The 144,179-nt window shown below is 44.0% G+C and overlaps 5 protein-coding genes and 2 long non-coding RNA genes across 10 annotated transcripts in view; 2 read left to right on the top strand and 5 right to left on the bottom strand.

The window, feature by feature from the left end:
* LOC103696127 (putative alpha,alpha-trehalose-phosphate synthase [UDP-forming] 7) overlaps positions 1-357 on the bottom strand; it is a 4,806-nt gene extending 4,449 nt beyond the window's left edge. The window contains exon 1 of the mRNA XM_008777661.6: positions 1-357. This exon is cut by the window's left edge and continues 98 nt beyond it. The gene's annotated coding sequence lies outside the window, so the exon portion shown is untranslated.
* A 42,329-nt stretch (positions 358-42,686) lies between these two features.
* On the top strand, positions 42,687-43,313 carry LOC148715443 (uncharacterized). Its single transcript, XM_088713386.1, has one exon. It carries the CDS (start codon positions 42,687-42,689, stop codon positions 43,311-43,313), a length of 627 nt encoding a protein of 208 aa, XP_088569512.1.
* An 8,891-nt stretch (positions 43,314-52,204) lies between these two features.
* LOC148715442 (uncharacterized) lies at positions 52,205-53,165 on the bottom strand. Its single transcript, XR_015971695.1, has 2 exons — positions 52,685-53,165; positions 52,205-52,579 (listed from the first exon to the last, which is right to left on the bottom strand). It is a non-coding gene; the product is annotated as an uncharacterized LOC148715442 (long non-coding RNA).
* Positions 53,166-55,309: 2,144 nt separating this feature from the next.
* Positions 55,310-105,064, bottom strand: LOC148715441 (uncharacterized). Of its 3 annotated transcripts, none has more exons than XR_016397804.1 (3): positions 102,989-105,064; positions 87,547-89,039; positions 55,310-55,690 (listed from the first exon to the last, which is right to left on the bottom strand). It is a non-coding gene; the product is annotated as an uncharacterized LOC148715441 (long non-coding RNA). The 3 variants fall into 3 exon arrangements; XR_015971694.1 differs by lacking the exon at positions 87,547-89,039 and adding an exon at positions 59,134-59,582 and having other exon boundaries at positions 102,989-105,058; XR_015971692.1 differs by lacking the exon at positions 55,310-55,690 and adding an exon at positions 96,755-96,834 and having other exon boundaries at positions 88,773-89,039; positions 102,989-105,058.
* Positions 105,065-108,485: 3,421 nt separating this feature from the next.
* On the bottom strand, positions 108,486-112,041 carry LOC148715440 (uncharacterized). Of its 2 annotated transcripts, XM_089926149.1 has the most exons (3): positions 109,721-110,968; positions 108,871-109,344; positions 108,486-108,768 (listed from the first exon to the last, which is right to left on the bottom strand). In XM_089926149.1, the coding sequence occupies exons 1-3, from the start codon at positions 109,955-109,957 to the stop codon at positions 108,601-108,603; spliced, it is 879 nt and encodes a 292-aa protein (XP_089782275.1). In that variant the 5' UTR covers positions 109,958-110,968; the 3' UTR covers positions 108,486-108,600. The 2 variants fall into 2 exon arrangements, 1 of the variants encoding a protein (XP_089782275.1); XR_016397803.1 differs by lacking the exons at positions 108,871-109,344; positions 109,721-110,968 and adding an exon at positions 111,777-112,041.
* Positions 112,042-122,927: 10,886 nt separating this feature from the next.
* LOC103696735 (heat stress transcription factor A-4b-like) lies at positions 122,928-125,680 on the bottom strand. The gene is made up of 3 exons (XM_008778447.6): positions 125,484-125,680; positions 124,967-125,334; positions 122,928-124,221 (listed from the first exon to the last, which is right to left on the bottom strand). Exons 2-3 carry the CDS (start codon positions 125,186-125,188, stop codon positions 123,088-123,090), a joined length of 1,356 nt encoding a protein of 451 aa, XP_008776669.4. The 5' UTR covers positions 125,189-125,334; positions 125,484-125,680; the 3' UTR covers positions 122,928-123,087.
* Positions 125,681-136,402: 10,722 nt separating this feature from the next.
* On the top strand, positions 136,403-141,231 carry BEH4 (BES1/BZR1 homolog 4). The gene is made up of 2 exons (XM_008797844.6): positions 136,403-138,063; positions 140,116-141,231. Exons 1-2 carry the CDS (start codon positions 137,848-137,850, stop codon positions 140,914-140,916), a joined length of 1,017 nt encoding a protein of 338 aa, XP_008796066.1. The 5' UTR covers positions 136,403-137,847; the 3' UTR covers positions 140,917-141,231.
* The last annotated feature ends 2,948 nt before the right edge of the window (positions 141,232-144,179 follow it).

Here is a 144,179-nt window from a genome sequence, read left to right as displayed (position 1 = left end):
CAATTCTTGCTCGAGAGAGCGAGAACGTGGGAGGTTAGGGCTGAGAGGAAAAAAATTAAAACGAGGGGAAGAAATAAATAAGAAAATCTTTAGTTCTGGCGGCCTCCTCCTTTAGCTAGCTGTATAAAAGAAGAAGAAAAAATAATAGAGATATAAAAATGGGGCCGATGAATTCGATCGGATTATTACTGATTTATATTTTCCTCAAAAATTTTGTTCTTTTATATTTTATTATTATTTTTTTTAAAGAAAAAAAAGGAGGAGAAAAGAGAAGCGGATATTGGATGCCGAGTGTAGCTGGAGCGAAGGTGGAGCGGAGAAACAGGATAAGGTCGACCAGCCGACTCCCCCTCTAATGCCAGCTGGAGTCACGCGGTTGCCTGATCACGTGCCCCTTTCTTGTCTCCACACATCGACGTGTTTCATCCAGCGATCTACCCCTTTCGTCCGCTGAATTGAAGCATGATGGACATTGTATCAACGGGGCTTGCTCGCTGTGCGCCAAGCGACGGCCCTTCCATCACACGGCTGGAACTACGTGGCGCGAATCTTTTCGTACTTCTTAGTCGTGATTCTCATGGCTCCGTGTCCATCTATTTTTAATTGAATCGGGTGCACTTGTTGTGGTTCACGTTCTCTACTCTCCTTTTTTTATAATATTTTGGCCGGTTTTAATTAATGCCATTCAACGAGACCAAAAAGAAAATTACTTATTTACCCATCCATCACAGCCTATTGCACCCAGCGATGGGTATGACTATTCTGGTCATTTCGCCGAAAAAAAACGGCAGGTTGACCAGGTTGACACGCCGGGCACGTAGGCGCACCTAACAACCTAGTAAAAGAGCGTCGTCACACTGTCGCGCCATTGAGATAGTGAGATCCACGCCGTCCATCAGTCTCCATCATTCAGCAGTTGCCACCTTCTGATCGGTGGACACTGGGCTCCCCAACGCCCAGAGCACAGAAATTGATAACACCTTTCCCGTTCTTTCTGATTTTTTTTCTTATACAACTTGGTGGTCGTGATGGGGATGGACGGCTTGGATTTTGTGATGTTGGGGCGGCAAAGTCTGGGGTGAAAGCGAAACTCGTTAGGGATAAATTAAACAAAAGCCAGGGGCCCTCGCTTTGCCTCAACCGGAAACAATTGACCTGATGGCATACAAAATGAAATCGTGGATGATTATGCGGCCGTTAGAATAAAAAAAGAATAAAATATTCGGTTAGAGTGTGTATGGATGTCCGCCCTTCGTCTCTTCCGGAACTTTCACGCACGTGCGGAATATGCCCTCATTGTTGGGGGGAGAGTATCGCCCCGGCCAAAAGCGCCCCAAAGTTCACCCAAACCCCATACCAACACAGTTGGTCCGTACCGCAAAATATGGACCGGGTCCGACTAAAAGGCGCGACACTGAGCCAGGACACCAACTCAAGGATTCGATCAATGAAAATCCTCCGCGTAAGCAGAATCACGTGAGGTTGCATACGTGGCAGATTACGGGTGGACAGACGGGAGTATCGGTGGAATGCCGGGACGGCGTCCCACGGAGCGAATAACTGGGGAGGTGGGGAAGGACAGTTAAGGACCAGCTGTAAACGTTCGGAACCACATCTCGAGGCGTTCAGAAGACGGTGGGGGACCGGAGACTTTTTCCTGCGCTACGCTCGGGTCAATTACCCCTGGCGGTGATCGCACGGGAGTGGTCGCATTACGAGATCCATCAAAGGGACGGCTGGGATTGGATTCTAGACGTGAAATGGGAAAGATGGGGATAGGACAGCTGGCGGCGACAGGATAACTTTGGTCGGATAGGATATTCGAGCCGTACAAGTCCTGCGCCGGTCCGACTGTGCCAAAGGTCACGAAACGGAACGGGGTAGAGGGGCAGGAGTCCACCAAACTACGTTACGGGGTGCATCGACCGGTCTATGGCAGGGATGTTGGGGGGCGGAACGGGACGGGCGGTGGGCGGGCCATGATGAGGAAATCCAGAGGCCATACGCTATTTGGTCCCCCGGCAACAACCACGGCGGCGTGAAACACGTGGTCAAAGTAACACGTGGAAGGTTGAAATCAAATAAAGAAGATTGAAATCGAATAACGAAGCTTGGGATGATCATGTAATCCAGTCAATAGATGCCTAAAGTGACAAAGATCAAATCAAATTTGTAGCTTATTAGTATTTCGGTTTCTCACAAGCGGGGGTAGTCACCTTATTCATGTCAGCTTTCTGATTTTTTAAAAAATATATATTAATATACCTCAAATAGAAGTAGCAGGGAGCCAAAGTGCATTGGAATCTGAGCAAATGGTTGTGATTATACAAGATTGCTTTTGTAATAGTGATTTAGATGATTCTCACAAATGTTCTTGGAGGGGAGTTTTGCAATAATTTATGATCATATGGTTGTTGTGCACCAGCTTTTGACTTCTCCCTCTATTTTTCATGACAGAGGTTGTTTAATTGGAGTATAATTAGTATACAGGATTGATCATGCCAACCTAATTGTGACTGGTCATAATTTTGTCTATTGTGAGATAGATAAATCACTGAAAGCTGGTAGTTTGTCCTTTGTGAGATGGATCAATTACATTAAAAATTGATCTTCTAGAATTCTATGTGGAAGTGGATTGCTGAAAACTTTTAGGCTGAGCAGCTTCCTTCTAGAAGGGACAACACACATTCTAAAATAGATAACAATTCAACTCAAACCAAATTTGGATCCAACCTATATCCAACACATGGTTGATTTTCTTGTGATATGATACGATTAATGATTCAGTACTGGTTCAAATTTAAATCCCTTCATCGACACGTGAAGGGCAAGAATCAAAAATGTCCTATAAAGAGTAACTTAGCTAGTATGAAGAGCTTGGTTTCTTCCATATAACATCTAGGCAACCTCCTTGGTACTTTATTAAAATTTGATTCACCTTTATATTATGATATAGGTGAAGGAAAATGAAAACCCACATGGCATCACCAAAATTTATTCAAAATATTTAAGTAAGAACGCATGAACTACTTTTATTAGATGCTTCTTCATTGATGATTATTTATATTAACCCAATTGTTGATTATATAAATCTTCAAGAAATCTCCAAGATCATACAACTAAATATTCAAAAGTTCACCAAAAAATATTCAAAGAATTACTAAGGTATATTCCTAATCTTCTCCCCGCTTGATGATCTGCTCTCTTCTCTCATTTGTGAGTTTGCTATAAAAGACGTCGGCCCGCTCCATTTGTTACTAGGTATTGAGTTCCATTTTGTACAAAATAGCCTAGTTCTTACACAATCCAAGTATATTTCTGATCTTTGCAAAAAGACTCACATGAACATCTCCAAATTTGTTATACTACGCTTTCATTATATGATAGGTAATCTGTATCCAAACCCAGCTCATTATTGTAGTATAGCTCAAGCCGTTCAATACCTTACCCTCACATGACCTTATATTGCTTATGCTGTAAATTATATACATCAATTCATGGGTAGACTGACTACTGAGCACTATAGAAGGTTGTTAAATAAATTTTATTATGCTTTAAGTACTCTATTCACTATGGGTTCAAACTTAGTAAATTATTTAAGATTGCCTTACATGCCTATTTGGATGCAGATTGGGTTGGAGACCCTAATGATCGACGATTTGTGGGCGGCTATACTATATTCCTATATTCCTTGTCTCTAAACTTATTTTATAGAGCTCAAAGAAGTAGCACACCGTGGCCCGCAAATATATATGTGTGTATGTGTGTGTGTGTATATATATGTATGTATGTCTATATATATTATGTATGTATATATGTGTGTGTGTATATGTATGTATGTCTATATATATTATGTATATATATACGTATGTGTGTATATTTAATATAATTGGGTTCGAGTAGCGGGTATCCAAAGGTCAAATCCTAAATCCATTATGAATCTTAATTAATCTTAGTTTTAAATCCTAAACCCTTAAGAAGTTTTGCTAAACAGATCCTATTAAGGCTTAGACAGGTCAGATACCTGAAAATATCCATCTGGCTGCCGACCCAAGCTGCGGTTCACTATAATCCCCCGCCCAGCCCCCAAAGGATCAGGCTTTTTTTTTTTTTTTTTTTTTTTTTTCTAATTCTGTTCTGGGCTAGGTAAATTTTAGCTCATGCTATTTACGGGCTGATCCAATTTCTGAGCCTATTATTGGGCTATTTTAGGGTAATCCAAATCGGCAAAACCTGGTCGGTATTACAGATAAGGCTACGTATTAGGCCTAATTACAAATAGGGCTATTTTAGACTACTAATCCCAGTTTCGTGTCAGGCCATACAAGGACAGAGAGCTACAGATGCAATTCACAAAATAATCCTTTTGAAGGCAAAGCGCTAAGAAGTCTTACATCGAGCAGCCATTATCCCAGATGAGGTCTCTCTCTCTCTCTCTCTCTCTGTGTGTGTGTGTGTGTGTGTGTGTGTGTGTGTGTGTGTGTGTGTGTGTTCCCATCGTTTAAAAGGTTGAAAGAAGAAAAGATGGCATCATGCGGAAATTAATTAAGTTAACAAAAAGGGGTATGTGGCCTTCCATGAGTTCCATGCACATGGAAATGTGGACTACGGAAAAGGAAAACTATAGACCACACGAAATAAGCCCCTTAGATTAAAACAAAGCACGATATTCATGTTCAACAGGTTGGTTGAGCAAACAGGAAATAGACGCAGGTGCGTGGAACGTGGAAGTCCGGTAGAAGATAATTGCATTTTTTTTTTTGGATTGGTTTTATTTTTTCTTTTTTTTTTTCAGGGGGCTATTTGCAAATTTGTTGAGTGCCAGGTTTTAGCATGTATATCTTGGGGGGTGTTTGGGTAAGAATCCTGGTGGGACATTAGGATCTTAACAAGTGGATAGCAAGGAATCAACTTTTTGTTGGGCTCTTGGCTTTGGACTGGTGCAGTATTCATTGCGGGGCAAGTGGGTTTGAGTGGATAATATGTCGGCCAAGTTGTATGGGGACTAAAACATAAAATATGGAGTTGTGGGTCCGGTCCGGATGCCAAATCTGAGCAATATCTGGGAAGAGCCTGGCAATGTGGACCCTACCAACCCTACTTGAATAGTCCCCAATTTGGGAAAATGCAAGCAGAATAATATGTTGAGTTTTGAAGCTTGCAGGAAACTTTGCCATCTCTCTCTTTCTCATGTAGGTCCAAATGTTTTTTTTGGGACAATACGACTATGGCATTTCAGTTTGGGTAAAAAAGGAAAAAGAATTTGATGATTTGATTGCACTTTTTGAGATCTAAACAAAAAATGTAGTTTTTTTATCTTTCTTAAAATTCATCTTTATCTTCTTCTTATAATGTGATAGACATAACATTCTCTGATATCAATCGAACATTGCTTGATTGGTGTTAACATAATTTTAAAAAAATGAAAATCATGCCCCTGTTTTTACGACATTTTATTTAGATGATACAAGTAAAGACGATTTTGGGTAGTTCTTAATATTTAGCAAGTATGTTGATTTGAGGTTTTAGAGACAAACCTGTCTTGTTTTGCACTGTTTTGCTATGAGAATGCTTTTCACTTAGGGATTTGTTGAAGGCAATAAACGGACATGTATTAAGAAAAATTCCTCAATAAATATTATTACAGGATGAGTTTTATAAAGAAATGATCTGTTGAACAAGGAGGAGATATTTAGCACAAAATGATAATCATTTTTAATATATTTAGCACGATCAAGAAAAAAAAGATATTGCAAGCAATTTGGTATCAGAGATTCTCTCTCTTACCAATCTTTGCATAGTATTAAAGCCAGCGATGCCCTCATCCTTTAGTACAATGATAAGATAGTAAATATGCTTGACACTAATATGAGAGATTAATTGATATGCGCGCTTCCAAATTAAAAAGAGAAAAAAAAAGGAATAAGCTTGGTTTCCATGGCCAGAGAAATATTTTCTAATTTGGGTCCAAACATCAAGATTGAATCTTAAGAATCGCCAAAAATTTCCTAGTCACTGCAATGCCAATATCGACCGATAACGAAATGGCAATAGTAACTATAATCCTTCTGAAATTTAAACTGGAACACCGAATCTTACAACATTCTCTTTTTCTGGTGCCCTTCAAGAACTTCAGCATCTCATGGACTAGCTCGGATCGATTACTCTCACCAACTGAAACAATAGTGCTGCGTGGAGATGGTAAGTGGATGGTAATTCCTCTGCCAAGAACAACTACCAGAATTCCCAATTTTGGTGGCGCACACTCCCGTTTTCGCAAGAGAATTTGGAAAATTTCTATTCCCGAGCTGTTCAAATACTCCAATTTACCACTCTTCATGAAGAGAATTATTTACTCCAGAATATCCGGGAATTGTACATTCTTCCAAGATGTTGTACGAGTCTCAAAGAGTTTTTTCCCCCTTTTTATCATAAGAAAAAGTAAGTAATAGAAGGGGAAAAAAAATGAACTGTATAACTTTGCTCAACTCCAATGCAAGGAGAAAATCCGCTAGTCCTAGGTGACCACTCTCAAATATTCTTGCTTCAGTTTTGGCCCCTGACATATCTTCCATGAGTTGAATGATGGAATATTGTGTTGAAGAAGAAGAATTAAAAAAAAAAATTGTATTTCTACCTATCTATTATAAAGTTTAAAGGAGGTTGACGAAATTTGGTAACGCCGACTAAAAAATTTGGCACAATCAATTCTAGCATGCTGGACTCTCTTTCAGAAATCAGATTTGAATATGAAATTGCAGTGCCAAACTTTCTTCATTTCAGAATTGCCGTCGCCATTCTCAATGCTTTGTCACATCAATGTCACCAACAATTCCTGCGTTCTTCCATAGCTGGAAAGAGGTTGAGAGTAGCAGGGGAAATCCGACACGCCTCTGTTTAATTAAAAGACAAACTCCACAGGAAAAAAAATCTAGAAACTTCGTAATCTAGACCATTAAGAGAGAATTTAGGTAACAGTTCGAATGTCCCATTATACCTCGATGGTCAGGTGTGGTCCTATTTTTCTCTCACTTTCTTGCCATGACCATGAATAGACCCAACATCTCAACTTGGAGTCTTTGTGTGATGGTTTGGGTGGCAAATGGTGCCGGTGGGGGCAGGTGGGAAGTCCTTCTGGGGCTGCGCCACCTTGGAAGGCAATGGATTGCTGTCGACTAGTGCCCGTGTCTCCCCCCCCTGTCCCCATCTTTTGTAAAGGCTGAAAGAAGAAATGAAAGGTTTAATGGTTTGGATGAAAGAAGAGAACTAATGGACTTTGGCTTTCTCTACGTACAAATCTAGCTAGTGTCGACAAGAAAGGATCACGAGGGATCAGGAGCGTAAGGACTGAGGACACAATGGGACAGAGGTTGGGGTAGGTAGTGGGGAGGAATGGTGGTCATTTGATCTTCCTAAAAGGCCGGCTCTTGATGGGAAATCTTTGGAAATGCACGTTAGGATGGAAAGACTAGTCTAACAGGCATGCAGCAAACATGAATGAGGTCCACAACTTTATTGTTGCAGAAAAGATGATCATTCTCGACCAATTAAACAAAGGATCAGATAGCTCAATGAAGGTCGATGATGATGCATCCAGAGTGCACACGAAAGTTTTCTATGGAAGTAGCATTTTTTGCATGGTCACGAATGAAAGTTTGCTTTCAGGCTCTTTTTAATTTTCTTCTCTTTTTCTTCCTCCATCGGAGCCTATTTTGATTCCTTGAGTAAAAAAGAAAAAAACACTATTTTGATTGTTGTAGCATTGGTGTCATTTTACATGGGATAATGCTGGCCGAACTTTATAAGGAGTTTGTCAATTTTTTCTCGAAGACTATTCCACCTAAACCCTAACGAATTCTATCAAAATTGAGTTTGACCTCTCCCACCTCTTCATAATTGGACATTGGCTCCACCTGAGTCCACATTTTACTGAAAGCAGTCCATGTTCATCTCAATATTAGACCTTGCTCCACCAACCACTTGATAAACTTAATTCTGAGAGCATCAAATATCAAATCATCCTTGTGAGCCACTTTAGCCTTAAAGTAGCGATTGGGGCATTTGTGGGCCTACAACAAACCGGGGCTTGCTAGAAACTCCTATTACTGGGCCTAAAGCCATGACCCTGGCCAGCTTTTTCTCAAAGCAAGACTTTAGAAGGTGGCTTGGTTTTGTACCATGTATCTGGTTTGTTCTTGGTTAGGTCGGCCGAGGGCCCGAGAGGTTGGCCAATACCAAGCCTTGCCATCAAGTTAAAGAACAAGCTTGTTGGACCCGGACGGTGTCCATTGACAAGCTCTGCTCGGTGTCCCTATCCATAAGTAGGGCTAAAAATAGAACATACACGGATCGGATACCAATATATCTATATTCATATTTATTTTATTTAGTAAATATAGATACAGATATGGATATCGATCGAAAGTAAAAATTTATATCCATATTTGTTTTAAACATATATGAATACAAATTTGATATGAGAAATACGGCTATAAATATAGATATAAATTAGATAACTAAACTTTATGACCATAGACTTAAAAAAATTACTAAGCAAAGATATATCAAGATAATAATATGTTAATGTGGTTATTTTTTTTAAAAAATTATAATTGCTGTATAATATTAAATAGGATGATAAATAGAATCGAATATTTAGATACAGATTGGATACTTATCTATCTATATATGGATAAATTTGGATACAAAAATAAATTTGAATGAATATTATCTGGTTCACTTTCCCCTTTATCCACCATGTAGGCCTAAAGATTACTAAGAGATGTTTCTCGGTGTACGAAATCAAATCTCTTATAAGAAAATTTTTAAAAGTTTAGGATTTCTTTTAAGAATTGGATGGTCTAAGATGAAACCCACCTTGGGGCAATCCTGCACTGTTTTGGTAAAGTGCGGAGCCCCTGAGATGAAGGCTGACCTCGAGCCAGCTTGTGGACAGGGCCCAGAAGTCATGTCAAACCCTATCCACTTCTTTTTTAATGTCAATCATTCTGACCTGTCAAAAGTCGATGCCAAGCCGATCCAAGCTTAATTCGGACGCCAACTATTAACAGCACTTGAATCGAGCTGCTCCCGATGTCTCTATTATGAGTCGACCCTCTAGAGTTGGGCTAAATTCAATGAATCAGCGATGGCTAAAACTTAATGAATAAGCTATCACACTGACGGCAAATTTTGGCTCAATGGCCAGGATTTTTTATAATCCGAGGGTTACAGGTTTAAAATACGAATATAATCTCTTTGTATGTGAGGAGAAGGCTGATTAATTAATTCGTTTGCAATCAGTTGTATGTAAATTTTTTTGTCACTTTCAAATCTAACAATTTGTTTGGAGTTATAGATTTGTTGTACGGATAGTTAATCTTAGATTTCATTTGCATTTGAAAATTATGGTGAGCTCTTTTAGTGCATATGATTAATATGTACTAATCTAGGTTTATGATTTATAATTACATATACATTAAAGCAGGTAAGAAAAATACTGGACAAGACTTGGTTGCACGAACACCAACTTTTGGCTATTTACTATAATGATGAGATTAATGCGCTTCATGATGTGTCATGGTGAGATTTACGCATTTGAATATTGTCATGATTCCGAGCCATGGCCATGAATCCGAGTCTTGATTTTGTTTTTTTTTTTTTTCAAACCCAAGTCTCGTTCGATTAAATAGAAACTGCGAGTTGCTCGGTGGCATGGCACAAGAACCATGTGGATGGATACATGCCGTGATAGTGCAAATATTGGCAAGCATAGACTAAATATTTAAAATTTGGAGCAAGAGAAATTATTCCAAAAAAAGGACAAACAATACATACACATAAGAGTAAACTATTCCAAATATTCTAACTATTTCGAAAAAAGGGACAACCATCCTTACTAAAATTAGAATAAGATACAAGGATAAACTAGAAATAGAATTCTGGCATATGATAAGCAAAAGACTTTCAATAAAGTTTTAATGGCTGACACCTGAGCTCGGGACATGTCACGCCCCGGATCCGGATCCGTGACACGGCCGTGCTATTGCTGACTACCGCCCACAATAGCACGAAGCCTCTTACATGGGTAACAGGGTAGTCAAACCAACCAAACCTTTATATATGAAAGCATTCTTAGTACAACATGCTGGTCAGTACCCAAATACAGGGCTTCTATGTAGTTTATGTACATAAAAGTATACTTGTTGTACCCCAAAAGAAAGAAGCCCTGTTGCAAAAGAAAAATGCATCTGATGGCGATCACTGGTGAGGATCTGAAAGAAGGTGAAAACAAACGGGCATGAGCTACGAGGCTCAGTAAGTAATCCTGCATAATTTTATCGGATCAACTAAAAGACTGAACATGCTTATCAGGGTTTGAGAAGTTGACATGCATATTATCTAACAATTTATCATGGCAAAATATGTATGCTGGGTAAACAAAGCAGTATTTCGAGTCAAGCAAAAATTTTCATAAAATATACATATGAAACCGTGCCCCCGGCATGCCGTGGTCCATTCTCTCGGATGCTACTGCGAAGTCATTCTCGACCACTAGCGGGGCCAGCTCAGTTATTAGTCAGCCACTGGCAGGGCCAGCTTAGTCATTCTCGGCCACTAGCAAGGCCAGCTTATTTGCATTTGATCAGTAGCATCTTTGAGCCCATTTATAGTGCCTCTTGGCTAAATAGGATTTTGCTATACTAACTTGCATGCATGATTTAAAATATCAGCATAATTATGGTGAATACGTGGCCATAATTTATGAAATAAGGCAAGTTATTTACTTATCATAACATATCATCCATGAAGTATGTACTTGAATAACACTTAGGAAATATTAATAAATATGACATGATCCATAATAGGTTTAGAACAGATTGCTTCCATTTTTTCACAAAACATATATGCAATTTAAATTGCATTAATAACACTCATTCTTATAATACATGATCTACAATAAAATTAAGACGGGTTACTTACATGCGTGATCCATAGAAGATTAAGACAGGTTACTTACAGTGATTCGCTTTCCAAATTTCTCGAGTTCAGGTGACAAATCCTTAATCACCTAAAACAACATCATAGGGATTACATTATTCCCCATTTATTTATTATAAAATTTCTTAGTTCATCATACTATGAACTTACTTGCTTGGATCCCATCCAAAGATCTAGCCCAAGTCCATTTTACCCAATTTAGAGCCTTTGGGGCTCAATTTAAAACAAGATTGGGTCCACATAGGTTAATTAGGTTTTTAATTAAAGGATTGGGCTTGGTTCATGATTGAGTCCAGCCTTTTCTAGCCAATTCGATCTTCTGATCTGGTCAATAGGCTTAGTCCCAAGTTTAATTGGGTTTAATTTTGGTTTAGGATCAATGTGGCTCATTTGGGCCTGAGTTAAGGTCAGCCCGGGGTCAATTTGGCCTCAAATTAGTTGAATTGGGTTTAAATTGGGCCTGATTCATATTCAATTGAGTCTGCTGGAACTAACTCAACTTAATTGGATTCGGATCCAAATTAATTTGGGCTTAATTCGGTTCGGATTTGACCTAATTTGCAGTTTGAGCTCGTCCAGACTTAGCCCAATCTGATTGGGCTCGGGTTTAGGTTCAATTGGCTAAACCAATTTCTTATTATTGGGCTTAACGGGTTTCAGACCCGAACCTCGATCCGTCCCGTTAGGTCGGACCCGTTAAGGGTCTGTTCTCTTCTTTTTTTTTCTTTTCTTTTTTTTTCCTTTTTTTTTTCTTTTTCTTTCTCTCTCTTTTCTTTTCTTTTTCTTCTCTTCTCCAGAACCTTTCCGACTCCCTCCTCTCTTCACCCTTTCTCCTCCTCTCTTCTCCGACGAAGGGAGGACGGCGAGCGGAAGGGGGCCGAGCCATGACCGGCGGCGTCCGCAGCCAGGCCCCGCGGCATCCCCGGCCGAGCCTGTGGCGCTCTCGGCCGTGCCTACGGTCGACACTCGTGTCGACGATGCTCGCAGCCGAAGCCGGCCGCCGCCGCACACGACGACGAGCCGGTGAGTCCCCTCTTCCTCTTTTCTTCTTTTCCTCTCCTCTCCTTCTTCTTCAACCTTTCTTCTCAAACCTCCCATATTCTCTCTCGCTCCCAAGCCCCCCTCTCTTCCTCTCTCTATTCTTCTCCCATGAAGGAAAAGGGCGAGCTTGGGAGGGCCGGGCCACGGCCGGCGGTGCTCGCGGCCGGGCTCACGGCGTCCTCAACCGTGCCTACGGCTGAGCCCGTGGCCGCGCCCTCGGCCTGCCAGCAGCCGACGCCCGCGCCGACGGTGATCGCGGCCGAAGCCGGTGGCCGTCGCCGGTGACCCTCGGCCTGCCAGCAGTCCCCTTTCTCCCTTCTTTCTTTGTTTCTTTCTTTATTGTCCTGAATGAATCAGGAGGAGAGAAGGCAGGGGCTTACCTAGCTTTTGGGGAATACCACGAGCACCTTCTCCGGCGACGGATGTGGGTTCGGCAAACCCTCTCTCAGAGAAAAGAGGAAGGAAGGAGGAAGGGGTACGGTGAGAGAGAGAGAGAGCTCTAGGAATATACAATATCAGGGTTTTTAGCTGGGGTGAGGTGTCACCCCTAGCTTCCTCCTCGTGAAGGGCTTAACAGCTGGGCCCTCCACAGCTTCCCAGCTGGCACTATCCTAGTCACATCCATCCTTAGGGTATGAGATAGCAGCCATCAAATAGCTGCCAACAATGGGCCCCAGTTGGGCCCATTAGGTATCCTGGCCCAATGCTCAAGTACGGGCCCAAAAAAGTATTGGGCTCAAATTGGGCCCGGATATTACAGGACAGGCCCAGCAAATGCTTGTTGATGTGCGTGGAGTGCGATGCCAAGAGCCTCTCACTGACAGTGCCGCCATGACCCTTACTCTTTGGAGAAGAAGGTGGAACACTGCCCTTTGGAGGAACACTTAGAAGCAAAGCATCATCCAATTTTCCAATCTTCCCTTCACTTGAAAGCTTCCTTGCTTCCATCGATGATGAAAGGAATAAGAAAAAGATGAAGAAAACCAGCGTATTTGTTCTCGTGTCGTGTGAAGCCATGAGGGAGAGAAACTTTCTAGAGGTGGTTTACGGGGAAAATGATTATTTGACAAAACTTTGATAATAACCAGAAGAGAATAGAGAGAGAGAGAGAGTAACAAAGAAGATTTTTGCAAATAATTAGATATGCATGCTTACAACTATAATATATGGGATATGTTATCACCTGTATATGATATATATAATCAATTATAAATGATATATATGGTAAATAATTATAATGCATGCTTACAGCTATATATATAAATATACATATATATATATATATATATATATATATATATATATATATATATATATATATATATATGTTTATATATATATATATATATGTTTATATATATATATATATATGTTTATATATATATATATGTTTATATATATGTATATATATATATGCATATATATATATATATATATATATATATATATATGTTTTTTTTTATATATATATATAAATAATATGCAAAAAGTTAGATATGGTAGAAATAGTCAGCTCTACATAGAATGCGTTTCTAACTATATATATTATGAAGTACTGGCTATGATTTTAAACCTGATCATCAAATCAAGAAATATCCTTCCATTCACATCCCCCGTCAAACTAATGTCGAGGATCAATAAGCATCAATTTGTCAACTAAATAAGCATGAAGAGCATGCGTCATAGATTTGGTGAAGAGATCTATAATTTGATCATGAGAGGACACATGACAAAGAACAAGAGTTTTATCTTACACAAGTTTCCGAATGTAACAACAATCTATATCTATATATTTTGTGCATCCTTGGTGCACAGGATTGGTAACAATTTGAATGATACTGGTATTATCAGCATAAAGAGCTGTTGTTGTTGACATGATGCACCAGGAAGTTGATGAAGCCAAAAAAACTTCTGAGCTGATAGATGGCATAGACCAATATTCATATTTAGTAGAAAACTTAGCAACTCGATCATGCTTCTTACATTTCCAATAAATTGGTGTAAATCTAAGAAAACACACCAACCATCAATGAAATTTAAATGCCAAAACAATAAAATCAATTAAATTTAATTGATTTAATTGGTGTGAACCTAACAAATACCAATTAAATCAACAACAATAGTAGAAGAAAAAATTTGAAAGAAAATACAAAAAATAAACGTCAAAATAATGAGTTTGGCTCCTGCCTATAAAAACACCCCTATCTCATCAAAAAGAATTCGTTCCAACTCTTTTCATGCCACTCTCTTTTTCTTTTTATAAAACCATGCACTCTCTTCTACTACAAGACAAAACGTCACCATTTCTCATTTCCACTAAAAAATAAACTCTTGTATATTGAATCCAAGCCTCAACTAAATTAACTTGGAATATCATTAAAAGACAAACTATTTAAATTATAATTGAAATAAGGCATGAGGATAAACTAGGAATAGAGTCTTAGAACAATCATGTAATGGACTTCTAACAAAGTTAATGTCCGACACCTAGGCTCGAGCCAAAACGCAACCAACACCTGTTGATGCCCATGGAGTGCGAAGCCGAGAGCCTCCCATCGATAGTGTTTTTGTCATGACCCTATTCTTTGGAGAAGGAGGTGGAACCCTATCCTTTGGAGAAACACACGGTAATATAGCGACATCCAAAGTTGCATCCTTCCCTTCTACACCCGGAAGATTCCTTGCTTCCATGGAGGATGAAAGGAATAAGAAAAAGATGAGGAAACCTAGCGTATTTTTCTCATGTCAAGTGAAATGATGAGGAAGAGAAACTTTCTAAGAGGTGGCGTATGGAGGAAGTGATAATTTGACAAAACTTTGACAACAACAAAAAGAGAATAGAGAAAAATGAGGGGGAATTTTGAAAAGAGAAACTTGTTGAGTGCATGGAATAAAGACCTCTATATATAAAGACCTTGTCAACTATCTAGTATATACAATTTGTTATATATAATATATATAATCAGCTATATATATATATATATATATATATATATATATATATATGATATATGATATATGATATATGATATATGTTAAAAATTAGATACATTAGATAATATAGACTGATATATACAATCAGCTGTACATACATGGAGCGTACATCGAAGATGGTTGGGGGCTACGCATTCATCGTTCCTTCACTCAGTGGTATTGAAACCTCGTTCAAATGTTTCGTTATTTGTCAGGGCTTCTGGATAAATTGGACGTCACTTCCACTTTGTACCAACTCTTTTTCTTTTATTAAATGAATGCTGGATATGTTTAATGTAGAAAAATTAATGCGTGGAGTCACGTATGCGTCCTTTGTAAGTACGCGGCTGCACGACAAAGCCAGAGACTTGACACCACACCGGAGTATCAAAACTTCTGGGAAGAAGAAGCAGTGAAAATTTAGACAGAGTTTTCCCAAAAAAAATAAAATAAACAACGAAAGAAAGAAAGAAAAACAATATTTATAATGTTTTTTTTTTTTTTTTTTTGACATGAACGGCCACCCGCCATGCTAGTATTCCTATATCTGCCTTGCTTTTTATAATATAAATAATGTCGATTTTAAATATTTAGTTTCAAAAATTTGTGAAAATTAAGTTGACCATGAAATTTAGAATAAATAGTTTTAGTAATGAAAAAAATTATAAAAATCTAATTTCTGAATATAAGTTGTATAAATTTTTCAAAGAGTTAGGACTGTTTATTCCGTCAGGTGTTTGGTTTGGTTATGGAGGTCAGGTTTTGGATGCCATCTCTGAGGTAAGGGATGGGATTCAATACCGGGTAGGTAAGGCTTCGCCGTTTGAGAACACCGGGAGGTTCGGGGGGTGGAACCCCCTGGCGTATCATCGGTAAAAATAAATATCCTAATCCTCCCGAGGGGGGCTTTGGGGGGTAACGTTCCATAATCTAAGGAAGGGGAGGGGGTTCGGGGGAGGGGAAACCATCCCCTCACCTGATCCAACGGAAATAAATTATCGAAGAGAAAAGATTCCCCATTCTATATTTCTATAAGTATGGAGCCGACCGTCGCAGTTGCGTACCTAACAAAGACCACCACCGTGTCTGCACGCAGGTGGCTTGGTTGGCGACCCCCGCAGTCTTGAGAACCACTCAACTTACGGGCGACAATGACAGCCTTCTTGTACTAAGTGCATCATTTTGTATTTCCAACTTTTGCTTTGTAACTGGGCCCCACTCGGAATGGTTACTGGACAAGGGCGCGTTTGGTTCAAGATTTCTTACTCAACTCCTAAGGGAGACGTCGCCCGTTTAGGGCCCTTTGTTCCGTTATCAAAGGAGATTTCATAACTTTTTAACACCTAAACACGACATCAGTTTATGCTGCTTGTTAACAACCCGCTTTTGGAAGTTTGAGGACACCTAAACTTTACAAATCCTGGCAACCAGGAAGTTCAAGGGTAGGTTTCAGTGTTTAACTACCTATAGTTTGGGATACATCAAATCAACCACTTGGAGATTGTAACAGTTCCTGATTCGGAGGTTTAGCGTTACAAAGCTACTCATTGGCACACTTAGTGTTCTGTTCATCATGATATGTTAAAGGTCATACACAAAAACGTGAGATAATCGACTTTTTTTTACCAAATAGAGAGGGATTCTATTCATCGATCAAAACAAAGCTTTATCAAAGATTTTCAATAGAGAAATCACCCTCAAAAAACAAGTGAAGTGAGGACCGGAAGTCCGAACGAAACGATAACTTGATTTTAACACTTGCAACTCCCCCCGAGGGGGACAAGGCCACAGGCCGAAGGGGGGAAACGCTCCATAAACTAAGTGTTTGGATAACGGAGTGCCTGCCCCAGCACGACCGGTGTAAGGCTTCGCCGTTTGAGAACCCCTCTGATTGCACGATAAGGGAAATAGGACTTTTTTTTCATATTCAAGAATAGCCCTAAGGGGAACGAGGGAGTGCTTGAAAAGAACACCAATCTTTGGAGCAGTAAAGGTAAGGGAAGTCGAGTAAGGAAATCCCTCTAAAAGGAAAAGTCTTACAAGGAAATCCCTCCTAAGGGAATAAGGGAAGTCGGTCATTTTCTTATTGTTCAATTGGTGAAGTATACAATCATAGAGCCCCTCCCAGGACCCGACTTACTGAAATAAAATTAGGGGCAGGTTTGGCAGCCTGATAGAAAAATGAGTGTTAAATATGCACCTTAGCTATGATCCTTACGTTTCAAGAAAAAGAGAGCTCCCATCTATCTTAAATCTCGAAGGCTTATTTCGTTTTGAGAAACTCAACGACAGTAAAAAATAGCGTTAGGCCTAGCAACAATGATTTTTTTTTGTCTTTGGATAGGTAATGTTAGGTAGCTAGTTCCAAGCAATTAAGTGTAAAGAGAATGAAGGATAGGATGGTTATTTTTTGCGAATATTAAACCTAACTAAGTATAGGACTCTTTTGGAAGAGGGCCGGCGATCACTCAACCAAATTTACAAGCACACCAAAAGATTTTTAACTGTAGCCGATAAAATGTAACATATTCCATTTCCACAAAAAAACAACATCCAAATTACAATTGATTAGTTATCTATCAAAAGCAAAACTTAGTGTCAACGCATATGTACGAGAATGTGATTCAGGAGATACATCTTATTGATAATGAAAACATTATTTCCACTAAGACTATGTAGACATTGAAATTAGTGATTATACTATGCTTATCTTTTTAATGCACGTTAGATTCTACCGTGAGGTACACTACGTTTTCTAGAGGGTCAATTCCTTGAGCCATGGTGATTTTCACAGTGATCTATTCACAAGCAAGGGGTTTTACTGTGAAATTGGTTAGTTTATATAATATTTACTTAGAACATCAAGGTTTTGTCTTCTATGTTGGGGTCCATTTATTTGATCGAGAGAATGTTTAATTTGTGCCCAAATTACTTGGCTATTAGTCCCATACATGGCCAACTGAGATAGATGGACCCATCTAAAGTAGCGAGATAATACTAGTAACCAAAGAGGCACTAAACCTGCTACTTAATTGGCTCTACTTTTCCATTAATTTGCATCTAAATTGGAACCTATACATGGGAAAGTCTAGTCGATGGGGCCCTTTTACATGCATAAATATATAAATGCTCGGTCAACATATACCTAGACATTGTCAAGTTGTCATAGGACGCAATCAAACTTTTTCTCAGCAATAAAGTCCTATACGAGAGGAATTATTCCGGCTGCAATCTCTCATCATATTCATTGAAATGCGGTATCCATATGCAAGTTGTCAAAGAATTAAAGTCCAATAATTAGGGAAAGTTACAACTATACTATAAAAAATCATATAGTGACAGCATGAAAAGTGATAGAAAAAATATTGAACATCTTGACCTCAGATCAGACCGACCTACTTAACCTTAGTATTAGCCTAGATGAACTTCGGTAAAAAACTGAGGAGCCACTCCGCATGCTAATAAAGACGGTCAGTTATGGCAATATTGTTGTTAATGCACGATCACGTAATTACTACCGCATGCTAAAACGGTTTTTTCATTGTAAATGTGCAAATGACCGTTATCTTGCAATTAATGCATATCGTGCCAAATCAGATAACAAATCGACATACTACTTTATATAAAGGAGTAGCCTGGGGCGCCAAGTAAGCTCATTCAAAGACCTCTACCTTTTAAAGATTTTTTTCTTTCATGTTGTTGCCTCACTATTTTGATTTAAGTATCGAAGAGTCTCTCGTCGGAAACTTTTCGATAAGTAAATTATTTGCATGTCGTCTTCAGAGAAGATCAGTTTTTCCAAACCTCAGTCGCCCCATTCAATTTAGTTCTTACCGACCTCAAAGCAAACCAACCCGTGCTCCGACCTCGGTACTGCAGCAACAGAAGGTTATCAGGGGCATGATAGGAAGGTAATCGCAACAATGATAGGAAGGTAATCAAATTTGTTTCAACCATAGTTATCTTCTAAGAATGGGATGTTAGGTCAGGAAGGAAGACGATCAAGCTTATTTCCAGAAATATTGTCCTTCTACGACTGAATAGCAATCTTGCCATAATTGCCGTCTATGATACTTCAACAATGGTTGGGTATATGTTGACCGAATATTTATTACAGCATCATCACAACTGAGCAAATAATATATATATATATATATATATATATATATATATATATATATATATATATATTCTTTTTAGAATTGGAAGGTCGAGATAAACCCCACCTTTCGGCAATGTTGCACTGTTTGGTGAGGTCTGGGGCCCTCGAGATGAAGGCTGAGCTGGAGCCATCTCGTGGACAGGGCACAAAAGTCCTGCACGATCGAACACCGTCCACCCTTTTGCAGTGCAAGCATCCAGACCTGCCGTAAGGATATCGAAGATGCCAAGCCGAAAGCAGGCTCCATTCGGACCCCAAGTATTGCCCGAACTTGAATTGAGCTGCTCCTAACGTCCTTATTATGAGTCGACCACCCTCGAATTTGACTAAAATTGAATGAACCATCTATCCTACGAACCATGAGCTACAAATTAGTTGATCTGTTTCCAATCAATCGATACTTAATACTCTACTTTCACACGAGATGATGATACAATCTATTCGTAACTTTTGGTGTCACCTGCAATTCTAGCATTCCGTATGGAGCAGCCAATTTAAAAGATGGAAACAAAAGAATTATGAAGGGTGAGGGGTGTATCTTTTCCGCGAAAGAAGGATTCATCTTCCTTCGAGCGAACACAATGTTGGATCATCCATTGGTTGCTTGGAGATCTCTGCAGATAGATGTATGACGGAGTTTGGAGTACTTTGAGATTTGTATGATGGGTGATCCAAACAGTGGATTCATTCATGGGAAGAAAAGTCGAACCTTCTTTCATGCGAAAGATGCAACCTGATTCAATTATAAATCTGTTAACTACTTAATCTTAGATTTCATTTGCATTGTAAATTATTGTGAGTTAGAGAGAGAGGGAGAGAGTAAAAGAACACTACTGGACAAGTCTTGGTTGCATGGCTGCCCAAAGAAAAAATCATGGTTGCATGGCCACCAACCTATTAACTATTTACTAGCGTGATGAGATTAATGTGTCGTGGTGAGATTTACGCGTCCGAAGTTTGCCATGAAGCTTTTTTTTGTTTTGTTTTTACTTCAGAAGCCAAGTTTTGTTCAATTAAATAGGAACTGTAAGTCGGTGGGGGACAAGGAAAAAGAACCATGTGGATGGATACACGCGGTGACGGTGCTAAGATCAGCAAGAAAAGAGTATTCAGTTGAAAGTTGGAGTGGGACGGCATGGAAACTTTCTGATGCCGCGTGGACGCCAGCCTTCAATCAGCTGATTATTTTAAGAACAGAACAACACAGCACACTTCATGAACATCAAACAGTGCGATCAAATAACAGCACTTTTTAGCACTTTGATGCAACAAACTAACAACGTTACAGCAGTAAACATCACCAGAAAACTCCTAAGTTGGGACACAATGTTTAAGAAGTACACAGAAATGATTGCCCTTCTCAATTTTCATCGAGCTATGTATACCTTTTTTTCATCCGTATTGAATACATCAAAGCTAATTAAACAACATAATTACAGCAGCAACAATCTATGAAAAATTGGTATGATACCTTTAGCCCGCAAAAATTTCTGAATTTCTAGTGGGGCAAATCCAAACTCTAAGATGAAAACAGGAAAAAAAGAAAGAACAGAAGCAGAGCTTGTTCCGACGTCAAGCTAATGGCCGACGCCGGGGCTCGGGACGGACCCCAGCCAACGCTTGTTGATGCCCGTGGAGTGCGAGGCCGAGAGCCTCTCGCCGGCAGTGTCCATGCCATGACCCCTGTTCTTTGGAGAAGAAGGTGGAACCGTGCCCTTTGGAAGAACACTTAGAAACAGAGCACCATCCAACGTTGCAACCTTCCCTTCTCCACCACCCGAAAGCCTCCTTGCTTCCATCGGCGATGAGAGGAACAAGAAAAGGAAGAGGAAAACCAGCGTATTTGTTCTCTTGTCATGAGAAGCCATGAGGAAGAGAAGCTTTTGAGAGTTGGCGTATGGAGAAGCGAGTGGAACGGTAATGTAGAAACAAGACTCCCCAGGAGCTGGTGTGGTTAATTAGTCGAGGAGGGTTGGGAGGGGGTAGTGGGATGCCATTTTTATGGTGATAGGAATTGGGAGTCGGTGGGTTGTCCTTGAGGGGAATAGAGATGGGATAGAAAGAGAACTTAGTTGGGTTAAGTCAAACGGGATAGCGTCAAGTGTTACGTCACATTTAGTCCAACATAGTTACGGTAGTCTAGCATTGGAAAAAAGGAAATTCGCCGGCCTTCTTGTTTCCCGGTAACTTCTCACCTGTTTCCTCCTGGAATTGGAATTAAAAAACTATCCCAGAATGGGGAATCTGGGAATAACAAGCGAGAGGCATTAAGGTGGAGCCAGCCTTTTCTCACCTTTGGAAAATGCTTAAAGCCAGTCCAAGTTGAGGACGGATGGCCCAGAGTCAAAGGTAGCAGCAGCATGCACAATAGACGGCAGCTACCAGAGGACAAAAAGTGTGGGGATTCTTCTCAAAGTTTGAATGGTGGAGGGGCAGAGAGCGGCCATGGGGACGAATTTGGAATGGAATATGTGGAATTACTACTAACAATGAGGAGAAGGTATTTTTTGACTGGAAAGCATGAGGAATTAGTCTAATGGCTGCGGTGGCCTCTCTGAGAATATCTTCTTGCACCGGTCCGTTTGTCTGCCGTTTTGTCGTTGGGAGTTCGACGTATGGAATGGGAGATAGAATGTGTTACAATCGCTAGATCTCATGTGGCATTAAAGTATTGGGAATTAGATGAGTAAAGAGAAGGGGCTTAAAGGCGTGATGTTCGGTGGCAAATCTCCCGCGTGGAAGGAAACATCTTTTCCGGCTCATTTGGTTCGTGAAAAAAAAAAAAGAGAGGAAAGTGTGATCAATGAAAAAGTAAAAAAATGACTCTTGATTGGTTAGAGTTTTCAAAGGAGAGAGATGTAAAAGTTTTATTTCCGTGGGAATATGATTCCCATATTTCATGAAAAAATCTTTTTCATGAGAAAAATGAAAAATTTATTTTTTAATGAGCCGGAAATCAAAACATTTTTATTTTTTTCCAAAAAAAACTTTATTTGATCTAAAATATTAAATACCTAATTTTTATTAAGGGTATAATAGAAATTATACATAATTTTTTTAGAAATCTTTCACTTTTTTATGGTCAACCAAACATTCCAAAAATATTTTTTCAAGCATCTTCTTCTTAGGAATCTTTTTTTCAAAAATCATAATTGTATGAAAAAAATATTTTTCGTGAACCAAATGAGCCCTTGGTCATGGTAGCCGCACGAACATGGGTTATTATTAGTCTTACCTTGCACAGCTTCGGCCAGCTTGACTGGATCGCGGAGTCTTTCTCTATGGGTTCGTTTGGTGCTCGCGAGAAGTCAAGTCTGCCGCGTTCAAACCTTGCTTGTCCCACACGACAATGAATGGATTTGTAGACATCAATATTTTGCCCTGTATCTTGGTCGTAAATCGTCTTATTGGTTGAATAGACTTTTCTAATCTTTTCTAAGTTTTTTGTTGACCACTTTTCACGAAATGCAGTTCAGCTTCAATGCTTTCATGTGGCTCTCCATCATGACTGAATTAGTAGAAACATCTCCACTGATGAAAGGTCTTCAACATAGAGACCGTACTCCAGAGAAATAATAGGCCTATATGACTGGAGGAAAAAAAAGTGGAATACTCCAGTCCTGTTGATAGGAAATATAGAACTAGTCTATAGGTGTATGGTATTTGAATCTTTTTGATGCTTTTTAACGGTAAATGTTATTTTTCACAAATGAAAATTTTGTATTTGTTTCTCTACAAAAAGGTGGCGGGGTGTTATACTATGGTTCTAAGATTTCAATATAGAGGGCGAGTGAAATAGGGAAAGTTAGGGTTTTCTTCTATTCCTTTTTTTTTCGGGAGGTGGGGGTCGGTTGGGGGAGGAAGTGGTGGGGTTGAGCAATAATTAAAAATAGATTCTTCATTCAACTCTATAATGGATGAAATATAAGTAGAACATAGGCGTTTGATTTAGGGCATTAATACAAAGGCCGACGGTGATTTAATTGAAATGTTAGGTTATAGAAATTTGGCTAGCTGGTTGGCACCTCTCCTCTAGAGGCTTTCCGTATAAGGAGATTTAGTATTAGAATCACGTTAAAAGATATAGTATGCTGATAAGTAAAATAGAAAGTAGATTTTGGAACTAGTCTATATTTAAATCTTTTGATAGCAAAAACTCATTGCTTTCAAACAAGAGCGAAAAAAATATCGACTCGAAACAAAAGCAATGAATAATGTAAGTCTTGTGTAAATGCTATCTTCAACATTATTCTCCATATAATAGTTTACTAATTCTCAAAAAATAAAAATAAAAACAAAAACAGGAATGATGTCAAACTGGTCTTTAATTTGCTAAATAAAAATGTAATAGCAAACTAGAATGACATATGCCAATTGGACATGGTAGGTTGTTGTCAACAATAAGCCAAATCCTATGCTACCTTCAAATAGCTATAGCTTTATAGGCAAGGACTCCGATTCGGGTAGTTGCAATACAATATACCAAAAAAAAAACAAAAAAGTCCACATGGAAGCCTGCCAACTATAGTTATGCTATCACTACTCTCTCGGTCATTTCAAGACACTGATGAGTCATCTCCACCTCATTGGCATCATTAGAATCTAGATCAATCAGAACTACCCACTTGTGGATAACAAATTTAATCCGCATGGATGTTTCTCTAGCATAGCCTACGAGCACTTTACCTCAGCCATTTGAGAAAGTTGTAGGAATCCTGGTCAACTCAATTCTCAGCATCCAAATTGGAATCCAGCTACAATGAAACAACCCACACATGGATCAAGAATTCAACTTAGATCCAATGTTTGATAATCATCTGTTTCATAAACTTGATGTTCAAGCTAGAGGAGAAAAGTTAGGTCTGATGCATTGGATCATTTGATAGTCCAATACAGCACAAATATGTCGATCAAGTTTTGGGATGCATGAAGCACCGTTTTTAGGTAGTATTTGATGGCAGAAAAAATTTTGGAGGCGATATTCCATATACTGTTCTAGAATTTGTCTATTCCGTGGAAGAGAGGGGTTTGGCGTTTTGCTAGTAAAATGAATACAGGAAATAAGTGGAAGGAGTAAGATGCATTAATGCTCATTAGATTTCTATATTTTTTAGATTTTATCACAAAGACTAAATCTCCCTTCCACATTCCATGTGTTTATAAAGTAGAAAAAGGACATTCTGTTCCATCAAAATGGTGGAATAGATTTACGCTGTACGGGATCACTAATATTGTCACGCCCCGGATCCGGATCCGCGACACAGCCGTGCTATTGCCGACTACCACTCACAATAGCACGAAGCCTCATACATGGGTAAATAGGGTAGTCAAACCATTCGAACTTACATATATTAAAGCAGTTCTATTACAACACACTGAGTAGTACAAAACACAGAGCTTCTATACAGTTTATATATACAAAAGTATGTTTGCTTTACCCCAAAAGAGAGAAGCCCTGATACAAAATAGGAACGTCTCTAACTGCTATCAGTGGTGAGGATTTGAAAGAAAATACCAATAAAATGGTATGAGCTACATGGCTCAGTAAGTAATCCAGCATAATCTTACCGGATCTAGTATAGTACTAAACATGTTCATGCAGGGTTTGAGAAGTTAACATGCACCTTACTTAACAATTCATCATGATGAAATATTCATACTGAATCAATAATCATGTTATGTATGCTATCAAAAATCTTCATGTAAATACACACTATAAGACCGTACACCGGCATGCCATGGTTTACACCCTCCGATGCTACGGCGGAGTCATTATCGGCCACTGGGGGGGCGAGCTCAGTTATTGTACGGCCACTGGCGGGGTGAGCTCAGTTATTCTACGGCCACTGGCGGGGTGAGCTCAGTTGCATTCAGCCCGTAGCATCTAAGAGTCCATACATAGTACTTTTTGCAAGTGGTACACTTAGCTAGAGGCAATTCATTATCTTATTTTATACTTATACCATAATTACTATATTAAGTGCAATTATGGTAACGAAATCTCAATCATCTTATATGCATAATATTTTAAAATCTGTATAAGCATGATGCATGCATAATCATAAATTATATGACTAAAACACGCCACTTGTATACATGATTCATAATTCATAACGTAGGATACATGATCTACAATAAGATTATGATGGGTTAATTACATGCGTGATTCATAGAAGATTAGGACAGGTTACTTACAGTAATTCACTTTTCCACGTTTGACCAGTCCAGATGATGGATCCTTAATCACCTTGCACAACATCATAGGGATCACATTATTTTCCATTTGTTTAATACATAATTTCTCAGTTTAAATTATGAGTTTACTTGTTTGGATCCCCTCCAAGGATTTGGCTCAAGTCCAATTTACCCACGTTGGAGCCTTCTAATTTGGTCAATAGGCTTAATCTCAAGTTAAATTTTGGGTTTAGGGTCAATGTGGTCCATTTGGGCCTGTGCCAGTGTCAACCTGTGGTCTATTAGGCCTCTGGTCAGTTGAACTGGGCTTGAATTGGATCTTACTTGGGTCTGCTGGAACTAACCCAGCCTAATTGGGTTCGGACCTAGTTCAAGTTGGGCTAGATTTGGTTTAATTTTACAGTTTGGGCTCGTCCAGACTTAGCCCAATCTGATTGAGCTCGGGTTTAGTCAAATTTGGCTAAACCCATTTTCTTTTTATTTTTCTTTTTCTTTTCCCTTTTCCCTTTTTTTCTTTTTTCCTTTTCTCTTTTTCCTTTTCTCCTTTTCCTTTTCTCTCTTTTTTTCTTGGGCTTAACGGGTTGCGAATTCGGATCCGGATCCAACCCATCAAGCCAGACCCGTTAAGGGGTCATTCTCCGACCTTCCAAAGGCTTCAGCCTCTTCGTCTCCCGCGCCTCTCTCTCTCCTCCGATCTCTCCCTCTCTCTCGTTCTCTCCTTCGTCTTCACCGAAACCCCCGGCCTTCTCCTCCTCCAGCCCCTTTCTTTTTCCTCGTTGCCTTCCAACTTTTCCCTTTCCTCCCACAGGCGACCGGGGAGACGAGGCTCCCCCGATCCACCGGCCGAGGCGGAGCTTTCTCTCGGGGCAGCAGCAGACGGAAGGTCGGCCCTTCCTCTTCTCCGAAGTAATGCCGGAGAAGAGGAGGAGAGCCGGGAGGTGGTGCCGGGGCCGGATCTCCTCTGGGAGGTCCTCATCTGCTCCGACCACGGCGAAGTAAAGCCGCCGTCCGAGGATGAAGCCTCAAGGATCCGGTGAGCTTCTACTTTTTATTTTATTTTATTTTATTTTATTTTTCTTTCTTTCTTTTCTTCCTTCTCTGGCTTTTCTTTCACGGTGGCGCCACCACCTCTTCGCTGGGGAGGAGTTAGTGGCTCGGCCGGGGCTAGCGGCCCTGTGGCCACACCGGATAGCCTAGGGCAACCGCGGCCAGGGCTGCGGTGCCCTAGACGCCCGCAGGCCGAGTCTTGTTGGGCTTGGCCCGAGTGGCAATGTGCCTGGGCCGAGCTCAATTGGGCTCGGCCCACCTCGGTTACTAGGCCTAGGCCGGGCCGGAATCGTACTCAGGCTTGTCCATAGCCTGCTTGTGAGCGTGGGTCTGGCCCAGGGTGGTATCCATCGGCCATCTTCCCTTCTTTTTCTCCCTGTGTCTTTCTTTCTCTCTGTTTCGATAGAGAAACAGGGGGAAGAACACCCTATGAAGAAACTCCTCCTCCTTCCTATCTTGTTTAATCTATTTATTTAAGGAGACCGGACCTTACCTGGTTTCGGGTTAGCTGCACCGAACAGTACCTTCTTAAGAGTTCTCTCCTTCGACTCGTGGGGCTGCAGAGCTCCTCCACCTCCAGCTCCAGGGGTTCGGCTTCTCTGGTATCCAATTCCAGGGGCTTAGAGAATAGAGGGTATATCAACTAGGTTACGGGCTGAGGACTTGAATAATCCTTTTTAAGGGATAAGGCCTCTGTGGAGAGATCCCATCCTCTCCTCCCCCTTCCTCTGGGAGCTTCCAGCTGCCCCCCTTATCTCAGGCTAGCCGGGATTGGTTGCTAGCAAGGGTGAGAGGTGGCGGGCTCCTGTTTTGCATGATCGAGGGCCTCTAAGAGCTGGCCCTCCCTCTGCCGGCCAGCTGGGGCCCTGTCAACTCACCCTCAGCATGAGGTGGCAGCCCTCCCCAGCTGCCACCCATGGTCCATTACGACCCACTAAAATAAATTTGGCCCAACACCCCTAACTGGGCCTCAAAAGTACTTGGCCCAGTTGGTTTTGGGCCCGGACATTACAAATACCACCACAAGATGCAAGGCCCTTTTTTTTGTTTTTTTTTTGCGAGCTACTCATATAATATGTGTACGAATACATCAAATAAAATTAGAAAATAAAAGATTATAGAGTGCTCGGGGCAACTCTCTCTTACCGGCGCACAAGGTACTCCCAGAATGACTAACCACATAAACAACCACCCAGTCCGCAGCACTGTTGGCTTCTCGGAAAATATGCTGCCCAGTCCGCAGCATCGTTGGGCTCTCTAAAAACATGCTTGGCCTGTAAGGCCCCACCGTCCCTTGTCATTATCTAGCTGTTTCGAAGCAAAGGATGGTCCAAACCCACACCCCTATTCTTGCGCTGGTTTTGAAGTTTGGCAAGGATATCCCTCAAATAGGGGCCCCTTGGTATCTTACCTTCCTCACAACTTGAAGTATGATGCAAACAAAGTTGTATTGGATCACCAAACCGTGTGCCGAATGTTGGACCCAACTCCACATATCAAGCAGGCAGTGACCCGCAACAGCTCAACTTCGAAAGAAACTGACAAGCCCAAGCGAGCCCAAGACCCATATCGATTGCTTGGGCCAAACTTTGCTTTGTTACGTGTGCTACATGTAGTTTTAAGTTCCTGCTTGGGAGAGTTTTCGAAAGGCCAAAAAGTACTTTCTGTCCCTCCAAAAGTACTTTTAGATAAAAAATGGTGTTTAGTAAAAATTTCGGAAAGCTGTTACAGCTTTCCGACAAAGCTGAAAACATCTTTCTGGGAGAAGCTCTATTTTGGAGCTTTCCGAAAATATTATTTTCAGCTTTATCGAAAAGCTATTTTTTTGACCAAAATATTCTTGTTTAAAAGTTCATTTTTCCTTCCAAAATCCTCCATCCCACGCCTCTTCCTCTCCCTCACCCTTCCCTCTCTCTCTCTCTCTCCCTCTTTATCTCCTTCTTCTCAATGCCGCCGCCCGTCTCCTTTTTTTTTTTCTGGTGAACTCATGGCTGCCCATGGTGGCAGCCACCACACTGGCCACCACCCGTGGCCGGCGACCCCTCCAAAAGCTCGTCGCGACGCCACCCGTGGCACGCGGCCGGGCTCAACTGTGGGGTGGCCGGACCTCCGCCAGCCGTGGGACAATGGCGTCCCAGCCGCGGGACCGGGGAGGCGAGCGGCAGTGAAGCCCCCATGGCGGCCGGCTGTGAGGCTTCGCTGCGCCGCGGCCAGCCACTTGTTGAGGATCCCTGCAAACGCCGCCAACCAAGGAAGACATCGAGCCATAAAGAGGCCAACGGAGGCCAACTACATTACTTGGAGAGCCTTGGCCAAAGCTTTCATTCGGCCAAGCACACCCATGGCCGGCCCATACCATGCATGCCAAGCCCCGGCCAAGCACGCCCAACCTTGGCCGAGCACGCCGCGCACATGTCCAAGCCTTGGCCGAGCATGCCCAACCTCGGCCGAGCTCACCGCGTGCTTGCCGCGGCCAAATCCTGCAACATTGCATTGCTGCGGCGAGTTTCAGGCCAAAGAATCTCACCAGCTATAGTGTGCCGGGCGAGGTTTTGGCTGCCGAACCTCGCCAGCTACAGTATCCCGGGCGAGGTTCTAGGCGCTGAACTTCGTCAGCTACAGTGCCGCGCGCTCGCCTGCCCGCGCGCCAACCAGCCTGCAACAATCCGCCCAGGTGAGGTTCAGCCTAGCGAACCTCGCCAGAACCTGCGCCCGGCCGCTAGCACTCCTAGGCGACCGCCTGCGCGCCCGCGCGCCCGCGCCCAATCCGCCCGGGCGAGGTTCGGCCCAGCGAACCTCGCCAGAACTGGCGCCCGGCCGCCAGCACGCCCAGGCGCCCGCCTGCGCGCCCGTGCACCCGCGCCCAGTCTGCCCGAGTGAGGTTCGGCCCAGCGAACCTCGCCAGGACCCGCGCCAGACTCCTGTCGCGCGCTAGTCACCGCGGCCACCCGGCCAATGGCACGCCGCACACGCCAGGCCCCCTGTCGCAACCTGTCGCACCCTGCAGCGCCCTGCCCAAGACCCGGCCGCGCCCTGCAGCGCCCAGCGCCCCTTCCAGCGCCCTGCCCGAGGCCCTGGCGCACCCCAGCGCCCTGCCCAAGGCCTGGCCACGTCCCAGCGCCCTGGCCAAGGCCCTGCAGCGCCCCAGCGGCCCAGCCAAGGCTCTGCCGCGCCCAGCATGCCTACCAAGGCCCTGCCACGCCCCAGCAGGCCAGCCAATGGTCTTGGCCAGCCCTTGGCCAGCCCTGGTCAGCCTTTGACAGCCTAGACCTTGGCCAACCTAGGCCAAGCTTGGCCAACCTAGGCCAAGCTAGGCCAAGCCTTGGCCAACCTAGGCCAAGCCTTGGCCGGCCTATGCCACCTAATAGCCACCTTCCTTTGAGTGTTTTGACCCCTCTTGAAGAGTCTATAAATATGTATTGAGGGAGCTTGGGAGAACATCTTTTTGTCTTAGTGAGTCCACTTGTATTTCGGCCTAAGAGCTTGGGAAGGCTTTTGCCTTAGTGTATTCGGTCTTAGAGCATATTCTAAGATTTGGGCTAGTGAGGACTAATCATAGTTCCACTAGAGTATCGTAACCTTGTCTTTGGGAATTAAATCAACCGTTAAGCATTCCTCTACATAATTTGAGCTTTCTACTTGTGTCATTGGTTGTTTTTTTTCAAGCCAAGGGTTGGGCCAAGCTGCAACCAGTAGACCCGCCCCTTGCCTTGATTCCCACCATCACTTAGAATATCTGAACACCTTCCGACGTTACCCACATCAGCCCAAATCAACCATCTTCGAGGTGCGCACAAGGAGCACGGGACATAGAGTGGTGTGGAGGCTTCCGGGCCGAAAGCCACCCTCCATCATTGGTGCTTTCATTGAGAGACTTCCAATGAAGGTCTCTCCAAAGAGGTAACGCCTTTGAACCCAAGAAATTTTCGATTCGGGTTGGGGTTAAGGATCACTACATTCTCGCATGCTTAGAAGTGAGCTTTAACATTCCTACTACTTCTTCCACTTAGATTTTCTTGTTTTGTGAGTGTGGGAGGGTAAGCTAGAAGTACTTTACTTGCAAGTAGTACTTAAATTTCAGCACTTTAAATTCCTTGCTTGCAAAAGGGAGTGAGAACATTTTTTTGTAAAGAGGACGGGTTGTGTTCTATTTTGCTCATCATAGGGATGGTGCCAACGGAGAGGCTACTGATAGTACCTGGCACTATTTGACCCAACTATTTGGTGTTAGGGTATAGAGGGACGGCACAAGAGGGAGGCTACTGGTAGTACCTCGTGCCCTCCTAACTACACCGGGTAGGGAGCAAGTAGAGCAACAACACGTTTCTCTCGGGTTGTGAGGCTTATTTATTGTAAACCATTATTGTAATTGGAGGTGATTGAGTGGTGTACCTTTCAAAATATATATAAGAAGGAGGGTCGGTTCATCCCTTGGGTGACGGCCAAAAGAGGTTTGGAGGTGCATTTGTTAGAAGCAAAACAATGGAGTCGGGAGCTAATTCAAATTCTCACCATGCTCGGCTAGAGGCTTTGGAGGGGAGTTCAGCCCACCTAAACCGAACCCTTGAAAGCCAAAATCGAATTCTAGAAAATTTATCCAATACCCTAGCCGGGATGAATGCTCACTTAGAGAGATTGGAGAGGAGGATTGGAGAAAAAGAAAGAGAGCGAGAATATAAAAGATCAAATGATGAGGAGCCATGGTCGCATGCCTCAGGTGGGATCATGTGAGGGATGAGAGGGAGTGATGCGGAAAGCCTACGGGCTAACTGAATGGAGGAGTTAGATCACCAAAGGCCTCGGAGGAGAGGAGGAAGAATTGAAGCCCGGGAGATAGAAATTGAGAGGTGGATAGGAGAAGAGGGACCTAGCCATAGTGAAGAGGGGAGTAAACCCGAGGAAGATCCATTCCATGACCGAAGGCCTATAGGCCGGAGGAACTTCATGGAAGGAGAAGGAGGAATGAAGACTATGATGAAGATGATGCTAGGGGCCCAAGACATCAAGATAGAGGGCTAAGAAAATCGAAGATTGACTTTCCCAAGTTCGGCGGTGGTGATCCCTATGAGTGGATGGACAAAGCCGAGCAATATTTTGATGTTTATGAAGTACCAAGAAGGGATCGGGTCACATTAGCTAGCTTCCATCTTGAGGGAAGAGCTAGCCGGTGGTGGAGGTGGATCTGTGACCTATATGGAAAAGATGGCAAGTGGCTTGGTTGGACGGCCTTCGTGAAAGAGTTCATGTCACAATGGGGGCCCTCGCCCGTTGTGAATCATCATGGCCAACTTGCCAAGCTAAAGCAAAAAGGAAGAGTGCAAGCATATATTGATGAGTTCCGGCTTCTACAAACCATGATGAGTGGATGGTCGGAAGAAGCATTGTTGGGTACTTTTTGTTGGGAACCCGCCCATGCCGCTGATATTTCAAAAATTTTTCAGATGGCAGCGGAATCGGCATGCACGGGTTCGACGTTCATCGCATGAACGCTTGTTTCGAGACCTTTCGTAATTAGGTAAGAATTAAAACTTTTAGAACTAATAGGAAGATCAAATCTTCACCTTGCGCGGGTAGATGATCACCGCAAATCTGAATTCGTGGTTTTGGAAGAGGGTTCGTTTGAAGCCGTTCAAACGTCCGGCCTCTACGGGTATCCACACGAAGTAGAGAACCGATCAAAGCTTTCTTGTCTTCCCGGGGTGCTAGCTCCCTTGCAAAGACTCCTTTGATGGCTGATCTCTTCTCTTTCTTTCAACTGTTGAAAGTGCTTGAGAGGAGGAAGAAGAAGAAGGAACTCAAGGAAGAAGAACACAGCTTCTGCAGCCTTCTTTCTTTTCCCTGCGTTGGAAGAAGGATTGGAGGAAGAGGAAGACGCCAACGCTTGGACCTTGCTCTTCCTTTGCTTGCGGCTGAACCAAGAGAGGAGAGGGGAGGGTGGCGGCAGCAAGAGGAGGATGAAAAGCTCTCTTAGGGCGCCGGCCTCTAGTCCTCTTTAAAAAGGGATTGGAGCTCCTAACTTTTAGGAGTTCCAATGACAACCTACCAAATAAGAAGGGGGCGCCGGCCCTAGCTCCTCTCTTCTTGTCGCCCCAAGCATTTGGAGAGGGGCTGATGCCCCTCTTAGTTGGTTAACCTAATCCTCTTCCAAAGAGGATTAGGTGCCTCTCTCATGGTTTCATCCTAATCTAATTAGGATTGGCCAAATTGGGTTCAATCTATGCTAGTCCTAATCCAATTAGGACTTGAATGAACCATGACTCAATTGAACTCTTCAATCCTAATCCAATTAGGAGTCATGTTGATTCATTAGATTAATAATCAATTTAGACTTAAGGAATCCTAATCCAATTAGGATTTGTTTAATTTTAGTCCTAATCTAATTAGGACTCTATTTGAATCCGAAGTCCTAATCCTATTAGGATTTCTAGGAATCCTACTCCAAGTAGGAATCCAATTTTAATTCAAAATTCCTAATCTCATTAGGATTGTAGGAATCCTATTCCAAGTAGGAATTCCAGTCCTATTCCAACTAGGATTCCCAGCCCTAATCCAATTAGGACTCTAGGAATCCCTCCTGAAGTAGGATTTGTATTTAAGTCTAATTAATTAATTCCCTTTGTTTCTTCTTCAACTTCTTATCAATCAAATTGATTTCTTGTGATTCCTAATCACGATTTCAACCATCGGATCGGTCAATACTTCTAGTGTGTGTGACCCCATAGGTTCTATTCTGACTGGTAGTGAGATATATTGTGATCTCTATCACTATATCATTGAAAACTCCTTTCAATGGGTTGGAACGATTCCAACTCAACTCATTAGGGTTTATCGATCATCAAGATAATCCCTATAAGTCCCACCATCCACCAGTGACACCTAGCAGCATGTAGTGGCTACCCAGCAGAATGGAATGATGAACCTCTAGGTGCAGTTAACATGTGATACAGTCCTACTATCGTGGATCCCTACAGGACGGAGGTCATGGACAACTCGTCAAACCCCATCGTCTGTCATATGTCAAGATTTATTTGACTCGAGTTCGATAGTGAAAAACTCTTTCTCCACTGTGTATACTGCCCCGGCCGAGGTCTTACGAACTCAGTCTTATAAATCACATAGGATCTCTCCTTATCTATCAAGGTCGATAGATTCCATATAGGTGCATACCCTACTCCTACAGTGAACTTACTGCAGCCAATCTACACTGCATGGACCCATATGGCTAGAGACCATGTATGTGTGCAGTCAAACTACAATAACCTCACTGTGAGTAGCCGAAGCACCGCAGGTCAGAGGACCAGTCACACTACTGCAACATCAAGCAAGTCACTGACGAGTGGATAGACATCCAAGTGACTTCTTGTATTGGTCACGCTCAGTACCCTTGTTCTCTAACAAGCACCTGCACTATCACTTCAGTGTCCCTACACTGTGGACTCAAGTCTCGTCCATCCAGAAGGAGAGTGATCTGTGCACTGATCGGATCGATCACCGTCCTCGTGATGATCTTTTGATCAGGAGCATTTAGAAATTAATCACCAATGATACATTGCTCAAATTCTCAACTCTTGAGAATATGTATCATCATCTTATTAATTTCTTGGACGATTCATAGACACATAAACAATATGAATGAAAAAGATGCCTTTTATTTATTCAATAATAAATAGTCAAGTACAAAATTATGTCCCTAGAATCAACAATGTGTCAGCCAAATTGGCTTCTAGGGCATACATCTAACAATCTCCCACTTGCACTAAAGCCAATTGGTCATATATCTTAGGCCCATCTTCTCAAGGTGGGCTTCAGTCTTTTGCTGACTCAGCTGCTTAGTGAACGGGTCCGCCACGTTATCCGCGGAGTCTACTCTCTGCACCTCTACATCATAGTCGCGTATGAAATGGAAGCGCCGCTCTATGTGCTTGGACTTCTAATGAGACCATGGCTCCTATAGCTAGTGCTATGGTGCCAATGTTATCGCAGTAAAGTGTTATGGCATCTAATGACATTACACCTAACTCTGCAATTAACTTTTAATCAGAAGGTTTCCACTGCACCCTTAGATACGGCTTAACATTCAGCTTCTAAGGTAGAATCTATAATGATCGGTTGTTTGGAACTCTTCCAATTTACTGAACCACAATTGCACATATTCTGATGTAGACTTTCTATCATCAATATGTGTGCATCCTTCTACCTTCAACTCTGATCTTCTCCCAAAGACCAAGAACATGTCCTTAGTTCTTCTCAAGTACTTAAGACTGTTCTTTCACAGCTATCCAGTGCTTCTTGCCTGGATCCGACTGACATCTGCTTGTGACACTCACAGCAAGAGCTATATCAGGTCGTGTACATAACATGGCATACATGAGGCTTCCTATTGCCGATGCATAAGGAATCTTGCTCATGCGTTGAATTTCCTCAGATGTGTTGGGGCACATCTTCTTGGAGAGATGAATTCCATGCCTTAGGGGTAAGAGACCCCTCTTGGAGTTTTCCATGCTGAACCTCTTCAGCACCTCCTCTATGTACATCTTCTGTGAAAGGCCAAGCATCCTTTTAGATCTATCTCTATAGACCTTTATTCCCAAAATATAGGATGCTTCCCCAAGGTCTTTCATGGAGAATTCTTTTGACAACCAGACCTTGACCGAGGTTAGCATGGGAATATCATTCCCAATCAGGAGAATGTCATCTACGTACAGTACGAGAAAAGCGACAGCACTCCCACTAACCTTTTTATAAACACATGGTTCCTCTTCATTTTTGATGAAATCAAACGTTTTGATTGCATCATCGAAACGAGTGTTCCAACTCCGAGAGGCTTGCTTTAGTCCATAGATGGACCTTTGCAGCTTGCAGACCTTGTGATCTCCATCACTGGAAGTGAAACCCAAAGGCTGTTCCATATAGATATCTTCATCAAGATATCCATTCAGGAAAGCAGTTTTCACATCCATCTGCCAGATTTCATAGTCATGAAATGCTGCAATGGCAAGCAATGTCCGGATGGATTTTAGCATGGCTACAGGTGAAAAGGTCTCCTGATAGTCAATACTTTCGCGCTGACTATACCCTTTCGCCACAAGCCTTGCCTTATAGGTCTCTACCTCTCCATCCGAACCTATTTTTCTTTTGTAGATCCATTTGCATCCAATAGGTACAATACCTTCTGGTGGATCTACTAAGGTCCAGACTTGGTTGGAATGCATGGAGTCTATCTCTGACTTCATAGCTTTCAGCCATTTCTCGGAATCGATATCAGATATCGCCTCGTTGTAGGTTTTGGGATCCTGTATGTGATCCCTATCTCCCACTAGGAACATTTCCTCGGTATCCTCTTCTAGTATACCTAAGTATCTATCGGGAGGATGGGAGACCCTACTAGATCTACGAGGTGGTCGAGGGACATCGTGTACTGGCTCTGTATGAATGGGTTCTATAGGATCCATGACTCGTTGCTTTTCAGAGACTTTCTCTTCAAGCTCAATTTTCCTCCCACTGCCTCTATCAAGGATAAACTGATTTTCCAAGAAGATGGCATGACGGCTCACAAACACATTGTGATCCTCTGAGACGTAAAAATTGTATCCTAATGACTCTTTAGGATATCCTATAAAACGAGCACTTATGGTCCTAGCCTCTAACTTGTCCGCCTGTAGTCGCTTGACGTGGGCCGGACACCCCCAAATCTTGAGATGACCCAGACTTGGTTTCTTACCATACCATATCTCATACGGTGTGGTAGGAACGGATTTAGAGGGAACTCTATTCAATAAATGAATCGCTGTGAGTAAGGCATCTCCCCAAAGGAACATAGGTAAATCAGTGAAGCTCATCATGGACCTGACCATATCCAATAGGGTCCGATTTCTCCTCTCTGACACCCCGTTGAGTTGAGGTGTACCCGGAGGTGTCCATTGTGAGACTATGCCGTTTTCTTTGAGATAGTCTCGGAATTCCCCACTAAGGTATTCTCCTCCCCGATCTGATCGAAGAGCCTTAAGAGGTTTTCCAGTTTGTTTTTCTACTTCATTTTTGAACTCTTTGAACTTTTCAAAGGATTCAGACTTGTGTCTCATAAGATACACATACCCATACCGTGAATAATCATCGGTAAAGGTAATGAAGTAAGAATAACGTCCCCTGGCTAGCACATCGAATGGGCCACATACATCTGTATGTACTAGGGTAAGTATTTCAGTGGTCCTCTCCCCATGTCCTACAAAGGGTAGTCTAGCCATCTTTCCTTGAAGACAGGACTCGCAAACTGGATATGACTCGGAAGTCAATGAACCTAAAAGCCCATCTTTATCCATTTTGTTCATTCTATCTTCTCCAATATGGCCAAGTCTGAGGTGCCACAAATATTTTTGGTTTATCTCATCTCTGGATCTTTTGGATCCTTTGGCACTCACATCTTGCTCGGTAACATTCACAGATACATCCATATGTAAATGGTAGAGACTGTCAATCATAAAACCACGTGCGACTATTTTATTTCTTAAATAAATAGAACAGCAGTCTTTGTCAAATGTAAAAACATGACCTTCCTGTGCTAGACATGAAACAGAAATCAAATTTCTGCTAGCAACAGGTACATAATAACAGTCTCTAAGTATTAAACTAAATCCAGACGGTAGTCGCAGATGGTAGGTGCCCACAGCCACAGCAGCAACTTTTGCCCCGTTGCCAACCCGAAGGGTTACCGCACCTTCCGCCAGCCTTCTACTTTCCTTTAGACCCTGCATGGTAGTGCACAAATGAGCACTAGAATCAGAATCTATAACCCAACTAGAAGTAGAAGAAACCGTTAGATTAGTTTCAATAATGAGCAAGTCTATACCTTCTGAAGGTGTGTCACCTTTCTTGTTCTTTAGGCTCTCGAGGTATGAAGGACAGTTTCTCTTCCAGTGGCCTTCGACATTGCAGTGGAAACATTTTCCTTTGTCGTTAGCCTTTTTCTTTTGAACTTCCTTCTTTGGCTTCTTGTCTTTCTTCTGCTTCTTTGCAGGCTTCTTTTTCTTCCAAGTAGACTTTCTCTTGGAACCAGAAGTCAACTCAGCAGCGAGGACATTGCCCCTTGAACCTTTCAAGGCTCCCTCAGCAGTTACCAACATGTTGATTAGTTCAGTCTTAGTGCATTCAATCTTATTCATGTGGTAGTTTACTATAAACTGACCAAATGAATCAGGAAGTGACTGTAGGATCAAATCCACTTGCAATTCCTTGTGCATGTCCATACCGAGCTTCTCAAGCTCCTCTAGGTCCTTGATCATGGTCAGACCGTGATCATGGACAGACTGCCCTTCGCGCATCTTCGCTTTGAAAAGCCTCTTGGACACTTCAAAACGAGCTGTGCGACTCTGCTCACCATACAACTCTTGTAGGTGTGCCAGTATGTCCCTAGCAGTCTTTATATTTTCATGCTGGCATTGGAGTTCATTAGACATAGATGCCATCATATAGCATTTTACTCTAATGTCATCATCCAACCACTTTTTATGCATCTCACGCTGAACATCAGTGGGACGTGCTGGTAATGTGGGGATATCTGAATCGAGTATATAGCCTATCTTCTCACAGTCCAAAACTATTTTGAGATTTCTAAGCCAGTCCTTGTAATTGGTTCCAGTCAGTCGGTTGGTCTCAAGAATACGGGTCAAAGGGTTTGAAGCCGACATTGTATCTGCAGAGAGTAAAGATTCTAGTTAGACTCTTGTACTTGATCCTAATCTGTCCTAAGGTCTTTTAGAACAAATGTGACTCCCACTATTTTCTCGAATTCCTCACACTCCCCTGGTAGGAAAACGGAAATCCCACACGACTAGGGTTTCTAGTGGGTATTGCGGTCCCACCAATTCACATGCCACCTCACCTAACAGTTATTGGTGACACATAGATGGATGAGTGTACAACTCTTGTACAATGCTTCTCAAGCATGTTGCAGTGCAACTTGGTCTCTAAGCCATGAAGACCTCACCTAACAGTTATTGGTCCCATTTCTTAGTTAAGTCAGACCCACCGTATAACCGTAGGAATAAAGTCGTCATTGGGTCCTCACCTAACAGTTATTGGTGCCCAACCCCACCTTTACCCTACAACATCTCATGTCTATAGAGAGGTCCAGCCCCCCAATGCAACTTGACCACTGTATCCAGCCGAGACAAGTCAACATCAGAAAGGCCTTAGCAGCTCTACTACAGTGGAAGACCTATTGACTTAATATTGGTTAATCAGGTCTTAGTGTTTGCAACTTGAGCCTTTCATAAGAGGTAATCGAACAATTGGCCAGGTAAGCAGGTGGGAGGCTCCCCTTACTCAGAGAGTAAGGTCCTAATTAAGTAACCACCTTTCATGCTTTCCTAGACACCAATTAGATCAATTAATCTAATATGACTTGCTCATGTCGGTTTACTCTCGACTTGATTGAGGAGGTTTTGATTTAGGTCTCAATTGGGTTTGCTACATCACATGTAGACCTATCTACCCGACTCTCATTCACATCACATGCAAACGGCGCATTGCAGGCAGTTATAATCGCGGCAATAATTAAAGCTAAACTTTAACTAGGTGATGATCATGGATTCTAATTAGGTCGTATTACAAGCACATGCACATCAATCGATCAAGTGGTCTTCAACTCTTGAATTGGATCCAAGCTTCCTTGATTCGATCCTTGATCAACTCTTGATCCCATCGCCATCAACCGCTTAGACCCCTGTTCATCTCATGCATCGTCTTCGACTTGATCGTTGATGTACATCACATCACAGAAATACAACCAGATGTAAAATAAAAATAAAAATAATTTACATCTCCTTTTAGGAGGCACGCAGGCCTCTCAAAACATCAAATAAGATGCATGCAAGCATCTGAAAAATTACATGACATCGCAGATCACATCGCAGGTCATTACATTTGATACCAAAAAGGGTTGAATCCTATGATCATCACCGTATGCTACAATTATAATTTCAGATCTGAAAACTAACTGATTATATCATGACATAGGTCGCTGATCATGCTAATCATGATTCTAAACTTTGTAATCCCATTAACAATGCAATTAGAATCATCTTTTTATCACATAAAAATCAGCATGTAAAAATCAGCACCCCTGAAAAAATCTGCATGCAGAATTTTTCAGCATGCATGATCATTTAATTTTCAGATCTAATATGCCTTTAGATATTTAATTCTTACCTTAATCTACGAAGCCTAGGCTCTGATACCACTGTTGGGAACCCGCCCATGCCGCTGATATTTCAAAAATTTTTCAGATGGCAGCGGAATCGGCATGCACGGGTTCGACGTTCATCGCATGAACGCTTGTTTCGAGACCTTTCGTAATTAGGTAAGAATTAAAACTTTTAGAACTAATAGGAAGATCAAATCTTCACCTTGCGCGGGTAGATGATCACCGCAAATCTGAATTCGTGGTTTTGGAAGAGGGTTCGTTTGAAGCCGTTCAAACGTCCGGCCTCTACGGGTATCCACACGAAGTAGAGAACCGATCAAAGCTTTCTTGTCTTCCCGGGGTGCTAGCTCCCTTGCAAAGACTCCTTTGATGGCTGATCTCTTCTCTTTCTTTCAACTGTTGAAAGTGCTTGAGAGGAGGAAGAAGAAGAAGGAACTCAAGGAAGAAGAACACAGCTTCTGCAGCCTTCTTTCTTTTCCCTGCGTTGGAAGAAGGATTGGAGGAAGAGGAAGACGCCAACGCTTGGACCTTGCTCTTCCTTTGCTTGCGGCTGAACCAAGAGAGGAGAGGGGAGGGTGGCGGCAGCAAGAGGAGGATGAAAAGCTCTCTTAGGGCGCCGGCCTCTAGTCCTCTTTAAAAAGGGATTGGAGCTCCTAACTTTTAGGAGTTCCAATGACAACCTACCAAATAAGAAGGGGGCGCCGGCCCTAGCTCCTCTCTTCTTGTCGCCCCAAGCATTTGGAGAGGGGCTGATGCCCCTCTTAGTTGGTTAACCTAATCCTCTTCCAAAGAGGATTAGGTGCCTCTCTCATGGTTTCATCCTAATCTAATTAGGATTGGCCAAATTGGGTTCAATCTATGCTAGTCCTAATCCAATTAGGACTTGAATGAACCATGACTCAATTGAACTCTTCAATCCTAATCCAATTAGGAGTCATGTTGATTCATTAGATTAATAATCAATTTAGACTTAAGGAATCCTAATCCAATTAGGATTTGTTTAATTTTAGTCCTAATCTAATTAGGACTCTATTTGAATCCGAAGTCCTAATCCTATTAGGATTTCTAGGAATCCTACTCCAAGTAGGAATCCAATTTTAATTCAAAATTCCTAATCTCATTAGGATTGTAGGAATCCTATTCCAAGTAGGAATTCCAGTCCTATTCCAACTAGGATTCCCAGCCCTAATCCAATTAGGACTCTAGGAATCCCTCCTGAAGTAGGATTTGTATTTAAGTCTAATTAATTAATTTCCTTTGTTTCTTCTTCAACTTCTTATCAATCAAATTGATTTCTTGTGATTCCTAATCACGATTTCAACCATCGGATCGGTCAATACTTCTAGTGTGTGTGACCCCATAGGTTCTATTCTGACTGGTAGTGAGATATATTGTGATCTCTATCACTATATCATTGAAAACTCCTTTCAATGGGTTGGAACGATTCCAACTCAACTCATTAGGGTTTATCGATCATCAAGATAATCCCTATAAGTCCCACCATCCACCAGTGACACCTAGCAGCATGTAGTGGCTACCCAGCAGAATGGAATGATGAACCTCTAGGTGCAGTTAACATGTGATACAGTCCTACTATCGTGGATCCCTACAGGACGGAGGTCATGGACAACTCGTCAAACCCCATCGTCTGTCATATGTCAAGATTTATTTGACTCGAGTTCGATAGTGAAAAACTCTTTCTCCACTGTGTATACTGCCCCGGCCGAGGTCTTACGAACTCAGTCTTATAAATCACATAGGATCTCTCCTTATCTATCAAGGTCGATAGATTCCATATAGGTGCATACCCTACTCCTACAGTGAACTTACTGCAGCCAATCTACACTGCATGGACCCATATGGCTAGAGACCATGTATGTGTGCAGTCAAACTACAATAACCTCACTGTGAGTAGCCGAAGCACCGCAGGTCAGAGGACCAGTCACACTACTGCAACATCAAGCAAGTCACTGACGAGTGGATAGACATCCAAGTGACTTCTTGTATTGGTCACGCTCAGTACCCTTGTTCTCTAACAAGCACCTGCACTATCACTTCAGTGTCCCTACACTGTGGACTCAAGTCTCGTCCATCCAGAAGGAGAGTGATCTGTGCACTGATCGGATCGATCACCGTCCTCGTGATGATCTTTTGATCAGGAGCATTTAGAAATTAATCACCAATGATACATTGCTCAAATTCTCAACTCTTGAGAATATGTATCATCATCTTATTAATTTCTTGGACGATTCATAGACACATAAACAATATGAATGAAAAAGATGCCTTTTATTTATTCAATAATAAATAGTCAAGTACAAAATTATGTCCCTAGAATCAACAATGTGTCAGCCAAATTGGCTTCTAGGGCATACATCTAACACTTTTCTTGATGGCTTGAATCCTTGGCTTGCCAAGGAGTTGAAATTGAAGCAACCGGCAAGATTACAAGAAGCTATAAGGATGGCCGAGATTTTGGACCAAAGCTATGGCATGGAGAGGAAAGTGTCCAAGAAAAGCTTCAACAACAACGCCTCTACTTCATTACCACCAAGAGGGCCTTGGAAGGGGAAAGAAGAAGTACAGAAAAACAAGGAGCGGCCTCAACATGTCAAGAAGCTTTCTAGAGATGAGCTCCAAGATTGTATCAAGAAGGGGCTATGCTTCAAATGTGGTGACAAGTGGAGCCGGGGCCATCAATGCAAAACCGGCCAAGCTTTTCTTCTAGATGTGGGCTTCAAGGAGGAGGAGGCTACTTCGGATGCTTCGGAGGATGAAGATGTGGAGGAGCAAGACCATGGGGATGATTTTAGCCCGGAAGGACAGGAGGCCGAGCTATCCTTGCATGCCATGTCCGAAGTACAAAGACCATCCACCATGCGTTTGATGGCATGGGTGGGCAAACATAAGGTATCACTCTTGGTAGATAGCGGTTCTTTCCATAATTTTATCAACTCCGGAATAGTGAAGAAGGTTGGATTGAGAGGGGCGGCCGTGGAGCCCTTTGAAGTAAAAGTTGCTAGTGGGGAGAAGCTCAAATGTTAAGAGGTGGTAAGGGATGTTCGCATGAATGTCCAAGGAGTAAGGGTCAAGGCCGACCTACATATTCTTCAACTAGTCGGCTTGGATGTGGTGTTGGGCAATGCTTGGCTCAAGGGCTTGGGGAAGGTGGTAACCGACTATAGCACCATGACTATGGAGTTCAAGCTTGGAGGCCAAAAGAAGAAGTGGACTGCCATAAGCAACAAAGAGGTGCGGTCTTGTGAGGCTAACATGATAGAAAAGCTATGCAAAGGAGGGGCTTCTTGCTATGCCATTGTGATGACCGGCCAACACCAAGAAGAGGGCAAGAAAGAAGATGAATTGAAGGGCATCCCTCCAAAGATCCGGAGCTTGTTGGAGGCTCACCATGATGTCATGAAGGTACCTACATCTCTTCCACCTCCAAGAAGCTTTGATCATCCTATAAGATTGAAGAATGAAGCTATGCCGGTGAATGTTCCACCCTACCTGTATGCCCATTTTCAAAAGGGAGAGATAGAGAGACAAGTGGAGGAGATGTTGGAGCAAGGGTTGATCCGCCATAGCACAAGTCCCTTCTCATCTCCGGTTCTACTTGTGAAGAAGAAGGATGGCACGTGGAGATTTTGCACCGACTACCGGGCCTTGAATGAATCAACGATCAAGGATTGATTCCCCATTCCCACGGTGGATGAGATGCTTGATGAACTACATGGTGCAACGGTCTTCACCAAACTTGATTTAAGGGCAGGGTATCACCAAATTCGAATGAAGGAGGAGGATATCCACAAGATGGCATTCCGGACACACTCGGGCCACTATGAGTATCTTGTCATGCCATTTGGACTTTGCAATGCTCCGTCCACTTTTCAAGCTACCATGAATGAGGTATTCCGGCCTTACTTGAGGAAGTTCATGTTAGTGTTCTTTGATGATATCTTAGTCTACTCCCACTTTATGGAAGAGCATGTCAAGCATTTGGAAGTTGTGTTATCCATCTTGGAGAAGCACCATTCTTCATCAAGCCTTCCAAATGTGCCTTTGCCCAACCGAAGTTAGAGTATTTGGGGCACATCATCTCGGAAGAAGGTGTGAAAATGGACCAAAGGAAGATTGAGGCTATGGTAGATTGGCCTCTACCCGAGAACATCTCAGCTCTTAGAGGTTTCTTGGGATTGACCGGGTACTATCGGAGGTTTATGAAGAACTATGGTTTAATTGCAAAACCTCTAACCTCCATGTTGAAAAAGGATGAATTCGAATGGACTCCAGAGTCAAGAGAAGCATTTGACAACTTGAAGAGGGCTATGACTCAAACACCGGTCCTAGCACTTCTGGATTTCTCTATTTCCTTCGAAGTCTACACCGATGCAAGTGGAGATAGCATCAGAGCGGTCCTTGTACAACAAAAGAGACCCTTAGCCTTTCTTTCAAAAGCCTTGGGATCCATGAAGAAGGCTTGGGGAACATATGCAAGGGAACTATTAGCATTGGTGCACGCCGTCAAGGTATGGAGGCCTTATTTGCTTGGTAAAAAGTTCACTATTGTCACCGATCAACAAGCATTAAGGCATCTTTTAGAGCAAAAGATTGTGACCCCGGAACAACAAAAGTTCTTAGTCAAACTTCTTGGCTTTGAATATGACATTATATATCAACCGGGAAAGGAAAACAAGGTGGCGGATGCACTCTCAAAAAAGGAAGGAAGTCCTATGCTATTGATGGCCGAAGGAGAAGAGCCAACTTCCATGGCTCTTAGTAGGATTGAATGGCAAATATGGGACCAAATCAAGGAAGCCAACAAGCTTGATGCTCGGGCCATGGAGATCATTGAAAAGATTGAAGCCTCATCTGAAGGAGTGGCCAACTACAAGCTTAAAGAGGGGCTAATTTTCTGCAAGAGGTATGTCTATGTGCCAAATGTCCCCAACTTGAGAGCAAGCATTCTGATCACTTCCACAATAGCAAAAAAGGAGGATACTCGGGGTGGCTTCGAACCTATGTCCAAGTGAAGCAATTTTTTTATTGGGAGGGACTCAAGACCGAAGTCAAAGCATTGGTGGCCGAGTGTGAGACTTGCCAAAAAATTAAATATGATCCAAGGGCACCAATGGGGCTTCTACAACCACTACCCATCCCAAACATAATTTGGGAAGACATTTCGATGGACTTCGTGGAAGGATTGCCAACTAGCAAAGGAGTAGAAGTCATCTTCGTGGTGGTGGACCGGCTTAGTAAGTATGCTCATTTCATTCCTATCAAGCATCCTTACACGGCCAAATCGGTTGCTCTTACATTTGTGGAGTCGGTGGTCAAACTTCATGGCATTCCAAAGAGCATAGTCTCCGACCGGGATAGAGTCTTTATGAGCACATTTTGGAAGGAGCTATTCACACTTCAAGGGACTACATTGAAGGCAAGTTCATCATACCACCCACAAACGGATGGACAAATGGAGGTAGTAAATCGAACCTTTGAGCAATATTTAAGGTGCTTTTGTCATAATCAACAAGCCAAGTGGGGAAGGTTTCTTGTATGGGCCGAATATTGGTATAATACTACCTACCAAGCTTCAATCAAAACAACCCCCTTTGAACTAGTCTATGGAAGACCCCCTCCGGGTTTACACCGACATGAAAGAAGAACGGCAAAAAGTGAAGAGGTAGAGCAAGCATTGACCGAAAGAGATGAAGCCATAGCCAATGCAAAGAAGGAGCTCAAAAAGGCCCAAGAAAGGATGAAGAGATATCATGACAAAAATCGAAGAGAGGTAACTTTCCATCCGGAAAACTTAGTATATTTGAAGTTGCAACCTTACACTCAAAAGTCCCTCAAAAAGAATTTCAACTACAAACTCTCTCAAAGGTATTATGGGCCTTTCAAAATATTGGAGAAGATTGGAGAAGTTGCATATCGGTTGGATCTACCCACCGCTTCTCTACTACACCCGGTCTTCCATGTATCATTACTTAAGAAAGTGGTGGGTGATCCTTCATTGATCAAGCAAGACCTACCCACCATTGATGAAGAAGGAAGACTATTGTTACAACCCAAGGAGGCCATCAAATATCGTATATGGAGGAAAGGAAGAGAAAGAAGAAAGGAATGGCAAGTGTTGATCCAATGGGAAGGAATACCAAGAGAAGAAGCCACTTGGGAAGACTACGAGGAGATGATCCGGAGGTATCCACATTTTATCCTTGAGGACAAGGATATTCTTCAAGAAAGGGGGAGTGTTGAGGAGCCCCGCAAACGCCGCCAACCAAAGAAGACATCGAGCCATAAAGAGGCCAACGGAGGCCAAGTACATTACTTGGAGAGCCTTGGCCAAAGCTTTCATTTGACTAAGCACACCCATGGCCGGCCCATACCATGCATACCAAGCCCCGGCCAAGCACGCCCAACCTTGGCCGAGCACGCCGCGCACATGTCCAAGCCTTGGCCGAGCATGCCCAACCTCGGCAGAGCTCACCGCGCACTTGCCGCGGCCAAATCCTGCAACATTGCATTACTGCGGCGAGGTTCGGGCCAAAGAATCTCGCCAGCTACAGTGTGCCGGGCGAGGTTCTGGCTGCCGAACCTCGCCAGCTACAGTGTGCCGGGCGAGGTTCTGGGCGCTGAACCTCACCAGCTACAATGCCGCGCGCCTGCCTGCCCGCGTGCCAGCTAGCTTACCACAGTCCGCCCAGGCGAGGTTCGGCTCAGCGAACCTCGCTAGAAGCTGTGCCCGGCCGCCGGCACGCCTAGGCGCTCGCCTGCGCGCCCGCGCCCAGTCCGCCTGAGCGAGGTTCGGCCCAGCGAACCGCGCCAGACTCCTGCCGCGTGCTAGTCACCGCGGCCGCCCGGCCAATGGCACGCCGCGCGCGCCAGGCCCCCTGCCACACCCTGCCGCGCCCCAGCGCCCTGCCCGAGACTCGGCCGCGCCCCAGCACCCCGCCTGAGGCCCTGCGACGCCCCATCGCCCTGCCCAAGGCCTGGCCGCGCTCCAGCGCCCTGCCCAAGGCCTGGCCGCGCCCCAGCGCCCTGGCCAAGGCCTTGCAGCGCCCCAGTGGCCCAGCCAAGACTCTGCCGCGCCCAGCATGCCTGCCAAGGCCCTGCCACGCCCCAGCAGGCCAGTCAATGGTCTTGGCCAGCCTTGGTCAGCCTTTGACAGCCTAGGCCAAGCCTTGGCCGGCCTATGCCCCCTACTAGCCACCTTCCTTTGAGTGTTTTGACCCCTCTTGAAGAGTCTATAAATATGTATTGAGGGAGCTTGGGAGAACATCTTTTTGTCTTAGTAAGTCCACTTGTATTTTGGCCTAAGGGCTTGGAAAGGCTTTCGCCTTAGTGTATTTGGTCTTAGAGCATGTTCTAAGACTTGGGCTAGTGAGGACCAATCATAGTTCCACTAGAGTGTCGTAATCTTATATTTGGAAATTAAATCAACCGTTAAGCATTCCTCTGCATAATTTGAGCTTTCTACTTGTGTCATCGGTTGTTTTTCTTAAAGCCAAGGGTCGGATCAAGCTGCAACCAGTAGACCCGCCCCTTGCCTTGATTTCCACCATCACTTAGAATATTCGAACACCTACCGACGTTACCCGCATCGGCCTAAATCAACCATCTTCGAGGTGCGCACAAGGAGCACGGAACATGGAGTGGTGTGGAGGCTTCCGGGCCGAAAGCCACCCTCCATCACCACCGACGATGGCGAGCCACGGCCAGGCCCCCTCCCGCGGCCGCCGTGGCCTAGTCCCCTCCTGCGGCTTGGCCCCCTCCCAGGCCCCCTCCCGCTGCCGCCGCGGCCTAGCCCCGTTCCAGCTCCACCGACCTCGCAGGAGGATAAGAAAGGAGAAGAACGGAAGAGAGGAAGGAAGGAGAAGAAGAGAAGAAAAAAAAAAGAAAAAAAGAAGAAAAGGAAAAAAAGAAAAAAAAAGAGAAGAAAAAAAGTAAAGAAAAAATAATAAATAAATAAAATAAATTAATAAATAGCGGAAGAGAGGAAGGAAGGAGAAGAAAAAAGAAAAGAAAAAAAAGAAAAGGAAAGAAAAAGGAAAAAAGGAATAAATAAATGCATAAATAAATATATATACGAATGAACGAATAAATAAATAAATAAATAAGATAATAAATAAATATATTTCAATAAAAAAATAATAAATAAATAACTAAATAAAATAAATAAAAAAAATAATGAGTGAGTGGCAAATAATCTGATCTAAATAAATAAATAAAAATATTAGCAATTATTTAACCAATTTTATCACCCAGCTAGAAAATTTGTTAGAGAGATAAATGACCATCAAAAGGATGAAAAATTAGTTTATACTAATAATTATAATATTTTATACATTTATTATTGTATTATACTATAAATATAATATTATATTATATTATATCATAATACATTGATATGTTATGTTAAATAATTTAATATTATATTAAATTATTATCCTATATTACACAATGTTATAGTACTATATTATAATAATATTATATTACATTACATTAATATTATATTATATCATATATTTATGTATTAATACAAATTATATTTTATTATGCTCTGTTGTATAATACTAGTAATGTCCTTCATAGTTATTTTGTCATACAAAAGTACTTTATCAATTTGTATACCAAACACATGTTAAAGTGCTACAACACTTTAGAAATGTAGTTACCAAACATCAAACAGTTTTTTATAAATGCTCTACTGCAGACAGCTCTACTTCCAACAGCTCTACTTCCAAAAGCTCTACCGCCAACAGTTCCCCCAAGCAGGGCCTTAGGCCCCATTTTTTTTTTTGCCAAGCAAAAATATATCGATCTGAAGCCAACATTAGGTAGGGGTGGCAATCGGGTTGGGTTGGGTCATAAACGGGTCGGGTCACATGCAGGTTGGATCAGAAAATCATAAATCTGAACCCGACCTGTTTATTAAAGAGGTCAGAAATTATAACCTGAACCTATCATGTTTAATAAATAGGTAACCCGACCCAACCCGTTTAACCTGTTTAATAAACAGGTAACATGTTTGCCCAACCCGACCCGACCTGTTTAACCTGTTTGCCCAACTCGACCCATTTAATCTGTTTAATAAACATGTAACATGTTTGCCCAACCCGACCCGTTTAATCTATTTAGACCTGTTTAACTTGCCCAATCCAACCTGTTTAACCTGCCCAACCCGACCTGTTTAGACCCGTTTAACCTGTTTAGACATATTTAACCTATTTAACCCGTTTAACCTGTTTAGACATATTTAACCTGTTTAGACATGTTTAACCTGCCCAACAGTTAAACGGGTTAAACGGGTCACACATCTAAAATCCGTATCCGATCCAATTATTAAACAGGTTAAACAGGTCGATATGTTTATGACCCGAACCTGTTTAGGCCAAACTCAAACCTGTTTATATCGGGTCGAACACGGGTCGGGTCATATTTTGCCACCCCTAACATCAGGCTATATTTATATTTAATCATTACTTATCAGCCATCATTGATGAATCATCCCAAACTCAATTCTCAGCATCAAGATCTAGATGAAGCTAGAATAAAACAACTCTCATGTGTATAAAAAATCCCACCTAAAATGGGTCACAAAATAAAGTCTCAATAGGTTAATAGCTTAACAGGCCTGAGCCAGCCCAAGACTACGATTTCAGTACTCAAGCTAGCTCAATGGTCTAAATAATGGTAAAGAGTTTGTTTTATGAAAGCTTTTTTTTTTTTGTGTAAAATGATTTTATTAACATGTGGAATAGACATATCTCATGGATTGAAAGCTGACTCTTCAAGATCCAAAGGAGCATCTGCAAGATAACTTAGCTCGACGTACTCATTTTAAATTTGTTGGATAAATCATCCTCCTAGAGATTAGTTTCCCTTTTTTTTTTTTTTTTCCAAAGCAAATATACGGACCTATGTTTTCGTATCACTTATTTTATCATTTATAAAATAAAAATTTTATTTCTATTTTTTAACTTTTATAACTAATTATTTTTAAAAATATAAATATGATAATAATGGTCACGGCAGTGATATCCTTTTAAAAATATATAATAATAATAATAATAGTAGTACAAACATATCGTTTTTCTTCTGTTTTTATATTTTTTAAAAGTAAAAAAATAGATATTAAAAAAATTGCCAAACAGGTCCGCCCTTTTTTTTTTTTTTTTTTTTTTCCGCTGCTACCAAGGCTCACCTTGGCTTTCAACCATACAGTAAAAAATATTTCTCAAACAGGTGTGACGTACTCATCTTCGAATGAGGAGGGTGTGAGTAAAACGGTGTCCACCCGTACCAAACATTCTTCTGGTGGAGCAGGGATGCAGTGGGGGCTGCTACGTGGAGGTGGGCTAATTTTTTCCTCCCTGTACCTTTTTCTCAAAAAAAAAGAAAAAAAAAAAAAAAAAAAAAAGAGAGGAGACATATAAATCTAAGTTCTATATTCAATCAGCCAGAACCCTGATTTGACGCTGCCCCAAAGCCCCAGAAATTTGGTTACCAAGGCAGAGCATATGAAAATACCGGAAGACGAACGCAAATGGCGGGATTTAATTCAAACGAGCACAAAAGCACAAGCAGGAACTCTTCCTTTTTCTTCTTCCTTTTCATTCTTCGATGCCGGCGACATGTACGGCCCTGTCTGTACCGTGGAAGCTGCAGCAAAAGTTAGGTGCCCTTCACAACATCCAGCCCGCCAGTTCCTTTCGAAAAGCCAAGCACAAAAAAATCACCTACTTAACGCCATTATTCTCCCTCGCTCCTTAGAATCTCGCTTCATCTGCAACCTTCGAACCGCCAGTATTCTCCCCCCATCTTTCAAATTCCATAGCTCTTGCAGCTCTTCTGAGGACAGAGATGAAATGGGGAAGGAAGCAAGAAGCCAAGCAGCAGCAAGAAGAGAAGGAGAAGCAGCATTCCACTTCCACTTTTTCCATCTCCAACATCCTTCCACTTTGTTGGTTTTCGAAGCTAAGGAATTTGAGTTCCAAACCCAAGGCCACGCCCTCCAAACCCATGCGAAATGCGGCCGGACCCGTCTCCTTTCCGCCGCCGCCGCCTTCTCCTCGCCACCGCTCCGCCTCCGACCATCTCTCCTTTTCCACCGCTGTCCTTGACCGCCTCGTCGCCCGATTCCCCGCCTCCTTCCGCGACGCCGGGGACGCCCCCCGCCGGCGATCCATCGGAGAGGATGACAGCCTCCTCGCCCGGGACAGGACGAGTCACCGGCGAGGAATCGCCCGATCCAACCGACATAACTCGGTAGGCGATCTCGACTTCAGGCCGCCGCCGCCCTACTCGTTCAGCGACCGCCGACCGAACTTCGAACTCGCCGAGTCGCAGCCGCTGGGCCATCTGATCCCCTTCTCGACGAGGTCGTCCCGGCGACGGCCCCGCAATCTCGAGCCCGCCTCGGAGAGCGAGAAGTCCGAAAGCGATCCCTCTCGGGTGCGCCATCGCCGCTTGCGGCGGCGAAGGCGGAGGAGCAAGGCAGGAAGAGAAGGCGGCGGGGCTTCGGAGGAAGCGGAGGGGCTTCCGGCGCGGAGAACGAAGCCTCCTCCGGCCACCGATCCCGATAGGACGGAGGAGAATCGCGGGGGCGGAGAGGCGCGGAAGTCCATCAGCGGGAGGATTCGGCCCAAGGTTAGGGTTTGTTCCCCGCGGCCGTCGGTGGCATCGCGGGCAGAGATGGGAAGGGCAAAGGCGCGGAGGAGAGCGGAGGCGGAGGAGAAGAAGGGGTTGGAGAGCTTCGCGGTGGTGAAGTGCTCGTGTGATCCGCAGAAGGATTTCAGGGAATCGATGGTGGAGATGATATGGGAGAAGGGAATCGGACGGCCGGAGGAGCTCGAGAGCTTGCTGGCGTGCTACCTGTCGCTCAACTCGGACGAGCACCATGACGTTATCGTAAAAGTTTTCCGGCAGGTCTGGTTCGACCTCAACCCGGAACGGTTCAGCTCCCGCCGCTTCAATGATTAAACCGCCGCTTGTTGGTCCAACCAGCGCATGTTTTGTACCACCGGCTCGTTTATTTTCTTGATCTACTTTAGTTTCTCTATTTACGATAAGAAAGAAAGGCGGTATGGTGTCTTGCTTTCAGTAAGGGAGCGGACTCAACGTTAATATAAAGGTTCTTGGGAGACAACAAGTACCATCCTTTTATTTTTTAATCTTTTTTCGGGGCTTATAATGTTGCTAGCTATTCGCATGCTCTGTGGGTGAACCTTGACAAAAAGGCTTGCATCCTGTGACCACAGCGTGCTTTGAATTTCCTCATAAAAAATATAGTGCATCTCATGGACTTTTGTCATGTAACTTAGCATATTCCCATCTTAGAATTAATCCAACTCATCTAAAGTGCCTGTATAATATCTAACATCTCATCAATGACCATTATACAGCCTAATAAAACTTGCTTCCACAATGAAATGCAGAAATAGATCATTTTTATGAATTCTCAACTCGAACTGAAAATGTAGATATAACAAAAGTAAAATTATACATATAGCATGCCTACCGGACTTGATGAATCATCCACTGATCTTAAAAGCTTAAACATCCTTGCATCTTCAGCATAAAGCAAGGACTGCACAGTAATTGCCATTAGATCACTATTTACTTAATAGTTAAGACAATGATTTGGTCATCATCATATAATGCAGTTGACATTGTCTCACTACATGCAGCTCTTCATATAGCAATGTTGAGCCACCATCCAACCTTACGGTCTAGAGACTCCATCTGTGAGGTGATTATGTACATGTAAACCATGATCTCAAATCCCCAGGGCAAGGTACCCTCTGGAGTGTTAGGACGGTCTGCTTTGCCATTGTTCCAACATTCTAATTAGCACGTCTTGGAACATCATTTGTTCCATTAGGACAGGGCGGAACAATAGTATCCCGTTCCATAGGCAAACCAAGATAGTCTCATCTCATGAGATTAGAAACCTTGATGTAAACATCATCATACAATTTTAAAATAACAAGAGAAACTATGTCAGCCAGCCGACAAGGAGAAATTGAGAAATTGACGAAAGCAACTTATAATCTTACCCAGCTTTCCCACCATAAGCGGTGTTGTAATTGTGAATAAGATTACCCACCTTTCTAGCAGGGCTATTAGATGATTTGAGAGCCCGTTGCATCATAAGAAAACACAGAGTTTACGTTCTTTGTTTATTTCCTAAAATGTAGAAATACTGTGGAATCTATTGCAACATATGATCCAGATTGATTTTGCAGTTTTATGTGGTTGTGGAGCACAATTTAGATATCATAAATAGAAGGCAATTCCATGACTATCCCAGGATATTTTCTTTTTCTTTCTCATTTTGAAAAATGTCAGGGGGATGCCACCTCCCAGGGGCTCAAACCAGGGACCTCTCCCAGTGCACGCACCATAGAGAGTGGTGCCAGCTAGCGGACTCATCCTATTGGCCATCACAGACAAAGTTCTCCATGCTGTATTTATATCAAGATTCTCGAAATATTTGTAATAATTGACAGACTCTCGCAACATATTGAATCCTTGCTTTAGTAGCTTTAGTAGTAGACAAGCTACCTTGAGCTCACAAGCGCAATGGTGCAGGTCCTAGTCCTAGAGAAGATGCATAAAAAAAAAAGGTCAAAGGTTAGCTTGTCTTCCTAGGATCCTGAAATGTGGGACCGTAATCATTTTTTCAGATTCCCATCATCATTATCATCCACCTATTTTTCCTATCAAATAAAGGAAAGCTAAAGAACCAAACTCCTGGTTTGAGACGACTCCATAGAAAAGATTACGGGCCAGTGCATAAAGTTCGTCCTAGAAGAGTGAGGGAGCAGGAACCAAACTCCTGGTTGAGACGACTCCATAGAAAAGATTACGGGCCAGTGCGGAAAGTTCGTCCTAGAAGAGTGAGGGAGCAGGAGAGGGAGAGGGAGAGGGGAAGTGCCTGATCCTTGTGGGGTAAAAAAAAAAAAAAATGAAAGACCTCAAAAGGTTATTTTGTAATCCCACAAGAATCGATGCCAGCAAACCCCCTTTGCTCCCCCCCCCCCCCCCCCCCCCCCCCCCGGCTTGGAATGCCATCTGTCAGGCGACCAATAGTGGAGGGGTGGGGTCCACTCATTGATCAAGCGACAGGAGATCCTCACGACTAAGTTAGCAGCTAGATTTTTTGCAAAGCTGGAGAATCTCTAGGGCATTGATGAGGGCTAAGAATGAGGATCTGGCCGACCTAGCTGTCTTCCACACTGGTTGTTGCAGTTCTTTCATTGGAGAGAGATTTGCACCCGCGCCCACGCCTCGGTGGTCCTACCGGAGATTAGATAGAAAATCAGGGACGGACAGGCTATCGATGTCTTGGAGGATAGTTGGCTCTCTAAGGTGCCACTACGCAATTGGCCTACCCTGATCGACGTTGGACATCTGGAGGGGTGTAGAGTATGCAATCTGTTTGCTCTTAGTGGGCAGGCATCGAACAAGGACCTCGTTCGACGGGTTTTTAGAGAGCGGCTAGCTGAGCGAGTCCTATGTTTGCCGATTCTTACTAAAGAAGTTGCAGATAGGAGAATCTGGAGTGACTGGAAGGTCAGAGATGAAGGCCCGAGACTTATTCCGAGTGGTCAGGAAGTCTACGGCTCAACAGATTGATGAGGGTTGGATCTAGAGGCTTCGCATTCACTTATGAGTCATCTTGTTTGTCTGAAAGGTGGCATGGCGTTGCTTGCCTACCAGAGGCGTGCTGGCTCGGCGAGGGATGCATATTTCTCCTAGGTGCTTGGACTATCTGGAGGTGAAGAAGTCTATCTTCCATGTCATCATCGGATACTCGAGGGCCGCTCAGATCTGGGGGTGCGCCTCAAGCCCCCACAACCCTTGGCAGGGATGGATGTCGACTGAGAACTTCCTGCACTTCCTGGAGATTTCCTTGTAGAGGCTTGGCCTTAGGAACCAGGAATCAGGGCCGCCTATCTGGACTAGTATTGTTGGCTAGATAGGAATGCCTGCATCTTCAAGGATAGCAGAGTGCGTCCGAGGTTGGTGGCGGACAGGGCTCTTCTTTATGCAGCGGAGGTCATCCACGCCGCCACGTCGTCGTCCCTCAGAATAGTTGGAGAAATTTGGGGCTCCCTTTCTGCTCTTGCAGCACCAAAGACCATGCTGGTCTTCTGAAAACCCCCACTCTTAGCTTTCTCAAGGTAAACTTCAACAGTAGTATTAGCAAAAGAGGGAGCACTGGAGGCATGGAATTCGTCATCAAAGACTACGATGCCTAATTGTTAGCGGCTGGGGCTGGCGGATCTTTAATACGTCTGTAGTCAATACTGAGCTCAGAGCTGTATGGAAGGGCATCACCCATGCGAGACGGATGTTAGGGGCTGATAGCATCCTCCTTGAGAGAGACTCAGCCATAGCGATCGAGTAGATCCGGGATCGGAGATAGACGCTTGTTCTAGACCGCTGCTCCACGATATTCGCAAGCTCTTAAACAAGTGTAATCTCTTTCGGGCCACACATGTCTATAGGAAGGTAAATAGCGCTGCTAACTGAGTGGCCTCATTTGCGGCTCACCATTTTGAAAGTTTCACTTAGGTAGACCACATGTCGGTATTTTATCCTCTGCATTATCTTTTCTTTGCTGATTTTGTTGATTGCACTCACACCCATCGCGCATGAGACGTCGTTGTACCAAAAAAAAAAAAAAAAAAAAAAAAAAGGCAACTACAGAAATCAATGTTATTAATCATAGCTCAAGCTCACACAACCTTCCAAAATTCCTCAGGACTTGGAAAAGAGTAAGCAAAGGGCCAAGAAGATAGCTATTTTCTCAGGCATTACTAAGCCAAAAGGCAAAAGAAATGCAGCACTATCAGCCATTCAAGTGTCATGCTTTTTCTTTTTCCTAACAATGGTGAGATGAAAGCGTGAGCATAATGCATAGAACTGCAAAGCAGCAAAATTCAAAATTAACATGAAAATAGACCAAGTCCGTCATAACCTGATGAAACACTTGGCTACGTTTTGAGTTACTCAAACTGCATCTTCAGTCTGCAAAATCATTGGAAAGCATTTTTCTGCTGTAAACAAAGTAAAGTTTCAAATTAAGCTCAGTTCAGGATATTATTAAGCAGTTGACCAGACAAAAGAAAAATCAAAGAACAGCAGGACTGATTAGATAAATTTGGAATATGTAACCGAACTGCCTTTGCAAGGGTCTCAAGTTAAAACTCTATAAAGCTTCTGAATTAGCTAAATGAGCTGATCAAGTCTCTTGCATCTCATACCTTTTCTGATTCCTCAAATTATTAAATGAGGGTTTTATACCATTCCTTCTGACCCAAAACAATGAAAATATGTATGTATACGCAAATATGTGTCTATATCAGAAAGGCATCTCGAAGTTAGGAAAACCACACAAAAGTGCTGACCAGATCAACATCACAAAAGGCCTTACAAAATTTTTGCAGATATACAGATTCTTTATATTCATGCCCATCATTTTAATGCATCTGTCATTTGAAATACCAATTTTGATCCGCTTCTATTTCTAGGATTTTATGTTTGGTTCAATACAAGTACAGAACTAGAATGCACACTCATAATATGTGCTTGAAACATGTCTAGAGATATCTTAGTTGATAGTTAAGGTTTACTAGGTTTCCAAGGATAGTTGAGTCAACATATTGCAGAAAAGTGCAGAGAGTGGTCTCACAAATTGGCAGAGTTTATAAGCTCTGCCACGGAAATAGAAACCTACAATCCATTTTTTCAGTCAAACAATTCATATATATTCAACCATGCTACTCTCACCGCAGCAGTGGCAATTAGGATGGAACAAAGAACCTGCCTTCAGGTGTAGCATTTTGGGTTGCAGTCATGCAAATTAAGCCCATCCACAACCTGTATTACCATCCTTCACTAGGATTAACTGAAAAACTGCTGTTATCAGAAGGACTTCATCTGATAACACTAAAGCGTTTGCAAGATGAATTATTTAACAACACTGATGCCTTCTGCCTTCCCAAAATGCTTCTAGTCACATGAAAGCAGTAAGAACCACAGATGTATTTTAAGAATAGAAATGTCAAATGAATCACTTCTAGCAAACCCGATCGGGTTACCAATTAAAAATGCAAGACCTTGCTAGAAGAGAGAGTTCTGATAATACCTAAGAATCTTTTAGATGCTCTAGATTTGCCCAAGCACCATCATAGTAAGGGATCCCAAGAAAGAAGACAGTACTGCAGTGCAGATGGGCATGCGGAAGAAGGGACCTCCACAACCCATGAGTTTTACAGTTGTTTGAACTTCCTCACCCAAAAAACCACACAAAACTAATAACATAGATTTATCAGAAAATACCAAAAAGGGTCCCATGAGCACCCAGATAAAGCAACTGTGGCAGAAATATGGATAAACAGCCAGGCAATTCTTGTCTTCTAAATTCTAACAGGAGAATGACAATTTATGCAAATTAGATTACTTCTAGGGCCTACTTTTCATTATCTGATAGCCCGCACTATTTCCTCAAATGGATGCTTGATATTAATCATAAAAGTGTTAGAATCTGAATTGAATCATCAATCTTCTTCAAGATGCTAGCATACTAGCAAATATAAGATCTGAGAATCAACTCAGCAGCATGTGAGGCCTGTTGCATTGGTTAAAGATGATATACGCTCGAGCCCATAATAAAAAACAGAAAGGTTTTATAATTATTAAGATGGAGGCCAGTGCTGGCATATATATCCCTTTCCTTTGACAAAATGGTTCAAATCTCTGTCAAAGTGAACAATGGCTGATTACCAATCTATAGTGTCATTATCTTGTACCTCACTGTCTGCATCAGCACCTGTTGTCAAAATCCTGAAAAAACTTGATAGTGCATCTTTTTCTCACAACCTTTTTGGAGATATACCAAACTATTCGTAGTGTCAATAGTTACATAAATAAAGATTAGACTGCAGTTCTGAAAAACTAAATTTCTAGCACCAACAAAGGGGTCAAGATATTAACTAATTAGTCAAACGACCAGTGCAGTTCATAGAACAAATACATTTTTGCCAGTCTCCAGCAAACTGTTGGAAGTTACACAGATCTTGAAATAATGTTCTATGTTCGTCTCAAGATGTGAGTTTTTTTTTTTTTTTTGATAAAATCAACTTAGGGACTGATATGCTGCCAAAAAAAGTAACACCATGTATTCAGACTAAAAAGGTTATACATGATTTGGTATTGTATCTCCATACTACCAAAACAATCACCAGCATAAATTATAATATCTGAGAGTTTTCATAAACAAGAGGATTTCCTTTTTTTTAGCACCGTGGTCATATATCATATATTCTTCCCAGATTGGAAAGAATAGTAATAAGCATATCACCAAGGTCAACAAGTCATTCCATATGCATGAAAATCTTGATCACCTGGCAAATTAAATAAATAAAATTATCTATAAGAATTTGATAGTCCAAAAGTGAAAGTGAAATAATGGAGCTACATCAGTTTCGACAGTATCCAACAACACTTTCGTTCTTTAACTCCAACAACACCCTCCATTTGTTAATAGTAACAGCAAAGGGCAACCTCTAGTGTAACCTTGCTTTTCTAGATCCCTTGATTCCATGCAACTTTCTTTTTCTTTGTTAAATTAAAAAAAGATGAGTTGAGACAGAAGGCTAGGTAATGGCAGAAATAATTTCTATTTTCCTAATCATCCACCAAACGACCACCCTCCGTGCTTATTTTTTACAAGCGGTCTGAAGAAAAGTAAGATAAGTTAGATAACAACAAATACCAAAAAACTTCATACCCCATACTACAAGAAATTTATTTTATTATATACAGTCTAATTTCAGTATTTTCCATCACTTTCCTTTTCCTTTTAAACTCAAAAAATGGTACCAACCTTGCAATCCATTTTATGCATACACAATTCAAACATCAAAATTTTCACAGGACAGACTACGACATGCATGCATGCATGCATGTGAATGCTTGGTGAATGAGGATTTCCCAAGCCAGATCCAAAAAGTTGGGACAAGGTCTGATGGTTAAATGTTTTTGTTATGCCTTGAGTTATTGATTCCTGTATTTGTTGAACAATATGGAAAATCAACAGTATGCCAACTAAAACAAGAAAACAAAGCGCACAGATAAGTAGAATTTTTTGTGTGAGACATTTTATTTTCTTACATCTCTGTTATAATGTTGGACTGGTTTCTCTTTTAGAATGATACTGGAGTCAAAAACAGTTTAAAAGTTTGCACATGTGAATACATTTCCTTTTAGTAAACTATAGAAACTACTATTTTGCATATATATGAATGTGGTTGTGAGTTGCTGAACTTTGCTACTCTGAGGCATTATAGTTTGCATTAGCCACTACATTCTGTCATGCACACCATATTCAGGGCATATATTAGAACACATTTGCATAAAAAATTATGAACTTTTAACTTATCCAAATCACCAAAATACTCCGAAAAAAAAAAAAAGTAAAACATGTAGCAGTTACCTTTCAAAGATAAATCCTAGAATATTTCCACTGATCCACTGAGCATCTCTTAGCTCAAGGGGCTGGGATGAAAAAACCATTCATCCGCCTGCCGCCTGCCAAGTTCTTAAAGCCCTTTCTTTTACCAAAAAGTGAGTGAACCCAGAAGTCCAATAAGTTCTTCAAACATTGCCTGTTGCCTGTTGCCAGCATGAAATAGAGGCTGCCCGCCTCCCTAGTTGACTGAGGTCCATGGAAAGAGCTGCTCCTTTTGCTCGCTTACATCTTCCCCTGGCTTAGCAGGTTTTATCAGATATTGGCTTTTTGGGTTTCTGGTTTCCAAGGCTACAACCAGCTGAGAACGGGGATTTTTTGTCCACTCTTTATACTTTGACTGCCTTAATAGTTACCCAAAACTAACAACCGGAGCCCTTACCCTATTGTTTTTCCTTCCCTACATAATCTGGGAACTGAAGAATAGATGCTTGATCTTATGAACCAAACCTCTCACAAAAATCATTGTCCTATGATCATTAACAGAAGAACAGAAATATTGGAGGGGAAAAGCTGAATTCAAACAAAGTCAATCAGTCATTGATGCATATAGCTGTTAGCGACGCATAAGGCATCAGGATGTCAGTATAGTATAATATGAACTGTTTCTGGTGTCTAGGCTTATATGCATCATATGACACCAAGATGTGATTTGACAAGAACTTCTTTCAGAATTGAGCAAATACTCTTGGCGTCCATTATCAAAATAATGATCAGAAAATTTCTAAAAATCAAAAACCAATAATTTGTAAGCCTAAGTACAGTCAAAACTTAAAATAATCCTAATTACTCAAAATAGTAAGCCTGAATTAATTTGAGATTGTATGAGTTATTGTTTGCGATCAAAATCATGCAATAATATGAGTGACACGATATATATTACAAAAAAAATTCCACAACTATTCCTGGTACATGCATGAGATTTCCCAAAACTTAGACCACTATCTAATCTTCACTTCCTGCAGATACTAATATGTGTATTATTCAATGTCACAAAAAACACCAATGAGAATCATAATTATGCTTAAAAAATTCATTAATTCAATTAATAAAGTAGAGTCTTGAGTCTAGGCCATTGTTTGAAAAGGCTTTTTTGAGGCAACGCACTAAAAAAATACCTTAAGGCTAATTAAAAGACTATGAAGGCATGCATAAATTGTATCTGCTTTTGCACAGTGCTGTTTTGGAGATTCAAAAGCTAAACTTTGGCAATGAAAGGACCATCTAGTTCACAACTCAAGCAATCTAAGGATATAATGAACAAAGATACTACATTAACATAGACACTCACTGATTTATTTTGCTTCAAATTTATGCTGATTCTACGTATTCAATGCGCGCAACCCACAAGCTTCTACACGCCCAACCAGCCGCGCGCTACTGTAAGTGCGCTTTTGTCCTAACCCAACGGGGCGTTCCTTCTCTACTACCCCAGCGGGGCATTCGGCCAAAGCTCACCTTGAGGGTTCCAAAGTACTGAGGAGCATTGCAAATGGATCTGGCCCGAGCTAGACGCTCCGTGGTCTTGGCCGTGCACGGGCGCCCGTGGCTATGGCTTTGCGCGAGCGCGTCACAGTAGCGGCCTCCTACTAACCCAGCAAGACATCCGCCTAAAGCCCACCCCGAGGGTTTCAAAGTCTGAAGAGCATTGCAAATGGATTTGGCCGAGCCGTGGCCTTGGTCGTGCGCGGGCGCCCATAGCTGTGGTGTTGGAGGGTGGCTTTCGGCCCCAAGCCACCACACCAAGTCTTGCACATTTGCTCCTTGTGGATGACTTAGAGTTGTAGGTAAAGGGCCGAGCGGGTAACGCCGTGGTAGTTTGAGCTTGCGCCGCGGTGTGCCAAGTTCGTAAGTAGCCGAGGAAATCAAGGCAAGGGAAGGGTCTACTGGTTGCAGCTTGACCCGACCCTTGACTTGAGAAGAAAACAATCAAACTCAAAAGGATATTTGTGGAGATATTTAGAGGAACGCTTGATTGATTCTATTTCCCAAAATGAAGCTTACAAGCAAAACATCTAAGGGAAACTATGATGGATTTTCCTTAGCCCAAGTCTTGGACAAACCCCAAGACCGAATACAAAGAAACAAGGTCCCTCCCAAGCCACTAGGGCCGAAATACAACAAGTGCTAAGATAAAAGATGTAAGATGTTCAAAAGAGCCTCATTCCCTCTTATTTATAGTGCTCCCCAAGTGGCCCAAGAGTGGCCAAGGCATAGGGGTCTTCATGGCATGAGAAGGGCCAAAGGCTTGGCCAAGGCATGGCCAAGCCTTGGGCATAGGCTGTTGGCCCGGCTGGGGCCTTGGCAGGAGGCTGGCAAGCCTATGGCACAGCCTGGGCGCTGTGGCAGGGCGCCTGGGCGCGGTAGGCTGGCTGGCAGGGCGCCTGGGCGCGCGGCAGGGCGCCAGGGGGCGCGGCAGGGTCGCGGCAGGGCGCCAGGGGCGCGGCAGGCGCGCGTGGGCGCGCGCAGGGCCGGTCGGCGCGCGTGGGCGCTCGCGCAGGCGGCGCGCAGGGCTGGTCGGGCGCGCGTGGGCGCGTGCAGGCGGGCAGGTCTGTGGCCAGGTTCGCTGGGCCGAACCTCGCCCGGGCGCGCGGGCGGCTGCGGTTGGCGGCGAGGTTCGCTGGCCGAACCTCGCCTGGGCGCGCGGGCGGGCGCTGGGCTCGCCCGGCCGTGGCCTGGGCGCGCCCGGCCGTGGCCTGGGCGCGCCCGGCCGTGGCCTGGGCGCGCCCCGCAGTGGCCTGAGGCGTGCTTGGGCATGTCTTGGGCGCGCTCATGCGTGGGCACGGGCGCGGGCTTGGTTGGGCACGGTCATGGGTGAGCTTGGCCGAGTGGAGAAGAGCTTGGCCAAGGCTAGGCCAAGCATGGAGGGGCTTGTCCAAGGCTTGGCCAAGAGTAAATGGGCTTCGGCCAATGCTTTCTAAGCAAAATAGTAAACTCATACCTTGGCATGTCCTTTCGTGGTCCTCCTCCGGGCCGGTATTCCCCCTTGGTTGAAGGCCCCGACGGTGGCGCTTGCGAGGGTCTTCAACATTCTCCCTCCCTTGAAGAATATCCTTGTCCTCAAGGATAAAATGTGGGTATCGCCGGGTCATTTCTTCATAATTCTCCCGAGTGGCCTCTTCTTTTGGCATACCTTCCCATGAGATTAAGACTTGCCATTCTTTTCTTCGTTCTCTCCCTTTCCTCCAAATGCAGTATTTAATGGCTTCCTTGGGTTGGAGTAATAATCTTCCATCATGATCATAAGTGGGTAAGTCTTTTTCTATCAATGAAGGGTCACCCACCGCTTTCTTGAGTAGAGACACATGAAAGACCGGATGTAGCAATGAAGTAGTGGGCAAGTCCAACCGATATGCTGCTACTCCCATCCTTTCCACTACTTTGAATGGCCCATAAAACCTTTGAGATAGTTTGTAGCTAAAATTCTTCTTGAGGGATTTTTGAGTATAAGGTTGTAACTTTAAATAAACAAAATCCCCGGGATTGAAGGTTACCTCTCTTCGGTTCTTGTCATAGTACCTCTTCATCCTTTCTTGGGCCTTCTTGAGCTCCCTTCTTGCATTGGTTAGAGCTTCATCTCTTCCGGCCAATGTTTGTTCTACTTCTTCATTCTTGGCCGTCCCCCTCTCATGTCGGTGCAAACCCGGAGGCGGTCTCCCATAAACTAATTCAAATGGGCTAGTTTTGATAGATGAATGAAAGGTAGTATTGTACCAATACTCGGCCCAAACAATGAAATCTCCCCATTTGGATTGTTGGTTGTGGCAAAAGCATCTTAAGTATTGTTCAAGGGTCCGGTTGGTTACCTCCGTTTGCCCATCCGTTTGAGGATGATAGGATGAGCTTGTCTTCAATGTGCTCCCTTGAAGTGTGAATAATTCCTTCCAAAATGTGCTCATAAATACTCTATCCCGGTCGGATACTATGCTTTTTGGAACACCATGCAACTTGATCACCGACTCCACAAATGATGTAGCCACCGATTTGGCCGTGTAGGGATGTTTGATGGGGATGAAATGAGCATATTTGCTTAGCCGGTCCACTACCACCATTATGACTTCATACCCCTTGCTAGTAGGCAAACCTTCAACAAAGTCCATGGAGATGTCTTCCCAAATCATACTTGGAATAGGGAGTGGTTGAAGAAGGCCCATTGGCGCCCTTGGATCATACTTGATTTTTTGGCAAATTTCACATCCGGCCACCAATGCCTTGACTTCGGCTTTAAGTCCCTCCCAATAGAAGAAGTGCTTAACTCGGATATAAGTGCGAAACCAACCCGAGTGTCCACCCTCCTTGCTATTGTGAAAATGATCAAGGATGTTTCTTCTCAAATTAGGGACATTAGGTACATAGACATACCCTTTGTAGATGATGAGTCCTTCCTTGAGCTTGTAGTTGGCCACCCCCTCAGTTGAAGCTTCAATCTTTTCTTTGATCTCCAAGGCTCGAGCATCAAGCTTGTTTGCCTCCCGGATTTGGTCCCAAATCCTCCATTCGATCCCACTAAGAGCCATGGAAGTAGGCTCTTCTCCTTCGGCCGCCCAAAGCATTGGGCTCCCCTCCTTCCTTGATAGTGCATCCGCCACTTTGTTTTCTTTTCCCGGTTGATATACAATATTATATTCGAAGCCAAGAAGTTTGACTAAGAATTTTTGTTGCTCCGGGGTCACAATCTTTTGTTCTAAAAGATGCCTCAATGCTTGTTGATCGGTGACAATAGTGAATTTTTTTCCAAGCAAGTAAGGCCTCCATACCTTGACGGCGTGCACCAATGCTAATAACTCCCTTGCATATGTTCCCCAAGCCTTCTTCATGGGTCCCAAGGCTTTTGAAAGAAAGGCTAAGGGTCTCTTTTGTTGTACAAGGACCGCTCCGATGCCATCTCCACTTGCATCAGTGTAGACTTCGAAGGGAATAGAGAAATCCGGAAGTGCTAGGACCGGTGTTTGAGTCATGGCCCTCTTCAAGTTGTCAAATGCTTCTCTTGACTCCGGAGTCCATTCAAATTCACCCTTCTTTAACATGGAGGTTAGAGGTTTTGCAATCAAGCCATAATTCTTCACAAACCTCCGATAGTACCCGGTCAATCCCAAGAAACCTCTAAGAGCCGAGATGTTCTTAGGTAGAGGCCAATCCACCATAGCCTCAATCTTCCTTTGGTCCACCTTCACACCTTCCCCCGAGATGATGTGCCCCAAGTACTCTAACTCCGGTTGGGCAAAGGCACATTTGGAAGGTGTTACGGGGGAACTTAGCCACCATGCCCCACGTGACCGGCACGCGCGCCCAGGAAGACTACGGCTGCCCCTTGATCCAGCAATCCGACCTCGGGTCGGATATCTTCGGCTCCGCAGCCCGACCCCGAGTCGGCTGCCCCTTGATCCAGCAATCCGACCTCGGGTCGGATATCTTCGGCTCCGCAGCCCGACCCCGAGTCGGGTGCCCCTTGATCCAGCAATCCGACCCCAAGTCGGCAATCTCTTGACAACAACAGACTGTTCCCCTGAGGCACGCCGCGGCCCCCTGCTCCACTACTCCCTGCAACGGCCGTATCCGGCGCTGCCCCACGATCCCCTGTAACAGCCGTACAAAGCGGAGCTCCACTACGCCCTGCCATGGCCGTACCCGGCGCTGCCCCACGACGCTCTGTAACGACCATGTCAGTGGCAACCCCATCGTGCCACACGATGACCAATTCCCAAAAAAATCCCCCAGCCTGATATATATGCGGCTGGGGGGGAAGGGGAGGGTAAGCAAGATTTTCCAGAGTATCATCTTACCTGCTACCTCTCCTTCTCCTTCGATCTTCCCTAACTTGATCGTCGGAGGGCCCCCACTACCCCGGTGGTGGTGCGAGGCTTGCTTGCAGGTTTCCCGGCGGAAGGTGGAGCGCAACCGAAGCAATTCCAAGGAAACCCCGTTCACACCGCTGTGCCAATCGTTCTCGGTTTGAGCCCCCAGCAACAGTTGGCGCTAGAGGAAGGGCCCGGATCTCAGAGCGATCGTAATGGCACGGCAAGGTGGTCGTGGAGCTTCCAATGCTCCCGGTCGCGGGGCCTCTCGCGCCTCTGGCCGGGAGGCCGCTGCATCTCCAACACACTCTCAGCAACACTCCACCGCCCCACCGCCCATTCAGACGGTCAAAGCCGCCCAGTTCGACCAGCTAACCCAGCAGGTTCGCACCCTCGCGGAGGCGGTGCAGAATCTGCAGGGTGCGATGTCCCGGGCGCCGCAGCGGGCTCAGGAGCCGCCGCTGCCTGAGCGTTCGCCTGTCCTCCTCAACCCGCGCTCCTTCCTCTCCCATGGGGAGGAGCGCCGGCGCGAGGAGGATTCTCGAGCACGCTCCATTCTGCCGGGACCTTCCCACCGGAGCTGCGCGGGGTACGAGAGGCGGGCCCGGGCGCGTTCCCAGACCCCCCAGTCCTCGAGGAACCCGCGCTCCAGTCGGTCCCCCTCGCCGCTCCTTGTCTCCCACCCACCGGTCGCGCTCCCTGGACCGGCGGGTGGACGATCTCCACCGACAACTCCAGGTCCTGAAGGGCCATTCCAAAGATCCCTTCGCCGACTTAGAGATCTCCTCCCAGCCGGCGCTTGCCTCGAGGATCCTGCGGACCCCGAATCCGCCGGGGTTCAAAATGCCGGCGATCGAGCCCTATGACGGGGCGGCGGACCCGCGGGATCACGTCGAGAGTTTCAGGACCCTTATGCTCCTCCACGGAGCATCAGATCCCCTTCTTTGCAAGGCTTTTCTGGCAACCCTCCGTGGCCCGGCGAGGGCGTGGTTCGCCGGGCTGGAGGCTGACTCAATCCGGTCCTTCGACCAGTTCACCCGCCTCTTCATCACTCATTTCGCCGTCAGTAGCCGGCGGCGACTGGTCTCCGACTCCCTCTTTGATGTCCGGCAAAACGAGGGAGAAAGCCTGCGGGATTATCTTACCCGCTTCAACAGGGCTACGCTGGAGGTCCGGAACCTGAGTCAGGAGGTAGCTCTTCAGCCCTGAAGCGTGGCTTCCGGAAGGGCAGACTCACCTTCTCCTTGGACAAACGCCTGCCGCGGAGCTTCCCAGAGCTGTTGTCCCGGGCGAACCAGTATGCGGACGCCGAAGAGGCGGCCGCCCACCGGAGCAAGGAGGCCGCCGAGATCCCTCAAAAGCTTGGAAAGAAAAGGCGGAAAGAGGCACGCCAGAGGAGGAGCCCGACGCCTCAGCGTCGGCGCAGAAGCCCGTCGCCGGCGAAGAACCACGGCGCCCCACGCCCTCGTTCTCCGCCCCGACGTTTCAACCGGTACACCCCTCTCCTGACTCCCCGGGCCCAGATCCTTATGGAGATCAAGGGGCGGGAGGACCTCCCGGCCCCGAGACAGATGCGGAGGATCCCTGGGAAGAGGCCCTCCCGGGCGTACTGTGAGTACCACCGAGACCACGGCCACGACACGGAGGACTGCTTCCAGCTTCGGGACGAGATCGAGGCTCTCATCCGCCGGGGGCGTCTCGGTCGATATGTGAGCGACCGACATCCCCCCGCAGACCCGCGTCCGGCCGACCCGGCCCCTCCGGAGCCTCGGGAGCAGAATCGACCCGTTGCGGGCGTGATCCACACTATCACTGGGGGTTGCCCCCGGCCCGTGACGAACGCAGGGGGCTCGACGGAAGCGTCAGGGGCGGCCGTCGCAAAGAGGCAGAGGGTCGGCAATGTAATCACCTTTTGTGATGAGGATGTAAAGGGGGTTCAGACCCCCCACGATGACGCCATGGTGATCTCCCTCACTATGGCAAACTATGATGTAAGGCGTGTTCTTGTGGATAGTGGAAGCTCAGCTGATATCTTGTTTTACGAGGCCTTCCAAAAGATGGGCTTGTCCAGACAATTGTTGCACAAAATATCCACCCCCCTCATAGGATTCACCGGTGACGCTGTCCCGGCGGAAGGTGTCGTTGAGCTGCCTGTGACTGCGGGCGTCGCACCCGCAGAAGCCACGGTGCGACTCGGGTTCTTGGTCGTCCGTGTTCCCTCGGCCTACAACGCTATCCTCGGACGACCCGGACTGAACGCCCTTCGCGCGGTGGTCTCTACGTACCACTTGCTCATGCGGTTCCCCACGGCGGTCGGGATCGGGGAGGTCCGAGGCGACCAACCGACCGCACGGCAATGTTTCCTAGCGACCCTCAAAGGGAAGAAGCCCGCAGAAGCCCTAAGCGTCGAGTCCCTTGATGCCAGAGACGAGGTGGCCTTGCGGCAGGGGGAGCCGGCCGAGGGTGTGGTCGAAGTTCCCCTCGAGGAAGGCCGCCGGGACCGGGTGGTCCGGGTCGGCGCCAATCTCGACCCGGGAGCTCGGGCCGGTTGGTGGAATTCCTCCGAGCCAATGCCGATGTATTTGCCTGGTCGGCGGCTGATGTACCTGGGATCGACCCGGAGGTCATTTCTCACGCCCTCAACGTCGACCCGACCCACCGGCCAGTGAAGCAGAAGAAGAGACACTGTGCCCCGGATCGGATCCGGGTGGTCGACCAGGAGGTAGACAAACTCTTGGAGGCAGGATTCATAAGGGAGGTGAGTTACCCCGAGTGGCTGGCAAATGTTGTACTTGTCCGGAAGGCGAGCGGGAAGTGGAGGATGTGCGTCGACTATACCGACCTGAACAAGGCGTGCCCTAAGGATAGCTTCCCGCTTCCGCGGATAGACCAACTGGTCGACGCGACTTCCGGATATCAGCTGCTGTCTTTCATGGACGCCTTCTCCGGTTACAACCAGATAATGATGGCCCCACAGGACGAGGAGAAAACTGCCTTTATAACGGACCGGGGGCTGTACTGCTACAAGATAATGCCCTTCGATCTGAAGAACGCTGGCGCCACTTACCAGCGCCTTGTCAACAAAATCTTCAAAGAGCAAATCGGCCGGAACATGGAGGTGTACGTGGACGATATGCTGGTGAAGAGCCGCCAGGCAGACCAGCACATCGTGGATCTGGAGGAGACTTTCACCACCTTGCGGAAGTTTCGCATGAAGCTGAACCCAGCGAAGTGCGCCTTTGGCACTTTGGCCGGGAGGTTCCTCGGTTTCATTGTCAACCAGCGGGGTATCGAAGCCAACCCGGACAAAATCAAGGCTATCCAAGGTATGTCCCCTCCGACCAAAGTGAAGGAGGTTCAGGAGCTCGCTGGAAGGGTCGCCGCGCTCGGACGATTTGTGGCAAAATCGGCCGAACGCTGCCAACCATTCTTCAAGGTGTTAAAACGCCCGAAAGACTTCCTCTGGACGGCCGAATGTCAAGCAGCGTTCGACCAGCTCAAGGAATACCTGGCGTCTCCTCCCCTGCTATCCAAGCCGCAGGAAGGGGAGATGCTCTACCTCTATCTGGCGGTCTCCCCAACCGCGGTCAGTGCGGTGCTGGTTCGGGAAGAGGCAAAGCTCCAGAAGCCTGTGTACTACATCAGCCGGGTCCTACGGGACGCCGAGACGCGGTATACGAAGGCTGAAAAGATCGCCTTCGCGCTGCTGACCGCGACCAGGAGGCTCCGCCCCTATTTCCAGGCCCATTCTGTCGCCCTCTTAACTGATCAACCGTTACGACAGATCCTCAGCAACCCCGAGAATGCGGGACGGCTGGTGAAGTGGGCAGTAGAACTCGGTGAGTTCGACATCCGCTACCAGCCTCGACCCGCCATCAAGGCCCAGGTGCTCGCGGACTTCCTCGCTGAGTGCACGGTGCAGGAGGCGGAACCTAGACCGCCGGAAACGCCCAGCCTCGACCTCCCGACCTGGACGCTTCACATCGATGGGTCGTCGAACCCCGAGGGTGGAGGGGCCGGGCTGGTCCTTACCAGTCCTGATGGAGTGATAGCCGAGTATGCCTTGAGGTTTGGATTTCCAGTTACCAACAACGAGGCGGAATACGAGGCCCTAGTCGCGGGACTCAAACTCACCGGGGAGCTCGGCATCCGGCGTTTGAAGGTCTTCACCGACTCCCAGCTCGTGGTCGGGCAGGTCCGTGGGGAGTTCGAGGCCCGGAGCCCGACCATGCAGAACTACGTCCGGAAGGTGCAAGCACTCACTCCCGACCTCGGTAGTGTCGACATCCAGCAGGTCCCCAGAAGCGAAAATGCCAGGGCCGACAGGTTGTCCCGCTTGGTGGGCGCAGAGGCGCACAACTTGTCGAGGGCAATCTACCTGGAGACCCTGGATGCCCCGAGCATCGGCGAGGCTGGAGCGGTGATGGCGATTGATCCGGAGCCGTCTTGGATGGACCCGCTCGTCGCCTACCTCGCCGAAGGGATCCTCCCTGAAGACGAAGATCAAGCTCGGCGACTTGTCAAGAAGTCCGCCCACTACGTACTCTATGAAGGGAGGCTGTATCGGACCTCGTTTACCGCCCCCCTCTTAAGGTGCCTCCGCCCCTCGGAGGCGGCCTACGTCCTCGGCGAAGTCCACGAGGGCGTCTGCGGATCCCACTCGGGGGCTAGGTCCTTGGCGCACAAGATCATGAGGCAAGGCTATTATTGGCCTACCTTGTTGGAGGACTCAAAGGATTATGTACGGAAATGCGACGCCTGCCAGCGCCACGCCAACGTCCAGAGAGTCCCTTCTGTCCCCTTGGCACCAATCACCGCACCCTGGCCCTTCGCACAGTGGGGAATGGATATCCTCGGACCATTCCCCGTCGCTTCAGCCCAGCGGAAATTCTTGATTGTTGCAATCGACTACTTCACCAAGTGGGTGGAGGCAGAGCCGCTGGCCACTATCACGGAGGCGCAAGTCTGGAAGTTCGTGAAGAAAAACATCATTGTCCGATTTGGGGTACCCCGGGTCCTCATCTCGGATAAAGGTCGACAGTTCGACAACAAGCATTTCCGTGACTTCTGCGAGGAGTTCGGGATCGAGCATCGGTTCACATCTGTGTCGCATCCCCAAACTAACGGTGAGGCCGAGGTGACAAACCGGACAATCCTCCAAGGAATTAAGGCGCGAATCGGTCGGACGGGGCAAGCTTGGGTCGAAGAACTCGAGAACGTCCTTTGGGCGTATCGGACCACGCATCGGACCCCTACCGGGGAGACGCCTTTCAGCCTAACCTATGGCACGGAAGCGGTTGTCCCCGTGGAGCTCGGACTCCCCTCGCCCCGGGTGGCTGCGCACCGACCCGAGGCCAATTCGGAGCAACTCCGAGGGAACCTGGACCTCTTGGAAGAAGCGAGGAAAATGGCGCAGGTCCGGATGGCGATGTATCAGCGGAGGGTGGCCCGATATTATAACTCCAAGGTCCGACCAAAACTTTTCAGAATCGGAGATCTGGTGCTAAGGCGAGCCAAAGCATCTCAACCCGCGGAAGGTGGGAAGCTGGCGCCAAATTGGGAAGGCCCGTATAGGGTTCACTGGGTAAACCGACCTGGCTCCTACCAGTTGGAGGCCCTAGATGGTCGAGAAATTCCAAGGAGCTGGAATTCCGCTAACCTGCGGGTATATTGCCAGTAGAAAGACAAAGCCAGAAAGACAGTTCAAAAATTCATCTCAATAATTCCTGGTTACAATGGCGTGTTCGTGTGATTACAAAGAATTCCCGGAGGGGAATTGGGGAGTAAAGAAAGTAAGGAAGAGGTGGGGACTCCGTGGAGCTGAAGATCCGAGATCCCGAACCCTCCATCCGAAGCAGCTGCAATCCCACCGGACGTGGGTGCTTCCCCCCGGAGGCGCCATCGACGCCTCACGCAAAAGACGAAGAGCCGGCGCGGACGAAGAAGTTCGCACTGCTTCTAGAGGAACGCCACATCCAAGGGATATTCCGGTCCTCCCCAGGAGAAGGGGAGGAAAGGAATACAAGGGAGAAGAGCGCGAGGAGGCGCGATCCCGGATGAAGCGTCTAGCGCAGAGCTCAATCGAGAGGTGGGACTGAAAAGAGGGGGGATGTGATCCCGGATGAAACGCCTAGAGCGGAGTTCCACCGGAGAGAATCTCCCTGTTGATCCCAGATGAAACGACTAGTTGGCGGAAGTTGCGAGGGGCGCGCCTCCCGTTCCTCCGGCGGGGGTTTCCCAGCCACGCGCCGGAGAGGAGGTCCACGATCCATGGCAACCTGAACAGCTCCGGCTTGGCAGGCTCCACCGCACCTGCGCTTATATTTATAGCCAAACTGTGGCCCCCTGGTCGTTCCGATGCGGGTGGCTCCAATAAATGCGGGCACATCGAATCAGGAGCCGTTCCGGCTCTCGAGGTTTATCCCCCCACGATCTCCTAAGCGTCGTTCTCCTTAATTGCATTCTTCGTGCAGGACACTCCGGGCGGCGTGTATCCCGCGGCCCACATATCTCCGCACGCGTCCAGGCCGCATCCGCCTCGAAGGACGCGCGTATCGCGGCCGCTTAACTGGCACTCCTCGCAAGCAGCAACTGGCCGGTCCGATTTCCCAGGTAACGCCTCAATTAGCATTTAATGGCCTTCTGGTGTTCCCCAGGCGACGCTTCGAGAGGAGGAGAAACACGATCGCAGCTGGCCACGGAGAAACCCCGTCGAGCGGCAAGTGATCGGGGCGCGACCAACGAGCGGAATTCCCCGAGGCTTGGCCCTCGGATGCCAGGCTAACCCGATGATCATCCCGGGAGCAGACTAGCCTGAAGCCCCGACCGGTCGCCTCGGCTTGCGCCAGCCTTGGCCGACCAACGAGCGGAATTCCCCGAGGCTCGGTCCTCGAATGCCAGGCTAACCCGATGACCATCCCGGGAGCAGACTAGCCTGAAGCCCCGACCGGTCGCCTCGGCTTGCGCCAGCCTTGGCCGACCAACGAGCGGAATTCCCCGAGGCTCGGCCCTCGGATGCCAGGCTAACCCGATGATCATCCCGGGAGCAGACTAGCCTGAAGCCCCGACCGGTCGCCTCGGCTTGCGCCAGCCTTGGCCGACCAACGAGCGGAATTCCCCAAGGCTCGGTCCTCGGATGCCAGGCTAACCCGATGATCATCCCGGGAACAGACTAGCCTGAAGCCCCGACCGGTCGCCTCGGCTTGCGCCAGCCTTGGCCGACCAACGAGCGAAATTCCCCGAGGCTCGGCCCTCGGATGCCAGGCTAACCCGATGATCATCCCGGGAGCAGACTAGCCTGAAGCCCCGACCGGTCGCCTCGGCTTGCGCCAGCCTTGGCCGACCAACGAGCGGAATTTTCCGAGGCTCGGTCCTCGAATGCCAGGCTAACCCGATGATCATCCCGGGAGCAGACTAGCCTGAAGCCCCGACCGGTCGCCTCGGCTTGCGCCAGCCTTGGCCGACCAACGAGCGGAATTCCCCGAGGCTTGGTCCTCGGATGCCAGGCTAACCCGATGACCATCCCGGGAGCAGACTAGCCTGAAGCCCCGACCGGTCGCCTCGGCTTGCGCCAGCCTTGGCCGACCAACGAGCGGAATTCCCCGAGGCTTGGTCCTCGGATGCCAGGCTAACCCGATGACCATCCCGGGAGCAGACTAGCCTGAAGCCCCGACCGGTCGCCTCGGCTTGCGCCAGCCTTGGCCGACCAACGAGCGAAATTCCCCGAAGCTCGGCCCTCGGATGCCAGGCTAACCCGATGATCATCCCGGGAGCAGACTAGCCTGAAGCCCCGACCGGTCGCCTCGGCTTGCGCCAGCCTTGGCCGACCAACGAGCGGAATTCCCCGAGGCTCGGCCCTCGGATGCCAGGCTAACCCGATGATCATCCCGGGAGCAGACTAGCCTGAAGCCCCGACCGGTCGCCTCGGCTTGCGCCAGCCTTGGCCGACCAACGAGCGGAATTCTCCGAGGCTCGGTCCTCGGATGCCAGGCTAACCCGATGACCATCCCGGGAGCAGACTAGCCTGAAGCCCCGACCGGTCGCCTCGGCTTGCGCCAGCCTTGGCCGACCAACGAGCGGAATTTCCTGAGGCCTAACCCTCGGACGCCTGGCCTAGTGCCGGAAGAATTTCCTGAGGCCTAACCCTCGGATGCCTGGCCTAGCGCCGGAAGAATTTCCTGAGGCCTAACCCTCGGATGCCCGGCCTAGCGCCGGAAGAATTTCCTGAGGCCTAACCCTCGGATGCCCGGCCTAGCGCCGGAAGAATTTCCTGAGGCCTAACCCTCGGATGCCCGGCCTAGCGCCGGAAGAATTTCCTGAGGCCTAACCCTCGGATGCCTGGCCTAGCGCCGGAAGAACTTCAAGAGTCAGGAGTCGGCGAGGCGCTACCAGGAGTTAAAAAGAGGAAGGACGAAAGTGAAATGAGGAAACACTTTGTTTGCATTAACTTTCGTTGCATCAGGGTCGAGACCCATACAACGTGGCAAAACGCCAACATACAAAGAAAAGAACAAAGAAAAGTACAGAGAGTCAGCTTGGAGGAACCCCTGGGTCGGGAACGGCGAGCGCGTCCGCGAAGGATAGGGAGACGGTTGGAGAATCGGCAGGCAATGGCATCGGAGGGGAGTCGAGGAGGGAGACCCCACTCAGGTCAATTCCGGGGTATTTAGCGGACACCCTTGCCAGGCCTTCATCGAAGCCTAAGGCAAAGGAGTCGGACCCCGCGTCCGACATGTCACGGATGAACTCGGCGGACTGACGATAGGCCTGTACCGCCTGACGCCCAATTTCCGCGCTCTTCTCGGCCAGCGCCGCCTCCGCTCGCTCCGTAATCTGAGCTTTCGCTTCCATGACCTTCGCCACAATCCGGTCGTCCGCCTCGGAGGAGACCCTCAGCAGATCGGCCCGAGCCTCCATGTGCTTCGCCTCGGCAGCGACGCGAGCAGCCTCAGCCTCCTCCAGGCGCGAATGAAGCTCCTGGTTGCTCGCATGAGTCCCCTCAAAGGCCGACTCCAATTCGGCCAGCTTGGCTTCAAGAGATCGGGTTCGGTTGCGGGCGTTGTCGGCCGACTGCTGGGCCTTCTCCCACCTCTCCCGGAAGTCGGCAGCCTTCCGGGACTGCTTTTCGGCCCGCTCCTCCGCCTTCCTGATCTCGCTTTCGAGACCCGAGGCAACCTTGAGTTGCTCCTGAGCCTCCAACAGTTGCCTCTCGAGGGCGGCGAAGCCGAGTGCCCGCTCTTCGGCCACCTGGAGCCTCGTCTCGAGGTCCCTGGTCGTCCTCCCCGCCGCAGCCCGGCCTCCCTCCTCTACAGCTTTCAATCGGCTCTCGGCCCTCGCCAGAAGCCTCGCCTGTTCCTCGTGGCTCTCCTCCAGGCGGATCATGTATTGGGCGAGCTAAGAGGTAGGAAAAATGAGAGCGTCAAAGGAGGAGCGAACGAACAGTCCGACGGCAACGGCAGCAGCACAAGGGAGAAACTCAAGGATGCCTGTGAAGAGAAAGGCGGACGGGGGAGGGCCCCCGGTTAAATAGGCAGAAAGGCGGGTGACGCCTCGGTGACGCCAGAGGACGCCTGGCTACCGAAGGATCGTTCGCGCCCCAAAGGCGAATCGACGCCATTAAGGAAGGATGTCCGCCGAAATCCGCAGACCGCCAGATCAGCGACAACCGCCATACGCCATAAAGAAGGCGGGGAGCTCGGAGCGCGCGCGCCTTTCCGAGGGATGGCGGCAATCTCGAAGCATCACTCCCTTCACCCGTTCCCCTCCTGGTTCCAGGCTCGGAAGTGGGGGGCTACTGTTACGGGGGAACTTAGCCACCATGCCCCACGTGACCGGCACGCGCGCCCAGGAAGACTACGGCTGCCCCTTGATCCAGCAATCCGACCTCGGGTCGGATATCCCAAGTCGGCAATCTCTTGACAACAACAGACTGTTCCCCTGAGGCACGCCGCGGCCCCCTGCTCCACTACTCCCTGCAACGGCCGTATCCGGCGCTGCCCCACGATCCCCTGTAACAGCCGTACAAAGCGGAGCTCCACTACGCCCTGCCATGGCCGTACCCGGCGCTGCCCCACGACGCCCTGTAACGACCATGTCAGTGGCAACCCCATCGTGCCACACGATGACCAATCCCCAAAAAAACCCCCCAGCCTGATATATATGCGGCTGGGGGGGAAGGGGAGGGTAAGCAAGATTTTCCAGAGTATCATCTTACCTGCTACCTCTCCTTCTCCTTCGATCTTCCCTAACTTGATCGTCGGAGGGCCCCCACTACCCCGGTGGTGGTGCGAGGCTTGCTTGCAGGTTTCCCGGCGGAAGGTGGAGCGCAACCGAAGCATAGTCACCACATTTGAAGCATAGTCCCTTCTTGATGTAGTCTTGGAGCTCATCCCTGGAAAGCTTCTTGACATGTTGAGGCCGCTCCTTGTACTTCTTCACTTCTTCTTTTCCCTTCCAAGGCCCCTTCGGTGGTAGTGATGTAGAGGCCTTGTTGTTGAAGCTTTCCTTTGACACTTTCTTCTCCATGCCATAACTTTGGTCCAAGATCTCGGCCATCCTCATAGCTTCTTGTAATCTTGCCGGTTGCTTCAACTTTAACTCCTTGGCAAGCCAAGGCTTCAAGCCATCAAGAAAAGTGCCTAACAATGCTTCTTCCGACCACCCACTCACCATGGTTTGTAGAAGCCGGAACTCATCAATATATGCTTGCACTCTTCCTTCTTGCTTTAGCTTGGCGAGTTGGCCATGATGATTCACAACGGGAGAAGGCCCCCATTGTGACATGAACTCCTTCACGAAGGCCGTCCAACCAAGCCTCTTGCCATCTTTCTCATATAGGTCACGGATCCACCTCCACCACCGGCTAGCTCTTCCCTCAAGATGGAAGCTAGCTAATGTGACCCGATCCCTCCTTGGTACTTCATAGACATCAAAATATTGCTCGGCTTTGTCCATCCATTCATAAGGATCACCACCGCCGAACTTGGGAAAGTCAATCTTCGGTTTTCTTAGCCCTCTATCTTGATGTCTTGGGCCCCTAGCATCATCTTCATCATAGGCTTCATTCCTCCTTCCTTCCATGAAGTTCCTCCGGCCTATAGGCCTTTGGTCATGGAATGGATCTCCCTCGGGTTCACTCCCCTCTTCACTATGGCTAGGTCCCTCTTCTTCTATCCACCTCTCAATTTCTATCCCCCGGGCTTCAATTCTTCCTCCTCTCCTCCGAGGCCTCCGGTGATCTAACGCCTCCATTCGGTTAGCCCGTAGGCTTTCCGCATCACTCCTCCTCTCATCCCTTCCATGACCCCGCCGTGAGGCGTGCGACCATGGCTCCTCATCATTTGATCTTTTATGCTCTCTCTCTTTCTTTTTCTCCAATCCTCCTCTCTAACCTCTCCAAGTGAGCATTCATCCCGGCTAGGGTATTGGATAGATTTTCTAGGGTTCGATTTTGGCTTTCAAGGGTTCGGTTTAGGTGGGCCGAACTCCCCTCCAATGCCTCTAGCCGAGCATGGTGAGAATTTGAATTAGCTCCCGACTCCATTGTTTTGCTTCTAACAAATGCACCTCCAAATCTCCTTTGGTTGTCACCCAAGGGATGAACCGACCCTCCTTCTTATATATGTTTTGAAAGGTACACCACTCAATCAACTCCAATTACAACAATGATGTACAACAAATAAGCCTCACAACCCGAAAGAAATGTGTTGTTGCTCTACTTGCTCCCTACCCGGTGTAGTTAGGAGGGCACGAGGTACTACCAGTAGCCTCCCTCTTGTGCCGTCCCTCTATACCCTAACACCGAATAGTTGGATCAAATAGCGCCGGGTACTACCAGTAGCCTCTCCGTTGGCACTATCCCTATGATGAGCGAAATAGAAAAACAAACCGTCCTCTTTACAACAAAAATGTTCTCACTCCCTTTTGCAAGCAAGGAATTTAAAGTGTCGAAATTTAAGTACTACTTGCAAGTAAAGAACTTCTAGTTTACCCTCCCACACTCACAACAAGAAAGTCTAAGTACAAGAAGTAGTAGGAATCTTAAGGCTCACTTCTAAGCATGCAAGAAAGTAGTGCTCCTTAATCCCAACCCGAATTGAAAATTTCTTGGTTTCAAAGGCGTTACCTCTTTAGAGAGACCTCCCTCGGAAGTCTCTCAATGAAAGCACCAATGTTGGAGGGTGGCTTTCGGCCCCAAGCCACCACACCAAGTCTTGCACGTTTGCTCCTTGTGGATGACTTAGAGTTGTAGGTAAAGGGCCGAGCGGGTAATGCCGTGGTAGTTTGAGCTTGCGCCGCGGTGTGCCAAGTTCGTAAGTAGCCGAGGGAATCAAGGCAAGGGAAGGGTCTACTGGTTGCAGCTTGACCCGACCCTTGACTTGAGAAGAAAACAATCAAACTCAAAAGGATATTTGTGGAGATATTTAGAGGAACGCTTGATTGATTCTATTTCCCAAAATAAAGCTTACAAGCAAAACATCTAAGGAAAACTATGATGGATTTCCCTTAGCCCAAGTCTTGGACAAACCCCAAGACCGAATACAAAGAGACAAGGTCCCTCCCAAGCCACTAGGGCCGAAATACAACAAGTGATAAGATAAAAGATGTAAGATGTTCAAAAGAGCCTCATTCCCTCTTATTTATAGTGCTCCCCAAGTGGCCCAAGAGTGGCCAAGGCATAGGAGTCTTCATGGCATGAGAAGGGCCAAAGGCTTGGCCAAGGCATGGCCAAGCCTTGGGCATAGGCTATTGGCCCGGCTGGGGCCTTGGCAGGAGGCTGGCAGGCCTATGGCACGGCCTGGGCGCTGTGGCAGGGCGCCTGGGCGCGGCAGGCTGGCTGGCAGGGCGCCTGGGCGCGCGGCAGGGGGCGGCAGGGCGCCAGGGGGCGCGGCAGGGCGCCAGGGCGCGCGGCAGGGCGCCAGGGCGCGCGGCAGGGCGCCAGGGGGCGCGGCAGGCGCGCGTGGGCGCGCGCAGGGCCGGTCGGGCGCGCATGGGCACGCGCAGGCGGGCAGGTCTGTGGCGAGGTTCGCTGGGCCAAACCTCGCCCGGGCGGGCGCGCGGCGGGCGCGCGGGCGGGCGCACGGGCGGCTGCGGTTGGCGGCGAGGTTCGCTAGCCGAACCTCGCCTGGGCGCGCGGGCGGGCGCCTGGGCGCCCGGCCGTGGCCTGAGTGCGGCTGTGGCCTGGGCTCGCCCAACCATGGCCTGGGCATGCCCAGCAGTGGCCTGAGGCGTGCTTGGGCATGTCTTGGGCGCGCTCGTGCGTGGGCACGGGCGCGGGCTTGGTTGGGCACAGTCATGGGTAAGCTTGGCCGAGTGGAGAAGAGCTTGGCCAAGGCTAGGCCAAGCATGGAGGGGCTTGGCCAAGAGTAAATAGGCTTCGGCCAATGCTTTCTAAGCAAAATAGTAAACTCATACCTTGGCATGTCCTTTCGTGGTCCTCCTCCGGGCCGGTATTCCCCCTTGGTTGAAGGCCCCGACGGTGGCGCTTGCGAGTGTCTTCAACACGTGGCCAGGCGCGGCCGCCCGTGGCACGGAAGACGCACCGCAGCGGCGGACCCCTACTATACCAGTAGGGCATCCGCCCAAATTCTACCCCAAGGGTTCCAAAAGATCGAGGAGCATTGCAAAGAACCTCGCTTAGGTGCGCGCCAAGTTTTTCAGGATGCGCGGCCCAGTCAGCCAGATCCTGCGAGCCAACCGCAGCTAACCCACCAACTTCAGCCAACCGCAGCCAAGGGCAACTACATCCCAACAATCATATCCAACCTTGCAGTCTATAGATACCCTTGAAAGGCAGAAGTACGGGCATAGAGATTGTGAAGAAATCTGTGGAGAGCCCACTTGTAAAATTTGGCCTTAGGACTTGGGCTAGGGAGAACCACATCAAGTTCTCACTAGATTAGGCTAGCAATCCTCTGTTAGATTGGGCTAGTGCAGGAACCTTGTATGCCCGACTAGATTTATTTGTCTGTACTTGTACTATGTAATCCACATTTCAGTTCAAATAAATAGCCAATCAATTTCCATCCATCCAAGTGTGTGTTCCAATCTATTTAGGCATAGGAATTTGCTGCCACTTCCAATTCCTACAAGCTAAACCTTGGCGCTTACCTTTCTATCGGTCCACGACAACATTGCAATTCGGCAAGAAGCCAAGAGGCAACGGAAGGCAATGGTGTGGGGCTTGAAGACCGAGAGCTCCCATCATTATTGGTGCTTTCATTGAGAGAAAATATCTCAAGAGGTAACGCCATACTTGAACTTGCTTTTCTTTGAATTTCAGCCTTGTAAAGATGGAGTCCATAGGGAACTCAAATGACCACCAGCAAAGGATTGAGGCCTTGGAAGGCTACTCGGTGCAGCTTGGCAGGGCATTGGAAACCCTATCCAATACCTTGCCCGAGATGAGAAGAGTAGAGATGAGAAGGGAGACGAATGCTAACTTAGAAAGATTGGAGAGGAGAATGAAAGAGAGGGAGAGAGAGAAAAATCAGAGGGAGAGGCCTAGATCGCATGCCTTATGGCAGGGCTAGGCAAGAGAAGGGGAGAGTGAAGGAGGCAGTTGGGGCTATGGCATGAGAGAAAATAGAAGACTGGGGAGTAGAATAGAAGGACCCGGGATAGTGTTGGAGGGATGGGTTGAAGAAAATAGAGGTGTGAGGCAAGAAGACTACTATGGGGAGAAAATTATGGCAGAAGAGTCCTTCCCTGCTCAAAGGCCTCATGGCCAAAGGGAGCATAGGGAGAGGAGAATGAGAGGAGGTTGGGATGAAGACTTTGGTGAGGGTGGTCCTCAGCCAAGGGAGCGAGGGCTTAAGGCGCCCAACATAGATTTTCCAAAGCTCAACAGGGGAGACCCATATGAGTGGTTAGGCAAGGCAGATTAGCACTTTGATGTGTATGAAATGCCAAGAACTGATCGAGTGACCCTTGCAAGTTTCCACTTAGAAGACAGGACAAACCGGTGGTGGAGGTGGATCAGGACCTTGTATGAGAAGGAAGACAGGAGAATGGGGTGGTCAACCTTTGTAGATAAATTCATGATGCAATGGGGACCTTCTTCCGTTATTAATCATCACGGCCAACTTGCCAAACTCAAACAAGAAGGCAGGGTCCGAGGCTATATCGATGAGTTCCGGTAGCTGCAAACATTGGTCAACGGATGGTCCGAAGAAGCCTTGCTTGGGACCTTCATTGACGATCTCAAACCATAGCTGGCCAAAAAGATAAAGTTCAAACAACCGACTAGGCTGTAGGGTATGCCAGAGATCCTTGATCAAAGCTATCGCCCGGAGCGGCAAATGGCCAAGGATGGGTCCGACAGCAAGATCACCAAATTCCTTCCAGTCAAGGCAAATTTCAAAGGAAAACAGGCTGCTGCATCCAACAGCAAGCCGCAGCCTGTCAAGAAACTCACCTAAGAGGAGTTTCAAGACCGCATCAAGCGCGATCTATGCTTCAAATACGGCGACAAATGGAGCCGTGAGCATCGCCGCAAGTCTAACCAGGCATACCTGCTAGACGTGGGCAGCGAGGAGGAAACCAAAGACGCCGCAGAAACAGATGATAGCAGCAGTGGCCCAGAGTCCACTGAAGAAACCGAGGAGACCAAAGAGGGAGATGAAGCTGAGTTATCCCTACATGCATTATCGGGAGTGCAGCAGCCTTCTACCATGAGGCTCATGGTATGGATCGGCAAGCACGAGATATCATTGTTAGTTGACAATGGATCTTCTCATAATTTTATTAATGCTGGAATACTCAGGAGAGTAGGCTTGAAAGGAGAAGCCATAGAGCCATTTGATGTAAAAGTGGCCAACGGCGAAAAGCTCACTTGCGAGGAGGTTGTCCGAGAAGTTAGGCTAAATGTACAAGGGGTCCGAATCAAAGCGGACCTGCATGTGCTTTAGCTTGTCGGACTAGATATAGTCCTGGGCAACACATGGCTACGGAGTTTGGGCAAAATAGTCATTGACTACGGTTCCATGACCATGAAGTTTAGGATCGAAGGACAAAAGAAGCGGTAGATAGCAACTTGCAGCAAAGAGATGCGGCCTTGCGAGGCCATTGTACTGGAGCAATGGCGCAGAGGTAAAGCCAACTGCTTTGCTGTGTTACTAACCAGCCACGGCTAAGAGGAACCCAACTCTCGGCCGCAGCCGAATATGGAGCTCAAGGCACTGCTTTTGCTAGTTTAGAGCTTACTGAAGACACATCGGGGCGTCCTCGTGGAGCCCACATCCCTACCACCGTAACGGACCTTCGACCACCCTATCAGGTTGAAGGATGAATCCAAGCCCATCAACGTTCCACCATACCGGTATGCACATTGTCAAAAGAATGAAGTCGAAGGGCAGGTGGACACCATGTTGAAACAGGGGCTAATCCGCCACAGTTCAAGTTTCTTTTCTTCACCAGTCCTTTTGGTGAGAAAAAAAGATGGAACGTGGCACTTCTACACCGACTACAGGGCCTTAAACAAGGCCACTATCAAGGATCGATTCCCTATCCCGACCGTGGATGAAATGCTCAATGAATTGCATGGAGCAAAGTACTTCACACGGTTGGATCTGAGGGCCGGTTACCATCAGATACGGATGCGGGAAGAAGACGTCCACAAGACAGCCTTCCGTACTCACTGGGGGCACTATGAATACTTAGTCATGCCATTCGGCATGTGCAATGCACCATTAACTTTCTAAGCGGCTATGAATGAAGTGTTCCGACCATATTTATGAAAGTTTGTAATAGTTTTCTTCGATGACATGTTGATATATTCTAAAACCATGGACGAGAACTTGCAGCACCTAAAACGAGTCCTACAAATCTTGGAAGAGCACCACTTTCATATTAAGCCTTCCAAGTATGCATTCGTCCAAGAAGAATTGGAGTACCTTAGGCACATTGTCTCCAGAGATGGTGTGCAAGTTGATCAAAGGAAGATCGAGGCCATGACCGACTGGCCTCTACCGAAGGACATCTCAGCCTTAAGGGGATTCCTTGGGCTAACTGGATACTACCGGCGGTTCATGCAGCACTATGGGCTGATCGCGAAGCCGCTAACCAACATGTTAAAGAAGGGCGAATTCCAATGGTCTAATGCAGCAAGAGAGGCCTTCGACAATCTTAAGAGGGCCATGACGCAGACCCCTGTGCTAGCCCTACTAAACTTCAGCAAAACATTTGAAGTGTATACCGACGCTAGCAGCGAAGGTATTGGGGTTGTTCTTGTGTAGGAGAAGAGACCACTGGCCTACATCTCCAAAGCTATAAGGCCAAGGAAGAGGGCCTGGAGCACCTATGCGAGGGAACTACTGGCGGTAGTTCATGCAGTAAAGGCATAGCGGCCCTACCTCTTGGGCAGGCGCTTTACCATCATCACAAACCAACAGGCACTGCGGCATCTCCTACACCAAAAGATCGTAACACCAGAGCAGCAGAAGTTCCTTGTCAAGCTACTAGGGTTCGAATACGATATTGTCTATCAGCCGGGCAAAGATAACAAGGTTGCAGATACACTGTCTCGGAAAGAAAGCAACCAAGTTTTATGGGTCGCAGAAGAAGTTGAACAATCAATTTGTGCTGCCATCAGTGGAGTAGATTGGTGGATTTGAGACCAGATCCGCGAAGCCACCAAGTTAAATGCTCGAGCTCAGGAGATCCAGGAGAAAATTGAAGCATCCATGGGTGGTGTGGCCAATTTCAAGCTGAGGGACGGACTGATCTACTACAAAGGTAACATTTATGTTCCTAACGTCCCTAATTTGAGACAGCATCTTAAACCACTTCCACAACAGTAAGGAATGGGGTCATTTCGGCTGACTTCGCACCTATTTATGTGTGAAGAACTTTTTCTTTTAGGAGGGACTGAAGCAACAAGTCAAAACTCTAGTGGCCGCATGTATCACATGCCAAAAGGTCAAATATGACCCAAGAGCACATCCGAGACTACTCCACCCACTTCCCATTCCAAGCCTTATTTGGGAAGATTATGGACTTCGTAGATGGATTGCCGGCAAGCAGGGGCTATGAAGTAATCTTGGTGGTAGTAGATCAGCTGAGTAAGTATGCACATTTCATTGCACTCAAACATCCTCACACAGCAAAATCAGTAGCCAAAGTATTTGTGAAGATGATAGTACGGCTACACAGAGTGCCGCGAAGCATCATCATGGACCTAGACAATGTCTTCATGAGCACCTTTTGGAAGGAGTTGTTCACGCTGCAAGGGAGCAAGCTTAAATATAGTTCCTCATACCACCCATAGACCGACGATCAGACAAAGGTCATCAACCGAACTCTAGAACAGTATCTGCGTTGTTTTTGCCATGAGCAACAGATACGATGGGAAGAATACCTTACATGGGCTGAATTCTGGTACAATACTTCCCACCACTCTTCTATTAACATGAGTCCTTTTGAGCTAGTTTATGGCAGGCCTCCCCCAATTTTAACTTCTTATGAGAGAGGCACGGCCAAAAACATCGAAGTTGAGAAGGAATTAATGGCACGAGATGAAGTCCTTCCAAATGTTAAAAGGGAGCTTAAGAAGGCGCAGGAAAAAATGAAAAGATTATACGACAAGGGTCGAAGAGAAGTCATCTTCGAACCTGGCTAGTATGTCTATCTGAAGCTAAAGCTTTTCAAGCAAAAGTTACTCAAGGACAAGTTCAGCCACCAGCTGTCTCAAAGATATTACGGGCCATTCAAGATTTTAGAGCGCATTGGAGAAGTGGTCTACCGATTGAAGTTGCCAGCCACATCATGACTTCATCCAGTCTTTCACATATCAAAACTGAAAGAAAAGATATGTAACCCAACTTTGATTGAGCAGGGACTACCATCCTTTAATGAGGAGGGCCAACTGCTTCAACCAATCGAAGCCCTCGAGTACCGAATACGACAAAGAGGACGAATTTGCCAGAAGGTATGGCAAGTCTTTATTCAGTGGGATAGATTACCGAAAGAGAAGGCTACATGAGAGGACTACGACGAGGTAGCCGGTCATACCCAACTTTCATCCTTGAGGACAACGATGCTCTTGAAGGGAGGGGAATTAATAGAAATCCCCAAAAACCGCACAGCCATGGCACTCAGCCAGGCGAGGTCCACGCAACACTTGGGGACAAAATTGGGCAACTGATAAGCCTTGAAGCTGACCAAGCCTTAAGCGGCCAAAAGGGCATAGGACCAGCAGCAGCGCGCAGGACCAGCCCGCGCATCAGATTCACCCTATCAACACAACAGGCGCCAACCGAGCAGGCAAAGGCCGAGCGCGCTACACAAGTGTTTGCGCGCCCGCCTAGCCGTGCGCGCCAGCCAAATAAGGCAACGACCGAGCGCGCAATCCACAAGCTTCGGCGTGCCCGTCCAGCCGCGTGCAAGCCATAAGCCTCTGTGCGCCTGCCCAACCGCGCACACCAGCCAAACAAGGCAACGGCCGAGCGCGCAACCCGCAAGCTTCTGCGAGCCCGACCAGCCGCACACGGCTGTGCGCATGCTCTTATCCGACCCCAACGAGGCATCCGGCCAAAGTTCATCCCGAGGGTTCTAAAGTACTGAGGGGCATTGCAAATGGATCTGGCCCGAGCCAGATCGCTCCATGGCCTTGGCCGTGCGCGGGCGCCCGTTGATGTGGCCTTGCGCGAGCGCGCCGCAGCAGCGGCCTCCTACTAACCTAGCAGGGCATCCGCCCAAAGCCCACCCCGAGTGTTCCAAAGTCTGAGGAGCATTGCAAATGGATTTGGCCGAGCCGTGGCCTTGGTCGTGCGCGGGCGTCCATAGTCGTGGCCATGCGCAGCCGCACATAGCACAGAAAACGCACTGCAGCAGCGACCCCCTACTATACCAGCAGGGCATCCGCCCAAATCCCACCCCAAGGGTTCCAAAAGACCGAGCATTGCAAAGAACCTCACTTGGGTGCGTGCCAAGTTTTTCAGGATGCGTGGCCTGGTCAGCCGGATCCTGCGAGCCAATTGCAGCCAACCGCAACCAAGGGCAACTGCATCTCAACATCCATATCCAACCTTGCAGTCTATAAATACCTTTGTAGGCGCATCAGGGTCCCAAGAGCTCCCATCAGGGTTCCGATCAGATACGATACTTATCGGTACTCCATGTAGGCGCACAATATCATCAATATACCTCTAAGCCAGCCTATCAAGTAAAGTGTCAACCCTAAAGGGTAAAAAGTGAGCTGACTTTGTGAGACGATCAACAATCACCCACACTACATCATTCTTCCTTACTGTCCTTGGAAGCCCAGTAACGAAGTCCATAGTAATGTGCTCCCATTTCCATTCTGGAATATCTAGTAGCTCTAGCAAACCGGCAAGCCTCTGACATACCAAGCATCGAGCTAGAAATCCTGCTTTCTTCATGCCGTTCCACTAGAAATGCTCCCGTAAATCTCTATACATTTTAGTGCTACCGGGATGAATAGAGAATCGAGACTAATGAGCTTCCTCTAGCATTTCTCTTTAGATCAGTATCCTTGGGCACACATAATCAACTGCCAAAATGCAGAGTACCATCCGGATGGATTCGGAGTTTGGGTCGCAACCCTCTCTCCACATTATTCCTAAGCTGACACAATTGTACATCTGTCTGTTGGGCAACTTTTATTTTTTCTATCAAGATAGGTTGTACCAACAAACTAGCCAACATACTCCCAGCACCCTTGGAGATCACCTCGATCTGCATCATATCAAAATCTTTCAAAATCTGCTTCTAAGTGGTAAGCAGAGATATGGATCCCACTACTGACTTCCTACTGAGAGCATATGCCACAACATTAGCCTTTTCCGGATGATATTTGATGCTTAGATCATAATCTTTTAGCAGCTCAAGCCATCTTCTTTGCCTTATATTTAATTCTTTCTGAGTAAATATATATTTTAGGTTTTTGTAATCAATAAATACCTCACAAGGCTCACCATACAGATAATGTCGCCAAATCTTCAGAGCAAAGACTACTGCTGCCAACTCCAAATCATGTGTCGGATAGTTCTGCTCATAGGGCTTCAGCTGTCTAAAGGCATAGGCAACTACCTTATCATTCTGCATCAATACATAGCCTAACCCTTTCTTAGAGGTATCACTATAGATGGTGAAACCCCCAGTACTAATTGGTAGAGTAAAAATAGGAGCGGATACCAGCCTTTGCTTTAACTTTTGAAAACTTTGCTCGCAATCTTCACTCCATACAAACTTTGGTCATTTTTGGGTCAAACGAGTCAAAGGAGTAGCGATCCCGAAAAATCCTTCCATAAATTTTCTGTAATAACCAGCCAGACCCAAGAAGCTTCTGATTTCTGTGATGTTGGTAGGACGAGGCCAATCCACCACTGCTTCTATTTTCTTTGGGTCCACTGACACCCCTTCTTTAGAGATCATATGACCAAAAAATGCAATACTATCCAGCCAGAATTCACATTTGCTCAGCTTGGCATATCATCTCTTCTCCTGAAGAATCTGTAACACCACTCTCAAGTGATCTTCATGTTCCTCTTTGCTCTTAGAATAGATCAGTATATTGTCAATGAAAACAATAACAAATTGATCCAAATACTGCTTGAAGACCCTGTCCATCAGATCCATAAAAGCAACTGGCGCATTAGTTAGTCCAAATGGCATAACCAAAAATTCATAGTGCCCATATCTGGTTTAAAATGCAGTCTTCGGCACATCATCAACTAGGATTTTTAATTTATAATACCCAAACCGCAGATCTATCTTGGAGAAGACTTGGGCACCTTGCAGCCGATTAAATAAATCATCAATCTGGGGCAAAGGGTCTTTATTCTTCATTGTCACCTTGTTCAGCTCCCGGTAATCAATACACAGCCGCAAACTTCCATACTTCTTCACAAATAGTACCGGAGCTCCCCATGAAGAGACACTCGGACGAATGAATTTTTTCTCTAGAAGTTCCTGTAGTTGAACCTTCAACTCTCTTAGCTCTGCAGGGGCCATCCGATAAGGAGCCTTCAAGATAGGTCCAATACCCGGTAAGAGATCGATTCGAAAATCAATCTCCTGATCAGGAGGTAATCTAGGTAGATCATCAGTGAAGACATCTGGATACTCTCTCACAATAGGGATAACCTCTAGTCTTGTATCCTTTGTAGTGTCTACCACACAAGCTAGGTAGGCCAGACACTCCTTTCTGAGGGCCTTCCTTGCACTCATAGCAGAGATAATGTGCAAAGAGGGTTTCATAGCAGGTCCATCACCTTGATAGAAAAATTTCCGTTCACCAAGTATCTGGAACACTACCCTCTTGCCAAAGCAATCAATATGAGCATGATATTCAAACAACCAATTCATACCAAGGATGACATCAAAATCATACATATCTAACATCACCAGGTCAGCTAACAATTCTCTGTCCTCTATCTGAACTATGCAGTTTTTATGAACAGAATCAACCACTACTGTCCTTTTAAGAGGGGTAGCAACAAGTAAAGGTTCATCTAACTTATCGGCATGAGATGCAAAGATGCAAAGAACTTGGAAGATATAAAGGAATTTGTAGCGCTAGAATCAAATAGTACAGAAGCATCAATAGAGTTGATGGGGATCATACCTGCCACAACTCTGTCACTAGCACTAGCATCATGCCGTGTCAATGCGAACACCCGTGTAGCTCCGCTCCGCTCTGCATCTGACTAGTCAATCTAAAAGATTCAGAATCAACCTTATTTTGTTTGGGCAATCTCTCGCTGTGTTCTGGTTGCCTACAGGTGAAACAAGCTCTCATCCTCTTCAAGCAAGGACCAATATGAAGCTTGCCACAATAACGACAAGTCTCAAATTTCTTCTTGTTGGGAGAGCCTCCAAAGGTTCTTGGCCGGCTCATCAAGATCCTTGATATCCCGTGCCTTTTCTGATCACCTCTTTCCTTCTCTGACCTCTACAGATCTGCTTCTACCTTCAGTGCTCTCTCTAGGACTTCTCCGTAGCTAGTAAAAATCAGGACTGACAACTGGAATCAAATTTCGTCCCTCAAGCCCTGCTTAAATCTATTAGCCTTGCTCTTGTCAGCCTCCATAAACTGGGGACAGAACCGGCCCAATTCATTGAACTTGTTGGCATATTCAATTGCAGCTTTCATGGCTATCATAGAACATTTTCTTAAATTCATCCCAAGTCAGCTGATCATCGTCATCTTCAATTGCAGCTTTCATAGCTGTCCACGAAAACTTTGCATTTCCTCTTAGCATGAGAATAGCCAACCTAACCTTGACATCTTCGAAAAACTGCAGAGCATCATACATCTCTTCCATCCCCCGAACCTATGTCTCAGCAGCCAACGGATCGGCTCCACCATCAAACATAGGAGGATTCAGTCTTCAGAATTGCTCATAGTAAGAGTCCATAAGCTGTGTTGGTCGGACAGTAGCTTGCACCTGTTGTTGCGTCTGTTGTTGCATCAATTGTTGCATTTGTTGTTGCCGCTGAAGGAGCTGAGCCATCACCTGACATACTCCAGCAAAATCTTCCTGGGTGGCAGTTGGGCTAGGAGTTTGCTCAATCGGCTGGCTAGCAACTCCTCTCACTCTTGCTCCTCTCCTCCTAGCTGCAATATTTGCTAAGACTTGCTCCTCTCTATTGTTCATTTTCTCCTATCAAAACATTAGTATAATCAATTTTTATATTTAACTAATTTCTTTCTTTTCAATATGCAGAACCTAACTGAACGAGACTTAACTATCCATTTCCTTTATTAAAACTTAAAGTTTTTTTTTATACTATTATTGTTCTTATTATTGTTTTCTATCCAATCTAGCTACCCCTTACTATCTTTTACCCATGATCAAACCTATGGCCTTGATACCACTAAATGTCACGCCTCGAATCCGGATCATGACACGGCCGTGCTATTGCAATCTTATGCACATAATAACACAAAGCCACTTAAAATTTCATAACAAAAATAAACAGTTTTATTTTCAATGTCAACATTTTTCATGAAATTGGAACAGTACAGAGCTTCTAAAATTTGAATATTACATATCATTTTCAATTATCCCAACCCTGAATAACACCAAGCTCCATGCTCCCGGTAGTCTTATTCATCTATAGGAAAAAAAAAAAATAAAAAGATATGAGCTACACAGCTCAGCAAGTAACCAAGTACTATCTTATTAGATCAAGCATAATTATGCCAATGCAGTGTTTAAGAAACTAACAGTTGTAGCAAAATAAAACATTTTATAGATGATATACACAAATCAAGTCAAAAAGCAATGCATGTTCCATCCATGAAAGTTCATAATCATGATAATGTAAGCATATAAAAATGTTGCCATCTATCCATACTTTATAAAACATGCTCTCAGACGGATGTGCCGATATGGTCACTATAATCCCGTGACAGGGCCTGTTATTTGCAGCCGACGATATTCATATTCGTTACCAACTTTAACACGTTGGCAGAAGGCCATATTCATTATTCATTACCAACTTAAACACGTTGGCAGATGGCCATATTCATTAGAAACTAGCTTTAGGATGTCGACTGGCCTCTATTTCTATAAGCGGTCATAACTATCTGAGAGTTCATAAATCATATTTTTTCTTTCATAAATCATAATCATCATAAATAGGTTAGAAAATGATAAATGGTATCATATAATTTAAAATGCATAAACATGCCTCAAATATCATTTTTCATACAGTCTAACATAATCACAATTTCATAATTCATGCACCATCAAATATTCATGAAGAATGCTATTTAATCAAATTCATGAATCACATGCAATCATATACTTGATCCTAATTTTGAGAAAAATATATCATAACAAATACATTTTCATAATTATAATTAAACAGTAATTTGAAAACTTTAAAATCAGTGCCAGGGTTACTTACCTCAATTTGCTTAGCAAATCTTAGACTTAGATGCCAATTCTCCAATACCTAGCCATTATCATCAAATTACATGTCACTTGCACATTTAATTTCTATTTATTTATATTTATTTCTTAATTAACCTATTTACAGTCCATCCATAGGACTCAAATTCATTTTTGGGTTTCTAACCTAGTTCAATTTTAAATTTCTGGTTCAGGTCTAGTTAAATTCCTGATTCAGATCTAATCAATTTTTTGGTTCAGGTCTAACCCAAATTTCTAGTTCAGGTCTAGTCAGTTTTCTGGTCTAGGTCTGGGCTCATTTGCCTTCTGGTTCAGGTCTGACCCAGTTGCCCGATTCAGATCTGACCCAATTGTCTTCTCTGAGCCCATTTGCATTCAGGCTCGAAGTTTAGTTAAAATCTGAATCAGGCCCTTGGTCTGTTTTAGTTACTTGCCCATTTGCATTCAAGCCCAGAACTTAATTAATTTCTGAAATAGGCCCTTGGCCTGATTCAGTCACCGAGCCCATTTATATTCAGGTCCCGTAACTTAATTAGCTAATTTACAATTAGATCCTATTAGTTTTAGCTAATTTAAAGAACTTTGACTCAGCAAATCTAACCCTTTTAATTCAGGTTTGGGCTCTTCAGGCCCAGTTTAGTTTTGAGTTCATAACTACTTGGCTCGGATCGAGCCCAATCTGACTACAGGCCTATTTTAATAATTCGGCCCGTGGCCCATTGAGGTCCTTTCTTCCACACTAAGGGTTTTCTGGTTTTAAATTGGGTTATTGGGCCTTGAATCCAATAACCCAATTTGATATTTAGGTGCAACTATGGTCCATATAATTTCTCCCTTAAAATAGCCCAGCCCACCATTTTTTTTTACTTTTTTTTCTTTTCTTTTTCTTTTCTTTCTTTTCTTTTCTTTTTCTTTTCCTTCTCTTCTTTCTTCTTCCTTCCCGAAGCTTCTCCTGTTCCTCTATTCTTCTCCTCCTTCTCCCGCAAGGGGAGAGCGGCTCGGGAGGAACGGGCAGTGGTTGACGGCGCCCAACGACTGGCCCGCCACGCCCACAGCCTCGCCCGCGGCCGGCGCCCGCGGCCTCCGACCTGCGGCCGAGGTCGGCACCCGCGGTTGCGGCTACGGATCAACCACCGGTAAGTTTTTTTTCTTCTTCCTATTCTTCCTCTTCCTCTCTTCTTTTTCTTCCTCCCCTTCTTTCTTCTCCCGCGGAGGGGAGATCGGACTCGAGGAGGGCCCGAGCCACAGCCGGCGGCGCCCCCCCAACCGGTCAGTGGCACTGGCCGCAGCTTGCGGCCGCAACTTGTGCTCGCGGCCGCCGTGGCCTGCGGCCGACGCCCGCCTTCCCTTTTTTTCCTCTTCTTTCTTTTCTTCTTCATTTTCTTCCTTCCCGTTTGATTTAATCTCTAAGTTAGATCTACAAAAAATAAATTATACGGAAGAAGGGCTTTACCTGCTCAAAAGAAGATCGTCCACCTCCTACTCCGGCGATGCGGCCTTCTACTCCAGCGGCGCGGGCCTAACACTGGATCCTGACAATCGGGGAGGATTGTGAGAGAGAGAGATATTGGTGAAGAGGGAAAAGGGTGGTGGAATGCCTCGCCGATCGGGGCTTCTTGTAGCCTCTGATCGCTGGGGGAGACGAACAGTTGCAACCACTCACCACCAGGCGGTTACAAATACCTCTGTACCATCAGTAGGCCTCTAAAAACGTGGCGGTTATCACATAGGCCTTCTTGGAGTAAACAGATGGTGAAATTGTACCATCAGTACCCTATTGATGGTACGCCCCTGTTGTCAGTACCCTATGATGATGGTATACCCTGCTGTTAGTACCCGACTGATGTCTTGTAACTACTGTCAGTAGCCTAGGTTTCCAAGAAGGGACCAACTAATGGTGGTCTTAAGCAAGTTTGTCGTCTTGGGACTAGACCCTGTACTAGTGCCACACTAACACTGCATCGGTATGGTATGGTACAGAATATTTTCGACGTACCGAGCTTCGATACGCCTCCCATATTATGTATCGATACCAAACCGTTACAATTCAGTATGCTCCGTACCATCTGATTCGAGCCGGTACGGCGAATCATGGTCTTAACCATCGATTGCCTACCAATGCCTAACTTATTGGCATTAGTTGTGTACAAATGCCACCAAAACTACTGTCAGTAGGTCCGACCTCCACTCGAACTCCAACTTCTCAAGTTGATTTCTACTCAGATTTTTACTCGATTTTGATGAGTTTTAAGCATTTTTTTCACTATTTCTTTTGGTCCCAAGTTGGATGCATGATCTTTAGACCTTTCTCAGAGGTCCTACATAAACCCCACACTCCAATGGATAGGAACCATCAAGAGATTGCTAGAGTCACAAAAAGCCTTTAAGGAGGAGTTTTGAATCTTTTCAAGAGCACACTTCTTGATTAACGTTTCCCTAATTGAAGGCCATGGTTCCTAGCCTTCTATGTTCTAGATGGTGTAGATCTATTCTTTTTCAAGTTTTGCTTAATTTTCTACATAAGCATCATATAGCTTAGTTCTTACGTGCAAGCTTAGTCCTTTTCTTTTTTCGAGGTTTTAGGGAAAGGTGAGGTGTTCCGATACCTCCCCTTGCTTGCAAAATCTCTGGGTTAGCATTATAGCAATTAATTTCTAGATCAGATTTATTTGCTGCACTCAAATTAGCCTAATTCCTTTTAAATCTTTCTTTCCCAGGCATTTTGAAATCCCTAGGTCGAGTATATCCATATCATAGGGCAGTTGGACCTACATCAAGCATCTCTCACAAAAGCAATCTTGGTGTCTCGGCAGCCAAAGAAACATTAGGTGAGCAGTGCATTTGTATCTTGCGGGCAGATCGAGTACTGTATATAGAGGCAAGCTTTCGTCCAAGAGCAAAGAGTCGCATAACTAGGTACTATAGCCTCCAACTCATTGTTACCATCGTTCTTAAAAGTTGTCTGTCACTTTCTACTCATCTCTCTTTCAAGAACTCCCTCGAAAAGCATAAGCTCACATCCAAGGCCTCTTAGTTTAAATTGATAATCCAAACCCAAATATTTGCCTTCAAGATCCAGGAAAAGTTAAGATGGGAATTGGGGTCTGCCAAACTCTAATTTCAAGCGCGTACTGTTTATCATTAAATTTAATACATATACCACCCTTAATCAGCATAAGCGCGCGCCCTAAGAACTAATAACTTAATTTCTTTAAAAGTGGATACTAGATTGAGTCACAACAACTAAGTCATTAAGGACATTGACAAGTTATCAAACAAGTCTACTAGAAATGAAATGTTGATAAATTGCTCAATACAGTGGCTTTGTATGTTAGCCTTCTATCTGCAAATCTAACACAGTCAGCACTCTCTTAAAAAGTGGCTGCATTGGGCTTAGGTGGTCCCTGGGCTGCCACCTAGGCAGCTCCTACACATGGATCAATCACTTAGCATGGCACCTAAACATGTTGGTTAGGCTTGAGCAGGCAGGGGTTGGAGGGTCAAAAGTTTGGAAAACATTTTGAATTATATTTCTAATTGGTGCGCAGAACACTATTTTCAGTTGCTTATTTCTACATTGATTGATCGCTTTCTTTATAATCAGTTAATATTATTTCATATTTGTTGGAAAATTTGTATTCTTTTCTAGTTAATTTGTCTCTTAAAAATAGTTCCTGATATAAATGTATACAAGGTTCTGGACAAGGTTTGATGTACCAATTGGTACCCTATCGGTACTAAACCAATACGTAGTCTCGCACCGTACCGATACTTGGTACGCCTTGCCGTCTTGTACTATACTGTTGGGATCCCGCGTACGCCGCAGAAAAATCAGAGATGCAGCGGAAGAGGCATGCGCGGATCCGTGTTCATCACATGAACATATTTTAAAACCAACGTTCGTAGATAGACTAGGATTAAAAACTTTTTGGGATTAAGGAAGATCAGATCTTCTCCTTCTGCAGGTAGATGATCACCGCAAACTGATGATCGTGATTTTGCTAGAAGGTTCATTTGAAGCCGCACATGCGTTCGGCCTCTACAGATATCCACACGAGGCAGAGGACCAATCCAAGCGCCTGAATCTCCCCTAGGTGCTAGCTCCCTTGCAGAGATTTGTTTTAATGGCTGAAGCTCTCCCTTTTGCAATCAACTCTTGATTGATTTGAGAGAAAGAACAAAGAAGAAAAGGGAAGAAGATCAAAACACCCCCTTGCTGCCTTTTCTTTTGTTCTTGCGGTGGAAGAAGGAAGAGAGGAGGAAATAGGCCACACGCCCTCCTCTTTTTTTTTGTGTTGCTTGCGGCTGAAAGAAGGGGAGAGGAAACCTTGCTCACGGCTGAAAGATGGATGAAAACTGAGGAATCCCGCCCCCTTATTTTTCCTTCCTATCTAGACGTGTGGAGCTCCTCTAAGCCAAGAGGAGGGGCGTACGCCCCTCCTTTCTTTTCCTCATGTATTGGCCAAGAGGAGGGGCGTACGCCCCTCCCTCTTTTCCCCTCTTCAAGTACTTAAGAATGTTCTTCACAGCTATCCCGTGCTCCTCACCTGGATTCGACTGATATCTGCTAGTGACACTCACAGCAAGGGCTATATCAGGTCGTGTACATAGCATGACATACATAAGACTCCCTATTGCCGAAGCATAAGAGATCTTGCTCATGCGTTAAATCTCTTCCGATGTGTTGGGGCACATCTTCTTGGAGAGATGAATCCCATGTCTAACGGGTAGAAGTCCTCTTTTAGAGTTTTCCATGCTGAAACTTTTCAGCACCTCTTCTATGTACATTTTCTGTAATAGGCCAATCATTCTCTTAGATCTATTTCCATAGACCTTAATTTCCAAAATATAGGATGCTTTCCCAAGGTCTTTCATGGAGAATTCTTTAGACAAGCAGACCTTGACCGAAGTTAGCATGGAAATGTCATTTCCAATCAGGAAGATATCATCCACGTACAACACGAGAAACACGACAGCACTCTCACTAACTTTTTTATAAACACATGGTTTCTCTTCGTTCTTGATGAAATCAAACGATTTGATCACATCATTGAAACGAGTGTTCCAACTCCGAGATGCTTGCTTTAGTCCATAGATAGACCTTTGTAGCTTGCAGACCTTGTAATCTCCATCACTGAAAATGAAACCCAAAGGCTGCTCCATACAGATATCTTTCTCAAGATATCCATTTAGGAAAGTAGGTTTTACATCCATCTGCCAGATTTTATAATCATGATATGCTGCAATAGCAAGCAATGTTCGAATGGACTTCAGCATGGCTACAGGTGAAAAGATCTCCTGATAGTCAATGCCTTCGCGTTGACTATACACTTTCGCCACTAGCCTTGCCTTATAGGTCTCTCTCTACCTTTCCATCCGAACCTATTTTTCTTTTGTAGATCCATTTACATCCAATAGGTACTATACCTTTTGGTAGATCCACTAAGATCCAGACTTGGTTGGAATGCATGGAGTCTATCTCTGACTTCTTAGCTTTCAACCATTTCTCGGAATCGATATCTAACATCGCCTCGTTATAGGTATTGGGATCATGTACATGTTCCCTATCTTCCATGAGTAACATTTCCTCAGTATCCTCTGCAAGCATACCTAAGTATCTTTCAGGAGAATGAAAAATCCTACTAGATCTACGAAATGGAGGAGGTACTACATATACTGGCTCAGTATGAATAGGTTCTGTAGGTTCCATGACTCGTTGCTTTTCAGAGACTTTCTTCAAGCTCAATTTTTCTCCTACTGCCTCTATCAAGTATAAACTGTTTTTCCAAAAAGATAGCATGTCTACTTACAAAAATATTGTGATCCTCTATGACGTAAAAATTGTATCCTAATGACTCTTTAAGATATCCTATAAAACGAGCATTCATGGTCCTAGCCTCTAACTTGGCCCGCTTGTAGTCACTTGACGTAGGCCGGACATCCCCAAATCTTGAAATGACCAAGACTTGGCTTCTTACCATGTCATATCTCATACGGTGTGGTAGGAACAGATTTAGAGAGAACTCTATTCAATAAGTAAATCGCGAAAAGTAAGGCATCTCCCCAAAGAAACAAGAATAAATCAGTGAAGCTCATCATGGACCGGACCATATCCAATAGAATCTGATTTCTTCTCTCCGACACTCTGTTGAGTTGAGGTGTATCAGGAGGTGTCCATTGTGAGACTATAACATTCTTCTTGAGATAGTCCCGAAATTTTCCACTAAGGTATTCCCCTCCTCGATCTAATCGAAGAGCCTTAAGAAGTTTTTCAGTTTGTTTTTCTACTTCATTTATGAACTCTTTGAACTTTTCAAAAGCTTCAGATTTGTATCTCATAAGATATACATACCCATATCGTGAAAAATCATCGGTAAAGGTTATGAAGTATAAATAATGACCCCTGGCCTGCACATCGAATGGGCCACACACATTAGTGTGTACCAGGGTAAGTATCTCAGTGGTCCTCTTCCCATATCCTACAAAGGATAAGCTGGCCATTTTTTCTTGAAGGCAGGATTCACAAACTGGATATGACTCGAAAGTCAATAAGCCGAGAAGCCCATCTTTCTCCTATTTGTTTATTCTGTCCTCTCCAATATGGCCAAGTCTGAGGTGCCACAAATACTTCTGGTTTATCTCATCTCTGGATCCTATGGCACTCACTACTTGCTCAGATACATCCACAGATACATCCATATATAAGTGATAGAGACTGTCAATCATAAAACCACGTACAACCAATTTATTTCAAAAATAAATAGAACAGTAGTCTTTGTCAAATTTAAAAACATGACCATCCTGTGCTAAACACAAAACAGAAATTAAATTCCTGCTAGCAGCAGGTACATAATAACAGTCTCTAAGTATCAAACTAAATCCAGACAGTAGTCACAGAGGATAGGTGCTCACAGCCACAGCAGCAACTTTTGCTCCATTGTCAATCCGAAGGGTTACTGCACTTCCGCTAGCCTTCTACTTTTCTTTAGACCCTGCATAGTAATGCACAAATGAGCACTAGAACCAGAATCTACTACCCAACTGGAAGTAGAAGAAACCGTTAAATTAGTTTCAATATCGAGCAAGTTTAACATACCTTTCGAAGGTGTGTCTGCCCTTTTGTTCTTCAGGCTCTCGAGATATAAAGGACAGTTCCTCTTTCAATGGCCGTCGACGTTGCAGTGGAAACATTTTTCTTTGTCATCAATCTTTTTCTTTTGAACATTCTTCTTTGGTTTTTTCTCTTTCTTATGCTTCTTCACAGACTTCTTCTTCCAAGTAGACTTTTTCTTGGAAGTAGAAGCCAACTCAGCAGTGAGAACAGTGCCCTTTCAACCTTTCAAGGCCCCTTCAGCAGTTACCAACATGTTTAACAATTCAGTCTTGGTGCATTCAATCTTATTCATATGGTAGTTTACTATAAACTGCCCAAATGAATCAAAAAGGGATTGCAGGATCAAATCCACTTGTCGTTCTTTATGCATGGTCATGCCGAGCTTCTCAAGCTCCTCTAGGTCCTTGATCATAGTCAAACAGTGATCATGGACAGACTACCCTTCACGCATCTTCGCTTTGAAGAGCCTCTTGGATACTTCAAAACGTGTTGTGCGACTCTGTTCACCATACAACTCTTGCAGGTGAGCTAATATGTCCCCAGCAGTCTTTATGTTCTCATGCTGGTATTAAAGTTCATTGGACATGGATGCCATGATGTAGCACCCGACTCTAATGTCATCATCCGTCCACTTATCATGTGTAGCACACTGATCAGTGATCGGACGTGCTAGTAACACGGGGATATCATTATCGAATACATAGCTTATTTTCTCGCAACTCAAAATAATTTTCAAGTTTCTTAGCCAGTCTTTATAATTGGCTCCGGTCAGTCAATTGGTCTCGAGAATTCGGATCAAAAGGTTAGAAGCTGACATTGTGATATGTAGAGAGTAAAGATTCTAGTTAGATTTTTGTACTTGATCTTAATTTGTTTTAGGATTTTTTAAAACGAATACACCTCCCACTATTTTCTCTAATCTCTCACACTCCTCAGGTAGAGAAACGGAAACCCTTCACGACTAGGGTTTCTAGTGGGTACTGCGGTCCCACCAATTTACATGCCACCTCACCTAACAGTTATTGGCAATACATAAAAGGATGAGTGTACAACTCTTGTACAATGTTTCTCAAGCAAATTGCAGTGCTATCCGGTCTCTAAGTCATGAAGGCCTACCTAACAGTTATTGGCTCCATTCCTTAGTTAAGTCAGACCCACCATATAACCGCAAAAGCAAAGCCATTATTGGGTCCCTCACTTAACAGTTATTGGGCCCAACTCCATCTTTACCCTGCAACATCTCATGCCAATAGAGAGGTCCCGCCCTCCGATACAACTGACCACTATAACCAGCCGAGACGAGTCAACACCGAAAAGGCGTTAGCAGCTCTATTACGGTGGAAGACCGCTAGACTTAATATTTATGCGAGGAGATTTAAGTTAGGTCTCTTTCATGTAGATAATTATCTACATCCCATGCAAATAATTATCTAGCCACTAAACACAAGCAATAATAATAAGGCATAAATATAAAATAACTGGTGATGACATGGATCCAGAATGAGGGCCATAGTACAAGCACATACACGTTAATTGGTTAGATTGTCTTCAACTCTTGATTCGATCTTGAGCACCCTTAGTCCAATTGCAATCAACTCCTTGATCCATCTCCATTGACGTGCAAGTCGTGCTTGTATAGGTATGCATCGATCAACCATTGACGTGCAAACACATCACAGATTACAACCCAGATAACTATGAAAATAAAACAATAGTTACATCCCTTTTTCATGAGACACGCAGATCTCTAATACATCGATTTAAGATGCACGCAGGCATCTCAATTTCTAATTTACATGCCATCATATAACATCACAGAACATTGCAGAACATTGTAGAACATTTCAGCATAATTAAATGATCCATCCATGATCATACCACATGCATGTTATGCATGAATAAAATTACAGATCTGAATATTTAACTAATTATGTCATCGTATGAGTTGCTGATCATGCAAGACATGATTCTAATTACTTGTAATCTAATTAACAAAGCAATAGAATCATTAATCCAAACACATAAAAATTAGCAACCTGAAAATTCTGCATGCAGAAAAATCCAGCAAGCATAATCTTTAAATTTTGAGATCTATCATGCCTTTAACCATTAATCCTAAACTTAATCTACGCAACCTAGCTCTGATACCACTGTTGGGATCCCGCGCACGCCGCAAAAAAAATCAGAGATGCAGCGGAAGAGGCATGCACGGATCTATGTTCATCACATAAACATATTTTAAAACTGACGTTCGTAGATAGATTAGGATTAAAAACTTTTTGGGATTAACGAAGATCATATCTTCACCTTATGCGGGGAGATGATCACTGCAAATTGATGATTGTGGTTTTGTTAGAAGGTTCGCTTGAAGCCGCGCACGCATCCGGCCTCTACGGGTATCCACACGAGGCAGAGGACCAATCCAAACGCCTAAATCTTTTTGGGGTGCTAGCTCCCTTGCAGAGATTTGTTTTGATGGCTGAAGCTCTCCCTTTTGCAATCAACTCTTGATTGATTTAAGAGAAAGAACAAAGGAGAAAAGGGAAGAAGATCAAAACACCCCCTTGCTGCCTTTTCTTTTGTTCTTGCGGTGGAAGAAGGAAGAGAGGAGGAAATAGGCCACACGCCCTCCTCCTTTTTTTGTGTGTTGCTTGCGGCTGAAAGAAGGGGAGAGGAAGCCTTGCTCACGGCTGAAAGATGGATGAAAACTTAGGCATTCCGCACCCTTATTTTTCCTTCCTATCTAGACTTGTGGAGCTCCTAAAATTTAGGAGCTCCAAGTCTATCTCTAAGCCAAGAAGAGGGGCGTACGCCCCTCCTTTCTTTTCCTCACGTATTGGCCATGGGAGTCATCTTTGTCTATTAAATCAAAATTAATTGGACCCTAGGAATCCTAATCCAATTAGGACTCATATAATTTTAGTCCTAATCAAATTAGGACTTTAGGAATCCTAATCCAATTAGGATTCTAATTTAATAAGATCAAGCCCAATTAATTAAGTTCAATTGATTCAATTAAATTGCAATCCAATTGCAATTATTCTTTCTTCAACTCATTAACTCTTAGTAGGTTAAACCAATTATCAATCAAACTGACAATCTTTAACTATTGTGATTCCAAATCACAATTCAACCATCGGATCGGTCAATACCTCTAATGTATGTGACCTCATAGGTTTTATTCTGTCTGATAATGAGATATATTGTGATCTCTATCACAATATCATTGAAAACTTTTTTCAATGGGTTGGAATGATTCCAACTCATCTCAACAGGGATCATCGACCATCAAGATAATTCCTATAATTCTCACCATCCACCAGTGACACCTAGCAGCATGTAGTGGCAACCTAGCAGAATGGAAGGATGAACCTCTAGGTGCAGTTATCGTATGATACAGTCCTACTATCGTGGATCCCTACAAGATGGAGGTCATGGATAACTCGTCAAACCCCATCGTCTGTCATATGTCAAGATTTATTGGACTTTAGTTCGAGAGTGGAAAACTTCTTTTCCGCTTTACATACTACCCCGACCAAAGTTTTATGAACTCAGTCTAATAAATCACATAGGACTACTCCTTATCTACCAAGGTCGATAGATTCCATGTAGGTGCATATCCTACTCCTACAGTGAACCTACTGCAGCCAATCTAAACCACAAGGATCCATATAGCTAGAGACCATGTATACGTACAGCCAAATTACAGCAACCTCACTGTGATAGCCAAAGCACCGCAGGCCAAAGGACCAGTCACACTACTGCAACATCAAGTAAGTCACTGACGAGTAGATAGACATCCAAGTAACTTCTTGCTTTGGTCACGCTCGGTACCCTTGTTCTCTAACAAGCACCTGCAGTATCACTCCAGTGTTCCTACACTGTGGACTCGAGACTCATTCATCCAAAAGAAAAGCGATCTGCGCACTAATCTCATCAGATCAATCACCATTCTTGTGATGATCCATCGATCAGGAGTATTTAGGAATTAATCACCAATGACACATGGCTCAAATTCTCAACTCTTGAGAATATGCATCATCATCTTATTAATTTTTTGGACGATTCATAGACACATACACAATATGAATGAAAAGATGCCCATTTATTATTCAATAATAATAAAGTCAAGTACAAAATTATGTCCCATAATTAATAATGTATCAGCCAGATTGGCTTCTAAGGCATACATCTAACATATACCGCATACCTACACTGTAATAGAATGGTACCCGTATTGAGACGGCGAACCTTGATTCTGAAAGTCATCTTTTTTTTTGTTCCTTTGATCTCTTTAGAGTTATTATGTATTATCTAGCTATTTTGGACTATTCATGAAGTTTGGTTAAGTCTCTTGTCACAATCTGTTTGGGCATCCACCTAAGCACCAGGTGGTCACTTGGCCAGCCACATGCTACAACCACCTTCTAAAACACTAATAATCAGTTTTGGCACCAAATTCCTGTTGCCAATTTAGATGGTTAGTTGTTGCAAAATTTGATCCAAAAGTGCCCTACCATTTTTCTCACTATATTCATTACTATAATACTGAACTCACAAAAAGATAATCAAGGAGTAACACTGATCTCATAATCAGAGGCCCCACTCAACCATATAAGGCATACCAAGATAGATCAAATAAGTTGACAAATAAGAAGGGACAAGCCCATTAAGCAACTACACCTTCCCCACTAAAAATTTATATGCACTCTGCACTTTGAGTAGTTGAGGAGGCTCCTTTGACAATCAAGCAATGGTGAGCAATCTTTCAAGATTTCATGTTTTTCCCCTTTTCTTGGCCTCTAATTTCTTATGGACAAGTATATAATGTAGCATACTATGATCTAACTTGGGTTAGTTTTTCCCCCTATTAACAAAGCTTAATTCTTACTTTCTTGCCTTTGTTTTTGAACAGTTTCTCTTTGATATTTTTTTTTTATTATTGTTGCACCTCAACCTGTCTGAATTTTCTTTTGGATTCAGAATAGGCAGAATGATAAGTCTAGCATCAATTGGTGTCATTCTTTTTTTCTCCCTTAGGCACTTGCACTATTCTCTCTTTATCAAAGTGCTTGATGCTTTTGGATAGCAAGGAGGATTAAAACATTTGCTGCCACCTAAACTGAGTCAAAGCAGGAGGTACCAATACCCCCTAGGATTAGTAAAACATGAAGGTCCCAACATTTCTTGACCATTCAGTCCATAATGAATAATTTTTAGCATCTCAGCAGATCATATTCTATCTCCTACAAAATCTTAAGTCTTCCTGCCTTGTGTACGACGACGACCAAAACTACCTCTTATACCAAGGAGTATAAAAGCAATAATTTAATTGTAATATATACATTTTTTTATCTAAATTTTTAAGTATTCATCATGCTACAGATTCCTTATACCCTGGGTGCCCACAATCTCGTGCGTCACATAGTATCACTATGTACATTCATGTTTCAGCCAATTAACAACATCAGACATTAGTTTTCTTTGGCACAGCCAATAATATGCTAACAAAAACAGGCTTTGTTTTTTCCCACTAGTTTTTTATGCTCAAGGTCCACAATCTTGCAAAGGGACTGCGAGCGCTAATGCACTAATAGATCCATAGACTTCTTTGCTAAATATATAGATCTAGGACTTCTCTGTTGCTCATGAAGCTACACTTATACACATATGTATGCGTGTGTATGTATGTGTGCACGCATATATGCACACTATGGTCATGCTTTACTTATTTGTGGTGTACAATTATTTATCCCATTATGCCCATGATGTTAACTATAAATATGTTCAGCACAAGATTTAACACTAATGATATGGAAATGGCATCTGAAAATCCAAAACATCTTAAAATTAGCTAGAATGCCTTATCAAAAATAACAGAATAGGAAGTCTAAGTAAGGACGCACCATATTATATAGAATAAAAGGCCATAAGATCAAATAAAATATGTTTTGTAACATTAATCCTATATTATAAAATTATATGGAAAGGTTATCAATCATTCCAAAAGGTCATAAAGTTAGCTAATATACCTGAAAAATTTTCTTCACGGTTAAAAAATATAAACCTTTTTGACACCATCCTTGTAAATAGCACGCCATTCACCATGCTCAGATTCTACAGCAAATAAAAATAGAACAAAAATTGTCACAATTCATTTGTAACAGGCATACAGCAATGTAGTCTAAGTGCCAACTCTTGGTGCAGGCTTGTTGTGAAACTGGAATTTAACTTCTCTCTCTGCAACTAATATTGTTTAATTATTTTCCCATGAATGTCCTTGTTTCATCAATTGCACGCGCAAGACATGATGGGACAAACCTAGTCTGATTCTTTAGAATCACTGCAATTTTCTTAAACGTTCTATCACTCTGTCCAACAATGTCAAAGTATTTCCTTGTTTCAGTTATTATTCATTTAATGCGCCATCTTAATTTCTTACCAGTGGATATCACAACTCTCCTGCAATATTTAACATTTACTTTGATCAGTATTACCATTCCCTGAGGGTTTACAAAATCCAATCAAATATCTATATAAAGAATATGTATCATTGTATATGCAACAGGGGTCAAATGCTAAACATATATCTGATGAGCATTATATAAAATAAAATAAAATAAAGTATAATCTTTCTCAAATAGTCCCTCAAATTCAAGGTAAATCACACTTCAAGAGTTTGCAAGAAGAAAAATAAGCAAACTGATAGTGCCAAAATAGATCCAAAAGGACAGTATATTTGCGATAGGAGTATTGGGTCAGAAGCAGCTGAGGAGCAGAACATTTAGAAATGAGATGCTGGCCTGATGTTATGCCAGATAATGCACCATGTTGAGTTAGGGTTGGGGCAAGCACATTGAAGCCGCAATACTATAAACGAGTCATAACATAAGTTTGAAAGCATGCTAAGATGTGTTAACTTGTCCTGTGAGACAAAGATCATCAAACATATAGTTTTTCCTAAGATTGGCTCATAAATTTCCTTTCTTCTGAGCATGTTAGAGACTGGCCATTGATTGCAACATAAAGGGGATAACAGGAAAAGAACTAAAGTACAAAAATCCAAAATCAAGAAAATCCAAGGTTGATCTTAGGTCTTGTAGCAGCTAGAAAAGGAAGAAACACAAAAAACTGTCCTCTGGTTATAAGTTACCAGCTGAGAAAAGTAACCTTTGAATCGTTATTTTCTATCTGAATGAACGGAGATCCCAAGTCATCAGTCACTGTGCTAAATTCTCACGACAGCCTATGATTCTCACCACCAATGCCCAGTGATAGAACAACCACCCTAAATGCAAGAAACTACGATATTTAGATTCACATGAATATAATTAACCCCTATGTAAATCAGTCAACATTAATTAGACTTGCAATGAGAACATCACAAAGAAAAGCAAAGCAAGAAACCAAGAAGTACCCCATTTAGAAAAGAAACCAAAGAAAAAAAAACGACACCCACTCGATGCTTATTCGAGAAACAAATCAAGAAAGAAAGAAAAAGAATCCAACAAGCAAACTAAAACCAAGCTTATCAGAGTATGTTCAAACGCTAGATGAACTAATAGACCAGAACGCATTAGTGTGTGCATAAAGAACAGCGAAAGAAAAATTTGACAGGAAATCAAGAAATTCCCAACTCATAAAAACTAAGAAAGAAGGCAATAAAAACAAAAAGAACGAAAAATGAAGGGGAAACAAGAATCGAAAAGGAGGAAGAAGGCTTCCGTCCAAGACGATCCTCCCAGGGTTCATTGTAGATGAGGATGATGACCCGCGAGCCCCCGGATTCGGCGAATTTGACGTAGGAGGCGGGATCTTGAAGGCGACGGTGGCGTTGATGAGCCTCCCGGAGGCTCCGTCGCTGGGTTGGGTCACGATTCCGATCGCCGGCCGGTAGTAGAGCGAGGGGAGCAGCTGTACGCCGCCGCAATGGGCCCAAAGAACCGGTCCTCTCTTCTCGGGAGAAGGATTTCTTGGCCCGAAACCCCCGAGAAAGGGATCAAGAAAGGCATCCATGAGAGCCTCCAAGTAGCCCCGAAAGAGACCGACCCTTCGGAAGCCAGGAAATCTTGGAGTTTTCGAACAGAAGAGAGGGAGAGGAGGGAGACGAGAAAAAGGAAAAAGTTCCTTCTGTTATATACGTCAAGGAGGGAGCAAAAAGTAATTTCGGAGAAAAGGTCAGGACGCGTGGCATTAAACTATTAGATGGAATTGGTGTGCAGATGTCTGGCATTATACCAATGGAACCTAAGTGGCTGAGCTGGAGATCATGAGCTCCAGTACGAAGCCAAGAAATAAAGTTGCCATTTGGCGTGACCGTGACGCGTAGCTGGATAGTTCCGTGTACAGCCCGGGCACATAAAAACGGGTGGTTCTATATACACCCCCCCTATTGCTCAGGACACCCCCCAAAAATTAAAAAAAAATTAAATACTCTCTACACCCCCCCCATTTGCTAAGGACACCCCTAAAAAATTAAAAATTCCTAAATTACCCCCCACCCTCCCCACCCCCTCACCTAAATTGCTCTCTACACCCCCCAAACCCCCCCCACCCCGCTCTTCCCCTCCAAAACACCCGCTAACGCCCAAAACCCCCCCGTTCCCCCTTCTCCCTCTCGTCGCCGGCATTCTCCCGATCTCCGACCACCTCGCCGGCTTCTCCCGGAACCACCTCCCCGGCCATCTCTCGAGCAACGAGCACCTCGCCGGCGCCTCCACGACCACCTCGAGGTAGCTCCCCCCCCCCCCCCCCCCGCCTCCCCAAATCGTTCGGCACTGGTTCTTTGAACCAGTGCCTTCGGTTCGGCCCCATGGGGCCGACCCGCTGCAATTGGGTCGGCCCCATGGGGCCGAACCAATGTATCTTGGTCCCCATGGGGCCGAATCCAAATTTTTTTTTTTTTTCTGTTGCTAGACTAAGGATTATTTTTATTCCCAAATTTTAGCCTAGATCACGTCCTTAGGGTGAATTGGATACCCAACATCAAGGACAAGTTTTTCATTACTAGATTAGATAGTAATTTGAGAAGTAGGGATAATTTAGAATCATTATCATATAGCATTAACATGGTGCATCCAAATATGATGATCTTGTTACCTTCATCGATGTCATTCTTGATCTTGGAATGATTATCTCATATCAAATGCTCTATTAAATAATAAAACCACAACATTAGTTAACGAACAAAAACTAAGAACTGCGACATAGTTTTAGGTAAAGTCTATTATTGAGTTATGTCTTGAGTTTACGAGTCGTATATTTTTGAATTATCATTTATGTATGCAATTGAAGTAACATTGAATTATTTATCACAAAACCCAATCATGTAGATTCCAAGAAGTAACTTGTTTCTTTTTTGGCTTGTTTTATCATTTATCATTTATGTATGCAATTGAATTATTTTCTTTGATATAGCCTAACATTGAATTTCTATATTTTCAGACATGGATCCCGGTCCCTCCAGAGTTAGACCTACGGCGTCAGCTAGGAGACGTCGTGCTAGGATTGCTTCTCCCGAGCCTGCTCATATGCCATCGCCCTCTCCTGAGTCAGAGCATGATGATATGCCCGCTAGGGGCGAAGACGATGAGTCCGTTGGACCATGTCCAGGAGGTCCAGAGGATGAGTCCGTCCTGATCAGTTTCAGGACGCATATAGCAGCTTCCATCTGGAGGCAACAGGTATTGTTTATTTGTTATAGCATTATATTTTGTTTATTGATGTTTTATAAAGTAGTAGTAATTATACATTTATATTACAGGAACGGGCTCCACTAAAGTGCATGAACCATACTGCCAAGGTTGGTGAATGGAAGTGGTGGTCTTCAAACCAACCAAATACCAGGTTCAAAGCACTATTGAGGCAGTCGGGCCTCATAGAGTTAGTACAGTGCTCTTATCGATTCACCGATAAGATTCTGATTTCGGGCTTCGTAGAGAGATGGCAGCCCGAGACGAACACCTTCCATATACCATTTGGCGAGATCACTATCACGTTGGATGATGTATCCGCCATTTTAGGGATTCCTGTCGCAGGTGCCTCAGTAGCAGTTTCTCCTGAGAGGATGAGTGATCGGGATGTTGAGGAGCTACTTGTGGAGTTGTTGGGGGTGTCAGCTGGAGACGCGCGTCAGGAGGTACTGTCATCGCGCGGTCAGTCTGTGAGGATGGAGTGGCTGAGGACTCAGTTTCACTCTGTATCTGATAGAGACAGCCAGCAGAGGATAGAGTGTGCAGCACGAGCCTATTTGTTATTTTTGTTAGGCTGCACACTCTTTGCTGATAAGAGTGGGACCAGGGTGCCTCTAGCGTATCTGTGTTTACTGCGGGATCTGGATAGGGTGAGCACATATGCCTGGGGTACAGCTGCCTTAGCATATTTGTATCGGCAGTTGGGGATTGCGTCGAGGTCATCAGTGAGACAGATCAGTGGTTATATGACGCTTCTGCAGGCATGGATTTATGAGCATTTTCCAGCACTCAGTCCTCACCCGTCGCTTGAGTATACTGATGCCAGTCCCCGCGTGCACCGCTGGATGCCCGGTACTCCATCCCGTACCACGATGGACCATTTAGTGGTTCTACGTGAATCATTGGACCTTTTGAGCATCGATGAGGTACGTATCATATTACCATTTGCTTGTGTTTGTCAGTACTTTTAATATGCGATATAGTATAAAACTGAAATGGACCTTTTGTTTTGCAGGTTATTTGGGATCCCCATCATCGGCTTCGGGGAGATCGCCCATATGTTGATATCGCATTTTTTAGTGGCTCCATCAAGTGCCTTGATATCGTAGAACCCTATCATCCAGAAAGGGTTCTTAGACAGTTTGGTCGTATTCAGACCATCCCTCGAGCGCCACTAGCCCCTACGCGAGCCAACAGAGGTTCCACAGCAGGCTCGTACCGGATACATTACTCCTATATGGATCAGCTTTGGGAGCGGTGGGAGGACCACGTGCTGAGCCAGGCGAGCAGGAGCCACCCAGTTACCCGGCCATCAGACAGCGTACCGGGATACATGGAGTGGTATCTCCGTATCACGCACGTTGCAGTTCAGCCTCCTCATCTGCGCTCGAGTACTCATTCTGGAGCTAGGGGAGGTCATGATGATGCTGACATGCACCGGCGGCGTATTGCAGATGCACTCGGTATCAGTACCGACATTGTACGGATGGGTCCCTCAGAGGCTACGTCACTAGGTGCCGGGCACCTATTTCATGCTATTTGTCAGATGCATCAGTTACTTCTGGGTGATGAGCCTGGCCCGAGTACAGCACCCTCTCATTCGGATCCAGCACCCTCTCATTCGGACGTACAGCAGTACACGCGTCGATGACGGCGTCATAGGGATTGATGATGGAGCCTTTATTTTGATTATGTAGCTTCGACTTTTTTTTTTGTGTAATTTGAAACTGTTGATATTAATGAAAAATATATATTTTTGGTACATTTACGTGTAATCTTTGTAAAGCCTGGCCCGTTCTATTTTACACAAATATAACAGTGCACATAACAATCAATCTAACAATGCGAAGACAGATATTTTTTGATTTATATTGATGATGGAGTTTCACAGTACATGACTCTAAGAGCCCAAAAAAATTTACAACTTTCAAAAATTGTACATATCTAAACAATCAATCTAACTCTACTGTCTCGCTAATTATAACATTAGGTGAGATGCTCTCTTTGAACTGTTGAATCCGGGCTTCATATGAATTTTCCCATCCGGTAGCACAAGGAAGATGATATTTTCGCCAGTTGGTCGCTACTGGCGGAACGGAATGTCCCGGCAACAAGAACACCTTCAAAATTAGAAATAAGAAAATATTAATAGCTACAAAATTATAAATAAGCAAAATTAAATAAGCAAAATTAAATATTCGCAAGTGTTGTGAACGTAGTACCTCAACAAAATGATTTCCATTTACGAATCCAATAGCGATATCTTTGCGGGATAGAAGAGGTACTGGCACAGAACGGAGAGGTAGGAAGGTCAGACATTGTTGCAACGAGAGATGGTATAGGACAACATTATAGCAGGATGCTATAAGATGACCCATGTCCGGCATAGTCATCCATCTGTCATATGGTGGACAATCATCATAATAGGATAATGCATGAGTGATCTCAGCAATCGTCCCTTCCACACCATATAATGTGCGATAGTGGTCCGAATGACATTGCAACTCTTGCAATAAATCCTTCCTAACACGCACCCAGTCATCTTCTCCAAATCCCAGTAAGTCAGCTATTGCCCTAAATCCGCAATTCCCATCAGCTTTTACATCCTTGATATGCTGGATGTATGGTCTCAAGGCAGAAGGAATAGCATCAATATAGATAATGGGCGTATGTGACTGGGCTCTAGTACGAAAAACCTGCAAATAATATCAAATGATAGAAAATATGTAACAATGGCAGAAATATCCAAATAGTTATCCGTCTCAGCACATCCCGTACCGGCACGGCACGTACCGACATGTCCCGTATCGGCACATCTCGGCACGGCACATCCCGTATCGGCACATCTCGGCACGGCACATCCCGTATCGGCACATCTCGGCACGGCACGTCCCGACATGTCCCGTATCGGCACATCTCGGCACGGCACGTCCCGACATGTCCCGTATCGGCACATCTCGACACGGCACGTCCCGACATGTCCCGTATCGGCACATCACATACCGGCACGGCACGGACCGTCCCGTAGACGTTGTGATACCTATTGTAAGGAAATAAATATTTGGTACTTACCTTTTGCTTGGGCCGCCTCTTTTGAATCTGAGTAGATGGATTGCGGATGGTAACTTTCTCAACACCAGGTGAATAACTATCCTGTCCAGATAGAACCAACTCAAACGCAGACGGGTCACGTCGAGTAGACGTATCAACCTTCATTGAAGCGCGCCCACGTGAACCGGTCTTCCGTTTTGCAGGCTCTAAAAGAGGTATACTATCTGGACTTGCAATCTCTCGTAACTTCTTGATCATCTGCAATTGAGAAGCCCCATCTAACTTCTTGAATCGTAGCGCAATCAAATCTAACTCTGCATCACAACTCAACTGAATTGGCTGCACGGGGGGGGTAGGCACAATATCAAGTTTCCTCCAATGAGGATCTATGCAGTCGAGAGGAATGGGCCGACCTTCCACCCTGTACCGCGCAATCTGGTGAGCACATGGTATACCATGTGTGCGTCGAATAGCGCACCCACAATTTGAATCATCAAACGCAACTGAATTGGCTCGTTTCGATTGGGCGAGGACATGATTTAACGCACTTATAGATATGAAACCTCGCAACTCTTTGAATTCAGCTGGCTTGAAGTTGTGCTGCACTACCAATAAACTCTTCTCCAATGAGGCTTTAACGGAGCTGTGCTGCAACTCAATCAATCCATGTATTCTAGTCCAAGATGACTCGAAACTTCCTTGGCTTGATCCAAGCTGCTTTTTGAGCTTTGCATGTGCACTCTCGACCCTAGTAAACAAATGAAAGTTAGATATAACAATTGAGGCAAATTAAAATTAAATGAGTCTTTATTTGTGATACCTATTTGTCGTCACATTTCCGTAGTGCCTGCATGTATCCGTCCACGCCGCAACAAATCTTTCCTTGTATCTGCTCAGCCAAGTATCTGACACATACTGTAGTGCATCTGGATAGGTACCGAACTCTCTCTGCAGTGCACTCCAGCGATCATTATACTCGTCTTCCGTGGAGGACAGCACTAGTATATTCCAACTCATAATAAATTTATCCCATTTCTCCTTCAATTCGAAAAATTTTTTGCACTTGGCCAAAACATTCCTACTAATATGCCATCTACATAATAAATGTCTAGCAGTAGGAAATACTCTATGAATTGCATTCATCAAAGCCAAGTCTCTATCTGTAACAATCAACTCAGGCAAAACATCATCAGCTATGACACTGCGCAATCTCTCTAATGCCCAAGTATAGCTTTCTTCCCGCTCAGAATTTAAGTATACAAAAGCAATTGAAAATATCATGTCAGTAGATGTCACCCCCACAATCTCTAAGAGCGGAAGACGATACCTATTCGTCTTGTACGTGCAATCCATTATCAACACACGGAGAAATGCACGGAACAAATCAATGCTGCCAGGGTGTGCCCAAAATAAGTCATGCACAACATCCGTATTAGTACAATTCCTATGCCACTCAATATATTTAGCCTCTGATAATTTACCTAATAGATGTTGCATTTCAGACCTCCCGGCTTTCTCTACAACCTTAAACCGTTGACGTACATTGTAGATAGTCTTGATAGTCGTAACATTGAGGGCATCTCTTTCCTTCAATGTGGATAATATGTCCTTTGGACGAACCAAACTCTTTGACATATCCACTAACAATTCCGTCTCCTGCTCAGATAATCTCCCTGCATATGAGTGCCCCTCCAGATTCTCTGCAGCGGGATGATTGTGCACTCCACATACGACCAGTAATATCCAATCATCTGCAGTATCCAATTTCTTTCCTCTTAATGCAAAAGGGCATCCACACTTCTTTGTCCCACAGGCAGTCTTTATTCGCTTTTCTTTTTTGGTTCGGTACGTCCCACCCCTCTCACAACCTAACGTAATTCTGGGTTTCTTAGAAATGGTACCTGCATCGGATGATTTGATTACAACAACAAAACCATTTCGCCTCCCAGCTTCACGACACCAATTACACAAGTCCTCTCTACTCTTGAAGATCTATACATTAAACAATTTATGTAAGTACACAGTTGTAAAAATAGCTCGCTAAACTAATACAAAATTGCACAATACATTATAATACCTCGTAAGTTGTAAATTCGCTTGTATAATCCAGTACAAATTCTGATTCAATTATACTCGATTCGGTTGTAGCATAGCCCTACATATAAAATAATTTATCACCAAGAATTAATGAATCAGAGGATCTGTTCGGCACAAAATTCAGCACGGCACGCGATTTGGCACCAGAAGCCTTCTGTTCGGCTGCACAGTGCCGAACAGAAGGCTTCTGTTCGGCTGCACAGAGCCGGACAGAACCCTTCTGTTCGGCTGCACAGTGCCGGACAGAAGCCCTCTGTTCGGCACTGTGCAGCCGAACAGAAGGCTTCTGTTCGGTTGAGGGTTGCCGAACAGAAGGCTTCTATTCGGCACTGTTCAGCCGAACAAAAGTCTTTTGTTCGGCGATCCAGTGCCGAACGGAGCACGAACCGTGAAAAAAAAAAAATTTCGAAACAAGGTGGAACACGTACCTTTGCGGCCGATTCTTCGTCCCAAATCACTAGTTGCTTGTCCATGCTTCGAATGGGGCTTAAATCTCCTTCAAAGATCGCCTAAACGATGTAAATGGATCGAGGGGTTTAAGGGGGGTTTGAGAGGTGTTTTTTTTTTTCTTTTCAAAACGAAACGGAGGAGGAGGAAGGGGGGGTGTACTGAGAAAATTTCAAGGGCAATATGGTAATTACACCAAAGATTAGTTTGGGTATTTTATTTTGGTTTTTGGGGGGTGTCCTTAGCAATAGGGGGGGTGTATATAGAACCACCCCATAAAAACGTGCTTCCGGAACGAACTTTAAAGTCCAGTTGTGCCCACTCTGATCATAAATAAGTAAATAACTCAATCCCATGACATGATCCTAGAAGGATAAGTGTGCAATATATCTTGAAATTTTTTGGCTGTTAATCCACTTTTATTCTGATGGGATTTTTTTTACAAAAAAAAGAAAGAATAAAAAAAGCATGGATCTCTTCTTTTTTTTTTTTGAGCAAAGATTTACTCAGGATTGGAGGTACACATATCAAGAAGAATTTTGTGCTATCAGTCCACTTCTGATGGAGATCTTCCTCGGCTTATCGATAAAATCCAAAAGCAAAATGTGAAGGAATCACTGTGGTGAGATGTGATTAAAAAAGAAAAGAAAAGAAAAATCTCAGCTATAGAGTTGTGTGAATAGATCTTTAGAGCTATAGATGAAACCGGTTCAACTAAATTTTCCCAGGCCAATAAGGAGGCGAAGCATTAAGCTTGGGAAACTAGGCAAGCTGCCTAGTATTTGTCCAAAAAATAATTTAAAAAAATTCTGCTAGCCGTTCAGATGGTGTACATGGTTTGCAAATTAAATACGGTCTTGAATAGGGCTATGAATCAATTACCACGCTTTTTAATTCATAGATTAGGCTCACTAAGACCTGCAATAAAATGCTTAGGCTCAAGTAATAGGGATTTTAAAGTTAAGCATATGTAAGTATTACTAGGGGTCTATATGTGGAGCTTAAATTATTGTTTTTCAGGAAACCAGTCCCACCACTCTGTCTGGCTGCCAAAAGAAATGCACCAGTCTCGGCATGCCAAATGCCGAGACTGGTTCATTTTCAATTAGAGGACTAAGGCCCTGTTTGGGGGAGCTGTTGGCAGTAGAGCTGTTAGAAGTAGAGCTGTTGGAAGTAGAGCTGTCTGAAGTAGAGCTGTTATAAAAAGCTGTTTGCTGTTTGGTAACTACATTCGTAAAGTGCTGTGATACTTTGTTTTGTGTTTGGTAAACAAACTGAGAAAGTACTTTTGTATGACAAAATTACCATAAAGGACATTGCATAGTATTATACAACAGAACATAATAAAACATAACATAAATTAATACATAAATATACGATATAGTATAATATTATTGTAATATAAAATAATATTATGTTAATATAGCATAATAGTAATATAATTATTAGAGTAAATTAATATTTGGTAATTTAACATAATATTAAATTATTTAACATAACATATTAATGTATTATGATATAATGTAATATATATTATATTTATAGTATAATACAATAATAAAAGTATAAAATATTATAATTGTTAGTATAAATTAATTTCTCATAATATAACATAATATAAAATTATTTAAAATAACATATTAATGTATTATAATGTAATGTAATATAATACAATATTTAGAGTATAATACAATAATAAAGGTATAAAAATTATAATTATTATTATAAATTAATTTGCCATAATATAACATAATATTAAATTATTTAAAATAACATATTAATGTATTATAATGTAATGTAATATAATATAATATTTATAGTATAATACAATAATAAAGTTATAAAATATTATAATTATTAGTATAAATTAATTTTCCATAATATAACATAATATTAAATTATTTAACATAACATATTAATGTATTATGATATAATATAATATGATATTATATTTATAGTATAATACAAAAATAAAGGTATAAAATATTATAATTATTAGTATAAATTAATTTTTCATAATATAACATAATATTAAATTATTTAACATAGCATATTAATGTATTATGATATAATATAATATGATATTATATTTATAGTATCACACAAAAATAAAGGTATAAAATATTATAATTATTAGTATAAAATAATTTCCCATAATAATTTTTCATAATTTTTCATAAAATAATTTTCCGCGGTCCAGGGGCTCTTCTTCGTGGTCCACGCTCGAGGAGGACCTCAGCGTGGGCCGCGAGGTTGATGATAAAAAAAAAACAATAGATTGATTCTGGAAGGTATGGAAAAGGATTAAAATTTTTTTTTCTAAAATGTGGTTGAAGAGATGCATACAAAAATTGAAAAGAAAAATACATTTTCTTACGAAAGGGAGTCTGACGGCTAGGGTTCTTGGCTCCAGCAGATTTTTAGGTTTATAAAGGGACAAACTATGTAATTATGTTATTTTAATATGGGCATTTTTGTCAAAAATACAGCTTTCCAAAAAAGCTGAAACAGCTTCCTCTCAAAAGCTCCAAATTGGAGCTTCCTCCCAAAAGCTGTTTTCAGCTTCCCGCAAAAGCTGAAACAGCTTTTTGAAAAATTTACCAAACACAGTTTTTTTATCTAAAAGTACTTTTGGAGGGCCAGAAAGTGCTTTCTGACCCTCCAAAAGCTCTCCCAAACAGGGCCTAAATTACTAAGAAATTACAACAAAATCTCCATATGAACCAAGGGGCTTATACCCCACCGTCAGAACAACAGCCATTAATGTAAGCTAGGCTAAATAATTGCTGATACAAAACTATCACCTGGCGTATAACCAATCTAGGAACCGTTTTTAAGTCCACTAATTAACCTTTCAAACAAACTTCTCAAATCCTTAGATATCTAAATAGCTTGATATCATTTTCTTCGCCAACAACCATCAACTAGAACCAGTTGATGCTAATAGAGAATTGGCCATCAATTGGTGATTTAGAAATCTATGTGGAAATAGGGACAATCACGTGAGATATCCTACATTAGGAACTTCTTTTTAGCAAACTATATATTGAGCAACTAGATTCTCGATGCTTGATATATTTGCTTGCTCTTTCAATCGCTAGTCCTCATCTTTATTACTTAATGATTATCCACTTATGCTATGTTTTATACCCACTTGTATGTTGTGTTATATAGATCAGCTGGAGACCAAGGCTATCATCAGATGATCAAATCTAAAGGAAAGTAATTAAAATTCCGGTAGACAGATTGGTTAGTGGTAGTTAGTCTCGAGGATCAACATCCAGAATATTAATGAAATGATCTAGCCATCTTTAGCCAAATAGGTAGTTAATAACAATGGTAAGGACCAACTTTTTTTCTGATATTTTATTCTGTATACACGAAGCATATAAGCAACCGAACGTCTATATCTTTTCCTAAAATATCACGCCAATGTCCAGCCATTTCTGCTGACTGGGACAAAACCCATCCCAAGGTTCAACCATGAACTAGAAAGGTAGTGAAGCAGAGCCCCAACCCCAATCAACAGAAGGAAGACGACATCTCTACACCATGCACCTGAAGAAGAAGAAGAAAAAAGAAAACTTTGAACTGCATATAGGGACATACCCCAGGAATCAATATGGCCTCTGGCCAATGATATTGCCATGGGGATCATACTCGCACACGACGAAAGTGTCCCCACCGCTACAAATGACCTTGGCGCACCCAAGCCTCTTTGTCGTCCCCTACACCATCTGGGTGTAATGGCTTCAGTCGGCGTTAGACTCGCACGTATTGCTTCGATAGTTGTAGGATCCCTGCTCGGCCACCCAAGCCGCGACGGCATCTGCTATGCTTCCCTTTCCCCCAGAAGAGGTTCTCGCCCATGGGACAATAACCTTGTACATAAAACTTTATTTAAGAAAGAAAAGAAGAAAAAAAATACCGAGAGGCGGCCATCGAGACCTTTCTTGAACCCTTCCTGCGAACAAAATGCAAAAGCCAGAGCTACTACTCTTATAAGACGGTCAATTAAAAAAGAAGAAAAGAGGGGCGGAGAAAAACAATATACCTCGATGATTCAAAACCTGGTTCACGGGACTTGGCCTTTGTCCTTTCCTTTTCAGAGTATATCTTGAAATATTTCACCATTACTTGAGAAAAAAAAAAGAAAAAATAAAAGCAAAAAGGAAAAAAAATGATATAATGATCAAAAGATTGCTGAGAGAAAGTTCGAGGCAAAAAATGAGAAAAGGAGAAGAAGAAGCAGGATTTGTACTGTTCTTGGAGGGCTTGGGATCTTCAAGGATTCGAGTTTGAGTGGCCATGGCTGCTTTGCACTAAATCACAAGAGAAGTGGAGAGAGTGGCGATGATTTAAGGGTTTCAAGGGAGGAAAGATGTTAGGGTTTTGTTGGCTCCAAGAAGCCTGACTTGATCTACCAAATTTGCTTTATTTATGAATGGAGGCAGTAGATTGATGTCGGCGCAGGAGGGAGGAGAAGAGGGGAGGAGACACTTATAAGCGCTAAGGCATCAATGGAGAGATGACTAATATTTGAATGGCCCCCAGCGACGCTTATAAGCGTCGTTGTAGGTTCAACCTTTAGACGACGCTTTTTAAGCGTCGTCGATTCTGAAGCTTTACCAACGCTTTTTAGAAGCGTCGGCAAAGTTTGGCGTTGAACCAAAATTTTCTGACGCTTTCTTTTTATGTAATGCCAAGTTCCTCGACGAGTACACGAGAGCGCAGTCCCCTCACCCTTGGTTGGCATACGACCCGGTGTAGTTCTCCAACTCGGGGCTCCACTGGAGAGGAGGGAGCCTGAGCCGTGCCCGCACTGCATTGTGCGAGTTCAGAAACTCGGCAACACTGCTCGTCAAGCCAAGGGCTCGGTGAGCAAGGAGGAGGGGGGGGGGGGGGGGGGAGGAGGAGGAGCGTGGAAAGGAAGTTGGTGATGGCCATGGAATAAGGGATGGAATAGAGAGATCGAAGGTTTGTTCTTTCTTGGAGTTAATGAGGACTTGGGGGATGTTAGGGGATTATATAAGCATTGTTGGCAGGGTGCAAATATAGGGCTGGTTGAGATCATGTGGTGGGTATCCGAAATCGGAGGCTGAGGGCACGCCAATGAATGTGAGGAAGGGAAGGAGGAATAGAAGTAGGAATAAAAGTTGAGCTCATTCTTCCACTCCCAGCTGATGAATTCCATCGTGAGAAGTAATGTTTGCGTTTTTGATGTCGGATGGCTATCAAACTATTGTGCATGCTGGACTTCAAAATGAGGCACAGGATTCTCGAATTTGTATTTGATGTAGGACCCACAAGAAACTTGGCATGTCTGAGATGATGAGGGACTCGGTACCATTTCTTTCCTGCCAGAGAATTAATTCCAATAATTAATCTTTAATAGAGACAAACGTTTTCTTGGACAAAATAATAACATTTGGAATTATTGTGGGAAGGTATACTGATGATAAATGTCAGGAAAACACATGATCCCATGAGAGATCGTATTGATCCGTTGGTTGTTTATTTGTCTGACTTATTGGGCGTCGCTGTGATGGCTTCAATGTGTCAGACCGAAGAAAAAGGAGAGAGCATTTGATGATCGGTATGTTAAAGGATGGTGGCTTTTGTCCATCCAGTTCTGATCTTTAAGATGGAAGCACCGAGTCAATCCAAACACATCTCAGGGGAATTCTCTTACTACTCCGCCGTATTGCATGCAATGCTGCTTACTATAATAATTTGAAGGTGTTTTATTTTTTGTTTGAGGTGCTGGAGTTCCAAATGGATCGGGTCGGACATGAGTGCCTCCAACTCAACTCAATTTTCTATTCCGGTCTTAATTTTGGACACATGCATAACTCAATAGAAGATTGAGTCAGGTCGGGTTGGGTCCACCGCTACAATTTTTGACCCAACGGTTCATTTGAGTCGGATTGAGTCCATGTATAACCCGGACTCAACCTAAATAATTCGGATCCGGTTCGGATCAACCCATCCATGGTTTCAAAACTTGTTTGCACCCCACGAGTCTAAATAATTTTACAGATTCAGATCGGGGCGGATCGTAGGATTGAAAATCCAAAATTACCAAAATTTCAAATAAGTCGGGTCAGGTCAGATCTGAATTCAGTAAATCCAGACTCCGACCTAGAAAATAGAACGGGTACAATTTTAGGATCCGACCCGGCCTCATGGGTCCTCCAAAATAGGCCAAGTCAGGTCTAAACAGATCGGGTTGGGTCACGAGTCAACCTAGCCTATTTGCAGCCTTAGAGGTGACAAGGTGAATGGAATGACAGAAAGAAACCAAAGCCCTTGGAACAACCCTCCTTCCAAAGAGGCCCAGGTTATTGGCCTAACAGATATTGTTAACATCAGGGTGGAATGCATCAATGTATAATGGGCTAAAGAACCCATTTTTAGTGTTTTCTTCCATCGTTAACAAACAAAAAGAAGCTTGGATTACTTAATCAAGACCACGTTGGTAACATTCATAGACATCACACAGGAAATGGTTCTACTGGCCGAGTATTGACTAGATCGAAGGCAATCTATCTACGGTCATCAAATGGATCGACAGCCACCCAATACTCAAAGCAAGTATCAACTATTACTCTTTGGATATACGAGATATCAATAGAATAGCCAACCAGTGGAAAGGATGGCTTATTCCATCTGGAATTCTGGATGGGAAATTATCCCCATACTCTTTTTTTCTTAGATGTTGGGCTGTTCTCATCGAGAAATTATATTCTACACGGCATGCACCACGTGGCCATACAAGCTGCCAATCATAGCTGGTCGTCCTTTCATGTAGTGAGGCATTAAGATGAGCGCTTAACAAATAGAGACCACAAGAACGAGCAGCTGTAATTGGTGGCTGGCATGCTCGAAATATAATTTCTCATCCTCATGCCCATATTATAAACAGTCAGCTGTACCAAAAAATAATTAAAATAAGTAAATAAATAAATTGGAGGAAAAGACAAAAATAAGGGGAAAATCGAACTGGAATCCAAGATTTATCCACTTTGTAATGAATGGCAACCTTCTCACTAGCGCTGGAAAGGAGGAATCAAGCACATTGCGTCAATCCTACCAAAGTAAACAGTCTGAAGTAGATACTTAAGTAGATACTAATCCTAATAACCGCGCACACAACTAGCTGCAGCATAAAGACATGAAAAGATGGCAGAAATGTTGAATTATGGTGAATGGCCCTATGATATTAGTCAAGGTACCATTGGAGAGTACGAGCTGGTTAACAACTATCATCATATCCAAACCTGATTCCTTCGAAGGGAAGAGACGTGCAACCATCGAAGTCACCAACCCATTTGACACTAGTTTTTCTTGGCCACCCGATGACTAGAAAGTTTCTGAAGACGATGGCCTAACCTCTGATAACAAGAGCTCGTAGTTGTCGTCGTCTGGAAATTCCCCTCCCTTGCCTCTGATGGTGGGACGGATAAAGAGAAAACTTTCGATTTAAGCATCCAAGGCTTTCCTTTGGCCAACCATAAAGAGAACTTGAATAACTTAGCACCAACTATAACTTAACTCTCCGGTCGCCGGAGTGCACAATAATCATAATCTTTATATTGGTGGACTACACAATGGATTAGACATAAAAAGCAAGATTAGGGTAACCATTACATCCAAATGACAGTGCACGCGCTCTTTTAATGCTAGTAATATGTAGAAAGGCTTCGCAACAACAAAATAAACGTTACAGTTTGCAACATTTGCAAAAACCTACTGCAAACAAAAAACATGAATTAGCCAAAATTAATATATGTAGCCTTACCCATGTGATAAAAAAATTTCGCACATCATACCAAGGGAGTTCGATGGTAAACCTTAGTTTCCAAAATATGTTTTCCGAGACCACCTAAAAGTACTCTCCAGTAAAGCCTAGTTGCAGAACAACTCTCCAATGTATCAGAAATCCATGCATCACTGCGCTCTTAGCATCACTCACCTGTATCTCTTCTCAAAGTTCAAATCTGCTACCTTACCAGACTTCTCTGGCAGCTTGAAATTCTGCAGCTGATAACATAGTGAAGCTCCCTCTTTAGGAACTGCACTACCACCCGTCAACATCTTTCTTAAGTTTACTTTTTCCCATACTACAACCAAGATCATTTGAGGTGATCGGTTCTGGTCTTCTATGCAAGAGACCTTTTTCACCAAATCTTTATTATTCAGCCCCATCAGCATTATCCATCAAGTAACTTTTCTAAATTTTCGTAACATCTTTCCACCATTACCGTATTTTTTTTAAGAATGCATCGCAATATACAATTTGAAAATAATATAAACATATATATATATAAAGATTTCTTATGCTGGACTCGACAAAAGTAATTGCGAAAGGATAGACATGTCCTCTTGCATGTTTCTTCTTGACGCATGCATCGTGTATGATAGTCCAAGAACTTCAATAAAGGAAATCCCTTTAACCCACCAAAAATATTTTGTCAGACATTAATTATTATGCGTCTCCTACACACTGGTGAAAAGGCAGGAAGAAAGCTGATACGCTTTTCACAAATCCAAATGTACACACCTATTAGCTTCCCGTTTCCAAAGGCCCGAAAACGCGAGTCTCTGGAAGAAACCAACCTTCAACCTTAATCCAAGAATATTGTAACCCATTCAAGATCTTAAGTTTACTAGAATATCAAACCAGCCAATGAAACAATCCCATATTCATTCACTAGAGACAAAGCACCACATCTTATCAATACATAACTAACAACTTCGAAAAGAAAAAAGTGAAAGAAAAAACTCCCAATGTTCGTTGGTGGTGAAGTGTTATTTTTATTGACAACTAAACAGGCCTTGAAACATCATTACATATTCTCCGTCATTTTCTTAAACTTCCCATCCAAATTACATAAATTGGAAGTTTCAGTGAATTTGTAAAGGACCAAAATGGATCATGATGGACCTTTCGTTGATTACTGCAATCAGGCAATCTTACTATCTTAAATACGTAAGTCATTCACAGACCTATAAATCTCCATTCTCAAAGTTATTATCTAAACTCTTGATAAGATTTGAAGAATTAGTATAAAATGATTACAATCTAAAGGTGCCCCTCGGAATCACCCCAGCCTAAACCATATCTATGTTCCTAGAAGGAAGGCAACTAATTATTTATTTAGCATACAGGACTGGTTGCCTCTAAAGGAAACTAAATTGCATAGAGGTGTAAAACAATAAAAAATAATGTTGATACTTGCAGCAGCTGTCTCATTAACCAAGGCAGAATCCAATCCACCCATAATCTTTGTTAAAGTTCAAGAATAGTTGATCAAAATGTGGTCCAATTTAATGGGCATATAATGAAAATCACAATGAAGAGGGTCCTCCTGATATCTCATTCTCTTTAGAACTCTTAAAACATGTACCAGAGAAGAGACAATGGTCCAAATATGAGCCTAAAGAAAATCTTCTAGATTTTACCATAATGGATTGCGTGCAAATGGAGCGAAAGCTAGAGGCAGTTCTTTGTTTTAGTTTGAATCAGAGACAGGACTGATGGAACAGTAACAAACTCTATCTTTCTACAAATGATTATGGCTACATGCAAACAACTCACTGCTGATGCAGAATTTTGACAAAATATAGCATCAAAATTATTATCTTACAATTAATTCACATTTTCTATCAAAGCTTAGTATAATTACAGCACAAAACAAATCAATCAATTTGTGCATCAAATGGTTAACATGATAAATGATTTTCAAAAAGAATTGTAATGGAACTACATGTAGCCACTAAGATAAAATTCCTTTAGAAATCAATAAACAAAAATGGGTCAATTCAATTATTGATCCTTAAAATTCTTGGTATGCACTGCTTCATTATATGCCAACCAATGACTTGGACAGACCTTATATTCTACATATTTCTGACATTGCAACAATATTGATATGTTCAAATGTATTATGCCCTAGTGAAGAGGTAATCATAAGATAGATAATACAAAGTAACAGGTTTACCTGACAGAAGTATATCTTTGGGACCAGGGAAAAGGATCCATTTTTTTCTGATGTAAAATAAAAATAAAGATGGTCATCAAATCAGTGGCATTTCAGTTGAGCTCAGGCTTCTAATGAGCAAACAACAAACAGTCCAAGTTAAGCAAGGCTAGATTATATATCATGATTTTGAACAAAAAATGGGCATGTTGGCCTCAAACCATCAATAAGAAGCATCAAGGTTGAGCCTGAAATTACATTTGGCCCCACCTAGCCTGCCCAAGTTGCACATGTTTTCCTAATTTTCCCATGCATATCGAAGTTCCTGTATTGAGAACGGTGGTGTTCATTATGTATCATTATCCAAGTTGCACATATTTACCTAACATTTGTGCAACAAATAAGCTTCCTCTAATCCGTCAGTTCTAACCTTCAGAAGTTCCAAACACATCCACCACGATGCTGTGAATGCCTACTAAGGACACTTTCAGTTATTAACATATATTTCAAATTCAGTACATGAACATGTAGCAGTTTAAATTAACATGAAACATGCGAGATAAAGAACTAGAATGTTTTTCCCCTTCTTTTTGGGTGATAAGGCTAAACAGGAGGTGCGCTAAAATCTAACTTAATGCTTAAATCCATCTCATGTCACTAGCGCCAAGATGAATCCATAAATTAATGAAATATCATAACAGTGCAACAACAAATTACTTTTGTACTAATGATGCAAGCAAGAGAAATAGAAGTTGAATGTAGAACATCTTTATCGTACATGAATATAACCAGTCATACCTCACTGTCAAGCTGCAAAATCTACCACCAAAAACAGTCAAATCTAAAACAAAAGAACTATCATCATGTTTTCTCAGCTGAAGTGAGATGTCCCATCTTGTCTGCAAGGTGGTCGACATTCTTCCTGCTCCACCAAATATTTCCCCTCTCTGCCATCTTTGCTTCAGATCTTCTGTCATTTGCATCTCGTCTTTCTGACTGGACCTCCTGAGTGTCAGAGGAACCAGGAGTCTCTGTGAGAAATTGTTCCCAGAACACATCATTTACACCAGTAGGCACGGTAGAAGCAGCAGTCCCAGCAGCTCTATCTCTCGATGAATCACACTCAGGAGCGGCAGGCTCTGCATTTACATCTATCTCAGAAGCCTTACTCCTTATATCTGTGTGAATCTCTGTTAAGGGAAGAGCTGGGCTTTCTGCATAACTTGTAGATTCTGCCAGCTCTGGCGATGAACCAATATCTCCCAGACAAGGTGAAGAAGGGTGCAATTTAGGTGATGGTGATTGCAGATTCACATCAGTGTCCCCTGATGATGCATGCATCTCTGTAAGAACTACACCAGACGGCAGCGAAGGTAAAACACTGTCATAGTACATCTCTTCACCAGAAGCTTGACTCACACCTCGGAACAAATTCTCCAGCGAATTCAAGGATGATTCCATCTTCTCGAATGGCTCTATGTCGAACGCATGCATAGATGCAATGTCTGATTTCTCACTGCTCGTACCCTGGAAAGACATGATACGTTTCTCTTCCATATTAGCATCCTCACAGAAGTAATTGGCTTTGGGCAATCTCCTCTTCTTGCTGTGAAATTCAGATTGCTGGACAAAGTTAGAGAAAAATCCAGGTTTCTGCACTATTTCGGTCAAGAAGGCCATCATATGTCTCTGGCGGTGCTCCATAGTGTGTAATCTCTCCTCCAAAGATTGCATTTGCTGCTCCATTCCATGCTGTTGCTGAGCGTGACTCTGAAGTTCTGATATAAGCAAACCCTTCTCACAATTGAGCCTCTCAATTTCCTCCTCAAGCTCACGTCTTTCTGATTCTGCTAACGGCCCTGAGTTGCCCTGGTGTTGCAGCGAATGGCTGTGTATTGGCTTGCGTCTATGAATATTTTTCAAGAGATGCCTCTGGCCCCTTATAAAGTCCTCGTTTGCAAATTCCCACTGGTCAGGATCTATTTTTCTAAAACCCTGGAAAGGGACAGAAGAAATATGAATTCATGCTAAGAAGAGTATATCAGCGACCATTACAATTCCTAAATGCAAAACTGAATTATAAACCAAAGGCACAAACAGCAAAAAAAGGAAAAAAATGAGAGAAGTGATCAAGGGCATAGATGAAAGACTGTTTCCATTATCCTGGATTATATGTATGTAAATCTTTTTTTTTTCCAAAGGAGAAGGGATTATATGTATGTAAATCAATAAGGCCATCCATGAAAAGGTTCCTGATCTGTCCATGGAATACAGCCCCCTCTTAGATCACTTGCATGCATTGCGAGTGCCGTATTTCAGTTATACACTCAATACTAACATTAAATTTTTCAATGAAGTTCTGGAAAACATTCTGCAATATAAGCCAAATAAAACCATTACTAACCAATTCAAAGTTTTTTCTTTTTCCACCCCCCCAAAAAAGGTTCAGGATCGCATAAAAAGTAAGCAACTCATATTCTTGGATGGGATTATCGACAGGGAGTGCATATTTGAGTCGAATGTGCATATAGTATTAAAATTCTACCCTAAAGCACTGTAATCTAGTGTATTAGATTACATCCTGTTCATATATCACCAAGAAAAATCATGCTGTTCATAGAGACAGCATAAACCAGTTCAAATGATAAGAGAAACAAGAAAAGGCAAAGGATTCGAGACCAATTAATAAAATCCCATTGGAAAGATGAGTTCTTTCATTCTTCCAATCAGGCTCACTTACATAAGTATTAAGCTGCCTGACGAAGCTGGAGAAGTTGTTGTGCTTGAAGTACTTGGGCAGCAAATCCCTGGCGAACTCCGGCGGTTTCCACACGATGAAGCTGGCATTAGTGGGGCTCCACGACACAATGGAATTCGTCGACGGGTCATCCACCATGTCATACGTCTTGGTGAGGAACGGCGGCGGGGAATTCGATCCTGATCCCCCCTGCGACCCCTCCATCCTATCAATCAATCAAATCCAATCCAATCCGACCAATCTCTCACGGCCAATTCCCCTCCTCTCATCCCACCCTCATCGGAATCCTCTCTCTCCATCTGCAACCTCCATTGATCCAAACAAGTTCAGATCCGCGAACGCCTTCACATCTACAATTGGGGTTGGATTTCAGTTGACTGCGTGATATCTAAGGTCAAAACCCTAAAAAACCCTAGATTTTTTTCATGGATTCATCACCAGCCCCAGAAAATTTCGGCAGTAGGAGAGGAGGAAAAAAAAATAGGCGAGTTTTTCGTACCTATCAAAAGGCAGCAGAGCGGTAACGCGAAACAAAGATTTTTTTTTTCGATAATTTGATGCGCGCGTAAACGATGTTCTTATAGTACTGCGAGACTTTTGCTGAATTTTCTAGAAGAAGAATGGAGAACAGAATAGAAGAATAGAGGAGACATCCGTGAGACTTCGGAAATAACCCGGGTTACAGCGCGGAGTCACGAGTTTTCTTTGGGGAGTAGACCGCTCTTTTTATCTTTTATCTTTTGACTATCACCGATGTCCAAACCAATATTCTTATCCATGATATTGGTGATTTGCTGGTTGGGTGTTTTTTTTTTTTTTTTTGAAGGATGTTGGGATTTTTTTTTTAATAAATTTATTTGGGTTTTTTTTTGGAGGGACTGTCATAATTAATGATTCATATTTGCATTATTTTTCATTTATAAAGAGGTATCCGTAAAATTAATTAGTACCTGCTTTGTCTTTTAATAGAATAGTTTTTCGCACGAGAGAAAAAATTCTCTTAATAGAATTATTTAGGCTTTTTTTGAGAAGCCATCAAAATTAATGGGTCTATATATGATGGCATAGTCCAACTTATTCAATTTATTGTTCTTGTTGTATTTTATGAATGTTTGTATAATTATAGGATTCATAATTTTATTTGAGAAAAACCGCTCTAATATGATGGGTGTCTGAGTGGTTGAAAGTGACAGAATCTCTCGTAATAGATTTGGTGAATGGTGATGTTTTATTCCTCAATTTATTTCTTTTCCAGTAATAGGGTTTTTGCTTTCTTGAGTTCAGAAAGAAATATAGCTTTCATGTATTTTCACTAAGTTAAATAGATAAAAAGGAACTCTACCTTTTTAGCTTTCCGCCTCTTATTGATAAGATGAGATGAATGATGGAGTGAAAAATAGAAATAATAGAGGACTGTAGCTAGGGTAAGAAAGTCAAGCCAACTCATTTTTGTTGCAATGAATTAAAGAAACCTTCTTCCATCCTCTTTTTCATCCATGCTCTTGACTATATTATTCTAATAGAAATATCTTAACCAATTCCACAATGCCGCCATCGCCAAATGGCAGAAAAGTAATTTTAGTATGATTTAATATTAAAAATATTATAAACTAATAGCCAATTCTGATTTTCAATTCCACTTCTTATTTTATACCATATTTTAGAAAGAGACACAAAAAAAGAAAAATAATAATTTATAATAACGAGCCCTTCTTTTCAATTCCACTTCTCATTTTATACCATATTTTAGAGACAAAAAGAAGGATAATAATAAAAAAAGCAGTATTGTACGTTTCCACGCACGCTCTTCCTATATGAGCTTATCCTTCAATTTATTTAATTTATCAAAACTATATACGACAAAAGAAAATCTATCCCCAAATTGAGACCATCATCATCCTTTATGTCAGCCATGTCCACCACATGTATTCAGAGGCTGAGGCATTCGCAATTGTTGATGGGCAGCCTTCAGCATTCCAATCTCAAACGACCTGTTTTGTTTGTAATATATAGTTTTCAAAAAAAAAATAGTATTTTTATGAAAATAAATTTTTCGTATTTTATAGAAAAAAATTCATAAAAAAATAAAAAAACTACTTTTGATCGGTTGAAAATTAGAGTTTTTTTTTTGTTACAATAACCACTTATTCTAAAATTTTAAGTTAATAAAATGAGGTAAATTTATTTATATATTTTATATTTTCTTACTATATGAGCCGAACTTTTCTTTAAGGGATGAGCCCAACATGTGAAATTTTTAATAATAGGATTAAAGAGTGCGAAGAGCTGAAGACAGGATTCGAACTCAAGATCTCTATTTTGATACCATATTACAATCACCACTTGTCCTAAAAACTTAAGTTAATAGAAAAAGATAGATTTATTTATATACTTTATATTTTTTTATTTTTTAAAAAAAGTATATTTAAGTTATTAAAATTTATAAATAAAATTTTTTTTTCTTTATTAAAGATATAATAGGTATTTCATACAACTTTTCTAAAATAATAAATGCTCAATCAAATTTAAATCACTTTAAAATGTGTCATTTTTTTATGATCAATTAGATACACAAAAACTATTTTTTCCGACATATATTTTACCCTTTTTTTTTTCTTTTTTTTCTTTTGTCAAGACGCTCTATGTTTAATTTTCTTTTTATGGCCATCATCCCGGTCCCCACTTCGTGTCTCCATTTTGGTGCAGCACAGCTTATTTCCAATGCCGCAGCCTTCTCATGCACCATTTCCCACTCACGGTCCCACAGTGCCTGCAAGCTGTAGTTTATGCTTCCCTCTTTTCTGGAATACAAACTCGTTACGTCTTCAGGGAAACCAAGGACAGGTTGTAAATGTTCTGGGCTTTATGGGAAACTTTGGCTTGCTATCATGGAATTATTCCAAGACGTCATGCCTTATGTCGCCCTTGAGCTCCGGACTTGCCAGACTCATCCTGACTTGAGTGGGGTTGCTGATGTGGTGGAGTGCACTCCAACAAAGAACTAGGGCTTCCTTTCCCTTTGGCATTCTATGCTTTCCCACGTATTAGTAATTATTTTTATGAGTGATTTGATCCAAGGGAGAAAGAATAGAGGACTTTTTGCATGAATCGAAATTAGTCAATGAAGTGGAGATGAAGTCTATAAGGACGTCTTTCTAATAAACTCTCATGATTTTAAAAAAGAGAAGCATCCATTATCTTCTTCGTGCACATTAATAGTTGGAGGTTAATAAATCGATTTATCAAAGCAAAAATTATTAGTTGCTCCGATAACATTGGCCACACTTTTCTAAATTCAAGAATTGGTTTAGATAGGCGGGCATGGTGATGACTTTTGTAACTCTATTTTACAGCTTTCTAAAGAATAGAAATAAGAGATGAAAGAAGATAGGATGATAGAATAAATGATGCGACATCTTCGCATCAAGTATTGCTTCTGGATTCAAAAAGGTCGTTTGATTTCTACCTCAGCGCCAATCAAATCTAAGTAGCATCAAAATATTTTGTTTAAAACAGTTCCGCGGTGCAAAGCTTATGATGAGCATTAATTATGGGCATAATTTGTTGCGTCATTTCTAGATATGAAAAAAAAAAGAAGTAAAAGATGAACATTTTTGTCCAAAGACTCATGAACAAGGAAATGCCTGGAATCTTAAAGAATGGAGCTTTCCCGCTAGAATATGGTGATACCATGGGACCCAGCCAGTCCATAGACGGGTCCAAGAGGAGAACCCCCACGGCTTCCTTCAACTTGGGCTCCAATCTGTCTATTCTGGTTTTAATTTTATTCAGCAAGTTGAAGACAGCGATATATTTGAAGTTTCTTCGATGTCACCAGGATTGTAACGGTCCAATGTTTCTTCCTCTCCAAGGCACCATAGACTTTGGTTCTAAAAATCCTTGGATTTCATCAGCTGACTCGTCACGGTGTCCAAGAAGGTTTAGACCTTGCCCCATCTCTCTAGAATTAGGACTTTGTATGTCACTCTGGTGCCAAATGTGGAGGGCAATTTCTTGCACGGTCTCTGGGATTGTGAAATGAAAGAGATTGTTGCGGGGACGGCCTTTGGCCGGAGCCTCACACAACAGCATAGCCCATATTAAGCTAGCAGAAAAAGAGGACGCTTCGGCCCGTGCGTCCAGCGCAGACGGGGGGAGATTGGTGCCCTCACGGTTTTGTCCCACAAAAGGTCCCTCTAGAGGAAAGGATTTCCACCCCTCATTTAAGGCACAGAAAATTTCCGCTACTAGCCGATGTTGGACTAAATTTAAAGCCCCCTCCCCCCGCAACATAGCCCCCCAGCGGGAAGATCCTATGTCGGATTTTACCCGCCAGCCCCCCAGGCAACCTGAGGGGTAGTCAATGGAGAAAGGAGACGCCCCTTCCTGGCGCGCCATCTGTTGCGAGGACGACCTTTGGCCCGAGGTATTGTCCGCTTTGGGCGCTCCAGCCCGCGCGTCCAGCGCAGATGGGGGGAGATTGGTGCCCTCACGGTTTTGTCCCACAAAAGAGCCCTCGAGAGGAAAGAATTTCCACCCCTCATTTAAGGCACAGAACATTTCCACTACTAGCCGATGTTGGACTAAATTAAAAGCCCCCTTCCCCCGCAATATAGCCCCCCCAGCGGGAAGATCCTATGTCGGATTTTACCCGCCAGCCCCCCAGGCAACCTGAGGGGTAGTCAATGGAGAAAGGAGACGCCCCTTCCTGGCGCGCCATCTGTTGCGGGGACGACCTTTGGCCCGAGGTATTGTCCGCTTTGGGCGCTCCAGCCCGCGCGTCCAGCGCAGATGGGGGGAGACTGGTGTCCTCACGGTTTTGTCCCACAAAAGGGCCCTCGAGAGGAAAGGATTTCCACCCCCCATAAAAGCGCCTTCGAGAGGAAAGGATTTTCATTCCCCATTTAAGGTACAGAACCTTTCCGAAGTAGGATCGCATTATTCGTGATTGCGACATGTCGCTCCGTCAAGCGTTGTTAGTTACAGCTGGGTGTGGTGACTTCACTTAAGTTTGTCCACAAAGGAAAGATTAGTTAGTTTAATGCGATCCTACTTCGTCATCTACATCTTCGAACTATTTGGAAATAAGTGCAAAAGATAAGTAATGTTTAAGATAGCTCATTAACCAAATTGTGTGACTATATATGCTCATAATCATAGGATAGGGCTAGCGAGACCTTCGGCAATCCTCATTATCATCATTGCCGGCACCATATAAACTCAGCTCAAATTTTGTGAGTTGAATTCTTCCTATGGATCTGAGTTTGAACGATATAAAGCTTGTCAATGTTACTCGTTGAATTGATCTTCCATTGCGTAACAATTACCACATTTGAGGAACCAAAAAACTTTTAGAACTATCATAGCTTCGCCTCTTAGAGTGATCAACAATTCTCTCCGAATTTATTTCTTCATCTTGAACTCTACAGCTCTCTCACAATGGCCTTGGCAACTGGGGAGCCTTCATTGGTGGAGTAAATCTACCAATTTATCCATTAACTGTTTATTAGGTTCTCCAACAATCAGAAACATTGGAAATTAGTTTCGACGATCACCAAAGGTTTCATAATTAGAAATCATGAAGGTACAATTGTGGCTGATGGGGACTCACTTGCACCAGAAATGACTGCACCCATCCTGGAGCTACAGGTTACATGGGCTTCTTTAGATTGTTTGATAGGTTTGGGTTGAAGGAGATTCTTGGGCTATTAACATCACTTGGATTCAAGAAAAAGAAATTGTGATCACCATTTCTGCATCCTGTTCATGCTTCCATGGATAAATTTTGAGCTTCCAATTCTTCAAATGGATATAGAGAAGTGAACCAGGTTAATCTTCCGGTGGCTAACATCGGTTGCGGGCTTCAGGATTTTCCATCCTTTGCAAGTGCTGATGCTGCAAGTTATATTTAAGGGAAAATCATAAAACATCCGAAGCTATGGGAGATAAAAATGAATTAGAATCCTCTCTAATTACTTGCAAACCACTTTGCTTAAAAAAAAAAAATCTCATGCAAATCTCCAATTCGTTACCTGTTGTTTGCTTGGTCACTCGTTGTTGATCGATCGGACTCAACTAAATAGACAATTGGCTCTCCATTTCTAGATGATGTGGAAAGGATATGAAGCCCAAACACCAAAATTCTTTTTGTCAAAAATCTAAAGAGCAAGGCATGGAAAAACAATGCATTAAAAACTATAAAATCAAAATGGCATTTTTTTACTGCAAAGCATATCTATCGAAAGGTAAATAGAGCTACGGATTAAATGATGTCTTTCATAATTGATCACTTAAATTACGTAATTTGGGGCCACTTGACATGTGCTCCGAATGCCTTCCATAAATATGTTATTTTTTTGACTTTTTTTGAATGTATTTATATTAGAACAGTATAATTATCCATTTTAGCCAAAAAAAAAGAAAAGAAAAATTGTTGATCCAACTCAGACTTGACGCATGGTTGAAGTTAAGATAAGGGATTCTGCACGGCCCCAAATTAAGCCCCGTCTTCTAGTTGGTTCAAATATGGATCTCATAAAATTGGAGGTGATAGGAGCAAATATGAGACACCTGATTTAATGTATAAAAATTAATACAAAAATCTAGATACATCCTAAACAAAATTAAATCCAATTCAGATGCTACCCGATCTAGACCCACCTATTGATGTATTGGATCTTTGTCTAAACTTTTAGACCAGAAGACTATCTGTTCATATAAAAGCTTGGGCTGGCCGAGCCCAGGCAGGCTTGCCGTCCAGTCGCATGTGGGCTGACTCCATTTAGCCCTAACTCCACCCGTAGGCGATAAGCCTGGCCACTCCTTCAAATACTCGGGAAGATTGGGAAAGACCACCGAGAGATCATAGAGCAAGCATTTGTTGCTAATTATTATCCTTTATTCCCATTCAATATCTCAGGCTTCTTGTTATCCTTTATATATTTCTTCTTCAATCTTCTATGTTTCGAATACTGGATGGAGTAGTCTTAGATACATGGGGCCTTTTGAAGAACTAGTTTAGGAATAGGATGAGGGTGGTGACGAGGGAAAGAAAGGAAAAAGAAAAGAATACGGGGGTAAACTAGGGGTCTCCTTGGTATTGTATTTGTATTTTATTTTTATTTTCAAAATCTAAGAAGAAAAATGAATTAGATTGGACAACAACAATTACAATGGAAGCATTTTGTTTCTAAGTTATTTATGAATTAATCTTTGCAGCTTTTGGCAGCCAAGATTTATTGCTTCTAAAAATAGCAAAAGTAAAAACAAGAAATAGCTTAAGCTTGCAAATGCTACGACATCAAGTCCATGTAGCATTAACTAATTTATATAGAAACAAAACATAAAACAACAACAATACTTGATGTGGCCTAAATCTAATTCGCCCATTATAGGTCGATGTGGCAAGTGTTTTGAAAAAAATTGAATTTGAAATTCTATTGGGATCCAAATAAAGAAGGAAATTATATCAGATTTGAATCCAGATAAGAAAAAAGTTACAACAATCTCTTAATTTTCGCCTCCAAATTCTAATGGATCTATGCTTCCTCTTCTATATAAATAAAACTAAAGGGCTCTAAAATAGGAGAGGAATGACCAAAGGCTCCTGAGCATGGATGGTGAGAGGGTCTCAAAGTGAGAAGCACCCAAGAAGGGGCTCTCAGGGCAAGAGGTTCCCATGAAGAAGCTTTCAAGCTCTCATAGCTACCTCTGTACCTGACACCTCTTCCACGAACATTACCACACGCTATCTCCTCTTCAGATAGGACGCATGTCCTTGGAGACCAGGGTGTGCATCCCTAGAGGTCACCTTTCCATGTCACCCAAGATGCGAGCACTATAGGTATGGGACGTGTGACCACCGACCAGAGCCACATCGAGCTCTCAAACTAAGCTTCCGGGTCAAGTACTTCAAGCCGAGCTCTCCTACCGAGCACTCAAGACCGAGCATTCAAAGCTAGGCACTCAAGGCCTAACAATTCGAACAGATTATCTCTGCTTTGATGTTTTTTATTATATCTCCTCTTACTATTTCACACAATTATTTTAAAGCACTGACTGACTTAAGTATCATAGAAGGCTCAGCTGGATTCATCCCGGCAAGTCTTTCTCTTTTCTTTGTGTTGGCACTCCGTCTTCCACCATCATGGATTGAGGGGGTTGATCTGCACCCTCCATACCTCTAGATCATCAAAAGATGATTGGCAGGATTTGGGTATCAATAATATTAAACAAGCCTTGAGTTACCTGGTATGATTTATTCTTAATTTGGTTTCAGATTTTTGAACATAAGAGACGAGGACAGGAAGTGGAAGAACAAGGAGGAAGAAAAATGTCAATAGTTATTTAAAACTCCAATGAAAATCTTATGATTATCCAACGCAAAAGATTGAGAGAGAGAGAGAGAGAGAGAGAGAGAGAGAGAGAGAGGCGATCCTTGACTAAAATCTAACAAAGGCAAAACCCTTAGGCATCTAGTTATGCCTTAGCATGTCCCAGCAGGAAATGCAGTGGTCCAAAGAGTCAGACGGTCCAAAGGGGCATTATGCATGAAGTGCGCATAATTTTTGCATCAAGTTATTTAAGGCAGTCTTTTGCGAGGTATTGATGCATCTTTTCAACTGTCCCTCTTTGCTTATCCTCCTTTATTTCGGTGCTAATAGCATCAAATGAAAAAAAACCCTGTGTTACGGAAATTTTTTAAGCCTGCCTACCTCGTAACATATATAACTTACCAAATCCTGGCTTCTAGTTCTTGGAGCATCAGCATAATGTTGGGCTAAACTACAAATGTATTCCTGACAGTTGCCTTTAGTTTTAGTTGAACTAAACATTGTTTCTGATGAACATGACAAGTAACATAGATGCTCTGTTGTGCTACTGCAGGTATGATTACAAATTATAAGTATAGACACTGATCCATTGATTCCAATTTTTTTTCCCCTTGTGAGCTTTTTGGCAAGAGAATTGGAAAGGTGGTGCAGGTGGCATCTGGAGCCGTTTGGAGTGGTGAATATATATATATTTTTTGGCAGAGCCATGAGAGTATAAAACTTGGACGTCATGGTGGCAGCAGCAGACATCCGGTCAGTGGTGGCCACTGGGCTGGTCGGGATAAGGTAGTCTGCAAGAAGACTTGCTGTCCCCCACCCAATCCCTTTTCCCTGCCATCATTTGACCATTTAAAATGACGAGGTGATTCCTCAAAACTGCATCCATTTGCTGAACTCTGGCTCAATAAAACCTCTTGGACTGCCCGGGTGCTATTTTGGCTTTTATCTTTCGTTCACCAAAAGTCTCTTGCTCCCTGAGGTTCGACTTGTTCGGTGGAAGAGATGGCTTTGAAAAGTTGGCAATACTTGAGCTTGAGGGCAGATTAGCTCAATAAAGAAGTCCGGAGAGGGAAGAAAACAATGTTCCGGTTGATGTGAATGTTTTTACTAGCAGGAAAAGGAAAGACCAGTGAAGGGAACAAGTCAAGAAGAGCGAGCAGGATTTGGTATGAGTTTGGTCCGGACACGAATCTAGTACGTGCCATTTCAATTTTGCCTACAGTTCTTTCTTGTGGTCCTGCATTTGATGATATTTTTCTTAGGAAAATAGAAAAGATGCCTCCCGACGGAAGAAATGTTGGACAACTTGATATCAAATTAGACCGACTTCTTGACCTCGGTATTAACCGAGACGAACAACTTTGGTAAAAATTGAAGTGCAATTGTTGGTGCTAATAAAGACCGACAAGTATGGTAGCACTGTAGTCAATGTACGATCGGCATAATTACCGTCCTGTACTACTCACACAGGATAGTTTCTATATCATTAACGTGCAACTGACCGTTACCTTACAATCAAAGCACGTCGTGAGGTAATAGATCAATATACTATCCTATATAAAAGGATGATTTGAGAATCCTCATGTAAATTCGTTTTAACATTTTTTATACAATTTTTTTCATTTCCACACAATTCCTTCACTATTCTGATTTAGGTATCGAAAAGTCCTCCACTGAAAATTTTTCGGACCGAGCAATGCTCCGACCTTGGCTCGGAGCATAGACAACATACATCACAGATCCCAGTTAGGATGGAATCAAATCCAAGGCTCTTGCATTAGAGGCAAGAGATTTTATCATCTCAATCTGTGGTAATTGTCTGTATCTAATGATCTCGCAGCAACAAATCATAGAGTGTATTATTACCATTTTGCTTACCCACTGATTTGCGATGGGTGGCCACTCATTTCTTTCATTTAAGTTGCTGAAAAAGTTGCATCGGGCCTTGAGTTGCTAGGAAAGGTATATTATATAAATGACCATTCATTTTTAAATTTGTAAAAATGTTGTTTATTTTTTGTAAGATTAGTCTCTCTTTTTTTTTTTTCTCTGACCAAATTATCATGCGTACTATTTTAAGTGTACAATTTGGCATCAAATGCACATATTTATATAGATGGAACATAGATATTATTTGACTAAAATATAAAACAGAACTGATTTTATAAATTGAAGAAATCTACATGGCTAACTCCTAAAATATTATGGTAAGAAATATATGCTCCTAAAATAGCTCACGAGAAAGGCTCATCTTTAGTGCAAAAAAAAGAATTCATGTTCCTTCCTATAAATCTACTATTTGACCGTACAATAATTTTTTTAAAATATATGGATGGATAAAAAAGTTTGGAGTTCTTTGAGAGATGTGCAAGGTATGGTTCAACGATCATTATCATAGAAAAAAAGATCAAAGAAGATCAACCACTCTTTCCTGAAGGATATAACAGTTGTTTCATGGGGCCTTGATAACGATGAGTCGCTGCCACGTGGGGCACCTTGATGGATAATAGCTAAAGACTGATAAAAAACAAAGATTTTAATCACTTGTCTCCACATGTGAACACTGAACAGGGGATGGAACCAGAACAGAAGGATCACTTTATTCTTGTTATCAATCTCGTGGATTTGCAGGTAGAGAACGAAACAAACAAAGTCTTAACCTTTCACCCTCAATTTGTTTCCTTGACTTCGAATGTGGGTGATCCAGGCGCTAACGTCACCATCTTTGAACTATTACTTTCTTTTATCTTTATTATAACACGACGGTGCTAATAAACTATTACTCATGCTTCTTTTTTCTCAATTTGTGACTATTATATTCTAATTAGCGTAATTAAATAGAAAGAATTAAGATATTGCGTGATTCGTTCGCAACCCTCGTGACACTTTGGATGCCCACGCCAATCCCTCACCTCCGGTCTAAGATGCCTCCAAAAACCGGTACCGGCCGCGGGCCACGTGACGAGCGCACGCGAAAGCGGGCGGCGAGCGCAGCGAAACCACGTGACCGGCGGCCCGTGAGGCCACGTTTCGGTGGTGGAGTCCAGCGTTCGGCTTAAAAGCAGACGCCCGTTTCAGATCCGACGGCTCGCATTCCTCCGGCTTTCCTGATCCCCCAATCGTGGCAATCGCGTAATTGTTAGAACTCTAATATACGCAGTGCCACGTGGGTGGCAGGCCGATCGGGCTGCATGTGACCCCACCGCTGCAGCGTCGGGTGGAGCCCGACGCCTCCCCCGCACGAGCGCCCACTGCCCTTCGACGACCCACCGTCACGTGGAGCTCGGGGGAGGTGTGGGATGGGTACCGTTCCGTTCCCACCGTTGCGTCCAAGCTACTGTGTCTTGCGGTTGCAACCGGCGATACGAGCGCCCGCACGCAGATTTCTAAGCGGGAGTTCAGATCTACCGTACGGAAAGCGGGATTTTAAGTGTGCGGTCGCGAGTCGCGGAGATTTGTCCTGATGAGCCGTACACGTGAGGCTGCTGGGTGTGGTCCGCTGTCTGCGGGCCCCACTGGTTGAGCCCGGAGCCGTTTCTCGCCGCAGAGCGGCACGTGGAGGGACGTCCTTCCCGCCTCTCTCATCTGATCCTTTTCCTATTCTCTCTCCCCATTTTCTTCGCGCACGGCTTCCCTCGGATCGGCTAAAGTTAGCATTGTTCTCACCGTCTGATCATGGATGTGAGCCTGATCTAGCCGTCAATCTATTCAAGCCGACCGAGCCAGTGCTAAGGTTTCCGTAGCCCATTGCTTTTTTTAGGCACCACTCTCCTCCTCTGAGCATTACTTTCCATTATCCTGCACCTGATTTGACGAGTCTCCGCTTAGAATTTCAAGGCTATCCGCTTCTTCTCTCTCTCTCTCTGAGCCAAAGGCCGTGAGCCCGTGAGATGCCATGGAAATTATCAGAATCGTCTCGGTTTCCATAAGGAGCCATCTAATGATGGCATCGGCTCGTGCCAAATGGCTCCAAGATTAATTACCCTCATTTCCTACTTTGCCCTCTTTCGATCCCTCGATCACGCGAAACATATGCACTGATATTGGTGGCGTTCCCGTAGTTTAGTTAAAAGTTATGGGTACTTACGAACAGTCATGTCTTTAATGCCCCCATCCCCTCTATAAACCTCCGTTGCTTTCAGTCGCGGCCTATCTCGGACTTCCCTGGCTTTCAGCTAACTTGGCTGGGCGGTCGGCAAGCTCCGGCGACCTCCCCGGCGTCGGAAACCAAACCGTTTTTCGCTTTCTAATCTCTTCTATTCGATCCCTTCCTTTCCTCTTCTCGATTCTCTGTATCTTAAGATCCAGGATCCACCAGTTTTCCGGTGGTTTTCTGTAGGCAATCGCCATGAAACTGGATATCTAAGGCCATATCGGGCATCTCCTTGGAGAAATTTTTCCTCCATTTGAGTCAGATCCTGTATCGCTGCCGTTACCGGGTGTTATTCCGGTCCGCGGACGCGGTTTTCCGTGCAGTAGCGATTTCTCCATCGGCGGAGAAGGTTTTTCGTTTGATCTAGTGAAAGAGAGATGCCGTCCGGGACGAGGCTACCGACGTGGAGGGAGAGGGAGAACAACAAGAGGAGGGAGCGGCGGCGGCGGGCGATCGCCGCGAAGATCTTTGCGGGGCTCCGCATGTACGGCAACTACAAGCTCCCGAAGCACTGCGACAACAACGAAGTCCTCAAGGCCCTTTGCAACGAGGCCGGCTGGACCGTCGAGGAAGACGGCACCACTTACCGGAAGGTGACCACACCCCACTCCCCCCTTTTGCTGCTTTTTTTTTTTTTTTTTTGCATCCGTCTCCGCATTCTCGCTAATTTCCGTTATTTTTACGCAATATATAATCCATTTTCCAGATGAAAAAAATTGAATTAAGCTTTCAAAAAGTGCACGATAGCCGCACCATGCTATCGTGCATCCCCGAAGAGGGGGCTGGGAGGCGCCGTGCGCTTTTCCGACCCCCGGCACTTCTCATCCGCCAAGTTTTGCTAACATGCGCGGCATGGCGCATGCTAGTGGTCATTCCCTGGATTTGCTAAAATATACTGCTCACGTGGAGCGATGCTTTTGCTTTTCTTTTGTTTGGAACGGACGGCTCGAGATCGGTCGGTGCACGTTAGACTAGTTTAATCCTAAAAAAATTGCTCTTTTTCCACGGAATACTAAATAATTCTGGGCGCCGGACTGGGGCAACTATTGGAGCATGGACCGTGCGGACGATTTTACCCTGACAAGGATTAGATATCCCAAGGGCAACCCTCCCTCCGTCCATTGCGCATGGAGGGCAAATCCGTCATTTAAACGTGATACGGAAGAGGCCCCTCCTCGGTGGTGTTTGTCCCTAGTGTCACGCAACCCACGCGTTGCACTAGGCAGCATTCACGACGCCATGTCCGGTGGCCGGTCCCCATTACTTCCTCTGACGAAAATGCCCCTCCTTTCCGTCACTTTTCCGGCAAGCCCACGCGTTTCCCGGCGCGCGAGGCGTTGCTGCGATGCCCCTTCTCGCGCGCGCGCGCGCGCGCGCGAGAGAGAGAGAGAGAGATGGTGGTTTGTCTTTAGGACTTAAAGCTCCCTTATTTAGGGGGAGCAAAGAAGAATGGCACGTGAACGCCATTCCGGAAAGTATAGTTTAGAGGGGGAGAAAGGGATGGAAAGGTAAAGGGTACGTTGGTGGTGGTGGAGGGGACATTGACTGATCTCTCTCGCACTCCACTTTCCTTTATAATATGACCGTTATCTTTAAAGATCTTTTTTAGGTAACGTAACGTGGAACGTGGGAAGGGAGTGGCATATGGTACACTATGTATGAAATTATGCAATGTGGTGGGGAAGGGATAGGATTTTGGGACCAAGTGGTGTTACTGTTACTGAACTTGGGTGGTGGGTATCTTGTCCACTTCTGGATATTAACAATTCTTTGGCCCGTTGCCTTTGTTTTTTTTTTTTTTGTGTGCCTTTTGAGGCAATTAACCCAATTGAGGCATTCAATGGTTTATACGATAATGGCTGGAGAATCCAATTGGTGACGCATGGAGGCGTTAGGTGAGGTTTAGGTGGATTAATAACAACCCTTAAACTATGTAGTTTCATAACATTGATGGGAAAAGGCATTATCAAATGGGTATTAGGCGGAGTGAGCATAGACAGTACAATGTATTTGGGGTTGGTTTATGCGCACGCGCACACACTTTCACATGTATAATTTTTGGTAACTTGGTGATGATTATAGACCACTATGCTGGAAGAAATATATATATGTTTTTTGGGAAATTTGGAAGTTGGGATTTTAACTTGAAACTTCCCAGCCAACTGCTTCATGCCTGCGGAGACATAGTTATTCTGAAGTTATGGGTTTATGATTTCGTGCACTCCGCAAACCCAATTAACGAAGTTCTAATCCTTTAACCTGTTAGTGCTTCCAGGAGGCATTCATGTTGGGTCATTTTCTTTTTCACATTCATTTTTCCGAGTTTGTTACTGGATAACAAAATTATCAAAATTGCGGCCTTAGATAAGGCAGATTTGTTAAAGACAGCTCTCTGTTCAGTGTTGATAATAAAAACTTGCGTAGCGAAATTTACACATTTTTTCCTTATAATTTCGAATCCCATTCATGCATGGTATAACAGTATAATAGCATAGTTATTATATCGTTTCGACCAAAATCAAATGCCTTTTCTTCATCCCAAATAGTTTGGCCTTGAGATGTATATGATTCTGGGGAAGTGCCAAACAGAAGTTGAAAGCACTAACCTGTCATAATACCTGCATTTTTCTGTTCATCATTTTCAGGGATGTAAGCCAGTTGAGCGCATGGATGTTGTTGCCGTAGGGGGCTCAGTTTCACCGAGCCCATGCACATCTTACCAGCCAAGCCCTCGTGCATCCTATAACCCTAGCCCGGCCTCATCCTCCTTCCCAAGCCCATCCTCCTCTTACATCACCAATGCTTACAAAGGAACAGATGGCAATTCCCTCATCCCTTGGCTCAAGAACCTCTCCTCAGCCTCCTCCTCCACATCCTCCTCGAAGCTCCCCAACCCCCACCATCTCTTCATACATGGAGGCTCCATCAGTGCCCCTGTAACCCCTCCACTAAGTTCCCCAACTGCTCGATCACCTCGCATTAAGACCGACTGGGATGACTCAGCAGCCCAGCCACCTTGGGCAGGTGCCCAGTACACTTTCCTGCCTTCCTCCACCCCGCCAAGCCCTGGCCGTCAGGTCCTTCCTGATCCTGCATGGCTTGCAGGGCTCCGCCTCCCATCTGGGGGTCCTTCATCGCCCACCTACAGCCTTGTCTCTTCGAATCCATTTGGCTTCTTCAAGGAGGCATCGGCCGGTGCAGGATCGTCCAGAATGTTGACTCCAGGACAGAGCGGGACGTGCTCTCCTGTGCCAGGTGGAGGACATGCAGATGTTCAGATGTCCGATGGCATTTCGGATGAGTTTGCATTTGGGAGCAGCAGCAATGGCGATCTTCCAGCAAATGGGTTGGTGAAGCCCTGGGAGGGAGAAAGGATCCATGAGGAATGTGCATCCGATGAGCTGGAGCTTACCCTTGGAAGCTCAAGGACCAGATCTGGTGCCTGACCAGCATTCAAGATCATAAACATCTCTTTCTCCTGTTTCTGTTAATGTGCTGCTAATAGAGAGGTAGAGAGGGTTCAAGATGCCATCAGTAGTTTCTCGTCCCCTTTCAGGAGATTGAAATAGGTTAATTCTGTTTCAAAAAACAGTGAATCTGAGTTATGCCCTAGAGAGTGCGGTAGAAGGAATGGCAAAAATTAGAAGTTTCTGAGAAGAATGAGGGGACTAGGGACAGGGTATTGTGAGTAAGGTTCGTGTGGAATTCTTTTTGCTGTTTTAACATTATATTTTAGATTACATGGATTTACTTTTACCACCCGTTTTTCTTGTTCGCATTGTTATATATCATCATCCATGCAGCACTTTTATTGTTCTTTTGCGTTTCATCCCCTGCAACGTTGTACTCAAGCTGTGAGAATGTCTTGTTTTTTAATTGGCAGTTAAAAAGCATAAGTTCTACCTGTGTCAAGGCTCATCAACCTAGAGTCAATTTCTTTCCAAAAAAAAAAGCTCTTCAGGATGGCAATTCTTTATTTTTGCTGCCTATTGAAGAGCGATGTGCAATTTAAATTCTCAGAAATTGAACATAGCAGATGTTGATGTTGTGCGAGATAATATCCCTTTCTTTCATGGGTTCTGCGTTCTCTGAGCTTGTATGGAGAAAGTTGAGGTTGAAGTATTGAATAAGATGCCATCCTCTGGTCTGTCAGTCGTCTGCTGTGCTGGCCAGCGAGAGAATGCAATGTTCACGGTTATAAACTCCAGCCAAACAACTTAAAGAAGATCTTAAACAGCAAGCATTTATCCATTCTTTTGTTGTATAAGCTACAGCTGAAAGAGAATCGGCTGTCAGAGTTCTGAAATGTTTCAGCAGCAGCCTCAAGCTAGCACAATATAGTTTCCCTTTCAAAAGTCGTCCCAGAAACCTTATGTTCAACAACGTCTCGTACCTGCAGGCAAATGGAACTGAAGCATTTTCCATGATCTCAGCTAAGGGTGGCAAAATATGATTCGACTCGCCAATCTGACCCGTGTTCGACTCGTCATAAACAGATTTGGGTTTAGCCTAAACAAGTTCGGGTCATAAACAAATTGGCCTGTTTAACTTATTTATTAATTGGGTCGGATACAAGTTTAAGATGTCTGATCCGTTTAACCTGTATAATCCGTTTAATAACCTGTTTAATATATGGGTCGGGTTGGATAACGGCCACAGCCCACAAGGATCCGTCACCCGTTTAATATACAGAAATTAAAACAAAGAAAACAAGCCTTGCATAAGGGCACCGGTGCCCTTATTTTCGAAGTTCCTCTCCCTCCAGTCCACCTCCGACAGCGCCGACGACCCCTCCTGCCTCCCCGACCGCCTCTTCTGCCCCCGCAAGCCGGCCCCCTCCCTCCCCTCCTGCCGATTCGTCGCCAAGCCAGTTGCCGTCCGGTCCTGCTCCTTCGTCGGCACCCACAATACGTCGCCCACGAGATCGCCGCTGGCCGCTCCCACAGTCCCATGGTAGCGCTGCGTCCTCCTCTACGAGCTTATCTACGGCCGGACCCCCTTCCCATGGCAGCGCCGCTCCTACCGCCCCCCCCCCCCCCCCGGTCATCCCCCCACTCTCTTTGGATCCGAAGACTGAGAGGTATGAAACCATAACTCTAGATCTCCTCCAAGGATCCGAAGAACATCCACGAGATCGCGCTTTAGGGGTACGCCAATCTGGTCATGCAGCATTTGCACTTCAACATCATTAGCATAATAACGCCGATCTGGTCATAGGGGAAAAGAAACATTAGCTGGTCTGGGAGGTCGCCTGGAAGCTCTCAGCCATTTCCGATCTCCAAAGAAAGTTTAGGTGGTATTTGGACTAATGATGTTGAAGTGCAAATGTTGCACAACCTGAGGGTGAGTGAGCAGACAATGGAAGTTGTCATCCAGATGAGAGAGCTCTAATAGTATTATTATGCTATCAAAGTTCTTAACAATTTGAGATTTTATTATTTTCCCCTAGTATGGTTGCCGTGAATCTTCGGACTCCGATTTCTGAACATCAAAGAGACTTCTCTCTCTCTCTCTCCGTCGAACCCCCCATCTTTTTCACTCTCTCTCTCGTCGGAAGCAACCCCACTTAGCTATGGAGCCACCCTCTCATCTCTATCTCTCCATTTGGTTAAATGGGTCAGAATAGCAAATCCGACCTGTTTAATCGACCTATTTATTAAACAGATTAAACGGATCGAGTCGGGTTACTTGTTTAATAAACAGGTCGGGTTCGATTTATATTTTTCTAATCCGTTTAATATCTGACCTGACCTATTTATGTCCGATCCGACTCGATTGCGACCCAACGGATTGGTGGGGCTTCTAGGAAAATAATAAGGGAAAAAATACCGACGAACTACATTGGAAATTTATTCCTGACGACTGTCATGCTTGATGTGGATCCATCATAAAGATTGCAAACAAGGAGATTCCAACATAAAAAAAGTGTATTGAAAACAAGCGTAGCATAAAATGGAGTTCAAAGCAACAGACCTATGTACAAAATATTCAAGTCAGTCCAGCAGTTTTATGTACAAAATATTCAAGTCGATCCAGCAGAGCCGTTCTGCCAATTCCCGAACGTTTCTATCTATAAATGAATCGGCTTCTGAAGTATTAGCTGGACAATCATTCACGCGCTAGAAACTGCGGAGAGAACGAAAAGACTCTGGGCTGCCCTCGAACCAAAAGCCAGCACCAAGATCTTAAAGGCAACGGGGCTCTCTCTCTCTCTCTCTCTCTCTCTCTCTCTCTTCCTTTATGTGTATGAATGAACCCAACTCTGAAGCTGAGTCAGTATTGTTTTAGCTTCTCGAATAGATCGGATAAAGCATGATAAATAACAGCAGCAGCAGGTGGCTTAGGCAATGAGCCAAGAAGTATACCGGATACCATGATTGATGAACCATAGAAACGGCAATTTTCAGAAGTGTGGGTTGCCACCATACTTCCTTGAGTTCCTTCAAGTGAGCATCCTACAATTGCACCTGCAAAACATACTATACTTAATACAATAGCTTAAAAGAAACAAATCAAATTTCTTGCGCATGGTAGTTGGTACTGCATAACACTTTTTGGGTCCTTGCAAGTTGCACCACTAAGATGGATGCATTATCTAATTTTAGTATCATGTCTTCTTCCTTTTATGTTTGACTTTTCCTATACATCCGAGAGCATCGGAGGACTGCTCTTCGTATTGTGGGTTTTGTGATCAGAGAAGGGAGGCAGT

This window comes from Phoenix dactylifera, chromosome 1, assembly GCF_051530095.1.
Source record: "Phoenix dactylifera cultivar Ajwa chromosome 1, Ajwa_hap1_PhDact_Kaust_v1.1, whole genome shotgun sequence".
Taxonomy (NCBI): Eukaryota; Viridiplantae; Streptophyta; class Magnoliopsida; order Arecales; family Arecaceae; genus Phoenix; species Phoenix dactylifera.
The sequence above is the reverse complement of the archived record's forward strand: the minus strand, read 5'-3'. Positions and strand labels throughout refer to the sequence as shown.

What these genes read in the sequence shown, in the direction of transcription:
- LOC148715440 (XM_089926149.1), bottom strand. Translation starts at nt 109,957, where the DNA reads ATGATCAAGAAGTTACGAGAGATTGCAAGTCCAGATAGTATACCTCTT. An exon ending in AGAGGCGGCCCAAGCAAAAG is followed by an intron (nt 109,345 to 109,720) that starts GTAAGTACCAAA and finishes TATTATTTGCAG; the next exon opens with GTTTTTCGTACTAGAGCCCA. An exon ending in ATGGAAATCATTTTGTTGAG is followed by an intron (nt 108,769 to 108,870) that starts GTACTACGTTCA and finishes CTAATTTTGAAG; the next exon opens with GTGTTCTTGTTGCCGGGACA.
- BEH4 (XM_008797844.6), top strand. Translation starts at nt 137,848, where the DNA reads ATGCCGTCCGGGACGAGGCTACCGACGTGGAGGGAGAGGGAGAACAAC. An exon ending in ACGGCACCACTTACCGGAAG is followed by an intron (nt 138,064 to 140,115) that starts GTGACCACACCC and finishes CATCATTTTCAG; the next exon opens with GGATGTAAGCCAGTTGAGCG.
- LOC103696735 (XM_008778447.6), bottom strand. Translation starts at nt 125,188, where the DNA reads ATGGAGGGGTCGCAGGGGGGATCAGGATCGAATTCCCCGCCGCCGTTC. An exon ending in TCAGGCAGCTTAATACTTAT is followed by an intron (nt 124,222 to 124,966) that starts GTAAGTGAGCCT and finishes GTCCCTTTCCAG; the next exon opens with GGTTTTAGAAAAATAGATCC.
- LOC148715443 (XM_088713386.1), top strand. Translation starts at nt 42,687, where the DNA reads ATGAATGTCCAAGGAGTAAGGGTCAAGGCCGACCTACATATTCTTCAA.